General features: G+C 41.4%; 1 protein-coding gene and 1 long non-coding RNA gene across 12 annotated transcripts; one reads left to right on the forward strand and one right to left on the reverse strand.

The window, feature by feature from the left end:
• Positions 1-16,968: 16,968 nt before the first annotated feature.
• LOC139441086 (uncharacterized) lies at positions 16,969-23,066 on the reverse strand. The gene is made up of 2 exons (XR_011651479.1): positions 22,797-23,066; positions 16,969-22,351 (listed from the first exon to the last, which is right to left on the reverse strand). It is a non-coding gene; the product is annotated as an uncharacterized lncRNA (long non-coding RNA).
• LRRC3B (leucine rich repeat containing 3B) lies at positions 19,980-97,053 on the forward strand. Of its 11 annotated transcripts, none has more exons than XR_008427514.1 (3): positions 20,259-20,573; positions 45,072-45,158; positions 46,272-47,568. XR_008427514.1 is itself a non-coding variant. In XM_024565887.3 (3 exons), the coding sequence occupies exon 3, from the start codon at positions 95,944-95,946 to the stop codon at positions 96,721-96,723; it is 780 nt and encodes a 259-aa protein (XP_024421655.1). In that variant the 5' UTR covers positions 20,259-20,573; positions 45,072-45,158; positions 95,780-95,943; the 3' UTR covers positions 96,724-97,053. The 11 variants fall into 11 exon arrangements, 10 of the variants coding, with proteins under 10 accessions (XP_045055955.1, XP_024421655.1, XP_045055958.1 ...); XM_024565887.3 differs by lacking the exon at positions 46,272-47,568 and adding an exon at positions 95,780-97,053; XM_045200019.2 differs by lacking the exons at positions 20,259-20,573; positions 46,272-47,568 and adding exons at positions 20,940-21,203; positions 95,780-97,053.
• The last annotated feature ends 47,126 nt before the right edge of the window (positions 97,054-144,179 follow it).

Genomic DNA, 144,179 nt, shown 5'->3' on the forward strand with positions numbered 1-144,179 from the left:
TCTCTCTCTCTCTCTCTCTCTCTCCCCCCCGCCTCTCTCTTTGTCTCTCTGTTTCTCTCTCTCTCTCTCTCTCTATCACATACACACATACACACACAAATAGGTATGTGTGTGTCCTGAGAAGGGTTAACTACCCTCAATATATCATACTCAATCAATGCAATCCAAAGCACTGTGACGGATGCAAAAATAACTAATTTATATAACTCTTTTTTCCCCCTTTTCCTGATCTTCTACATTCTCCATGCTGATATGTAGCTGATAGGAAACTCAAGCCAAGTGGTCTGTTGGGTTCCTTTCATATGATAACTCTGGTAGGCAGTGATGGGCAACCTCCAAGGTTGTCTATGGGAGTCTCTGCCTCCTGGTAGTCACATGCTCCCAGTGCCCTTGTGCAGTGCCCTCCACATTCTACTAGGCTTGGCCTCTGTGACCAAAAGTGTTTTATGACAAATGTGATGGCATATCACTTCTGAGCTTAGGTCTAATGCTTCCTAGAACATTTATCTTGCTATAGATCTCTCTCTTTCAGATCAGTCACTCTGGGGAAGCCAGCTGTCTGTCATAGTGTAAGCAGCCCTATGGACTTTCTTACATGGTGAGGAGCTTAAGCTTCCTGCCAACATCCATGTGAGTGGATTCGGATGTATAATCCAGTGAAGCATCGGGAGGACTGTGGACCCAGGACACATCTTGCCTGCAACTTGAAGAGAGACCCTCAGTGGGAATCATCGATCTCAGATGCTCCCTGATTCCTGACCCTTAGGTGGGTGAGATTACCCATATCGGTTATTTTACACAGCTAAGCTTTGGGGGTGGGGTGGGGGGATGGTAATTGTAGAGAAATATTTAACTAGTACAGCTTCGTAGTTAGAATGGAGAGTTGAAATCAAACAGACTGAGCTGCCATTGCCACTTGCTGGCTGTGTGACCTCTTGGGTTATTCAGCTCTCTGAGCCCCAGGTTTCCCAACTAAAAAACTTCAACTTTATTTCATAAGTTCAACCTTAAAGAGATATGCTTAAGCAGGAAAAAAAGGCATGTGGCACATTTAATCCTGGGATTGCCCAGTATTACTGATAGTTCAATGTTCATTAGTTTTTAATTTAAAGAAACACCAATATAAATCCAAATATTTTTTAAAATACCTCTTTCATCTACATTTGGTGTACAACTACTTCCTAAGGAAAGCAGTTAGAGAAAAACCTATTTATTAGTAAGCACACAATGAGTAGTACGGATGACGTGTGTGGGAAGCAGGTGAAAAAGTTGGATGTTCGGTGGTGCAGAAGAAAGCTCATGGTCTGACTCATTTGCATATTCATATTAATCCCCACAGAGAAATTTAACAGAAGGACCTGGGAATTTTTGCATGACAGCCCCTACTCTGGTGAAATGTCCTGCTCAGGTAGACATGAACAGCATCTTTTCTCTCTTCTTAGGATATGTTATAAATTTTTTAAACTGCATATTTTCCTGCCACCTCAACTGCCCTGCCAACAGGCCATGAGCACCTTGCTAAGGGACAGGTGCACCAGTGTGATATCAGGTTCACAATAACTCCCAAAGGACAATGGTTTCAAAGCATATTTCTACAGGCAAACTTCAGGTCTTTTTCAAGGGAGAGTGCAATATTTATTGTAGTATTTGTGTATTTCTTAACCATTCAACATTGCAAATTGTAACATTGATTTAATTAGGTTCCTATCTTTTTATGTGTCACAGATAGAATTTTTGAATGGTGTTTCCTGAACCACATTTTTTCTCATTAAGGCCTGTTGTTTTATTGTGTAATTGTGCATAAAGTCTCATAACATGGCCCTTGACTAGAGGTCAGAAAATTATGGCTCACACGCCAAAGTTAGCCATTGCCTATTTGGGGGAATATAATATTTTGGGAACACAGTCATATCCGTGTGTTTATTATATATTGCTTGTGATTTCTTTTGAACTCTACTGGCAGAGTTGAGTGTCCGTGACAGAGATGCCATGGCCCACGAAGACTCATATATTTACATCTGGCCCTTTGCAGAAGTTGGCTGGTGTAAAACTTAGACCAAAAGAAACCTGGGGGATCCCAATGAGGCTGTCTAACCAAGGTTAGAAGAGTGGAGCTAAGTTTTTCAATCCAAGGTCATGAGCCCTTTATTCCAAGGTCATGAATCCTTCATTCCAAGGTTAAGGTCATTGATTCAATATTAAGATATTTGCAGGAGGATGATAAAACTCCAAGTTATCATACTGGATACCCAATAGACAAGCTAAATATGAAGGAAATATCATTGAAAAATGTTATTAGATGTCTCCAGAAAGTGAATGTATTCATCATAGAAAAAATAGGACTTTTGTGGTGTTCCTTAAATTGTATGCACTTTTTATTATGTTACTTTGAATTGTATATGGTGTGTGGAGGCAACTCTTCCATGCACAGGGTCTCTATCATCTAATTCGAGAAAGAATTGTGGCTACTGAATTAGACTTTAAAGCAGGTGATCTAAGGGTTGCCAAGTCATTGCAGCTGTGCCTCTTGGTGTATTCCTCTTCCCAAACCACCACCCACTTTCCAACCGACAACTTCAGAGTAAATTCCAGCCCATCGTTGTCTGCTGTTTCAGGAGAGTGACTTAACCTTTCCCTGCTTCTATTTCTCATCTATGAATTGGAGATAGTAGTAACTACTCAAGAGATACTCTACATGAAGTGCTTTTCACAGTATTTGCTACCCAATTAAGCATTCAGAAAATGTTATTTTAAATTCTTATTTAAGTTCCCAATATACTTTCCCCAAAGAATATTTAGTAAAAACTGAGAGGGAACACGTAGGAGTGACATCTTTTCCAATTAGAAAGAATTAGGTTTTTTTCTCTATCAACTTTAGATCTTTGAAGTAAAACCGTGCTTCAAGTCCTAGTTTGTATCAAGTGGTCCTTTAATTGCTGATCTACCCATAAGAAGACAAACCACTTTTGAAAGGATTTTTAGTTCAGAAGGAAAGGAAGGGAACCAGCACACACACACACACACACACACACACACACACTGACTTATGCACTAGGTTCAAAGTTGCACAAATGTCCTCTGTTGAAATCATTACAACAGTCATGTAAGGTAAATGTTATTCGCATTTTCCATATGACAAAGGCAACCTTGGGAAGAACTTTCAGCTTGCTCAAGACACAAAGCTGGTCGATGGCCCTACTATGGCTGCAAAGATTATCCCGGGTTCCTTTTGCTTTATCAGTGGTTCTTAACCAGCAAGGATTTTGCCCTTTACAAGACATTTGGCAATATGAGGGGAGAGAGGTAGGGCCCGGGTACCACTAACATCTAGGAGATAGAGAGTCCCGGGATGCTGGTAAACATCCTACAATGCAGAGAACAGACCCAAATGTGTTGTCCCAAAATGTGTATGCTGCTGAGGTTGAGAACCCCGGGCCGTATCACGCTGCTTCAGAGATTTCTTTTTCTTAAAGAAAATAAGTGCAAATAAGGTTTCTAAAGGACTTGCTTAAATGGTTTCAGTTGATTATTATTCAAAGTTGTTGATAAAATGGACTCTTTTAAAAAATCTTTTAGTTGCTTTAACATCTATTTTTAACCTCTTCCACTGCTCTCTGAGAATTGTTAATATGGCTTGAAACATTTCAAGGAGAAAAGGAAATGTTATTTGGTGTTGCAAATACCATGTTGACATTGCCCTACATTAGCAGAATTCCCTTAGAAGAAACTCAAGATGCCAGACATGATGCTCAAGGCCAGTCTGAATAATGCTGTGTCAAGCAAAGAACTTAGAGAAAGGGCTCTTGGGTATTTTTTTTTTGAAACTATGATTCAGGTCTCTTTGGCACTGACAGATAGGAAACACATGCTGTTGGTGCCTTGTTCGAATGCCCTTTACAGGATAGGAGCACCCCACTCCTGGCTTTGGTGATTGTTGCTGCTGAGGGTACACAGTTGCCCCACCCCAGGCAGTCATGCTCCATCCTACTGAGCAAAGACTCAAGACTGACAGGAAGGGGTATAAAAAGCTGGTCTTCTTGCCTTAAGGAGGACCAATTCCATGGCACACTTCGTATTCTAGAACTCCCCATTGGATCAAGCTGAAACTAGACTCCAACTAAGATTACACCCTTGCTTAGATTTCTTTCCGTGCTCCGTGAGGCCTCCTACACTCCCCTGCACCTGAGAGCATCTGCCGATAAATCACTCTCACAAAAATGCCTACTAGGGCTCTGGACCCAGAGAACCTGACCCAGAACACGTGGGCTCAACACATCCAAATGACGCTGAACCTTGAGAGTTGACATTCTCCTTGACCCCACTCCATCACTATTGCTCTTTAGCCAGGGGGGTAAAGGAGATGCAGGGACAATCAAAGCTCAGAAAAGTGTGGGCAGAGAGGATGCCAAGTTCTGTCTACTAATGAGAAGACTGTTGGGAGTTTGTCTTTCCAAACTCAAGCTTTTCCCTGAGAGGAGCAGTTTCTTTCCTTGGCCTGGAACCAGGCCTCAAGGCAATTGCAGTTTTGCCACATTCCCAGCTCCCATCAAAGTTAATGGAGAGAAAGTTTTCTTACTTCACCATTTCTATTGAATTTAAACATTTAAGATTGTCAGCATAAAAGAGTCCAGGAAACTTTATCTCTTAATAAACTATTAATTATATCTTAACGGGAATTGATTGTTTTCTGTTTTTCTTCCATGGTTCTTGAAGTTCTTGAAACATATCTTGACCTATTTCTACTACTCCGTCTACAAAGACAGATTTGGGTCAGCAAATAATTAAAATAACAATTAAGACTATTTCCTAAATATAATTTTCTAAGCAGTAATTGATGAACATAGAATCTTTCCCCCAGAAATGTTAGGGGTTTTCTTAAAAAACAGTCATCAAGTTAAAGGAAAATTTATGATTTTTCTGTGCTTTGACCACACATTTCTAGAGGGGTTCTTTTTGGTCCAAGTGAAGTCATACATTTATGTATTAATACCCCATTATTTGTTTAATACCTTCCATGTTCCAGGCGCTGTTTTGCCACTGAAGATACAAGGATGAGCAAAACAAATCCCTCCCCTCTTGGAGCTCACTTTATAATGGGGAAATGGTTAAGAAAACAAATGCACTGACAAACATGTGTTATTATATCAGATATTGATAAATGAAAGAAACATTTAGCAGAATGACACCTCACCTTAATGAAGGTGATACTAACTTAGATAAGAGTATGACAGTGTCTCTTAGATCAGATGACAATTCAGCCAAGACTTGAATGAAATGAAGGGGCAAGGTACATGGATATTTGGGGAAGATCTTTTGGGTAGGGAGCAACTAGTGCCCAATCCTTGAGACTGAAACATGATTGATAAGGAACATCAAGGTCACTGGCAGGAGCACAGGGAGTAAGGTGAAGAACAGGGTACACAACAAGGCTATTGCATCTTACCAGAAGTGCCGAATAGTTTGGGCAAGCCAGTTCTTCATAACTCCTATTCTTACAGGACAATTGGTTTCCTCGGGGTCCAGTAACACCCCACTTATTATATAACCAAAAATATGTCCTACTCATTTCAAATAGCACACAGAAAACAGAATTAGCCCTGATGGAGGACTAAGCTTTATGACAAGGAAGTGACATGATCAGGTTAACATTGCTAAGGTCACTGTGGCTGCTGAGTGAAAAACAGACTGAATGGGGGCAGAGCTGAAGAAGATAACACCATACAGAATGCTATTGCAGTGGCCCAGGCAAAAGGCAGTGATAGCCAGAGCTGGGAGCTATCAGGGGACGTGGTAAGGAGCAGCTGGTTTGGGAATATAATTTGAAAGTGGTGTCGACAGGAAGTGCTGATGTTGGATGAGATGTGAGTGAAAGAGACGTGTCATGGGAAGCGCTAAGGTTTGCTGTTATTTCTGTCCTTGTTCGGCTTCTAGGCAAGTATGAGAAATAATGTAGACAACTACTTTACCCTTTTCTGATGATTTTTATGTTAGAATGCATGTGTGTGTGTGAGGCAAGGGAGCCTTTATATTTGAATGTTCCTTCTATCCCTTGTTCCTTAGCCTCCAGTCTGTTGTACTGGGGAGCTGTTTTGTGAGTTGTAGGGTGTGTAGCATCATCCCTGGCCTTCACCCCAACCATATATACAAGTAGTACCTTCCTCCTAATGTGATGACCAAAAATGTCTCAAAACATTTTCCAGTGTCTCTTGAGGGGCAGTGCTGCCACCAGTTAAGAATCACTACTCTAAGCAAAAGTGACAGGGAGACTGTGGTCTTGGTTCTTCCTCTAACTGAGTGACCTCGGGCAAGCCAGAGAACTTCTCAGGGCTCTCTTTTTTCTCCAATGTGTTTATCATACATATAAGTAGAATGTCTGTTAACCCAAGTTTGGAAACTCTAGAAATTAGTTAACTAACTTCATTTTTCTGAGGAATTAACTTCCAACGAATATCTAATGAAAACAGTCTCAAAAATATCTTACTAATATAAACATAAAATTAGTTTTCTTTCTGGGACTGAAAAAATGCCCCCACCAATTATAGGACTGATTTTTCTCAGTCTAGGCCATAATTGGAACAGAAAAAAAAATTGCTAATAGGCATTCCCAGATTCTGAAATAGCTTCAGCAATTTCCCTATTTGCAAAGGACAATTGAAGACTTCCAGCCACAGCTGTCTGTGTGTGGTTTTTTGTTGGCCTTATTGGGCAATTTGGTTTAGTAAAGTTAAGCTATTGGTTGACAATATTGAATTACGGCAGGAACTGCTGGGGATTATTTTGCTACATCACATCTGCTCCTTTGCCCAATTAGAGCTGTCCCAATTGGATGTTGTCAAAACAGAAAAAAGAAATCTCCCAGGATATTTGTGAAACTATTTCCTCTAAATAATGGTACAGTTTTTCTTATCCACCCCAAAATTTGAAATTGAGGGAGTATTCAAAATCAAAGTTGTGGTACTCATTTAAATAAACTGAGACTGACATGAAGTAGACTCACCTCTCACCTCTAACCAGAGTGGAGCTGGCACCAGAGCCTACCTAGGTCTTTTCATTTTAGGTCTTGGGCTATGCTCACAGCATCTACAGGGCCTGTTGCTTTGTCAGCTATTGAGGAAGCAGGCCGGCAGACAGATATATGGCTGGTTATGAAGGTTTATTTACAAAATCCTGGATAAAACAGGAAGTCAAGAATATTGCTATATATCAGTGTTTTGCGCTGTAAGGCGGCTAAAAGCTATTCTGTGTGTGTCTGGTGTGTATGTCCTCTATTTGGATGACCTATGTGCAGCGCTTCTGCTTTATAAAATCTGTGAATGCTTTTTATTAAATGAAAAAGATAAATCAATTTTCTATATTTATCCCAGCATTCTAGCTTCACTAAGCTTGGCCACTGCCAGAGCCTTTTAACAAAAGCTAAGTCAGCTGAATGTGCCAGCCCCGTTTTTGGCTTTTCCTGAATTCTAGATGGCCTGGGATTTCCTTCCTGGCCATATTCAGGGGTCAATGCTGGATGCTAAATGATCATTGATTTGTGCCATTGATTCCTTTAAATTAAACACCATATGTATAGAGTGATCCCGAGAGGGCTACAGCTGATGATTTTGATAGGGGAATCCTTGAGATGACTTTCATTATTCCAGTGACAATAAGGCAATTAAGCTGTGGGAAGATGGCAGTGATTTGTCCCATCATCCAAAAGGCCCAGGATTTTAATGAGCATCTCAGCTTTGAAGAGCTCTGTGGAGCAGGGCTTTGCCTAGAAAACTGGTTGACTGAGAATATAGAACACATTTATGGCCTACAGCAGATCACCAGCAAACCTTAGAACCCACTATAGCTTTTAATAGGAAGGTCTAAAATTTCCATTGGCCAGAGGAATTGCAAAGAAATTATTATTCCATTTATATTTTTGTTCAACAGATATTTGAATATTTATTTTCACATAGATTAATGCTAGGCAAAAAGGGGAATACAAAGGTCAATAGGACACAGGGCCTGCTCTTAAGAAATGTATGAAGTCATATGGGTCAGACTGTCATAGCTATTCCTAACTGCACTGCATAAACATGGCAAAATGATAGAGGAGTGGTCAAATATTATAGAATAAAAAAGAAAGTACAATTAATTCACTTATAAAAGCTCTGCATAGTGAGTATGGGAATTAGGATGCTTCCAACTCCAAGTAACAGAATTCCTAATTAGAAATGGCTTAAACTGGTACTGGAGATTTTACTAAAATGAAGATTCTGATTCAATACTTCTGGGATAGTAACTGAGATTTTGCAGTTTTAACACATTGCAGGTTATTTTGATATAGTTGGTCCATAGACCACTCTTTTGAGTGGCAAACACTTTCAAAACAAGGCTTTCTTTGTATTATAACAAAAGCTTGGAAGTAGGTGGTTACAAGCCTCATCATAATTCAAATGACATTGATAAGAGCCAGGGTCTTTCTATTCTTTCTCTTCTCAACGTGACAGCTTTTGTCTCCAGGCTTTTCCCTCACAATCTCAGAATGGCTGCCATACTTCCAAGTATATGCACAGGCATGGCAAAGTGCACGACTAGCAGGAGAAAAGTGTTTTTTTCTCTTGTGATTCTTTTTAAAGGGAAAAAAGCCTTCACTAAAAAATTACTAGTAGCAAGGTCCCCTCAGGTTCCATTGATTGGAATCATGTCTGATGCCCATACTTCACTGCAAAGGCTTCTGGGAAAGCAGGGTTTCAACCTCTATAGTGAGATATAAGCTCTGTTGAAAATATGGTGGGGAGGAAAATGGTCATTTAGTTGGATAGCCAATGGTATCTACCACAGTGGAGCTGGGGTTCTGTTGGCTGTGGGCATTTTGAAGTGCTGATGATACCCCACTGAGTCAGCACAGGGAAGGGATGATTGGAATCCATCATAGTGTGGGTACTTAGATAATATCAGATGCCTTAATTTGCCTCATCCCCTTCTCCCTCTATTGGTCCATGACTTACCATCCCCCCACCCACCTCCACCCCCGCCCCCAGTCTACGGTGTTGATTTAGGGCATTAACATTTCTCACCTGGAGTATTGTAATAGAGTGCTAAATGACCTCACTATCCCCATTGCTGAATTTATATCACCCATTCATCTTGCATACCGCAGTCAGAGACTTCTAGGCTGCAAATGTGACTATGATATAGCTTGTTCAAAGTTCTTTAATGATCCCCCACACCGTTTGTGATAAAATATTAACTCCACAGCATAGTCTTTAAGTCTCATTATAATTTCCTCTCTGCTACTTGTCCAGACTCACCTCCCAAACTCCCTACCAAAGTCAAAGTCTTTGATTTAAAGAGAATAAGAGAGTAATTTTCCTAGGACTGATAATTAAATTCCACAGGTATAAAGTCATCCATTTAAGAATTCCTTTAAATATCTTCACAGATCATAATGAGTGATTACAAGGATTCCCCTGACTTGGAACATCTATAGTTTCTGATCTATTTCATATCTTAGATCTCGATCATCAAGGTCATTCTCAACTATCCCAGGAGGATTTGTTTTTTATTTATTTTTACCTTTTTTTTCCATTTTCATTTTTTATATTTATCTATTTGTTTAGGAGGATTTAATACTGAGGCCTCCAGGGCCTTTCCATTCCCTGAGAAACTGGAAGTCATTAGGAGTCCAAGTTCTTATTTCCTTAATATTAACTTTAGTGTGCCTTCCCTTCCATGATTTATTAAGTTCTACCCAAGAGTGGAGGACTTTCTGGCTTATTGAATTTTCAATATGCATGATTTTTTATTATTATATCTCTGCCCATCCTCTCATTACTTTTATCATTCTGCCAGATGTAGGTCAGAGATGGCTTACTTTCCCTTTCTGTCTACCACCACTCAAAATAACAAGCATGGGGCCTGATCTATATTAATAAGTGCTCAGTAAAGGATCTTCCATTCTCTCCCTTACAAATCTATTGAGCACCTCTCCTCTGGTTTGGTGATAGAGTTGAAAATCCAACACATAGTCCCAGCCTTTAAATGATCAGACCTGAGTTTGCCTTGACAATGGTAGTTTGATTATTGCCATATATTGAAAATATGTACATAGAACATGGGGGATAGGGAGGAAATAGTCTTTAGGTTTTCTCGGAGAGTTTGGAAAGGCAATGCAGGGGTGATGTGGCGAGAGACACCTAAACAGTAGGGAGAAGCTGGATGCATGAGGGTAAGAGGCTGGGCAGTACCTCAGCGAGAGGCACAAGAGTGTGGTGAATTCGGGGGGAGTGTGAGCAGCTGAATTAGGCTGGACCCTAGAAGAAGTGGCAGAGGGTGGGGCTATTGACATAGGCAGACAGAAGATTACAATGAGACTTTAGGTCATAAAGTTAATATTTAGCATGAACCACTAAAAGGTTTTGAAGAGGGTGTGTCACAATCGTATTTGCAAGGGAGGGTCTCACACAGGTGCTGTGCTGAGAAGAAAGGGCGAGTGGGTGGAGAGCTGGGGACAGTGAGACCTTTTAGGAGGGTATTCCAATATTCAGACGAGAAAGCATAATGTTCTGAATGAAGACGGCAGCCGGGTAGGGGGTTGATAATGTGGTGTAGACGATTAGAGAGACATTTAGGAGGTAAACTTGGTGGTGCCTATGTTGAATAAGGGTGGACAAGACTTAGGGGTGAATAGGTAATGAGCAAAGAGGAGATTATGAGTTCCAGTTTCCTTCATCATGCAAAGACCTGCCCCCTCCTTGCTGCAATTGTTGCACAGCTCATTGTGTACCGAGCTGTGTGCCAGCGATATCCAACAACCTGTAGACAGAACTCAGCCTTGATTCCTGGTAAAGCTCGCTGGCTAGTGCCTCTCCTCATCCCCTCTTGAGGAATTGAGTACTGTGGCTCATAGAAGCATGACATTGACCACATGTGAATATTGTACTTGCCTCTGGAGTACGATCTCTATTTTTATTGAACAACTGTCAGTAGGCCATGTAGCATTGCCAACAACACACTGAAAATAGAAGGACGACAATTACCTCAGCAGAGATTAACACAGAAAGTGAAATTGCACTTATGTAATATTCATCTCCCAGGCACTGAGACCAGCCTTCCGTCGGTTTCTCTGTATCAGTTTTGGTGTCGTGGCAAAGCAATACCATCCCTGTCCACATTGTAGGGACCTGCCCTCTCCCGAGTTCCCTCTTCCTGTGCTCTCTCACCCTGTGTTCAGAGCAGACACCAGCACACCAAGCCGTTCCCCATGAGGATTTCCCATCAAGATGCTGCAAACAGACGAGAGATAATATTAGCTAACAATCATAACATATCAGCACCCCTCTGGTGTTTGGCAACTACTTGTCAGTAAACTTCAGTGAAAAAAAGGTTTGCATTTCAGAGAATGTCAGGACTGAGAGGAACTTTAGAGATGATTGAGGAAGGTCCTTTCAATTTACAGAGGAGAACACTGAAGCCTGAGCATTAAATGGTTTGCTCATTGCTTCCTTGTCCCTGAAATTTGGAGAGAGAACTGCAAACCCAGCCTCCACTCCAACAAGGGCATTTCCCCGTGCCCTGGGCTTCTCACCATGAAACCGAGACTACAGGGAAAGCTTCTTTGCCACATCCCTAACACCCCCGGTAGGTGGAGAAAACTTCAACACAAAAGAAGAAAATCAACCCCATAATTACATACAGAACTGACTCCAGACCAACTAGCAAAAACATTGTGCTGCTTCCATAAGGGCCACAGAAGGAGGAAAGGGAAGCCTGCCTGAGCAATTAGAGACATAGATGCCAGTCTAATGGAATGATACCATTTTCATAAAACACAAATAATAGAGAAAATGGCCTGGATGGGATATAAAAAAGTAATAACAACTAATTGCAAAGGAGGGCCACTATGGCATCAATTGTTAATAGCACTTTACCCTCCCCCTGCCAAAAAAAAAATCTCTGGCATTGAAACTGAGCTGACCCATTGTATCTGTTAAATTGTAGTAATAAGAATATTAACTCTATTGCTTGAACTCTGACCACACCTTGTCAGGACAAATCTTACATCTGGAATTAACAGGGAAACATGGAGGATAATGGAGATCTCAGGAAGGAAGGAAATACCTGAGACACAGTGGTGCTTCTGACTTATGAACCTATTTTAGTAGAAAGAGAGAGAGAGAGACTATTCACCAGATACATTAGTGTCACATACATTATCTCAAAATATTCTGATAAACACTTTATGAGATGAGTATTAACTGAGTTAGAGAGGTTTTGAAACTTCCCAAGTTTGGGCTTTCCCAAGTTTAGACCAAATTATAAAAACTGTTTATTTAGAAATTGTTTAACATTTACAGAAGAATTGCAAAGATGGTACATCACATTCTCATATACCTTTCACTCACTTTCCCTGTTTTTAACATTTTGCTTCACCATGTGGACCTAAGAGTTTTATTGAGATAGGATTCACCTATTTTAAAGTGTCCCTTTCAGTGGCCTTTAGTGTATTCATAGATGTGAGCAACTATCACTCCAGTCAACTTTAGAACATTTTTATGACCTCAAAAAGAAACCCATACCATTTAGCTATCCCTTCCCTCTCCCCTCCCCCACCCACCCCATCCCTCAACAACCCCTCACTAATCTGCTTTATGTTTCTGTAAATCTCCTGGACATTGCATATGAATAGAATCTTACGATACGTGGTTTCGTAACTGAATTTTTTTCGCTTACCATAGTGTTTTCACTTACCTTAGTGTTTTCAAGTGATACATGCTGTAGCAGGTACCAATACCTCATTTTTTCAATGGCCAAATAATATTCCACTTTATGGATATAACATATTGCACCTAACCATTTGTTAGTTGATGTAGAGTTGGGTTGTTTCTATCTGTTGGCTTTTAGGGATCACGTTGACCTAATCTTGGTGGAATCAAAATGTCCACTATACTTCTGAAAGAGCTGATTGAAGAACACGATTTTAGACCTATAAGGACCTGAAGGGCGTCCTAATGGAGCACTTCTACATTGAACTGACTTATTCATCCAGTTGCTGACTTGAGGGCAAGTCCTTAAACGCATGGCACAGGACAGTCCAAACATGCATGTCCCGTGAGCTTACCGTTTCCCAGAGAGGAATGTAATAAACAATGCTCAGTGTCTGCTTTCAAACACACCAATCTTCTCCCTTCGGGATCATAGTAAAGGGACCAGAAGGATGATTTAGCTTGGGTTACCCTAGAAGCCGATCCTTGAGATAAAGGTGAGAGTTTGAATAGTTTATTTGGAAAGTTCTGGAAGAGGTCTGGAGAAGTGAGGCATGAAAGGAAAGGAAGGAAGCTAATATAGAGCAAATTAGTGTTGTTGGGGACTTGGGGACCCCACAAAAATGCCGAGGACCTCTGGGAGACAGTGTAGAACATTCCTTGGAATCACACCAACAGAGGAGTAGTGTGTAGGGCATCTACCCATCAGTCCTTATCAGTCGTTGAGGGTGGGGCAGTAAGTCCCCTGGGTAGCCCTTCCAGGCTACCCCTCAAGGAACCAGGCACAGAGTCACAGGTGCTTGCTGTGCAAGCTGTGGGACTGGGAATGGTCATGCAAGGAGGTGTGGTGGCACCAACAACTACACACACCAGGCAGTGTTACAATATCTCCTTATGAAAAAGGCAGGAAGAAGAGGAGGAGGGCTTCCATCCTGATAATGAGACCTTCCAAAGAGACATCGACTGGTAGCAGCTGGTGGCAGCACCATAGCCTTGAATTTACTTCTCTATCAAAATGAAGACAAAGTCTGTGGTCACTAAATCCTTGATCATTAGAGCTGGAATCGTATATGAAGCAATATTCCAGTCCAACCATACCCCTTTTCAGCTTAAAGAGATTTCTGCCCTTTGGAGAAATATGGTAATATGTGATTGCAGTGTGGTAGAGAGGGAACGCAGTGTGGACACTGATGCCCCTGAGCTCAAACACTGGCCCCAATGCATAGACTCTGTGTGCAAACTCTTGGAGCAAACTGTTTAATCTCTGAGAACAAGTTCTCTCAATCCATAGTTGCCTCCACCTCCACTCCACAGTCTGGTAACATAAAATGAGATGTTTGATGACCCTTATCACAGTGGCTGGCTTATGATGTGAATTCAGTAAGTAGTAGGGAGGTATATATATATATTTCTCAGAGTAAGGAAGAGATGCAACAAAAAATACATGAACTCATTCAACAAATATTTGTTAAATCCCTACTATGTGCAGAATTCTATTACAGTCTTTGGCACAGAGGGGCAAAGAATTGAAATCTCTGTCCTCATGAAGCCATCATCCCAGTAAATCGCAAACACTGGAATTCTGTTCGTACATTTCAGACCCTATTTTCATTGTCTGGAAAAACCGGGTTTAATTTATGTTATTCATTGGGCTTTTAACTTCTCCAAATATAAGCTTCATATCAAAATGCCCCTGAGTGCTCTCTCTCCAACCTTTAATCAAACGTATTCTGAGAAGCATTTTTCAAATCTTTCTTTGACATTGCATTAGTTGGAATTTGTTTGGTCCCAAGTGACAGAAGCCAAATTTGAACTATTTTAAGGGAAAAAGATGAATTTATTGAAAACAGAGGGTGACTAAAAATCTGGGGACAAAGCAGACACATGGCTGGCCCTCCAAACAGCTGGAACCAGGAACTGAGACCCTTCGGAGAATCACCGTGCCTCTCACATCTGTCCCTGGGCGGCAGTTTTATCACTCACACTTCAGTGTGGCTTTCTCCACATGGAAGACAGCGTGCCTGCTCATGGCTCTGAGGATTTGCATCTTGTAACTTTAGCCACTAAAAAGACTAACCCACCTCTCCCAGTTTTCTCATCTAAAGTTCCCAGGGAAGAGATTCTGATAGTCACAGCCTGAGACGGGGATTCTCTACTGGATCATTCAGCTTTGTTATTTACACAGCATTTCCCACACTAATTATAAGGCTGGGGGATTAGAAGCGCACTGCTAGAATCCCATAGCTACCCACACAACCTGTCAAGACAGGGAACCTCCGAAAGGCTAATTCTCACATCGTGGACACCTTTCTGGCAGGCAGTATGTATAATAGCAGCTCTGGAAGCCGAAGAAATGAACAAAACAATAGAGCTAGAAGAGGCCACATCTTATTCAGCCCACAGAGGTACCCATCAGTAGATTACTTCCTGCAAATTGGTCAAGTATATTCAAAGCAAACACATTAAAATGGATTATTCACCATTTATGTATCAGAGAAGTAATAGTATTATCTTTATTGCACATATTAATGTTCTTGAATGCTTCCAAAGTACTGCAGAACTTCAAAACACTTTCCAGTTTCATAGAATTAATTAGCTCCCCTGTGGAGCAGCTCAGGCGCAATACAGCTGTTTTGGAGATGGGATGGTTGAGTTGGAAAGGCAAGAGGTGTTGAATCATTCCTCTTCTCCACAGGCATTTATCAAGCACCTACTCCATGCACGGCTCTGGGCAGATGGTTTTGGGGTTATAAACTGGTTGAAGTAAAGTCTCTTCTCTCATGGAACTCATAGTCTAGCAGGAAAGGAGAACTTGTCAACAGCTAGCTCTACTGCAAGTCAGCATAAGACCCAGATAAGATGGGTAAACGTGACAAGCTAGAGGAAGCTATGAGTTAGGGCTGGGAACAAAGTTAAATTGCACAGGCCCATGGAAACCACAGGAAGTTGGTCTTTAATATGTAAAGTCATCATTAAAATTTACCTATATAGATTTCTTATAAATTCATTTAAATGGGTAGTTCTCTAATTATTTTTTAAATCAACAATAAACCCATATCTCCTACCCTCAACCCCTGCCTCTGGCAATCATCAGTCTGTACTCTGTATCTACGAGTTTGTTTGTTTGGTTTTTAGATTCTACATATGAGTGAGATCATATAATATTTGTCTTTGTCTGACTTACTTCACTTAGCATAATGCTCTTGAAGTCCAGTTATGTTGTCTAATGAAAGGATTTCCTTTTTTTATGGCTGAATAACATTTCTCTGTGTGTGTATGTGTCTTTATCTCTTCATCCATCAAGGGACATTAGGTTGTTTCCACGTCTTGGCTAATGTAAATATTGCTTCAATGAACGGAGGGGTACAGACATATCACTATGCATAATGACTTCATTTCCTTTGGATAAATACCCAGAAGTGGAATTGCTGGATCATATGGTAGGCCTATGTTTACTTTTTTTGAAAAACCTCCATACTGGTTTCCAGAGTGGCTGTACCTATTTACATTCCCAGCTACTCCTTCTATTCTCAATTAAATGATCTCAGTAAGTGAAAGAAAAAATGATCGATTTGCCTCAACCATTCAAATGATTGGCTAGTTCTCTGGTTCACTTTGCCCTGTGAATTTTGGATTGAAATGCGTAATAGTGAGTGAAGACTGGAGTGTTTGTAGAACGGGTGACCATTAACTATTCAGGTTTCCATTGCCCAGGGAAGGTCTCATTTCTACTGGGGCTCTCTTTGTGAACCCAGCTTCCATGAAGCGAGGAAATCTATGGGAAGCTGTGGAGAGATGCCCATGGAGAAGACCACGTGGAGACAAAGTGAGGTTCCTGGCCCTCAGCTCCTGTTGACGGCCAACAGTCGGCACAGACTGCAAGGCACGTGAGTGAGCCATTTGGGAATCAAGTCCTCCAGATCTGAGTCGAGTGCCCTAAGCTGATGCTGCATGGGCCAGGAGTGAGCTCTCCTCCCTTACCCTTGTCCAAATTCCAACAGATTCAGGCTAATAGAAATTTGTTATTATTTTTAAGCCAAGAAGTTCTTGGGTAGTTTATTCTTAAAAATAGTTAACTGGAACATCTTCTGTGAAGAATTGATGACAGTAACATCTTTTTGCCTTGCTTTTGTTTTTCATTAGATGACAAGGTTTTAGAAACCCCAGCTATTCAGATTTCAGAAACTTAACTCGGGAGTTCAGAGGAATGCCTTTCCATTTTTCCATAGAGTTTCAAAGGAGAATGCAATTCAAAACTTAAGTAATTTCCTTTACATGTGAAATTTCTAAAATATTCATTTTGAAATGATGCCCTCCTATTTCTAAAAAAGGTTAAGCTAAGAACACCACTAAATAGTATTTGCCTCTATGACATTTGCATCTGTAACATTTGTAAATATATACATATAAGTTTTTACAAAATTTCCACCTCTGACCCAAAAGGGCCACTACTGTATATATGAAGGTCACTGAAGCTCATGAACTTTCAGAGCTGTGCTCTCTTCTCTAATTCACTAATCAAAAGTCACAAATATAGCTTCTGATACCTCCTCTCTCCTCTTCTTTTTTATTGGCTGTCAAGACAAGGCAGGGCAGCAACCAATCAGCTCTTTATATTAAACAGGGCATTTTGCTGAGCTGGACTTGATTCTTGGTTGCTACAAAACAAATCTAAGTTTATATCAGAGGTGACAAACTCCATACCCTGTCATTTATCCTTTTTATAGCATGGGTGACACCCATAGTCAGCAAGTCCTGTTGATGACTATGTGAATCAACTAAGGCTGAAAACATCTAAGTCAACAGATTTGCTATGCTAATTGTCAGAAATTGTATTTTTACATAAAAGTAAACTAAATTAAAAACAAATTCACTGCTATTCATTACTATACATATTTTTAAAAGAAAGTCATAATCCCAGTACTCACAACCATAAACACCATTAATACTAGAGTATATATTTTTCTAAACATAAGTCTAAATCCCCACATACGTCACAAAAATGCACTATATTATGAACTCACCTTTATACATTTAATGATTGCTGAAACCCCCAAACATGTTGATATTTTACTATATATTAGGCACTGTACTAAGTGCCTCATAAATACTACTTCATTTAAAGCACAGCAACACTAGGAGATGAATAACAATAACACGATTATGCACTGAGGTCTTGGAGGTCACAGCTAGCAAGTGGAAATGTCTGACTCCAATCCTAGACCTGTCGACAAATTTTTACTATTCTATTTCTCATCTTGTGCACTTGAATTTTTAAACTAAAATTATACTGCCGCCATCATTCATGATAATATTCTCCTATTCACTTACAACAACAGTCTAATGTCTGACTAGTATATACAGGGTTTCAAAACAGGTCACCATTCTTCTCTTGTTTGTCATTTGAGTTTGGTTTTGTTTGTTTTCAATTTTCTACTAGTATAAACCACACTGCAATAAATATCCTTGCAGATCAATCTTGTTTGTACATCCTTGATTATTTCCTGAGAATGAATTTCTAGAAGTTGAGCTGTTGGGGCAATGGCATGCAAAAATTTTATGTTTTCAATAGTTATGCCAAATTTCCCTTCAGAGAAGTTACATCAAATTACCTCACTGCCATCCATATGTACCTATGTTTGGGTCCTAAAACCTCATTTAAAAAAACAAATCAAAACAAAACAAACAGAACTTTAAACCACAACCTTCCTAATCATGGAAATAGATGATACCATAAGAGTTATTTCTTCTAACCTCCTACACATTATAGACCTTTTCATAGTGCATTTCTGATCTAGGTTATCCATCCTATATAATTAATAAGAAGTTCTGGGGACAGGAAAATTTTAAAAATTCATACTACAAAGCACATTTTTTAAACCTCTCAGCAATAAAACACTTCCCAAACTACTGTAAAATTCATCCAGAATAAGAGGTATCACTGGAAATGAGGAAACTTTGGCCGGCTTTTAACATACTTAACACAGGTCACAAAATGATGCAGATATTTTTGGTCATTCTCCACCTCAAATGGGCTTGCTCCAGGTGTTGGCAGCTGAACACATGTCCCTTGCTCTAGGCAGGTGAGCAACTGCTTGGTTCCTTTGCCTTTGGGAATTCAGCAAACGGAGGTGGATGGTCAGTGGGAGAAGATTGCTTAGAAACAGAAATAAATGAGATCGTTTCACATTTCTAGGTCAAGGGGGCTGTGAGTGTGTGTCCTCTCCCCACCCCAGGCTATCAAAAAAGTCATCACCAAGTCCCTTTAATTTTAGAGACACTGAGATTCAACTGTGTTTAAAGGAAGAAACGACCTTCAACCAGTTAAGTGTTCCTTGAAGGCCCGTTAGATACAAAACAATGCTGAATGTTGCAATGGAAACCAAAAAAAGAAAGAAAGAAAAAGGTAATAAATACTCACAGGTGAGTGAAGCAAAGGAAATCTACTTTAAAAATCTATAGGTATGTAAATTCTGTAAGTGGCTGGCAAACACAACTAAGACAGTGAACACAAAGGAAAGACTAATTCTGCCTGGGGTTAGGGGTGAGGTGTGGGGTTGGAAAAGGCTACAAAAAAGGAGGTATGGATGGGAAAGACAGTTCCTTTGGCCCAAATTGGTTTTGCTTTTTGTTTTTGGTGCAGAGCTGATAAATAAATTAACTCATGACATAAGAACATTACCAAAACTAATAATTGGCTTTAATCTGAAAACACACACTGTCTTATAAGGGGCATATAGACTCCATTTCAGCTCCACATTTACAGTTATCCCTGGAAAGCGAGGAAAATTTGGTTGGGGTTATGGAACAGGCGTCACGATTCAACCCCAGACTCTGCCGTTCAGGAACTGCAGGGGCTCATTCTGAGATCTGACCACAGAACCTTCGGGGGGGCCTCTCTGGCCTTATTCGTCCCCCCCCCCACCTCCGCCCCAATAGCCTAGTGGAGTACTTACACCCAGTAGGCAATCATTTGTCAAATGGATTTTAAGCATTCTCCTTTTTCCCTTTTAAGGGACAATCAACCAACCCATCACTATGCTGTGCTTCTCTGCCAGCTTAATTTAGCTCTGATCTCAGTAGTTAGGAAAACGGGTGAAAGAATGGGGCCACAGCATTCTGAGAGTAAAGCTAGGCAAGAGGGTGTAAGGAAGGCATGCCAGGGCTGCAGGGGGTGCTAAACACTCCCACCTCAGCTCCTCGTCTCCGGCGGCAAAAGCTCAGCCCCCTCCCTCTCTCTCTATTTCGGACCCGCACCGGGGAAGTGAGAGGGCAGCGCCAGCAAGGCGAGGCGGTGGCAGGGCTCTACCACGTTCATAATTCCCTGCTGCTTTTTCCAGTCCCCAGCCTTCTCGCCCCTCCTTCCTCCTCCTCAGTCCAGGTTTGGAAGCGATTCCCCTCTAGTGACTGAGCCCTTTGCATCTGGGTGAGAGGCGCTTCGCCTCCCTCACGTCTTTTGTCTCCTCCTCCTGCGAGGCTCCCAGGCCCGGCGCAGGGGTTGCAGCGGCCGCCGCAGCAGCTGGAGCCGAGCCGTGCCTTGCACCGCCTCTCGGGGCCGTACCGGCGCGGAGTGAAGGCTCCGGAGGACACCAGCCGAGCCACTCACCGCCCGCCCGCCTCCCGCGCTCCAGCCGCGGCGCACCAACGCCGTGGGCGCAGCGGGGGAGCCAGCCAGCCCTACCCAACCGGTGTGGGGTAGGCAGCCCGGCTAGCAGCCGCGTGCGGATAGCGGCGCTGCAGCTCTGGCAGCGCGCACACCCCCAGGCAGACGTACCTAACGCCTTGTCTCTGCGCCACCAGGATGGAGCAGCCACCCCAGCCCGGGACTGGCTCAAGGTAAGGTGCGGCCGCCTGTTGCTTTTCGCAAAGCGCGGTATCACCCCTCTGCCCAGGTGCCTAGGCCATTCCTCCACGAACTAGTAGAGCAGAACTATCACACCACTTCTGAGCCACGTCCAAACCCCCTGCTCCCTTTAGCGCAGACCCTTGGAGAGACCACTCCTGGCCAGGGCGAGTCGACCCTCCTTGCTCGCGTGCAGCCAGCTGCCACGCAATAGTCTGCAAACTTTTGTGCACCCCCTTCTCCGCGCGGTACTCACCCAGTGCCGTTTAAGTTGCACCTCTAGTTTTCGCGTGCGCCCTTCCCCCAGCCCCCCTCCCTTGCCGAATACATCTGCCCATTTCTCTCTGTATTCTTGTCAGTCGACTTTTCACTCCCTGCAGCTCCCGCTAGAGAAGCGAGGGTTTGGGACCCAGCAGTACTCATCCTGCCTGTAGGGGCAGTTTAGGAGCCGAGATGGTGGAATAGGAGAGGTGGGGAGTGGGAAAAGGCTGCGGCCAACCCTGGGGTTCTGTCCAGCGCAGCAGGAGTCGGTCCATCCTTGCTTTTGCCACCTCCAACTAGGTAATGAAACCCTTGGAGGGGCTTGCGGCTTTGCGCCTTGGGAACGCCAAGTGCAGATCCAGGTGGGTGAAGTAAGTGGTTTTGGGAGGGAAAAGGTTGCCTGGGGGTAGGGAAGGAAGCTGAGTGTCGAGGATAGATCTGACCGAGGGGGGAACCAAAAGGCTCTGCTAATGCGGGCGAGGGGCCAGTCCCGCGCAGGCTTCTGATAGGGAGGAAAAGGGATTTGAGTACGAAGGTTGCTGGCCGGGTGTGTAAATAGAGATGGGGGAGGCGCAGAGAAGAGAAACAGAGCCCTGGAATGCTGGGGCCCCGGGGACCTTGGGAAGGCAGGCTTCTGGGTGACTGGGATGGGGCGATATCCCTCTCCTGGAGGAAAAAAACCTCCCGGCGAGATTCTGAATGCGTTGGTGTCTTGGGCGGTGACTGAGTGGTTTAGATCATGGACCAAGGATGCTTTTCCTGGCTGTAAGAGGACCTAAGCCCCCCTTCTTTCTCTGGCGCCGGCTTCTACACCCTTCCACCTCCTCGGCCAGGTCTGTAGACCCACGCCCACCGTCCCTACAGGGTGCTCTGGAGTCTCCATAGCCGCAGTGTGGGAAGGGGATTCCTGGCACCCGGGGGAGACCTGTGTTCGGGTTAGGGGGAGAGTCCCCAGCTCTGAGACAGTAGACTGGGGTCCGAACCGGATGGGGCAGAGCACAGGGGTGAAGGCTGCACTGGGAGCCACCTCCCCCCTTCCCTCCGCAAATCGCACCTGGGCGGAGCAAGGGAGTGGGGGAGCCCCGTGCTGAGCCCGGGGAGGCTCAGGAGCGCAGAGCTGCAGGGAGTGCGGGGTGGAGGGGTGTGGACATTGGATGAGGGAAGACCCAGCAGATCGGGGGCTCCGTGCGGAGGTGGGCTGTCTAGTTTGGTGCCCCAAGGTAGATCCTTCTGGTTGTTCCAGACACTTTGGCCAATGCAGGAAGGGAAGGCTCTTTCCTCCTTTGCACCCCAGCAATCTGGGGTGGGAGAGGATTTGCGGGAGGCGGCTTAGACTGCTGTTACAAAAAAAGGGGACAGCCCCCGGTGCCCCATTTATCCTGGTGGGGCACACATTGAGCTGCCAAAGGCCTGGATGCACCTCATTTAACCCTTCTCTCTTTGAGTTGGTGCACGCCCATCTCCTAGCGGCGCCTTTGGCTTGGAGTTTGGTTCTCGTTTCCTACCGTATCTGTAAGAGAAGAATTTGGAGGTTGCGTGGATCTGGAGACGAGTAAAGCCTCCGGTCCTCTCTGTTCGAACCTCCCACGTGCAAGCTTTTAGGGGTGCAACTGGCGCTGCCCTTGCCCTGTAGTCGTCTCCTGCTCTCCCGCACCAACTGGGAGAAAGCGCAGCTCAACGCAGTCCCCCTTTTTGGGCCCCACTCCTTGGCCAGACCCTTCCGGAAGAGGCGTCCGCTGGCAAGGGCTCCGGGGAGGAGTCCCGAGGTCGGCCCTCCCATCCCGGGACACCCCGGGAGCGGCGAGTTCCCTGTCGCCCAGCGGCGAGCTTCAGAGCCCCAAGGAGCGGGAACGGGGATTCCCTCCGCTCCGGCTCGGGGCGCTGCTCGTGAGCACCAAGGCCACACCCTCACAGGCCAGGCACGGGGGAGAGAGCGTTGGCTTCTTCTGAATTACCTGGATACCTGAGGTAGGAGCCCAGAATTAAGTCCCTCACTCGCAAGATTTAGCTTCTGATGTCCCTGGTCCGTTTCTTCTTCTTTTTTCACCTGGATTTGTGCGCAGGCCACTTCCCTTTGCAGGTAGAAACAGGTTGGAACCTGTCCTTTGAGAACTCTTGAAGGAAGAAGACTTCAAATCCACACCAAGGTGTTTTGTTTTGTTTTTCAGGTTGCTGAACTCCTCTGGGGAGACAGGTAGTCATAATAATAATCAGCGCCAGCGTGTACTGAGCCCTTACCCTACACCGGGGATTATTCTGAATGTTGTACGTGCAGTTTTAGTTTGAATCCTCACAACCCGGGAAAATGATTGAAGTTATTTTTCCCATTTTATTGGTGAGGAAACCAAGTCATGGAGCAATTACCTGCTCATAGTCGTCCAGCCAGTAGGTGGTGGGGCAGGTTTCCCCGTGAGTAGAGAGCACTGGGTGTGTCCCACACTCCCTGCCTATTTGGTCCTCAAGACCCTTGTCCACAAGGAAGTGGGGGAGGCCTCCAGCCTGTTACTCCCAACCCCAGGGGCAACACTCTAAGGGTCAGCCCTCGCCTATGCACCCCTGTAGCTGTGGCACTGGGGACATCTCACTCCCCTGAGAGTCTGTTGGGGTACATCTTGGTAGGATGGGATCCTGGTACTAGAAGCAGATTTAAGGAACTGGCTGCTGACATTGGACGTCTTTTCCGAACCTTTTTGTAGACATTCCCTTTTGAAATGTGAGGAGAAATGGAAGGAGGGATCCAAATGTGAGCAGAGATTTGCTCTGTGGTCACAAACTGCAGACACTGTATTCTGCAAATGGGTCCCTTTCAAGTGACAGAATCACAGAATATTAGAGCTACAGGGATGTCAGCTATCACCCGTCTCCCTCCAGGGGTAGGGAGGAGATTCGCTGATGGGCAAGGCCATTGGCTGTACTACTACTAAAGTAACTACTGTTGGAACCACTGTCTTCTGACCCTGGTCAAAATAAACTGTTTGGACACAAATACATTATGTTCACTGCTGCTGTGTCTCAGCATCTTAAAATCAATTAGGGAAAATTAATTAACTAGTGAAAAAAATTTTGTTAAAAATAGACCCTTTTGCTAATTTTTCATAAATGCCTCAATTAGCATAACCAGAAAAAGTCACCATCACATAATGGATAAACCACCGCAAATTGCCTGTTTTGCAAAAGATTGCAGTAGAATATTTATATTTCAAGTCAACAAAAATCAACCAACTATGCAACCTTTTTAGATGATTCTGAGTAAAACCATTTATATGGATTCTCAACCATTTTAGCCAAGTTCTTCTTTCAAGTTGAGTAGGTCTGCCCTGCCCCACTCCCAATTATTGTTGAAAAATAAGAGAAAACACAGTACTTCAAAGGGAAAAATCCTTTTGAATCCAATGAAATGATTTATTATTATTTCTTCTTGATTTCTGACCCTGGGGTTAAACTTTAGGCTTATGTAAATATGAGGCAAAACATACTTGGGGCTCAGAAAGGGGAAAAGTAGTTTGTGGCCACTTTCTCACCCATTGGGCACCTTCACAAGGCAGACTTTCTCCAGGAGCTTAGGGTTCCCTTGTACCCCCAGGCATTCTTGTAGGACAGAAATCTGCTTTCTAAGAACATCCCATGCCTTTTCCCTGTAGCTGCATTACCCAGATGTCCTCCCTCTGGAGACAAACCAACAGTCCGCTGGAGGAAATGGTGGGAGGGTGTGATGGGAAAAACCTGTTCATCAGAATCACATTAGGGGGATAAAAAGTACAGGCAGAGAGTAGAAACTTGGTCCATTTATGTCACCTGGAATAGGATTTTCACTCCTGATGCTGTGACAAGTGAGGACCAAGGCCCTCCAGCAGTAATTAGGGTTGGGGGAGGAAAAAGTGAGGGTGAGGGTGAGGGAATAGTGCTGGCCAGGAGGCATGGGGTCAGGGACGTGGGGCATGGCCGATCAAGGGCTCTGGTGTGACTGGAATGGCCCTGGAGGACCTGCACAAAGAGCCGCCCCCCACCCTTCCCCTCCTCTCCACCACCTCAGTGTGCCATCTGTGTTGGGTTGGCTTATCTGAATCCCAGCATCCTCAGTTATCTCAAGGAAAGCATTCCCTTCCTAGAGAATTCATTAGAAATGAACATTGTTTTTATACAAGTAGGGGAAAATATGCACAGCTGTTCTTCTCCTCAGGAAGAATCACTAAACTTCAGGTCATCCCAGAGGGGGAATCCTCTGAAGGTGGGGATACTGATTTAGTTGGATTGCAGCAGTGGTAGAGGGGAAAAAATATACAGCATTGAAATCAGGTATGACAACATCTAAAAGAAATGCTCTATCTTTTTAGGAACCACAGCAAGAGAATTTTTTGCACCTGGGCATTCATCTTGATTCCCAATTCCTGGCTTTTTCAGGGCTAATGGGGGAATTAGCGGTCATCCAATTTATGGGGCTCACATCCCCTCTGTTTATTTTACTCCTATGTCGTATAGTGTTAAAGGGCACATACAACACTGCTGGGGCAGTTCTTTGGGTGTACATTTATCATAAATATACATACACACACATATACACACACACATATTCACAGTTGAAATAACAATTACTATTAAACAACATGCCCTGGGAAAAAGATGATAAAGATACTGTTTTTATTCAGGACACAATGAATAAATATGTTTATGCAATACATAGTATGAATTAAAATTTTCACTTTTCATTAGATAGTTAAAAATGAAAAAAATAAATCAAGAACCAGAGCATCTGGATTCAATCTATTTTTAATAACAAGAAAAGCCAAATCATACGTTTCTGTGACGTGTGAAGAAGTTAGCAAAGGAAAACAAACAAATAAAAAAAGGTAGCTAAGTAAAACCTGAGAAGATTTACCCTCATGGATTTTATTTTAAATAAGTATATAATATCTTAATCTACTTTTAGATTTCAATAACATATGATGGTGACCTTTAGCATTTTATCCACAGATTGCCACTTTGATGAGTTTATTCTACGAGTGGTTGGCAACCAGGATGGAAGTTTTATCACTGATGTGTATACAAGTTATAGCTATATGTGCTTTATAAAAACCTAGTGAATTAAAATATCACAACATGAGACATGTAATGCCCTTTTTACGTGAGGATGCAGTCTGAAATCTTCTCAAGAGCTTAAAGACTTGGAGCACAGTATTTTCCCGAAGCACATACTCTAGCAGTAAGGGCCCTATAATTCATTTAATAAAAATAATTGAGTAAATATTAAAAAGAACCACACTGATAATCTTTAAGGGGATAAATGAACACATCGGCAAAGTTTATGACATTTATGATTGCATTTTATCCTAAGCTCTCTGAGCTGCTTTTTATGTTAACACAATCCAACGCACAAGTCACTACAGTTTTTAGAAAAGGCTTTGTGCCTTTTATTACAAATAAAATGGAAACAAATATAAAAAAATAAAATACTGTGAGTCATTCTCACATGTGAAGTAACACCTGACAAAACTGTTTTCAAGAGCAGATTGCTTCCTTCCTTCCTTCCTTTCTTTTTCTTTCTTTTCTTTTTAGGTCTTTGATAGAATTTTCAGTGTGCATGTAAGTATTCAGTGCCTGGCTGGGAGAGATGACTGTTTCAGGACGAATGCTTCCCCCGGGTGAGGGTGCTCGTATATTTGGCCAAGGCTAACGCGCAAAGCTCATGAAGTCACACTGGCTTTTTCTCTAGTCTTCCAACCTCAGCTCTGCTTAAGATAAGGATTCCTTGTACAGGCCCGCTACAGTGGGGTCCCCCTGTAGACGGTGACTGAGCAGTATCCTGGCCCATTCAGCCGACCTGTTCTACATGTCTGGTCATTGGGGTTATCAAGAAGAAATGTTCTCCATCCTTTCTACAAATTATATTCAAACTTGAATTTGCAAAGTTACGTGACCTTCTGCCATAAGGTGTTTCATAGTTGTTTATTTGGGTGATTAATCTGTTTTTAGATTCCTTTTCAAGAACACTTTCTAGAAATAAAATCAATACCCTGCCCTAATGGAAGGGATAGTATAGACTCTTGGGGTCCGAAGTGTTTGCTGCAAAACTCATGGAAAAGGGGTGGCTGATAGCCAGCCAGGTCATGGGGGCCCAGAGAGGCAACAGAGAAGCAGCTGGGGCTGGGGTTTGGGAAAAGGGAGAGAGGGTAAGAGAGGTAGGCCGTCAGGGAAAACAACCCAGGGGAGAGAACCCAGTGATTAGCACAGGAAGATAAAGAGATATTTGAGAGTACGCTGAAACTGAAGGATAAGAAAAAGAAAGACATTAAAATAAGAGAAGATAAAGAAAGCTAATAGGAAAGCTAACAGAAAAAAGAAGAGGCATGTAAGGCAAAATATCATACCTAAATAATTCCTCATGGTCTGGAGCATTCAAAGGCAGGTTAGCACCTTAGCTAGAGGACAAGGGCTCTTTCTCACATTCTCCTGTCCCTTGTACTGTGGCTTCTTAATCTCCTGATCAATGACTCTTAATCCTATTAATGCCTAGGTACCCTTTGGTGGTCTGACATGCTTAGGGACCCCAGAATGATGTGTTTAAGTGCATAAAGTGCATTATGTGATTATAGTGCACATTCAACCTCATGTATTATATAGAATTACATAAAACATTGTGACAAGATCTACTGATGGGACTAACGACTATCATTTTGAAGGAGGGAGGAGCATAAATGCTGCTGTGAGGTGACTACCCCAACTGTGTTATGATACGAAGATACCTGATTTACATTGTTGACAAAATTGTTGGTATAGCTCCTGTACTTGACGTTTGTGGTTTGCATTCGCAATAACCTGAAACTCTAAACTGTCGCTCACTGTTAGCAAACGAACTTGTGATTGTTTTCCATTTGAGTTCATGGATCCCTTCAATTCTATTGATAGATGTCTTAGAGGAGTGTGACCCCTAAGAACCCTAGACTAGGGTGACCATCTAGTTTACTGTCTACAACTGGGGTACTTTGGAGAATGAAATGGATCGTCGTTGTTACCCTAAGACAGCAGGTGTAAGTTGGGACAGGCCTGGGAGCAGCTTGTCTCTCTCTGAGATCTTTCTCCTCAGACCAGTTTTCACGTCTCTAGCCCAAGGAATTGGCTTTCTTTGCCCTGTTCATTAGGGATGGTGGGTGTGGGTACCGACCGGCTCTGGAAGTAGAGAACAGCTTTAGCTGAAAGAGAGTGACACGTCAGGGCCACAGCCAAGCTTTGGGACGCCTTTGTAAGAAATGGAAAATGGGTTACATCAGAGCAGAAGGCTCTTGACTTCGGGCTGGGTGACCATTGGCCTCAGTTTCAGTTTTTGATGCCCCCTTGGCCGGATGCCCTATAGCCTTGGCCAATTTCACCTGAAGTGAGGTTCAGTTATCAGACTGCATTGCATTTCAGCCAAAAGTTTTAACTTCCCCTCTAACAACTTTTTTTTTCAAAGCAGAGCTGCCACAATGGCTTTTAAAGCTTTACTTCCTTTCCCTACCCACTTCCTAGTTATCAGGAAATGGCCTCGGTACAGGCAGGTGGATGGAAACCCATGGGAAAAGGCCCGGATCTAGAGAATTCTCAAACTGGACAATAAGGCCTTAAGTGGTAGGGAGGGGACTGTGGTCCTGCAGTGTTTCCTAAACAGATGGCTCCTATTGTCCTGTGTTGGGGGAGGGTGACAGAATGTCCCAGCTCCAGGATATCACCATGTTTCTGTCTGTTCTAATTGGTGAAGTGGAACCTGCTTAGTAGATGAAAAAGATCTTTGAAGAAAGCCTTTGACTTTGCAGGGGAAGGAAACATCTCAGAAAACACTCTTTATGTGCACACGGAGTATCTGACTGGGAACCAGGCGACCTGGTTCTAATTCCAGCTTTGGTTCTGGCCAGCTTGGTGTCTTTGTGCTGCTGCAGCTGACTGCCCTCCACTCCTCTTCCCAAGTAAGAGGATAATACAGCCCCCATGCCAGCTGTATGGTCTGTAATGTCAAAGGTGTGTCTGGCATTGTTTTATTTCTACTCCACATGGGGGCTTCTCTGTTTAAACTGGTTCAGACCCACTTTTTGGCTTTGGCCTTCCAGTCCTTACATGCCACCGATCCTACAGTGATAGATGGACACTACAATCTTCAGGGTCTATGACGCCTGGAGCCCTTCTGGGAGCCTAGAATAAGGGGATGGGAGTGGGAATTGGAGGGAAAAAATACCAGACAGATAAAGTGATACAGTAGGAAAGAAATGGAATCACTGATACATTCCCTTACAGCAATAATTGTTACTCAGAAAAGATGTAGGAATTATGATAGGAGTTTCTAAAATTTGGACTCTTTGTCGATCTTGCATCCAACTCTTTATAACCATAAATCACGTCACTCCCTATTAACAACTTTTAAATTACTCCTGGTTGCATAGAGGAGGATTACATCCTTAGTATGGTTTAATAGGTCCTTTATCACCCGGCCCTGCCTGTCACTGCATCTGTCATTTTCCTTGGCATATTCCACACCCTTGTGTGTTAATCCTGGTGTTTTCTACTGGTTAGTACCGGCAATTGCTCTCCATCTCTGTGTTCAGTAACATCATGTTGGTAGCTTGAAATCAGCTATGGTAGGAGTATTTACACCACAGACACAATCGGACACTACAAAGCAGTGCTTTCCCCCTGGCTGAGAGTCTGTTGTTAACCTTTACCTATGCAGAGCACTGCCTCTGCCTCACCAAAAGACTGGGAGTTTCTACAAGAGTAGAAGTGATGTGCTCCATCACACCTCTCTCTACTTGGTTTGCCATTCTGTGTTCCTGATGGTTCATCTGTCCCTCCCCCCTTTCTCTCTCTTCTTCTCTCTCTCCATCCATCTAACTGTCCATCCACCCAACCATCCATCAGTCTGTCCAGAGATAGTCAGACACTGTTCTCATTTCTCTTCTGCCACTTAATAGCTCAGTGAGTGACTCTGGGAGAATTTCCTAACCTCTAATATGCCTCAGTTTTCTCTATGTGAAATGAGTATAATAATAGGTAGTTGTGAGTCTTAAATGAGTTAATTTGTATAAGGTGCTTCGTACGGGCACATGAGAAATACTATTGAAGTCTTTGTTTTTAGGAATGATTACAATATTATTGATTGCTTCCCATGTGCCCAGCACTGAATATGCATGTGTGATGTGAAAAGAAGTTTGATAAAACAAGCACAAGAGAATATTCAAGAGCCTAGAACAGAGCCTGGTTAGTTTTTTCCAGAGATATCGGAATTGACTTCACAGAGCTGGGGGCATTTGAACTGAATCCTGAAAGATTGATCCCATATGCCCACCAAACTGGAAAGACAGACAGAGGCGCCCCGGGAGGAGGGAAGTCATTCGAGCACAGGCATGGATGAGGGAACAGCATAGGCTGTAGGAGTTTTGTGTAGCGGAGCGTGAGACCATGGAGGGCGAGGGAGGGGCCTCTGATTGTTTGTGGGTTACCGTAAGATCCACTGTTGCCTGCACCAGGTCAGGTCAGACCTCTGGATTTTTCAAAGAGCCAGAATTCCCGATTTTTATGTGCAAGTTTTTATTGTTTAATGGTAGAATTATTTCAATTAGAAACAAAACTTATCCACAAGCTCTATTCGGCCTCCTGCAGAGAGTGGTGTTTCCAAGCTTGTATAAAGGTAAGATCAACAATCAGAATTCCTGATTTCGAATACAATTCTGCCATTAGCTGTGTGACCACAGGTAGAGTCCCTGAAGCCTTCTGAGCTCTGGTTTCTGCCAGATGGCTATCATATTTCATGTACTATATACCTTGCTGTGAAGAGCCTTTGGACTATGGAGAGGAAAGCCCTTGCAAAGAACCAGACATGCTTTAGAATTATTTGTAGGCCCCACGTGGCAGAGACGTACACTCAGTGCTGCCCCAAGCCTGATTTGAGTCACCCAAAGATACCCTGAATGTCCTCGCCTGCCTCTTTAATTTTAACAATAGATGGGGGAAGAGAAATGTAGGAGTATTTTTTCCCTTTCTGTTAAAAACATCACGAAGGAGCTTGACATTCCATTTTGAAAGTCTGCGTGTCAGAGCTCCAGCTAAGATGGATCTGAGCTGTTGATTGCTTCCACATGGATCCAGGATAACCGGGAAAGGTGCACGCAGCCTCTGCGTGGTATGTGTTGTTTCTCTGGGGTGAGGGAGGATTCTCTGAGAAGCAGTCAGCCCTCCTAGGTATCAGTCTAGGTCATGTTAAAATCTACACCTGCATCTTTATAATTTCCCCCTTTGATCTCTTTCCATTCCAAGATGGCTTTGATCATGCAGGCTTTTAAGGAAATGATCAGACCTTTAAAGAGCTGAATTATTTCTAGTTGAGGGGCTGAGATTGATGGGTGTTGGCATTCACATAGCAGAGAGGTGGCTATGCATCCGGCCAATTCCATCAGGCCTGGTTAAAAGCACTATGTAACTGCGTCTTTGCAAAAAACAAAAAACAAACAAAAAAAACCCCAAGGTTATTTTAAATACATTGAATCTTGGTACTATTCTGATTTTGTGTGTTATCTTTATGTGTTTTGTTGTATTGCCTGATTGAACTTGATCCCGAGAAGCTTCAGAGATGCAGGCAGGTTGCGCTGGTCAGTGTGGCTCAGTTGGTTGAAGTGTCCTCCTGTGCACCAAAAGATTGCGGCTTTGATTCCCAGTCAGGACACATGCCTGGATTGCAGGTTCAATCCCCGGTTAGGGAGCCTACGAGAGGCAACTGATCAATGTTTCTCTCTCCCTTTCTCTCCCCCTTACTCTCTCTCTAAAGGCAATGAAAAAAAAATGGCCCTGGGTGAAGATAAATACATACAGACATACATACAGGCAGGCCTTGAAGTAAAGATACCTGATTTACACAAGCCTGTCAGTTATGGACTTTGGCCCCACTGTAGGGATCTTAACACCTCTACTTCAGAAGCTGACCTGGGCCTCAGAGTCTAGTTTATTCTCTTCCAAGCCCTAAGCCACCTGGCCCTCAGTACTGAGGTGTCTGATGCTGCTATAGCTCTCATCCCCTGTTGACGCCTGGGACCCTGTCCCCCTTGTCCACTGCAGAAGCTCCAGAGGAGCTGAGGTCCCAGTACTCGGAGATAGATTGGAAAATTTTGGTCTGTTGAAGTAACATTACAGGTGAAACAACACATTTGCTGTTAAGGAAGTGTTGAAGTCCTAACTCCTAGCAGGATGATATCTGGAGGTGCGGCCTTTGGGAGGTGGTTAGGTTTAGACGAGCTGACAAGGGTGAGGACCTCATGTGGGGTTAGTGCTCTGATGAGAAGGGACCAGAGAGCTCAATTCTCTCTACCTATAAACACCGAGGAAAGGCCATGTGAGGAAATAGCAAGAACATGGCCATCTGCAACCTGAGCAGAGGGCCCTCACTAGACATCGATCTTGCTGGCACCTTGATCTTGGACTTCCAGTCTCAAGAACTGTGAGAAATAAATTCCTGTTCTATCGAGTCTATGAGTATGGTATTTTGTTATGGGCGGCCCAAGCTGACTGATATAGGAAATTACTATAAGTTAGCCTGGGTTCCTAGGCACTTTATAAAACATCTTTTTGAACAAAAAAGTACCTGTTTTTGTACCACTTTACCTATGTTCACCACCAGCCTGGCACATAGTAGATACTTGTTGAATGAATGAAGGAACACTAATGAATGCAGTGAAAATATCCAATTTATAAACAAACATTTGGGGGGAAAAATTCATTCAAGTGTTGGGGAGCTCATGAAATTATGGTTTGAAATGAAGGAAAAATAATTTTTTCAAGTATATTATGTGTGTATGTATATATATCACCAAACTGTTAACAGCCTGAACTTTTTTACTAGCTCACCCCATGGAGACATAATGATAGTAAAATAAATACAGTCAGCATGGTTTCCTATTTACTCAGCATGCTAGCAAGTGATGCTGAGTTGGGCTGCTGACCTACCAAAACCTAATTAATTTAAGTTTAACAAAAATAAAAAAATAATTTATTTATAAAAGAATCATAGCACCTCGATATCAGAAAGGACTTCTGAGGTATCTTTTCATTTTATATCTCCAATGGGCAGGTTGCCACAGAAGGATGTGATTTTTCCGAGAAAAAAAAAACAATGGTGGCATTAGGGTTCTTTCTTGTCTGTCTAAGCAGTCCCTCAGACACTACAAGGAGTTTGCTCCATGGCTTTTGCCATTTGAGAATGGAGAAGCTATTTCCTCAAGATGCTATTCATCTTTATTCATATCTGGGTGCAGATGAGTTCAGAACGTGTGGGTGTGGGATTTGAAGAATCCGAAGTGCTTAGGTAACAGTTGGCGTGCCAGTTGTATAATGAAGAATATGTATTGACAATATTAAATTGTGGGCTGAATCTTGTTTTTGGTGTTTAAAAAAAAACCAGGACAAGATTTCTATAAGCGACAGCGTTGTTTTATGCTGGGGTGTTTCTCAGTGTTGGGACAACAGTGCGATGAAACACAGGCCTCCAACACGCGTCGCTTTCTTCTGCCGAGCCCGGTTTTCCTGTGTAAGCCCCGCATGGCTTTCTTTTTAAGTGGTACGTGCTGTCGTGTTTCTAAATATACATTTATAATGTCTTCAACTGACAGAGGGAAATAGCTTCGGTAATAACAGGCAAGATTTTAATTCACTTTTCATACGGAGGGTGGAAGCGTCAACTGGTTTCTAGAAAAATTAATGGTAATTTATTGAGCTCCTAGGAAATCTGTGCTTGCTTTCGAAGCTTCAGAACCACTACGTCGTCATCCACTTTGAGGGCTTTCGCATGTGAAACTGTGCGCCACGACGCCTTTTTTTTAGCTCACCTCCCTTTCTCTACTGGTGTGTGTGTGTGTGGTGACAATAGAGAAGGAATACAGAGAAACCTTCCCACTTGGTTGTGCATGGAGTGGGAGGTGTGAGCATGACTGTGACCAGCGCATGGTCACACATGTGGATTCCAATTGTAGCAGGTGTCTCTAGTTAAACACACGTGGCTACTCAGGGCCCTACATCAGTAAGGTAATGCCTAGGTCAGTCAGGGGTGGTTATTTAACCACTTTTCTTCTTGGCAGTCTAGAGAAACCTATCTACCCCTCCTTATTTTTTTTAAATGTAAAAATAAAAAAGTGTAGAAATCAAATATTCTTTAATTTGTTTAGCTTAAATGTAAAAATATTTTAAATGTAATATTTTAAGTACATAGGATTATAAAAACCAAAAATAAAAAGATAAAGAATACACAAAACATACAGATTCTCATATTACTTACATTTTGCATGACCTGTATCTCTGCCTAATCTGTCAAACATATTTTTAAAAATTACTTTTAATAACACACTTCAGTAGGTAACTTACCCATCGGAGGTGTTTGAACTTGCCTTGTCTAGACTGGTAACCCACATGCCTATTAGATTGCAAAAGACAATGATCACTTAGGAGAATTAAAATGTCTCATTTGAACTGTTCCGTTTTGCAAAACTGCAACAGATAATTTAAATGACTGGCTTCTTTTCATGTATCCATAAAGAACAAATGAGTGTCCATAGGGAAGACCATAAAGCATCATAGGGGTCTGGTTCACTATGAGAAGATGAACCTGTCTGCTTTTGTGACTATGGGATGAGAACTTGGCCAATAGTAGCTTCTGCATATTATGAGGGGCTATCATCAGAAGATATAACGGTCTTGAAGTCATGACGTACACAGATGATATTTCAGGATTTCTGGAACAACTGTGTTTTCATTTGGAAAAAAATTTGATTTTTATTGGTGACATGATAGGCACTGATGATAGTACTGTAGTCTGTTGTTTGCCTTTAAAACAAAAGGAAATATCAAATCCCCATTGGAGGTCAATGGGAAAAAAATCAGAAAAGATGTCCCAAGGTTGTGGATCCCCTGCATTCCAGCTGTGGCCACACAGAAGGACCATGGACCTGAGTTACCAACCTCTGTCTCAGTGTGTGAGTCTACACCTGATAACATGGAAAATTACAACCAAAGCCGTTTTCAGGCAGATGAGATTCATAGAAGGTATTATAAAAGAATGTCATTTTCTGTTTGATAGTTTATATAAGAAACATGCCAGAATTCAACCTGGAGAGTGTGGCTGGCTTCAAAACTGACCTTTTAGGGGAGAGATGCTGTGGCCTTTATTCAAAGTAGTATTGGATCTTTTTTGAGAGCGAGTAATAAAATGTTTTGACTATTCTCATCAGTGTTAATTCTCCTACTGTTTTGGGGTGGGTCTGGTGTTTTTAAATAAGCCAAAGTCATTTAAAGTAAGGCTGCTGAATGATGAGGGTGATCGAGGAGCATAAACACCAAGCTGGGACTTGAAAATCCCCAGGCTTCTTTTAGGAAGGGGGCTCATCAGCTACTCCGAAGGCTGCTCCATAGTGGATGGAGGGGCTAGGGGATGAGACCCTGAAAAGACTGCATTTCCAAAATGAGTGTGTCCTTGGAATCAGCCCATAGCCCTCTGAAGTGACAATAGAGGGGCCCTCATTTCCTTCTATAAAGTAACATTCCAAGATAATTTCAAAATATTTAGTGACAACATTCAATAGTCATATTCTACATTTTTAAACAGAATTTTCCAGTAGAAATATGATGCTAGCTCTTTATGTAATTTAAAATTTTCCAGTAACCACAGTAAACATGTAAAAAAGAAAAAGATGAAATTAATTTTAGTAATACATGTTATTTAACCTAATATATCCAAGATTATCACTTTAACATAGAGTCAAATAAAATTTATTGAATTTTTTCATGTTGAGTCTTTAAAATACAGTGTGTATTTTATACTTACAGCATATTGCACTTCGGCACTGAATTTTCATAAGGAACACGACCTGTATTTAGAATCCATAAAATTTACAGTTCAAGAAGTATATTTACATATCCAAGTTGTTTGAACTGTACTTAAATGTTTTCCAGGCACTGGACTGAGGATTAATTTTTAGATCTAAATTTATATTGTCCACAAAGAAAATCAAACATTTAGCTCTTCAGTGCCACTAGCCACATTTCCAGGGCTCCGTCATCACAGGTGCCCAGCGGTCACCACGCTGGGTGGTGCAAGTCTAGATCACGCGGGGAAACACCTGGAGAGGATCCGTAGGCACAGGGAGACAGCTAAACTCTCTGGAAAAACTGGGGAGAGATGCCTGTCTTCTAGTATTTGGTCCTTTCTATGAGTCAGGTTTTTTATTGTGTCAATTCAGTATTTTTCCAAGAGTTTCCTCTCTTCTCCTTAGGATCGTTTTAGATGACCCCCTAAAAGGTCTTTCCTTATGGGTATTCATCATTTACATTCAGGGCCACCATAGGCTGTCCGCTTTGTAGAGGGAAGGTTCAGGGATGAGCTTAGATGAGTTGATGAAGACAGAAAGGCAATGCCGCCGCCCCAGGTGCTTACGACTAAGTAGTTAAACCAGGGGGGTGAGTTTCCCGACTCAGCCCCACTGAACGCTCACCGCTCTCAAAGCACCTCTGATTCTGAAGATTTGGCTGAGGCCCAGGAAACTACATTTTTATCAAATCTTCCTTGCTTTCCCTACCTCCCCCACCGCGTGATTCAGAACAGCCTAATTTAAGAATCGGTGCCCTAAGCAGAGTGTTCTGAGGACCCCCTCCATCAGAACACTGTGTCTTTTTAAACTGAAGAGTTCTAGGTGCTGAAGCAGCTAACTCAGAATAGCGGAAATATCCGCATACTCACAGAGTATCTGTGGCACTAGGAATCTGCATTTTTAATAAGCTCCCTAGTCAGTCTTATGCTCAGTAGACTCTCAAAACTCGAACCTCTATGCAGAGCCTCCAGCTTAGAAAAATGGGATTTTTCACTCCCACATTTTCCCATTCATCCTCTTGCCCAGCGTCTGACATTTAGAAATCCACAGTGCCATATGTATTCTGCCTCCTCTGTGTTCAGGTCATTTAACAAACATGCATTTGCTCCAGTGACTGGGGATACAAAGAGAGACATCATGAGATCTTGTCTCTCATTTCAGACAGCTGGCACACACGGGAGGGAGAGACATCTGTGGAAAACTGAGTTCACAAAGCATTTCAGGTGGAGGGCTGCATGTGCGTGCTAAGTGCAGCGAGGACGCGGAGAAGACCAGGCGTATCCACCTGGGTGCTGTGCTGGTGAGAATGGTTCGAAAGGGCTTCTGAGACCCTGGGTTGATTTAGGAAAGATAAAACTGATATTCCACTAGAGGGGAAGGGAAAGACACCTGGAGAGTTAGCGTGAATCAGGTTGTGAACAAGGAAGCAGAGCCGATGTGAATGACGTGGAATAATGGATTTCCCGTAGGAGTCAGACCTTGCAGAGTTGTGGGAGCCGCTTGGGCTGCGGAGGTCTAGTGGGGCTCAGGTGGAGGAGCAGAGAAAGATCACTGAGCAAAGCCTGTGAAGGAAGCTGATGAGGAGGTCGACGGTCGACAGAAGGCATCGCCTCTGCTACTGGTCCTGACATTGCTCTAGGTCAGCAGGGTTCAGAGGGGGAAAAGCAGGACCTAAGCGAGGGGAAGCGAGGATACACTGGCACCTGGGAGGATGAACTGAAACCCATGCTGTAGAAGCAGCTGACGCCCTTCTCCCAGGAGCTGCACACACAAACTCAGAAACTCAGGGTGGAAATGCAGTGGGCGCTGGGCAAGATAGGAGTCCACCTCTGCCCTCGCCAAGGAGGTAAGTTAGACGATCAGCGACAATGCATGGGAGCTGCAACACTGCCTTTCACGTGTAACGCTGAAGTTTCACTTCTGCTTCCGAATGTCCCACGGATTTCTGTTGTGGCCAGCCCTAACTTGAACCCCACAGGGAAGGGAGTTCCAGGAAACTTGGTCCAAATGGAAGGAAGTCAACACAATATAAACCACTGTAGTTGACTTAGGGAACCTACGCTGGGGGCGGCTGGATGAGGCATGGGCACAGGGTGGGTAGTGAGGTGGTAAGGCAGGTGACAGCCCTTGTGAGGAGACAGAGCTGCAGTGGATGGCCTTGAGGGCCTTGATCAACAGCAGGAACTTTCTCCTCGGGTAGCAGTGGTTTATAAATGGAGGAATAATGTGATAAAATGAGTTTGCTTTAAGAAAATAATCCAAGCAGTGGGTCTCAGACTTTCTGGTGTCAGAAACCTTCTAGATGCTCAACAATTATTGAGGATCCCAAAGAGTTTTTGTTTATGTGGGTTATATTATCCATATGTACCATGTTAGAAGTTCTAACAAATTTAAAACATGGTTACTAACTCATTTAATATCACAATAACCCCATTGCATGTTAACATAAAAACACATTTTTATAGGAAACATAATTCATTTCCCAAAACAAAAGTTCTGTGAGAAGAGTAACATCATTATCCATTTTTGAATTACATCTCTTTAATGCCTGGCTTCATAGAAGACAGGCTGATTCTCTTGTCTGCATCTGCATTCAATCTGTCGTGATATCCCATGTCAAAAAGACTTTAGGAAATGCCACTGTACACTGGTGATAGAATAAGAGTAGCAAAGGCAACTCATATCTTTAGTGTTATGACATAGGACTATGGTAATAGTCTATATCATGTCTATAGTCAAATCATGTTTACAATGTTATGGATATAGTCTTGTCCTCATGGATCCCTGTAAGGATTTCAGGGACCTCCAAGAGTTCCTGCAACGCCCTTTAAAAGTCACTAATGTAGAGGGTGGCTTGGTGGGCAGTCAGGGCTCAGGGATACAGGAAGGAGATCTTGTAACAGTGTTCAAAGGAAAGTGAGGGCCTGCACCCAGGCCTACGAGCCAGCAAGGAGAAGCAAGGATGGAGAGAGATGCTCAGGAGACAGATGCCACTGAACTTAATAACCAATTAGATGTGGGGACCAAAGAGAGGGAGAGTCCCTGAGATTGTCCTGGGCCAATGAGTGGCTGAATATCTACCAGCTGCCGGTACAGGTATGGGGTGATCTCAACTCACGCCTGAACCAGCCTTTTATTCTGAAGGGTTTGACCTGAGGTGGAAAGGAGGAGGTAGGCCCAGTCCTAGAATAATTATCGGGGGGTCTAACTCTGACTGTTTATATTATGCTCATACATTGGTAGAACCTAGGGTGGCCAGAGTTACTAAAAGCATTCAAGTGTGGGTTGGGCCAGGCTGCACAGTTCCCACATGCAGGGACACAGAGAAAGGTGGCTGTTTGGTGAACAGCAAAGATGACAAAGGTGAGAACTGAAGAATGATGATCTCTTTGGGGCTGGACACATTTGTGGTTGAAAGAGAATTTAGGATGGACTGAGGAAGCTAGAGTGTTTTTTACATGTATATGTGTGTGAGTGTGTATGGGTATATATGGATGTGGTTATATGTATGTGTGTATAAATTGTTTTTATATATGTATATGGTGTACATGTATAGGTGGTTTTGTATATGAATAGCTATATAGGCTCAGGCCTCAGCCTGAGGAGTAGAATGAACATCTGAATGGCCTAAGCATCTGAAGTCATGGATGAAGTTCCTGATTTGCCACGAACTGGCAGTATGAGCTTGGACAACCCACTAAGCATTTCTGGACCTCAGTCTCCTGGAAAATGTAGAGGCTGTGACATACCAGGAATCCTGTGATCCAATATGCATATTTTGCAGGCCACAAAGACTGGCCTTCTGGAAGACTCAGTGGTTTCTTCAGTGTCAGAGTTTGCCTGAAAAGCATTTTCCTGAGCCTTGTTTACCATCTTGCCTGTTCAGGGGGTTGGGAAAGGAATGGAGAAGCAATCAATCTGGCATCTGGGGACTATAGATAGAAGCACCGTCTCTCAAGAGTTGTAGCTTTTGTCATTTGTTTGGATGTTGTCTTCAGCTTGGCCGCCAGCCTTGGCACCTTCTTGTTTCCTTAGTTCCTGAGAAGGCAGGCCCTTTCTGCCAACTCGGTCTAAATGTACAACACCGCCCCCAGCCCCCAATTTGACTACACCCTACTCAGACTCTCCCTAAGTACTATTCTCTATTGTGGTATAGCAGGTAGTTGCACAAAGGGAGACCCAAAAACCCCCTGAAATTTATTTATAAAAAATTGCATATTTATTCATACATGTTTAAACTTCAGACACCTTCAAAATACTCTCCATTTGGTGCAATATACCCATTGCGATATTTTCTCCACTGCTCAAAATGGTTTTTGCACTTGTTGATTTTGATGCCTTTTATTGCTTCTGCTATTTTTTGTTCACTTCTTCCACATCGGCAAAACATTTCCCTTTGAGGACTTTTTTCATCTGGGGGAAACAAAAACACGTTGCTAAGGGCAAGATTGGTTGAATGGAGGAGGTGGGGTACGGGTGTCATGCCAATTTTGGTCAAAACCTGCCGAACACTCAGCGCAGTGTGGGCAGGTGTGCTTGTAAATTACCCATCATGAAATGGGCAAACACATTGAAAAGTCTTCAAAAAAAAATTCACTGAAGTGGAATGCAGCCTCTTACAACAATACCAGCTGGTATACTGATACAGATGGATTCTTAGAACACTCGACTAGCAGATGAAGCCTGTACTACAAGAGGACTGCCCTCCAGAAGATAATTTTGGGGTTTTCAAGGGTCCCCCTAAAATTTGGGGGTTTGGGAGTCCCTCTCATAGATGTGCACAAATATTTTTTGATATTTATGTATACTTGGTAAACAGAAAAATATAGTAAGCATAGCAAAACCACTAATACCAGTATTGCTTCTCAGGATAAGAAATAGTTTAAATAAGTCAACTGAATTAAAGTAAAAGATTGTATAAATGCTAATACGAGTAGAACTCCAATGCAGCAAAATCCTTGAAGGGAGTATGTGAGTGAGTAATATGTGGGAAGCACTGTCTTAATTGCATTATAAAGATTTTAACAAATTCAGAGGAGGTCTGATCAGGTGATACCTGATACCTATGTCAGAGTGTTTTATTCTTTATTGGTCTGGTATTTCAGCCTAAAAATTTCGTTTGGAAATATGGGTTATTTCACATTCACTTTATTTTGGTTATGTGAGATACTTCAAATGTGAGACTTTAACCAGATATAATGAGGAGAAATAATCAAACAAATTAAAATGAAGAGGAAATCTGTAAACAACTGGACTCTACAAAACTCTCAATGTCATAAAGGACCAAAACAAACAAATAAACAAACAAAACCCAAAAGACCATGTCTGGGGAACCATTCTAGAGAAAAAGGAGATTAAAGAGATGTGACAGTTAAATATAATGTGTGATTGTTGATTGGACCCGGGATAAAATATGAGTTATAAGGGACACTTGGGTACACTTAAGGAAATTTGAAAACCAATTGCATATTAGAAAATAGTATACTTCTAAATTTTAAATTTCTTGACTGTAATGATTATAGTCAGGGGGATTAACCTTGGTCTTAGTAGTTTGGTGCTGAAGTATTTAGGGATGAGGTCCATCAATATCGGCAACTAACTTTCAAATAGTTTAAGCCGAAATATACGTGCATGCACATACACTCACATGTACATGTAAGGCCCATATAAACACTCAGAGATATATACATGCTAACACACATAGGTACATACATATACACAGACACATAGATATATGTGCCCACATACATCAACACAAGCCATAGACATGTGTACACAGAGAGAGAAAGCAAATGCGACAGAATATTAATAGTTGGTTAACCCAGAGTGTTCACTGTGCAATTCTTGCACCCTTTCTGTAGACTTAGACTTAAAATTTTTCCAAAAAAACAGTGCAAAAAATATTAGACTTTTTGAGATAGGTCTCAGAGATAATCTAAGAATTTCATTGTATGAGGGGGATATAAGGAGGTCAAATGGTAATGGAAAAATACAATAAAATTTTTTTTTAAAGAATTTCATTGTGTGTTCAGGCCCTGGCTGGTGTTGCTCAGTGGATTGAGTGCCAGCCTGCTAACCAAAGGGTCACTGGTTTGATTCCTGGTTAGGGCACATGTCTGAGTTGTGGGCCAGGTCTCCAGTAGGGGGCACACAAGAGGCAACCACACACTGATGTTTCTCTCCCTCTCTCCCCCCCTTCACCTCTCTCTAAAAATAAATAAATGAAATCTTTAAAAGAAGAAATAGGTGTTCAGGAATTAGATAACAATTAAAATTTTTTACTATGATTTTTATTCCTTAGTACACCCCATTTAAAAAAATTTTTGTTCTTGTTTTTATTTCATCTATCCCCCCTTCCCCTTTAGCATCTGTCAGCCTGTTCTCTGTATTTGTGGATTTGTCTCTGTTTGATTTTGTTTATTCATTATTTTTCAGATTCCACATATGAGTGAGATCATACAGTATTTATCTTTCTCTATCTGACTTATTTCACTTAGCATAATATCCTGCAGGTCCATCCATGTTGTTGCAAATAGCAAGATTTTATTCTTTTTTATTGCTGGATAATATTCCATTGTATATGTGCACCACCTCTTCTTTACCCATTCATCTATCAGTGGACACTTATGTTGCTTTCGTATCTTGGCTATTCTGAATAATGCTGCAATGAACATAAGGACCCGTATGTCTTTTTAAATTAGTATCTTTTTCTTTAAATACCCAGAAGTGGAATTGCTGGCTTGTATAGCAGCTCTATTTTTATTTATTTATTTTTGTTGTAATCCCCATACTGTTTTCCATATTGACTGCACCAATTTACAATTGATTTGCATTTTCCTAATGATTAGTGACATTCAACATCTTTTCATATGTCTGTTGGCCATCTGTATGTCTGCTTTACAGAAATGTCTATTCAGGTCTCCTGCCCATTTTTTAATTTTTTTTTTACATTAAGTTACGGAAGTTCCTTATACAGTTTGGATAGTAACCCTTCATCAGATGTATCATTTGGCAATATCTTCTCCCATTCAGTAGGTTGTCTTTTTGTTTTGTTGACGGTGTGGGATAAAATTTTCCTTGACCTGCTAAGGAGCATGCCAAGACCCACAATAGCTCCACAGCTATTCCACCACTAATATTCTCTCTGCTAAGTAACCATTAGGCATAAAGCCAGTCTCTGGTCAGCAGAACCCAGGACAGACATTTCATGGTGACCGCCTGGATTCTAGCCGACAGCTCATAAAACAATACTGTTACAGAATAGCCTCCGCTCTGGTATAATACGATTTTTTGTGAATTCAAAAGTCTCTCAATAAATATTTATTTATTGTTGACTATGTTCCAAGTATTGTTCCCTGGGGCAAATGAAGATGGTTAAGCTCTTGCTTCTTATGGAGATTACGTTCTGGAATGGGAAGGATAGAAGTAGCCAAACCAGTAATGAGATGAATTGGGTAGTATAAAAATTTACTAAGTCTTGTTTAAAAAAAAGTATGATGGTAACATGACAGGGAGTGATGAAGCAGGGTGGTTGGGGAAGGCCTCTCTGAGGAGATGATCGATCGTTGATATCACAAGGAAGAGTTCTTTCATTTTAAATGTCTCTGGCTGTGTATTCCTAATTCCCATGGCCTTTGAGCTTGTCCCTGATATCAAGGTCAAGGATCTCCTAAAACCTGACTGCTCTGCCGGGCTGCCACAGGGTCAGTGTTTTGGGTGTATTTCACACCAAGTGACACTACAGAGTGGCGCCAATGCCCGGGTGTGCTCTCGTTCGCCAGTTCTCTCACTGATGAATGCAGGTGTTCTCTGCACACTTTTTATCTTCAGGACGGACTTTTAAAGAAGTTTAATTTAAAAACCACACAAAGCTCATCATTTGCTCATACTGACACATGGTGATGAAAGTGAGTTATTGTTCCTGAATAATGCTGCAAGGAAGCCTTCCAACCGGCAATTTTCAATAATGCCACATTGGCACCCCTCTGAATTACTATCTGCTTTGGCTAATTTAATATGACAGGTTTCTAAAGCAATTTGAGTTCATGTGAAAGCAGTGACAGAGAGAGTATTCCAACTTGCTTAAAGGAAGGTGGGGGAAAGAACGTATATTGCAATCTCCTTGTAATACAGATCAAGATCTATTTGGATTCATTTCCTGGAGGCATTAAATATGTTTTATTTTTTCTTTTTCTGTCACCTTTTCAGTTACATCTTATAATTGCATTCTATCTGCTCTGCTTCAGTTTACCCCAGAGTGTAGAATCCATCAGCTGATTCTCCAGCTGAGAAGCCACCAAGGACAGGAAGTGGAAACACTATTTCTTAGGACTAGAGAAATTGCAATTTTTAAAAACCAGGTCAACATATGCCCTTCATATAAAATCACTCGCGAGATAGGCTGGCAGATAAAAAGATCCCATGTAGGATTCTGAATATCAATGTTGCTTCTCTTTCCTCTGTTTCCACCTGGGTGAACCAAAGCTGTTCTTCCAGATGGCAGGGCGTGGGCCAGGCAGCATGGTATAGTAGAAAACTAAAGGAGTTAGAGTCAGAGAACCTGGATGGAGGCCCAGCCCTGCCACCTATGACTGTGAACTTGGCTCAAGGCCTGGCTCATAGTAAACATTCAACAAATATGAGCCTCATTTCCTCCTTCTCCTCCATCTTCTTTCTTTATGCATGGTCACGCACACTCAGGGAGGGAGTCCCCTACCATTCTCTCCCTCAGCTGCAGTCAGTCGGTCATGCTGGCCTTCTTTCTGTCTGCAGAACATGCCAAGCATATTCCTGCTTCTAAGCTGCTGAACCTACACTTCCTTCTGCTTGACATGCCCCTCCCACAGATCACCCCATGGCATTCTACTCACTTTTCACTCTCAGCTCCCATGTCACCACTCAGAGCAGCCTTCCCACCCTTGATCACTCTCTCACATATTACCCTGATGGGTTTTCTTCATGGCTCCTCTCACTGTGTTGCGTTACCTTGATGATTTATTTGTTTGTTTTCATTATCTGTCTCCCCTTTCAACCCTGAGCTCTACGTGAGTAGAGGCCTTGACTCTTGTGGGGGTACCAGACGCTGGTACATATTAGGTGCTCAATAAAAATTTGGTGCATGGAAGTTATTGGGACCTCCATGAGGGATGGAAGAGGCTTGTGTGGCTGTTCTGAAGGTCAGATGACACAGGTTTCAGAGAGTCATTTGGAAATTATCAAACACTTACTATTAGGCCTTCTCTGCCTTATCCATGATGCACCCCTTCCCTCTGCCCCAGCCTGAAGTGTCCTTTCACATTCTTGCGGCATTTTCTGTAAAGGTCTCACATTTCTGACACATAATTTAACTGCTTTCATTGGCAGGGGTTTCAAATGAAACTTGGAGGAATTTGAAGCAAGATGAAAAATTCTCCAGCTTGGAAACTGATACTCAGCAAACAGTTTACAGATGTAAGTACACAGAGCAGGCAGCATTTAAACAATGCCCAGCCTCCGAGGCAGACTGTATTAAGAACTCAAGCTACACACAGCCGCCCTGTGCCAAGTTAAGCTTAAAGAAAATAGCATCATATGCTTGGTCTGGGGGAGGCAGGAAACAATGCAGAGGGTTCAGCTTGGAGGCAGGCACAGCGGTGCCACGGCCATGGCCGTGGACTATTTTTGTTCCTTGTGTTCCTTCAAGATAGCTCTGTGATGAAGGACAGTGGTGACGCTGGGCTGTTGGGGACATCTTGCCCATGGGCAGGAGGATTATTTTTTCATCTACCCACCATGGTGGAAATGTTTCAACCTTTACTATTTATAACCATTTCAGTCTTCAATCAAGATGTAGTATGTTGGATTTGAAAAAGCTTGATTTAAATTGTGGAGGGAAAGGAGGGGCGGTTTCAGAAATCTCAATCCATTATTCATGATGTTTCGAGAGAGGTGTTTTTTTAATAAGTGAGCAAATCACCCTGCTAGTGACTGAATCAGGCAGCAAATTGTGTTGATTTCAGAGGGCGAAACCCCCTCCTCTCTGCCACCCTGCATGGTGCTGTGCCTTCTCCCCTCCCCATTCCCAGTGTTCCCAGGATGTTAAAATGGGTTAAATGTTAGTGGAAATTGAAATTTCTAGTTTAAGGAAATGAAACCAAAATTTGAATTTGGAGAGAATGACTTCACCTGCGGCTCTCAGAATGTATTATCTCCCTCTATTTCCAAGTATAAGAATTTTGGTAAACTGAGTCAGAAAAGGAGAGTGCACAGCCAATCGGATTTCTCCTCTCCCCTCTCCAGAGGACCAGAATCCCGCCCATACCTCCTAAGATGTGGGGTCTTTTTGTTAAACTTCCAAAAGAAACCCTTATAAAAATGCTCATATTTCCTGAAAAAAAATATATATCACAGGGACCTTGATGCACAAATATTTAAATTATATTATTTTTAATTTGAGTGGCTTAAAGAACAAGCAGTTGTAAAACCAAATTTGTAATGTGGATTATGCCTTAAAATGAGTACATTATCTGTAATAAAGATAAATATACTGACAGTCTACATCTTAAACTTACATTTCTCCCTTAGGACAACTCAAAAAGGAGACCAGGCATTTTTCTGTTTTGGAGAACTGAAGTTTTTTGTACAGAGTTCTGTTTGAAGAGGAGAGGTGAATTAATTAGCACAGGAGAAATCACAAATTAAGCGCAGCCCTGAAATATAGCTTACTCCGAGGATTTAAACACAGCTCCTTTTTTTTTTTCTGAAGCTTCTTATGTTTTCAAGAAAACAGTTAGAAATAGAAGATGAATCTTAAATTCCTAAAGGTGTCCAAGGGTTGCATACTGATCATCTCACTGAAGGCCAGGTTGCTCCTGGTAGGACTAACCACAAGACAAAATTTTCTTGCAACATCGCCTAAGTGATTCTTTCTCTTGTTTTCTTGTTTTTGAGAACAAAAGAGCTTCCTTCCACTGGCTTCTGTGAAGAAACTAACATTTGAGCTCTAAGGTTCAGAGAGAATGCCCAGCCCCTCACTGACTTCTCTCCACTGTTTCTTTGGAAACTTTAGTTCAGAACATTTCATCTTTAGTTCAGAAGACCACATTACCCTTCACTGCCCCCAACCCGTTTTTCCTCCAGTAACCGCCGCTCTGTTGTCTGTGACTGGGAGTGTTTGTTTGTTTGTTTCGCTTGCTCATTTGTTGCTTTCCGTTTTATATCCCACACCAGTGAAATCATATGGTTCTTGAGTTTTCCTGTCTGACTTGTAAGTCAAATAAGCTTTTCTGCTGAGCCTCAGAAACCATGTCAGACCACTTCACTTCCAGGATATGGACTGTTGTATCCAGAGTCACAATGGTACATGAAAGAGAGTGTGAAACATATTTGGAAGCGGGAGCGTGTTAGATCTGGAAATGAAAAGAGGGGGGTCACCCAGCCCCGCCCCCACCAAGTGGCATATCTCGGGTGAAGCAATAGAAGCAGCATACCGTGGGGGCAGGCAATAAACAGTCACATAGAGAATTTAAAGCTCTCATGAAACCAACCTGTGAGTTGTTCTGCTTCTTATCCCCAAACACTAGCATACCTAAACAAATGTCTCAAAAATACTTTTTCCCCCTCAGAATGTGCATTTCTGTTACTGTTAAATTTTAATAACCTAAGTGAGCTCCAAGGCACATTATTGTTATTATTGAATAAGTGCTGTATTCTACATGGAAGTTAATTCGGACAAGTCCCGGTAATGCAGACTGGTGCACATGGCCTCAGTTATCTGCTGAATAAGGGGAACAAAGGCTCTCAGATCCTTCTCTTGCTCAGGCACTGCCTGCCCACGGCTCCTGCTCTGTGGTACCATGTATTCTGGCATTTAAATAGTAGATTTGGGACAAACAATGGAGCACAGTGATTATAAAAATAGGTAGACCTTGAGTTACATTAATTCTGCCATTCTCTGTGACCACTTACAGTTTTGCTTTTTGCTTAACTTTTGGATACTTCCAAGTATATGATTTTGTTTGGTATGTGCACATTTTAGTTTATACATGAAGTATATTTGTTCCATTTCATGATTGTCATGGAAAATAATTTCTTCCATATGGAGGCAGGATATATTAAAAATGATTTACTCCTAGCGGCATTCATAGTAAGAATTTCCATGCATCAGATGTGCTTGTTTTACTGACGAACAATTTCTGAAAGTCTCTAGACGACACAGCTCTACACAAATGTAAATGTCCCCTTATTAGAGAGGCTTTCTCTGATCACCATTTGAGATATGTGACCATGCCCCTCCCCCCCACCCCATTCTTTGTCATTCTTATCCAAGTTCGATTTTCTACACAGCACTTATCACCCCTGACACACTACACACGAGCTGGCGCGTGTGTGGGCTCGGTTGTTAGTATTTGTCTCTTCTGCTCAGCTCAGCTCCCATAGGGTCAGGAAATTTGCTTTATCAGTGCTGTATCCTGGAGCCCTACAAGGTAGTCAGTCTAACATGGAACCGATGCTCAACACGTACTTGTTGAGTGAAAGAATGAATGAGAGAAGTGTCGTAATATATCCCACAGACACCTTTCATTTATTTTCTTCTCTCAGGGGCCCATCTAAACAAACCTTCACATGGGTTACAGAAGTCCCTTATTGCCCATCCTAAAAAACATGGCTTTCTTGAAATAAATGGAAAATTGCCCCAACATCCTTACTGATCAATTCTGCCTGGAAAGCTAACTCATAAGGTGTCAGCATAGTAAAAATAACCATATATCGAGAGTTTACTATAGTTAGGCTCTTTAATATGTATGACGTCAATGAATTCTCAAAAAGGCTATTTTATAGATGAGAAAATGACAACACTCCTGTGATCACCTAGGCCTGTCCTGTCCCCAGGACCGGGAAGGAAGGACAGCTGGGGACTGTGAGGAAGAGCCCCACCCGTTGAGGCGTTCTCTCCATTTCTCACAGCCTCTGCTGCTTTGGCACCTGCTTCTACCAGCATCTGCTGCCGGGAAGTGTGTGGTGTCATCGCACAGCTGTGAAGTGGGGCAGAACAGAGAAGCAAATGGAATAGCATAGAGGAGCCAGGGAACTAAATGCGAGGCTCCAGGGAGGTAAGAGAACAGGAGCAGCTCAAGTTCTGCAAGAGTAAAGTTCCTCTGTGGGGAGGGTGTGTAGGAATTCTTTAATCCAAAGAGGACACGCCGTTTCAAATGTCCATGTGCTAAGTGTGCCTCTGCAAAGGTACTCATTATTTTGTCTCAGACTTTGAATGACTCACCCACAACCCTACTTTAAAAAATAATCCATAGATGTTTAGAGACTTTAAGGTAACATTTTTTAAAAGTGTATACTTTTTATTTAAAAGTTTAAAATTCAACTAACACAGTCATAACACCAAGGAAAGTCAATAAAGCATCTCCCTAAATTTTACGATACTACAAAATATTTTCAATGTTTTCTGGATTCTCGCCTTCCAGTTCTGATCCATATGCGCACACATTTTTATTACGGCATAAGTCTGTATCTTTAATGTGCTAGAATCTGTTTCTGGAAGGAGTTGCTTTCACTGCTACCAGGGCAAGGCATTGCCAGGGTTCAGGAGGAGGGGAAGGGGTGACAGCATCCCCTGGTAGATTCATGCTTAGGAGGAGGTCACTCCAAAACAGGAGGATGAGCTTATGAGAAAAAAGAACAGACAAGATGGACATACTAGGAAGAGAGAACAAAAGTGCCTAAAAGACTGGTAAAAATATTGAAGAGACACGGGTGGGGAAAGGGAAAAAAGAGGAAGAAGAAGATATTAGTGGGAATTAATGAAAGGAAAATGACTTACATCTCTCTGACATTAAATTTGGCTGACTTGTCTTATATCGGGATGGTTTCTCCCTGAAATCTAGAATTTCTGTCATTTTTCTACAGGCAGGAAAACACAGATGACAGAAAAGCTGATTTGAAATATACATGTGAGTTAAGACATTGGTCCGTCATTAATAATGTTTTAGGAGAAACTGGCATGTCATTTCTCACTGATTTAAGCCTTGGGGAGGCTGAGAGTGGTGGAGTATAAAACAAAACCTGTGAACTGTCAGAAGGAAGAGCTCACAGAAAACAAAGCTGGTGGCATTCTTTAAATAACAGAAGGTAACCTTAAGGCTAGCAGAGATTTTGAGAACTCTTCATCATGCTGGGTTCATTAGGCCCTTAAATCATTTTTCTGATTACAGCTCAGAACCAGGTGTTAGATCGTACTATGACCTACCCTTTTCAAATCTCTCTTGTTTGTTTTTGAGAACAGACTATACTCATGTGTGTGTCGGGAAGTATTAGGCACAGTCATTCTGAAAGACACCATCTTGAAAACAGAGGTTCATCTGATGGGTGGCATTTAGTTTATAAAGACGTGACTTGTATCTTGTGGAGACTGGAGGAATTTATAGTGTCCATACCTGGTGACACTAGATGACTGTTTTGTTTTGTTTTGTTTTGTTTTGTTTTCTCGTGTCTAAGTAACAACCTAAAATAGCCTGCAGGATACATTTCCTAGGTGCAGACGCAGTCCAAAGCCTGGCTGAATTTACTGTGATGCCTTCCTGTTCCTGGTGGTCTGTTTCTAATAACCTGTGCAATTATGTGACAGGATCACGATAGAAAATCCATCAGAGATCTGGATGTGCTAGAATAAGACCAGGTGGGCTTAGTAAGCCCAGACCCAGATCTGTTCAGAATGCTCAATTGGACTCTTGAGTTGTTTTCCCACTGCCATTCCATCTGTACCAAGGTGAATAAACATAAAAAGCTGACTGGCCAAAGCAGGGGTCCAGGGAAGGTCATAAATGTCTCTAGTGATGGATTCCCAAATCCTGCTGCATACTAGACTCTTGGAAAGTGTCTAAAATCCTCTAAAGCCCGGCTATACTCTACACACATTAAACAAGAATTTCTAAGGCGGGGCTAAAGCATCAGTTGTTTTAAAAATCTCTCAGGAGGTTTTGATACAGAACTATAAAATAAAATAAGGTATAATAAATGCTGAAGGGAAATGCGGTCATGCTCTAGGAGTACTTGGGAGATGAGAGAAATAGCAAAGGCTTTTTCAGCAGGGGGTAAGGAGGTTGATCTGGGCAGAAGGACAATACAAGCAAAAGCAGAGATGAGAAGGTGGGTGGTGAGACAGTACAAAGTTCTTTCTGGCTGTAGCCTGGAGGCATAAAGGCACAGAGAGAATATCAGGGAGCATCAGAATAGGCTGTGAAGGGGCTGGATTCCAGGCTGATTGAATCGTGTGTGCAGTTTCATAGGAAAAGGCAAACATAGAGCAGAGAAAGTGTTTTGTTCATGTTTTTGTTTTCAATGAACATAGTACCAGTGTATAAAAAGAGCCTAGAACAAAGCAGAATCTATAAACCTGCATCACATTAGAAGGCTAACGTTGCTTTAAAGTGACATTTCCTAACTTTAGTTATTACCTTACATCTTTATGGTTCTTATTGGGTGTACCATTTCCTAATATGTCTTAAATGACTTATTTATTTTTACTGAAATATGTCTGTGTAGAATATATGTCTATCTCTGCCTATCTATTTATCAAATATTTCTATGGCATCCTCAATGGAAAACTAGTGTCACTTCTCATAAATAGAAATTTAGTCTTAGGAAATAATGCTACAGAAATAAAGCAAGTTGTTTCTTGCTAGATACTCTTACCTGTCAGCAATTCTGAGTTTGAGGCCTAGTCTCTTCATGAAAAGGGAAGATTTGCAAGTGGTGTTAAAGACAGAGGAGCAGTATGCCAGGTGGTGGCCATAAGGTTGGAGAAGAAGGAATGGAGATGAGACAGCTCAGAGGCAGATGCACCCAGACTTTGGCCAGTGGTCCTTGTTGGCTCTGCAGGAGGTGATGAGCATTTTGTCAGTGTTATCCCAGAGAATGGAGTCACAGTCTGCCATATGTCAGCTTTAATGCTAAAATACAAGCAAGGGACGTGGCGGAGAATCACAGTAAAAATCACAACAGCAAATCTTTGGAGGTGCTTTCGGATCTAATCATATCCTTTTATTCTGCCTGCAGAAAAGGCAGCTCCTGATGACTTGATAATCCCAGGAAGGATGTACACGCTCTCAATGTGAATGAATTTAACTGGTAACATAGAATGTCAATAAATATACTTGAACTTAGAGATTGTCATTTTTTAAAATGCAGTATTGAATAACATGAGTATTTGGAATGGCATGGAATTTAAAAATAGTGTACTGCATGGCTATAGTTTTATATGGGCATATTTTATTTGGGTGAAGGTTTGATTAGATTTGAAGCAATGGGAACCCTGTGGTGTCCACGTGTATGTTGATATGTCTGTGTTACATTCACTAAGCCCTACAGTAAAGGGGAAATTTCCAAAGTCAAGTTTTAAAATGACAAGGCAAAGATAGTAATGAAGAAAATAAGCCTGTAGTCATAGAGCAAATACTATGACCCTATCCTAAAGCCAGTGAGCAGCAGATAAGAAAATGTAACTCTTCTGAACCTTCTGGAGTTCTCTGACAGCCTCTTAGAAGCATACTAATGTCTGTATCTGAGTCACGTGCTGCTTCGTTTATGTGGACGTTGGTAAAATCCAGTGTACAGCCTCTGCGATGGTATGACGTACGCATTCGCTGATAAGTACGTCTTCCTCGGCAGGTTGGCCGAGGACTATTAGTAAAATCCAGTCATGCTGGAGACAAATACACTTCTCTTCATTTCACTAATTCATTTCTGCTGTTTGCATCAACAGCACTTACCTTTATCTTTTTAATTGTCGCAACTGTCTTCTGTAGCTCTGTCCTGTTTAGAATATCAAATGAGGAAGAGCTCCTGTCTCTGCTCCATGATCGACTACCCGTGTGACCTTCAGCTACACTCAAGCTGTGTCGTGGTGACAGAAAAGGCCTTTCAGGGCACATGCATGCTAAATAGCATTAATAATGCCTGGTGGTTACCAAGTACCCTTTATGCGGCAGGGTCTGTGCCAAACATGTCATATAAGTTGTGATATGGCTTAAAATTCACCATAACATAATCGCCACTTATTATCACCATTTGATAGATGAGGAAACCCAGACTCTGAGAGGCTAAGGGACCAGCCAGAATTTGCACAGCTAATAAATGATAGAGTCGGACTTCAAACTGAGGTTTTTTCCCAAAGCCTGATCTCATCTACTTCTCTACACTGCTTCCCAACGGCTGTGTCTGATTGCTCACCTCTGCAGGTCATTTTGACTCAATAATTTATGAGTGTCCTAAAGAATCACTGCAGGGTGGACTTGGTAGTCTCTGTGAGGCAGATCAAGGGGTGTGTGGCTGCTGCCGGCGCAGACAGCTGGTACGCAGGGCTGGTTGTGCATCATAGCCAAGATCATCTGAGTACTAAACCAAATGGACCCAAACATGTCATGACTCAGCGCAACAAAAGTTTATTCCTCAAACATGTGACTGTGCAGGGCAATTTGAGGTTGGTGGTAAGGCTGAAAGGGAAAGTGACTTGGATCCATGCGGTCACTCAGGGACCTAGGCTGACTGTGGCTCTATTATCATCAATACATGACTTCCAAAGGTGTCAATGTTGTCACCATTCCAGTTAGTCAGAAGAGCAAGAGGCTTAGAGGACTGTGCATGTGATACTTCTATGAACCAAGCCTTAGAGGAGGCATGTATCCCTTGCACTCTCATTCCATTGGCCAGAATTCAGTCAAATGCCTGCACCAAATTGCAAGGAAAGCAACAAAATATAATCAAGCCAGGTACCCAAGAAAATTAGGAAATGAATTTGAGGGTACTTACAGCAGGGGAGCAGAGGAAAGCTCCCCAGTGCAGGAATCCGAAGATTGGGATTTCAGTCCTGATGACCCTTTTGCTACAGCCACTGGACAAGTTTCTCCTCTGAAAATCAGAATCACTGGCATGCACTGCTTTCTACTTCACAAGATAATCTAAGGTCAAGATTAGAGTGAAATAGGTATGTGGATATTCTTGGCAAGCAATTTAGGACTAAGCATGGGACTTAGCACTAAGACAAAGACCTAGACTGCTGTATAGAATCCAAGTTCCAATTCCTTTTTCTGCCCCTTTGTGGCTATGCAAGCATGACTCACGGACTCAGTTCTCTGAGCTACAGAGCCTTTTCTGTTAAGTCAAGAGGAAAAACACTTCCTTTACCTTATTTATAGGGATCCAGAGTACATACAAATCAGTAGCCTATCAAATACGCGTGTGGAAACCATCAAACGTGAAAGAGCTATTAAAATGTGTGGTTTTGGGGACCACCGGTTCTGCTGTTTAGGGACCCATCGCCTGGAGAGTGCTTTCTAAACCCCAGACTCCCAGCTTTGCCCTTCTCTCCTCACAAAAATGAAGTAGAGTATCTATGCATGAAAATAACATACCGTGAATAACCGCAAATTCCTGAGAGAACAGCCTGAATCACCTCCACATTTGACATTCCCACCATGCTAGGTAGATACTTGCTGCCCCGTCAATACTTACTGAATTATATTCAATTTTAAAATATACTTTCTTGCCAAAGACAAAGTGACCAAGGGGCTGGCACAATCATGGTTTGTGACTAACCCCTCTGAGACAGAACTTGGAGCTCTGGCAGCTCCCATCTCTCTGAGAGCAGGGCTTATCCTGAGGGATTGCTTTACCACTTTTTTACCTGCTAGGTCACTTTCCTGATTGGACAGCCTTAGTCATTTAAACAGACTCAGTCTTACTTTCAGGCATTGAGTATTTCCAGCGTTAGAGTGATTCATTAAGTTACACCCCCTGCCTCCCCCACTTTTATAACTAGTTGGGAGACTCTTAAACTTCTTTATTCCAGCCAAGATGCTTATTCCCTTCCAGGTTGCCTTCCGAGCCCAGTTTTGCAGAGGGATGATTGTCCGGCCTGGCTTTTCATTCATTTCTGGGCTCATCCAGCTATGAACCCAAGCTTGCTCCTCTAATTATGGAGTGTGATGACTCATTCTTGTATTTTTTTGGGTTGTGGCAGGTGAGGCCATGTCTGCTTTTTCAAGCTTTGATAAGTAAGTAACAATAGACATTAGAGAAAATCAGCAAGAGACTGGCTGATTTTAGTTCTAGAATGGTTGCTGAACTGTATCATAGTTCTATCATATTCAGGCTAATCTTGACTTTACCCAGCCACTGAACAACTAGCCATTTTTTCTTCCCTTTCAGCAAAAGGGAAATGGCAAATAAACCACCTGCAGAGAGGTGGCCCTGCGCTGCTCCAACTTTTGTGTGCACAGGCACCTGGGATAGGTCTGAAGTGGGACCTGCAATCTGCCCACAGGCTCCCCAGGTCCTGCTGGTCCTGGACCAGCTGCCACATGCTGACAAGAAGGGAAGAGCTGGGGCGAGGCAGCGCCCATTCTTACCAAGGCCTCATTCTTTACACAAAACATTTTCAGATGACATGGTATCTGTGATAAGGAGTAAATACCAGGCTGCACTTGTGAAAATAGGTAAAAAATTTGCCATCAGGAGGAAAGGGGGATCTTTCGTGTTTTTTCAGTCTGTAGTATTTTACTAAGTGCTTCCTCTGGGTCATTGTGAGTTTGCATAATGTAGGCAGAGTGGCTTCTAAGATCGCATCTCTGGTGAAAATAAACGGAAAGATACCAGATCGCATCCCATCTGAGTGATGGGATGGGCATGACTAGAGCCAATTACCTGACAGAAGGGACGGTTCGCTGTAATTGCGGGGTGTATTAGGATCCACAGACAATTAAGTATCTGGGTTGGTGTCAGACGCTAACTTGCTAATGATTTTGCTCAGCATGTTGAGAGTTTTAGTATATATAAGTATAAAAACTGGAAACATAACTTCACAAACATCATTTTATATTTAAAAGGGGAGGTGGAACGAAATATTTATATGCATGTTAATAATAACAGCCACATGGGTGGTGCTTACAAGGTGCCAAGCATTTTGTGAATATTAACTCACTTTATCTTTACAACAACCCTGTGAAGTAGGTACTATTATTATCTCTACTTTATAAATAAAGAAACTGAGTCACAGGAAGGTTCATTTCTTACACTGCCCAGATCAGCAGAGCCTAGATTTTGAGTCTGGGCAGGCTGGCTGCTGAGTACACTCTCTTACCATGCTTTTCCTGGATTCACATGTGACATGTACCTGTGAGTTCAGGTTCAGATTCCACAATTTGCATTTGTCCTCTAATAAATACTCTAGTCTCTCTGTCTCAGTTCCTTCATCTATGAAATGAACCTAATGATGCCCTGGCAACCTCTCAGAATTGTTGGGAAGTCAAAATAAGGTAATGCGTATGAAATTTTATGGATTATATACAACCGTGCTGACAGATTCTGGGATTACATGGAAGCATTTGATTATCATTGAAATATTTGATTTGATTTGATTTGATTTTAATCCTCACCCAAGGATATGCTTATTGATTTTAGAGAGGAAGGAAGAGAGAGAGAGACAGAGAGACATCAGTGTGAGGGAGAAACATTGATTGGTTGCCTCCTGTATGTGCCCTAGCTGGGGATCAAACCTGCAATCTAGGTATATACCCTGACCTGGGATCAAATCTCCAACCTTTTGGTGTATGGGATTACACTCCAACCAAATCACTCTGCCAGGGCTGAGATATTTTAAATAGTATTGTATAAATAGCCAGCTTATGTTTTTTTAGTCTATATTTCTATATATTTGCTGCTTCCTCAGGAAGAACTTGTTTTGCCTGAACACTTCAAAAAAAAAAAAACCCAAAAAGATTCTTTTTGGATTTAATTTCTTTAGGTTTTCTGAAAATAGAATGTTCTATAGAGGCTAAAAACCAATAAAAGACCCATCAGCTGATTTCATTCATTCCTATTTTGTGAAATATTATTCCCTGTAGATTCTTCTTGTCAGTGTCAGCCCATCTGAAACAAAATGATTCTCCAGCTCCTCTTTCATTTGGCTCTTCATTTGGAAAGGTGTTTCATCATGAAATCAGTTTCACCACAGAATTTTACATCAGATTCAGCCCATGATTTTTCTTGTTGCTTTGTCTTATTCCAACATATTTCTCATTCTGCAAAACCCCTCACTTTTCTTAGAATCTTTATGTTCCAGCGGCACACACTTTTCTTCCTCTAAATTTTAGTGGGAGGTAAAACAGGTCTCATCATTGTATATTAGTACATCCCTACTCAACCTAAGAATTCAGGCAACTGGAGAATAGGGAACTAAAAGGAGGAAGAATTTATCAGGGTTTTGCTTGTGGTGTTTGGGCCAAGATTTCTATGGCACTAGTTCCTGAATGTATGTGGTGGAAGTCCCTCCTGATTATTCAACCAAAAAGTAATAATTAGAGATTAATTTTTCTTATCTCTTTGTCAGAAAGCCACAGTAGTAAAGCAAGTGAGTTTTAAACCAGAATATTATTTTATTTCATTTCATTTAGCCAGATCAGAATTTGTCTTCTTGTAGGCAAAAGATCATAGTTTAAGTCTTTCAGATTAAATGTTAGAGTTATATTCAATTATCTTTTTAAATAAAGTAGCAAATTCAAAACAGAACAAAGATGGAGTGAATTTTTTGCATGCAAAAAGGTAACACTTTCAAGATGATTTAACAAAAGGAGAACGCTCAAACAATTGCATCATCAGTTTTTCTTAACTGTTGGCTTCTAAGATAGGGTTCATTTAGGTTTCTGATGTGGCCAGTGTAAGAAACTCTAGTCATTAATAGACATCTTTGTCTTCCAGTGCATCACTCACCTTCTCTGATTTGTTCTAGAGCAAAAATTCAGAGAATGGTGGTCTCTGAGGCCTACTGATTGATTGTCAAGGTATCTAGGTGTGTGTTTCTGGTGTCAAAGATGCAGAACTTGAAGTCTGAGTACTCAGTTCAAATCCTGCCTTTTCCACCTGTTAGCTGCATGACCCTCAGTGAGTTACCTGTCTTGCCTTAGCCCCTTTCCTCATCCTTACAATGGAGATGATATGTGTGCCATCCTCACGGGGCTGTGATGGGTATTATACTGTCATAATGTCAGCATAGTATATATTTCTTAAAAAAATAAAAATTCTTTAGTTAATTTTAGGATAATTTCATCTTTGACCTATTATTATCAAACCATCCGTAATCTTAATAGATTCAATAGTTTTCTTTTTCTTCTTTTTATTTTATATTTTTGGACATTTGAACAATATCAGAAACATCCTGAATGGCTTATGGGTGCTTTTCAAACCAGTCTGTGCAAATGCTGACTCCAGAGGTGTGCGCATCTTTAATTAAAACCCCTCACTCCCCCCATCCCCTCCCACACACATTAGCATTTCAATGGACTTCCTTTACGGGAACATCTTGTGTGAAGAGTATAAAAAGTGTTATGGCTTCAATTTGGAACCAAACAGGTAATTCATATCTGAAGACCACACTTACTACCTACAGAATTCTGTAAGCAGTGTAAGTGCCCACAATTTATCCAAAGCACACTGGTTCGTTCTATCCACTTGTTAAAATAAATTGGGAAAATATTAATAAATAAGAGGATAAAGAAATGCCACTCAACATCTCAATCCCCGCACTCAAGTACTATTAATGTTTGGTGACTTTTAGGTCTTTATGCATTTTGTTATAGTTCGCTGTCATCATACTGTACAGCTAATTATATCTTCCCTTTTTACTAATTGCAAAATTTTGCATTATGATAAAGTTTTTTAAAAAATATTTCATTTACTTATTTTTAGAAAGGGGATGGGAGGGAGAAAGAGAGGGAGAGAAACATCAGTGTGTGGTTGCCTCTTGCACGCCCCCTACTGGGGACCTTGCCTGCAACCCAGGCATGTGCCCTGACTGGGATTCCAACCAGCGACCCTTTGGTTTGCAGGCTGGCACTCAGTCTACTGAGCCACACCAGCCAGGGCTATGATAAGGTTTTTATAAACATCATTTTAATGGCTGTGTAACATCATTTTAATGGCTGTGTAACATCACAGGGAGTGCGTGTGTTGTAGTCTGTCCGGCCAACGAGCTGTCACTGCTGTGGTGGACATGTCCGTGCACACTAACAGTGCCGCATTCATGAAAACGGCCTCTCATGTCCTGCACGTGCCAAAACTGTGAAAATCATCAGAGTTGGAACTGGGCTGATGCAATTTCTTGCACCAAGTTTTCTGATTTTCTTAGCTTCTTCCTCCAGCTCAAGACCAAAGTCCAGAGTTGGTCTCTGACAGTGCTGTGTCTTGCAGAGGCTGGAAGGTCAGGAAAGTACAGGCAGATCCGGAATGGAGAGAGTTTGCTCACCCTTGCACAGAGAGCTTGCCTGGGTGACCATGCTCTCCACATCATGGTTTCCAATCTCAGTGAGCCCTCAGAAACTCAGAGCTTTCCTGAGAAATCCTGTTGCCCTTAATATATCACCCCAGCATTGACTTATCGGTTCCACAAAACTGGTCGTGTTAACCTCACCATTTAAAAAAAAATGTGAATTTCAGATCTTATAGTAACAGTCTTCCTTTAACCTGCTCTTCAGTTAGATAATTGTCATTTCTTCTGGCTGCTAATGCTGGATTGCCCTATCATTTTTGTTTTCTAGATCATTAAATTGGTCAATTTAATTCATTACTGTCCTTAGACTCTCTTCTGTGCCCTACTTGGGCTCCACATTCTGGGATTTGGAGAGTTTAATACAAGAAAAATATTCTTGTTTGCTAAAACTGATATTCATCTGATATGCCTGGTGCTAGCAGGCCAGTTGTTGAAATATTGAAATGCATTAGTACTGATTAATAAATAGTTTCTGCCACTGTGTCCCCTTAAGGGACTGCCATTTAGCTCCCAACTTCCTCCCATTTCCATTATACCCTGGCAGCCCCAGGCTCTCCACTGAAATCGCTCTACCATCCAGCTCCTCATCTCTGCTGTATCTATGGCATTGCTCATGACGATTGGTTTCTGTCCATGTCTTCAGATGATAGATAGAGAGATGTGTGTGTTGTTAACACTATACTCTGCTTTATTCAGACTGGGACTTGAGCCTGTAACTATAAATTTCTTGGAGAGAGTGCAGCTCCCTTGGTGGTGGAGCCATGTGTTGATTCCCACCACTACCTCTTGCGCTTACCAACCCAGCCTGCTCCTCTGGCAGACAGTCTTTTCTCCGATTATAATGACATGATGAGACTCATTGATGTTATTGTTATTTTTGTGGAAATCTGAAACTGGTCTTTCCTCATGGTATTTCTCTCGTTTTGATACCAAGGAGTTGAAGGCAAATGGAGTGGAGGGAAAGGAGAGAGGTGAGCATGTGCATCTGCGTTACTCGGGGAGGTCCTTCTAAGAGTCAAGAGACTGAACCCTTGGGCAGAAGGGGAACTGAGTTCTTGTGCTGGCGCTTCCATTCTGTCATTTTTGCTCCTAATGCATCAGGAGCAAGAGGATGGGACTAGATTGGGTTGTACTTGAGGCCCCTCCAGACTCCAAGACACCAGTAAAACACCTCTTCCAAACCATTTCCAAAGGTGTTTCCCTTTTTGTAGGCATCTTTTGGCTTTGTCAAGAGAGTTTAATACAAGGAAAACATTCTTGTTTGCTAGGGCTGATATTCATCTGATATGCCTGGTACCAGTAGACCCATTATTGAAAAACTAAAATGCTTTAGCACTGATTAATATATAGCTCTTCCTGATTAATAAATAAAGTTCTGTACTGATTAATAAATCATGTTCTGTCTTTGCAAAAGGGCCACATATAATGGGAATATTTATATACCAGAGTTAGGAGTTATCTTTGTTTCTGTCCAAAGAGTGATTTGTGGAATTTATTTTGTCGTGTGACTTGTTGACAGCTTACATTGCTTATGTTTTTGTCTCTCCCACGTAACAGACACACATACATCTTCATTTTACTGTCTGTTCTTTTAGTAAACATTTGCATTTCTCTTGCTTAATTTTCTACTGACTTAGAATTTTATTAATTAAGAAAGAACGAAAAATTTCATTAACTTTCCATTGAAGTAATCATGCCTTACTTGTGTTTAACTGAAAGGGCTGATTGATTGTGCCTGGTGTTTCTGCTAATTTAAGTTAACTTAATTTATTACTGTTCTTAGGCTCCTTCCCTACTCCATGTTCTGAGATTTGGAGAATTTAATATAAGAAAAACAATCTTGTTTTCTAGGACTGCTATTCATCTAATGTGCATGGTACCATCATACCAGATGTTGAAATATTGAAATGCATTAGTGCTGATTAATAAACATTTCCTGCCACTATGTTCCCTTTTGGGGTCCCCATTTAGCCCTTCACTTCCTCCCATTTCCCTTATATCCTGGCAACCCTAGCCCCTCTGTGTCAGTGGCAATTCCGTATCAGTGCTAATCAAAACTGCCTTGTGTCTCTCAGCTCCCACAAAGTTTTCTATCAACTGTTGATTTAGAATATTAATTGTATCTGGCTTTCCCAAGGTAGGGGAGCAATTCGTAGCATGACTGTTTCAGTTCTCACTCTGAACTAGCAAAATGGAAATGCTTGTGACTCTAAGTGAATTTTTTCACACAAGCACGAAAACCTGGATTTGGCCTTGCCTAATTCCTCCCTCTCATTCAGGACTACATTTATTCGGTCAAAGCCAATTTCACATCCTAAATATTTCTTGGGTTCCATATGCTCCTCTAGTTCAGGCCCTTGTTATGTCTCGCTTAGAGGATCCCCATAGTCTTTGACTTGGTCTCCCTGCTGATGGAATTGCTCCTCTTAATTCAGCCAGGAGGATTTTTCTATGCACTTCTGAACATGTCACTCTCATGCTTAAAACTCATCGGTGGATACTCGTCATCCACAGCGTAAAGCCCACTCAGCTTAGCAGGATATAAAGTTTCTCATTTTTTCGAGTTCATCACCTGCCTCTCTGCAATTTCAACTTGACACCACACGAGCACCAAATGATGCGTGGCTTTTCTCTGTTCCTCATTTCCACATTTTAGTTCATGGTTTTGGCTGGAATGTTGTCTTCACTTTTCATAACCCAACTCATGAATTCTTGTCCACACTTCAGCAGTTAGGTGGGCCTATTGCCTCTTTAAAGGATTTTGGTAAAAATGTTTCCTTAGCACTGTTGAGAATTTCAGTGGTGTTAAATTGACGATATGCATTCATGTATCTGCTCCCCCCCACTATGGCCACTGGCTCTAAGTTTTCTCAGGTCAGAGAGAGACTTATTTATCTTGTTGTGACCAGCCTCTGGGATATACAGTGCCTGGAGCCACCGGGCTGTAACCAATGACACTGAAGTTTTCCCTGAAGGAGGTATTTTTGGTTTAGTCCCCTAGAAACAGACTCTTAGCTGGAGATCCATGTTAGATGGTTTATTACAAAGCGGTCCTAGGGCAGTGAGACAGGGAAGTGAAGGGAGGGAGGCCCGGTGAGGTTGCACATCAGGAGAGTGCCACAGAGGGTCATTTTGCTTCAGTTCTACAGGGCAGTTCTGGAGACAGTTTGGGTTCCACCTCCGATTTGCCCCCACCTGGGCGAGGCAGCCAGGGTGTTGATATTCCCACATTTACTGGTATGGGCTAAGGGCTGCCTCTTCCCACCAATATAATCTCCCAGTCACTTGGCTTTCCACTTCTGGTCAGTGAGGCCAAAATTGAGCATGGGTCAGCATCAAGTAGGCATCTTATTAAAATGCAGATTGTGGAGCCCTATCCCTCAAGTTTCTCATTCAGTAGGTCTGGGGTAGGGTCCAAGAATTTGCATTTCCAATGAGTCCCCTGGTGACACCGAATCTCCTGGTCTGTGGACCATACTTTGAGAAGTATTGGATTAAGCAAAATGGGTTCCAGCACCACGAGGGTCATCTTACAATGAAGGCACGAGTGTAGGTTGCAGGGAGTAAAAGCACACCAGAAGCTGGAGGACTTAAGACCATCAAGGGATCCCTGGTGATGAGGGTAGAGCATCTTCTTCCAGGGCTTGGGTCCTGACTAATGCCCAAGAGGGTCTGAGCTGCCCAGAGCGGAGTGCCACTGGCCCCATTCGTAATCCAAGGCCAGCTGGGATTTGGAGGACTGACTTACCCGAGCAATTAACTTCTAAATCAGATTTCCCTTTGCTGTGATTAAAAATCACATGCACTAAACTATTTCTTCTTATCATCTTTTGTTCTTTTCTTGTGTTCCTCATTCAGTTCTGCTAAAAAATCTATTTCCTAGAAGCACCACTGCTTTGTCTTATTGATGTGTTTTTCTTCCCAGCTGACTCATTGTGTTCTCTTTTATCATAATTTACCAAAACAAACTTCAAAATGTTATCTGTTAGAAAAGAGTGCAGTTTATTAATGATAACTGCAGTAGACAGAATTGAGGCCACAGATGATAAAATGTATATGGTATAAGAAATCTACAGCCAGATACTAAAATTGGCTGAATGAGCAAGAAAGAACCTAGAATTTTTTTAAAAAAAAAATAGTGTGTTGATTTGCCAGACACTCTCTGGAAATAAGTGAGGAATCTTTTGGCAATTGGGATTCTGGTCAAGCATTAGGTACGCTTTTATTTTACTATAAGAGCGTTTCCATCACTGTTTTCATCCTGGTGCTCTGAGTTCATGGAGCTCCCAGAGGTATCTGCTGTTCACAAGAGTAACTCGTGTACTGGAAAATCTTTCTACTTTGGGACTTTGAAATAAATATGAGAGAGATAAAAGTTTAGTATTGTAATTAAGTCTGACATCATGCTGAAATGTTTGCAAAGGTAATAAATCATTCAAGAATCCTGAAACAATTCTTCCACTGTAGTCCAAGTTTATTAATTTAAATCAATTTAACAGAAACCTACTGTGAACCTACTCTGTGTGAAACCTGGGAAGGGGGAGCGGAAGGAAGAACCAGGGAGAAGAGAGGACTGTTGTTGTTAAGAAGCTTATTATGGGATGCCTTAATGAGGACACTTCCTATGATTTAGATCCTAAATCTAGTGATATGTGTGGCCTTTAGAAAGATGGCAGAGAGAAAAGATTTCAAGGAAGAATGAGTAGTAACTATAAGGAAAAGCGGATGGCAAATAGATAATTGATGGTAGAGAAGAAAAGCGCAGGAAAACATCCTCAAATTTATGAAAGTTTATGATTAGAAAATAAGTTTTTCAGCCATGCCAAGACAGAAGCACGTGTCAAAGAATTTATCTGATAACAAAGGCATTGGTGGAATTTAAGGGTTCACTTGGAAGGAAGGATATTGCCATTTATTGGATTCCTTCAACAAGCCCTTGGCTTTATGCCTATTATCTCAGCCAATTCTTTCCACCACTTGTCAATACATATTGCTATTTTTCAATAAATAATTTGAAATTTAGAACGACTTTAAGTGCACAAAAGAAGCTGCAGGGATAGAACGGAGAGTTTCTGTGCACCCTCACCCAGTTTCCCTGATTGCTCACACCGTGTACTGGCTTAGTTGTAACAATTAGAACCCAACTGCAGGCTTTATCTGGATGTCACATTGTTTCTACCACAGTGCTTTTCCCCCCACGATCCAGTTTGGGACCCACATCACCCTGAGTTGATGTCCCCCTATCCCCTCTGGTCTGTGACAAGTTCTCGATCCTTCCTTGTTTTGCCTGACCATGACAGTTTTAAGGAGTATTGGTTTGGTATTTTGTAGGATGGAAGTTGCTATTTTTATACTTTAGAGCTGTATCAATTATAACATTTTTTCAAAGATTGGAATTTAAGCTGAAAAGAGAGGGATCACTAATAATTTTTGCCAGCAACAACATTAAAAGTAAGAATGAATTTGAACTAAGAATGAATAATTTCTCTCCTGTGTCCCATTCATTTTTATCCTGTGTGTGCTGTTAATTAATCCATTACTTTCATCACAGGAGAAAAGAAGGGGAGTTAGGAAAGGATGCACACTTCCTGATAGATGCTTAGTTCCAAAGAGAAATCATTTCATCACTTTGCTTTTTAGAAATAAGAGTCAGTCTTTAAAAATGAATCAGTCTCCTAGAATACAGACAGACCTATTAGTAGTGTATCTCCCAAGATAACTAGAGGGATTTGATTTTGAGTTCTGTCCCCTCCCTCCTATCTCATTGCTACTTGACGCTCACAGTGGGTGACACAAGAGGCTATTCATTGTATTTTTATTCTGAAGTCCCGAATTCTTGTTCACTCTGCCACTTGTATCTTGTTTCTTCCTTCTGAGCTTTGGGTTTTTTAATTTATAAAATGGAGTTTATGATAGTCGCAGGTTAGTTGGTTATCCCATGAAATACCACATGTGCTATAAAAATATCAGAAATTATTGTGGCATCAAAGCTGTTATAATAAGCTGAAAGCAGAAGTCATTTTTTTTGAAGGAGATAATGAATCTGGTATGAATTCCCAGTTTTCCTGCTAACTCTGTGACCTTGAGCAAATTGTTTGATGACTTTGTGTCTCAGTTTCCCCAAGCATAAAACAGAGATAATCACAGTTACTACCTCATTAGGTTAAGAAAGAGAAAGCAATAATTTACATATGAAGTTCAGTGGGATGTTGGGAACATAATAGAAGCTGAATAACCATTAATGTCTTTATTATTACACAGAATGAACTAGCCAGAGAATTCTGATCTTTCAGTTCTTTCATTGAATGTGCCTTCTATGTACACTGCCAATTTCATCACAGTGTGCTCAGCATGGGGAGAGATGGACCCGTCTTCTTCACACGTGTCTTACAAAAATAATACCTACATTTAGAGTATCAAGACTAGCCTCACCTTGCAGATAGAGAAATTGAGGCTCAGGGATGTGAAGCAAATTATTTTAACCAGGACCACATCCTGGGCCTTCAAGTTTTTGTCCTAACATGTTTTCTTCTATATTTGCAAACTTGTGCTTCACATCCTTCCCTCACAGAAAGGCCAAGAATTAAAATGTTATGGGCTTTAAAAGCAAGAAAGTGGTGGCAGGAAAATGGAGACAACCATACTTGAACAACAATTTTTAAAAAAATGAAAAATAAGATTTAAAAATAAATACATACATACATATAAAAAATAAAAAATAAAAGTAAATAAAATTTGAGAACCACCACAAAATAAAAATAAAAATAAATAAAAACAAGATCTGTTTTCCTGCCAGAAAGTTGAAAACCCAATAAAGTAACAAGAACTCATTGTTAAACTCATTTTACAGATCTTTCAAAACCATGGTGACCCTGCACTCGCCCTCTCCCCAGCTCTAAGCTTCAACCCATTGAAATAAACTGTCCATTAATCAAGATGTTCATCCCAACAAATCAACTATGGCTAAACAACTCTGTCATTCTGTATATTTAATTTACAGAAAAAATATTGAATATAAAGTAGCCACATTAGGGTATTTAAAAGTGGTTTTTGGTACATGTGAAAGCCCCAGAGAGGACTTGTTGGTGTATCTTGCAAACATCCGACAGTAGGCGGATTATAGGTCAGTGTTGGTGCCCAGGGGACCAGATTTTGTACCTGTGAGCGGGGGGACCCTCAAAGACCCATGCTAAGCATGATGCTGGTTTTTGAAGCTTATTCTGGTGGGAAGGTTGGAAAAACACCATAATCGGAGGACATAAAATCATACATTCATAGAAACAAAAATAAAAATGACTTTGGAGGTCATCTGATACCCAATCCACAGTCTGTTGAAGCTTAGCATGGAAGCCTTTGAGAATAAAAAAGGAAGAAGAGCTTTCTAGGGGGGAGGGTTAGGAATTTCTTTCTTATACTTAAGTTTTCCCTGTGAGAAAAAAATGTGTCTTTTCTCATTATCTTTCATTGAAAACAAAATGAAAACTCAACTTCCTCTAGGGAGCTTAGATCTTCCAGGAATATTTGAGTGGACTTCCTGTTGACATGTGTATTGTCTTATAGCAAATCCATATAGATTTGATGAGAAAATATCTTAATGAATGACATAACGTACAATTATTTGCCTTGGGTAGACAAAATCTTGACTACTAGAACCATTCATTCGTTCATGGATACATTCAGTTATTCATTCAGTCATCAAATACTTGAACAGGGAGTACAAAGTCCTCAAGGATGGACAAGCTATGGCAGTGCAGGTGCTTCCCCAGGAGAGGTGATGGCAGGTGGTGTGGGTGAGGTCATAACAGCCAGAGTTATCCTTTCAATGTAGAAATCAGACCATCCTTCTTCTCTGCCCACAATCCTCCAGTAGCTTCTCATCATGTTTAAAATAGAGCCCAAACCCCCTACCATAGTCTTTGAGGACCTCTGTGGTCTGGCCTCTGTTGACCTCCCCAAACCTTTCTCTACCACTGTGCCGCTGTCTGCTTTGCTTCAGCTGCACTGAACTTTTTACTTGTCCTCAAAGAAGCTGAGGGTGTCTCAGGGTCTTGGCACATGCTGTTCCTTCTGCCTGAACAGTATTCCCCCCCACTATCCTCATAGATCATTTCTTCACTTCAGTCAGTTATCTGCTGAAAAGTTACCTCCTTGGAGAGGTTTTCCCCAATCCTCCTGTCTTAAAAAGCACCATCACACACTAACAGGCTTCGTTCTTCTATTTTGCTTTATTATTATTCACAGGAGTTGTTGCTCCTATGTTTCAATGGTTTATTTGCCTCTTGTTTTCCCCGCCCTCCTCCACCAGAATGTGAAGCTTTATGGGATCGGAGACCTGGTCTGTCGTGTTCACTGCTTTATCTTCAACTTGGGGAGCAGTGCCTGGCATATGGGAAGCTCATAAGAAAATATTTGTGAAAAGGGCATATGAATGAATAAAAGGGAAGCACTACAAGGACTGACTTGGGGTAAAGCAAAGGAATGTCACATGAAGGAGAGGAGGAATGCCTTAGTTTCGTTTTCTCCATTAGCCTAGCCCTTACAGTGCTCACTTGCTTTGTTCCTTCAGCCTGCAGAGGCAGCCCAGGCAGAGAGAATCAGACCGCCTTATACAACATGTCACCTGGCTCTTGTGAAAGTGCAGGTCCTTATATAGTAGGTCTCGAGTGGAACCTGAGATTCTGTATTTCTAAGAATGTAAGTGTTGCTGGTTCATAGACCAGGGAAGGACAAGGGCAACCCTAGAGTGCAGGAGTCTCCTTACCCTAGTGATTACCCACTATCTACACCTTTGGGTCTCAGGTGAGATGGAGTCATGATGGGTGAAAGGTAAAGGTTCAGGTGTGAGTCAGCTTCTCGCTCCAGGGCAACTAAGAAAAATGCCCCCTGAATTAGTTGTCCTGAGTATCTAATTTCATGCTACTTTCGATTTTTAAGAAAGTTACTAAAGGTCATGGAAACTATAAAGTAACAAAAACCCAGATTACTTGGAATTCTGGGACATACATTTTTTTTACTATTTTTATTTAAAAAAATAAGCCTTGTTTTCCCAGGTGTTGTTTTGTATTTCAAGGGAAAAGAAAAAAAAAACTTGTCCTGGGTCTTTCTTATTTCTTAAAATTATAAAATTTAAACTTCCATGTGTCTCATTGTTGCTGAGGAGCCAAAATAACATAAGAGCTTTTTTATTTGGATAGTTCCTTAATGCATTTGGGTATTAATGTGTAAAGAGTTATTTAGCCTTTTCACTCTGTTCCTACTGATAGTGGAGAAAGACACCCGCTGGGCCAGTCTGGTTAGGAATCTGGTACAGCGTTAGCATGACTGGATAATTTCTTGAACAGCCCAGAGTCCTGGGGTGGCCAGTGAAATGGGATGGTGAGTCATCTTTTCCTCTAGGAAATGAGAACTGTGTGTTGGACAGCATTAAGAATCCTATATCTGTAGCGTTAAACATTCTATATTGATTGTCCTGATTTCCTTGCCAGGACAGGAAAGTATCTTCTCTCTGTATTTTATTTAGAATTAACAGGTGACGATTAAAGAAGATACATGAGAGACCATATGGTCTTGCCTGCATTGTCTAAGTACATTCACAGAACCTCAGAGCTCTTAAGTCATCTGCCCAGAATTACTCTGCTGAGCCAGGACTGCACATCTGTGAGCCTTGAGCTCTTTCTTTGCCTCCCATGATGCCTTGTGGTCACTAAGGTTTAGGAACCCTTTGTCAAATAGGGAGGTGGTATCCGCCTTGCTTGTGGGAAGACTAGACTTGTGAAGAAGAGCTTTGTGCTGTTATATTTATTTCTGCATCCACAGCTCCTTAATTGGTGCCTGGAACATAATATGCTTCCATTACAAAGTTGTTGAATAAATGGATGCTATTACTGTTTGCTAAGATGAATATTTCATTTTATGGGGAACTTCTGGACTCTGGGATACAGCAGCACCTGTGCTAAGAGTGGGATGCACTGTGGTTGTATTTTACTTGTCACATTCTTCCTCTCCAGTAGCATTCCACATCCTCCTTGTCTTCTAAAGGTTTATTCTCTTCTCTACCCAAAACTCAAGAGACACAGAGGCATCCCTGGCATCCTCCCCCAGGGTCCCTTACATGAAACCTCAGACGCTTCTTCTCCCACTGCCACTCCCCACCCAGAGACCTGGAGGAGAATCAAGGAAGTTCAGCACAGAAAGCTATCCTTTTAGAACTTCAAGGGTATATTATTATATTAATATATTAATTAATATATCCATGTAACACCCATGATATATTTGGCAGGATGCAAAAGAGAATAACTGCCCTGAAGATCCATTTCACTGCAAATTGTTTTATTATTATTGTTATTGTTATTGTTATTATTATTTAGTCTGTGAGAGGGACTGTCTGAGCACCATCTTTTCAAGAATATCAAAAGTTTCCCGGCCTGCATGAGATTCACTTCCATTTCACCTGCAGACTTGGGTCACAGGTCCTTACTACTCTACCTAAGAGCCAGATGGAGAATTAAGAGAATGATAGTGGAAACAGATAAGTAAATCTTAAGGTTGAGACAATTGTCCCCATTTTGCAGAAAAGAAAACTGAGGTACAGAGAGGTTAAAGCTATTTGCTCAAAGTTACATAGTTGATCATTTAAAGATTCTAGCTTAGAATAACTATTTTGTTTTTATAAAGAAATGTCAAATGTACTAGAGACATTGAAAATAGGATGCACGGAGCAGAGTATTAACTGAAATTACTGAGAGATCTCAGGAAATTTTCCATAGGCATCCGAATCTCCTGGTTCTTGCTAGGTAGAAATTGTTCCTTCTTATGTTAATCCAAAGATATCAATAAATAATGATAATTATCCCAAGGTCTCAAAAAATTGGCCAATAAAAATATCCACTGGTGAAGAAAACTGTACACATGAATGCTATGCTTGAACTTTCTATGTTTAAGAATCCTGCTAAGTTGCACTTTTGAGAAATATATCTCATTGATCTACTTAAGAATCAACTATGTCTTTATTTCACAAATAAAATTTTAAAAAAGGTCTGATGGCATTTCTTCTGGATGAGGTCTAATGCCAGGGGCAGAGATTGGAAGCTTCCTCATGGGCCTGGGAAATATGATTTTTCATCTTACCCATTTGTTGGAAGGGTGGGTAGCCCAGAAATGTCACCTTAAGATACCTCTTTAGTTTCCTTAAGCCTCTCTGTCACTCCATATCACAAACCCGCAGATCCTACTCTGCAGCCCAGACCTGTTCAAATGGTTGGCCTTTTGTTTGTTCAGACAGAATGCCAACAACCCATGTAAAAATTGTTTGGGTGTTGCATTTGGTAAGGGAAACTGTAGCTGGCTCCTTCTCCTTTGTCTCCAAGATCTTTTGTTCCATTGTCACCAAAAGAATTAAAGTATGGTCCAGCCCAAAAGGCAGGACCTATTTTGGTGTATCTCAAAACACAGATTTCCAAATGTTTCAGTTTTATCTTTCTTACTCCATTACTAATTCTAGGATTTTCCTTTGAAAGCTACAACCCAAAGGTAACACTGAACCAAGAAGAGAAAACCTAGCCTTTTGTTCTCTCATATATTTTTGTCACACACCACACAAGACAAGTTAAATAATGTGGCCTGGATTAGGCTTTTAAAAATAATAGATACAGAAGATGTGAGAAAAAATTAGGAGAAGGTTAGAAAGTGAGGTAATTAATACAGTTTCTGTTCTCATTGACAATTGCTTGTCCTTTTTATTTTTATTTTGTGCATATGGAAGTTTTTTAGACAGCGATTACCTAATGTCAGTCTTTTGGGATTGCACTAAATTGTGTTAACAAACAAAAATATTATAGGTGTAGAATTTATGGCTAAAATCGTATAATGTTTAGATGTGGTTATATAGGGAAATCAACTTGAAAACCACGGCTAATCTTGTAGCACATGCAACTTTCTTCTTCACAGTCTGATAGAGAAGAATCGACACAAACCCATTACTTCTGCACAGCAAGAGATAGTATTCCCTAAGATTTATGAGCTCAGGCTGTGCAGTCAGCATCTCTGGGTCTGCCACTGACTCAAGCCAACTTCTCTGAGCTCTGATTTCCTCATCTGTAAACGGGACCGATAATGGTTCCCACCTTTCCAGATGGCTCTGAGGGTGGAATAGGATGAGCTGATGTGTATAAAGCATCAAGTCCAAAGTAAGGGCTAATAAATGTCACCCACTGCAATTATAACAATCATTGTTATCACTATGTTATCATTGATGTCAATTACTGTCTAGAACTGAGATGGTTGGAAAACCTGGTATGAATGAAAGTATTTCTGAAACGGGCAAAGGCTCTTGAATTGAAAATGTAAATGAAACAATCCTTGTAATAAATCAGCATGCACAGGGTTTACCAGATTTTGCAGTTAACCAGATCCCTTTTACACCGTAGCTTAGTTGTACAGTTAACCCTCAATCTTTTCTCACCCAGAATGCGGCAACAGCTCTGCCTCCAGCCCCTCCTCTTTGTCCTACCCACTCATTTCATGCTGATTTTGTTTTTCTTACACATTGCCTAGGATTTAGATCTCCTCCACATGTAATCCGTGTCCCATTATTGCCACTTTCCATTGTAAATGTTCAAGTTTACTCCCTCTTTCTGCTTTGCTCCCCCCCATCCTCACCCCTGCATTGTCACCTGCGGAACAAAACTTCTTTGGTTGCTCTTTAGTCACCTGGTTCACTGAGTAACTACATCGCCTTTTGTGTTTGTTCCTGGTGGGAAGAGCTATTTATTTTCCCCCGGGAAGTCCTGTCACTGAGGTGGAAAAATAGGTTTCCTGGCCAGGTGCCACCAGAGAGACAGACCCCAGCCTGGAAAAAATCAAATGTTCTCTTTGGTGGTGGAATTGTTCATTTGAAAGCCACACTGGCCTTCTGTGAAGCCCCCTCACTTCAGGGTTCTCACATGGGGGGTGTCATTCCCCCTATAGGCTGGTTCTTTGCCTTCCCGTTGTGTATGGCATGTGATGTTCACCTAAAGAACATTAGCATCAAAAGATTGCTGTTTTTCTTTCTTCTACATCAATTAGCTCTCTATTTTTTATTTCACTTTTCCATTGTGTTTACCCAACACAATGCAAGACCTGCGATTTCCTAATTTACACGCTGTGTTTCTCTACACGGGCATTCTGCAGCATGTATTAAAAGTGATGTGCAGAAACAATCTGTCTTCATTGTTGTTACACCAGTTAAACCCCAGCAACTCAATTTTGAGATCTTTTATATTCCAATCATGCTTAGTCCTCAGGCATGCTGAGACTTCAGTCATACCTTTTGGAAATGGAAGGACGTTAAGAAAGGTCAGGATCTAGGGAAGGGAAATGCATAAGGCTCTAGGGCTTCCCTTGCTCCATCCAGGTAGGAGACAGCAGTTCAGATGACACCTGTAGGGGCATGGCAAGCACTGGCTTGGTGCAGGATGGCATTAACATCACAGTCATTTCATCTGTTTGGTAAGTTGCTGCAGCAGCGCCTGTAATTTCCAAATGCTGGCAAAGCCAGATTTGAGCAGTTGCGGCATTACAGTTCCTGGTGTCCCATTGTTTAGGCCAAATGAAGAAAGGGTTGACAAGGGTACACAGAGGGTTGGATTTCCCAAGGAGCAGAGACACCCATGGCAAGGCCCCACCAAGGGCTGTGGGGTGCAGATCAGGAATGGAAGCACAGCCATTTTTGAAGGTCCAGTAGGTAAGGGCTGTGGCTGTGTTGATCCATAGGTGCTGGAGGTTTCTACCCTATGGAAGCACTGAACCCAGTCACAGACTCCATTCCTAAAACACTGCCTGCACAGAGCAGGACAGTGTCCACCACGCTGTAGCCCACTAGTGATCAGTGCTGGCTCCAGGAGCAGCCCGGCCAAGCTTCCATTTTGTATTCCTCTGCTTATTTGCACAGAGCTGGGACACCCACTTTTCCTAAATTACCTGCAGCAGAATTTCTCGTGACTAAACCTCTATTCTTACTTTCCAGCAATTTGCCAGGCAAATCTTGGAGCCAGCTCCTTGGGCTCTTCTGAGTGTAAGGCATGGTAATGTCTGACACTGGCTGATCCTTAGTCTACAGGCTTGTTCCTTTCCATACGGTCACAGAACGCTCTGGCTGAATTGTCTGCTGTGGGTTTGTCCCGTTTCTGCTGGTAGATGAGCCAGTGTTGATGGCTTGTTGGTTATGCAGTCAGGATCACAACAGGGTGAACATTCCCTTGGTGTCTTTTTTTTCTCTCTCTCTCTTTTTAAAAATAAAGTTGGGAAAGTTCCAGCCCTCTCTGGGAAGGCTTTGCATTTTCTGATAGTGGCCAAGGACCCAAAGGTGAAAGCAGATTGCATGGGACTGGCCCGTGCAGCTAGTTCCCATGAAATCCAGTCTGAGTCTTAATCTGTGTGGCATCTAAAGGACTGTGTGGCATCAGGAATTGGACAGGTTGGTAGGAAAATCTCGGTGATGTCTTGGCCTTGACCATAACACATGCTGCATCTACACTTACACTTTTCTATCTTTTCTCTGACAATTTCTGGTCCTTTGCCCCACTTCTTTTAATAACTTTCTATATTTCCTAAGTTCACAATGAACTCCTTATTCACATGGCATTCAGCATTCAGATTTTATCCTGGTCCTCACTTCAGTATTCACACACGCACTGGGTATTTACACCTACTCAAGTATACTTTCTTGCCTTCTTAACTTAGCTCAAGGTGTCCTTTTTTTTCTAAAAGGATTCTTGACCCTCAGTATCTGCTGCCAAAGGGCTTTCCGTCTTACTATTATGTGGAAGGAGGTTAAGCAACTGTAATGGTGAGGATGGGCTTGGTGATGCTGCAGTAGTAAATAAGCCCCGTTTGGGTGGCTTAAAAAGGCAAAGAAGTTTATTTCTTATTTGCACTACCTGTCCAGCATGAGTCAGTGAGGGTATCTGCTTTTCCCAGCTATGGACTGATCCAGGAAGATGGAAGGGGGTGAGATGTTGGGGGTGGGGGGCAGTGCTTAAAAACTACCTAAGTTCTGCTCAGAATTCATTAGCTGAAGCAGTCACATGACCACACCGAACTTCAAAGAGGATGGAGAAGGGCACTCCTGCTAGTTCCCAGAAGGAGCACTGAATTTTTTTTTTGTGAGCACTGTAATGACAGCCACACCTCTGTAAAACATGTGGTAAACCCTAAGACTTCACCCAGATGTTCGGTGGTGTCACTATACTTCCTCCTTGCAAAGGCCCTCTTCAGTGTGTTGATGAGAGAGAGCAGTTCCAGTTCTGGCTGAGCCACTTGCTAGCTCTGCGACCATGGGCACATTCGCTAATTTCTCTATGCTTCAATTTCTTCACCTGGAAAATGGAGCCTATATTTGTAAATTTCTTAAAAGGTGATTATGCGTGTTCAATGAGTTAGTAACTGTGAAATTACCTGGTGTAGCTTCTCATGCTATATATGTATTTGCTGATGAAAATGGAATTATACTGCTGTGCACACTATTCTACAACTGACTTTTTTTTATCTTTTAATATTAGGCTGTGGTGAACTTTACGTATGTGCCTTTATGTATGCATGTGTGTGTGTGTGTTCACCTTTTTAAAAAAATAGCTGCATATTATTCTATTTTTTGGCTCTATCTTCAATTTCTTAGGCAGTTCAGTTGATAGAAAACTCCTCTAAGACAATTCAGAAGATCTTGGTTTCATGAGTCTCCATTGATTGAGCTGTATCCCGTTTTACTCCTCCCAGACGCAGGGTCTAAAGGCTGTGTCTAATGACATTCAGTGGGGGAGTGTGTCCAGATCAATCAATAATTCAGTCCAGTCTCTCTGCTATTGATGTCTTCATCTGGTGGCAAACATTCTCTAAGATTATACTGCAAGCACTTCCCCCCAATAGTAAATGTCGTGTTCCTTGGCTTAGCCAAAAAGGTTACTTGCTCATTAATGGGTTGAGCTACAGTAGGGGATTCACACAGACTATGCCCCTTACCTTTCCCAGGTAAACACCATGCTGTCCCCATTCACTATTTTCCTCCCAATGCTTGGACCTGATATGGGCGCCATAAGCATTTCTTGACTGATATAGTTGTGACTTTTTGGTGTTTCATGTTCCTTATGGTCACTTCAATACTGATTCTTTTAATAATAAATGTGAAGCCAAATCTCTTTATTCTATTTCCATTCATCTCATTGAAAGCCTTTTTCTCACTGGCATTTCCCACCCCACCCCCAACTTGCATTTCTTCTTATCTGGTTTCATAGCGTCTCTTCTTACATACACCAACAGCGTACACAAGCGTGAATCTTCACCTCAGAAAAAGTGTTAAGCTGTACATCCCAGGCAGGATGAGAAAGAAATAGTGATTACTGCATAGTGAGCTTGTAAAGGAGAAGACTCTAGAGATGGGATTCCATATGCAAGCGGCTTATTAAGAGAAACCCCTGAGATCAACGTTTGTGGATGGGATGGGATGGATTAGAGAGAGGGCGAAGTTGAGCTGTGATGCAGACCCAGTGGTAGCCTCAGCCATCACCACAGGCAGCCCTGGATCTAGAATGGCCCTTCAGAGCTGACCCACATTAGGCCAAGATGGCCAGGCCTTTGTTTTCCTATATTAGTTAGCCATTGGATGTGGTCAGTCATTCGGCTGGAAGGCAAAGTATTAAGTGTGCCATGGACACATGCACCAAGGCATCTGGTAGCTGGAGGTTCTCTGCCACCAGCATTCCCAGCAACTGGGAGAAGCCCTTCATGGCAGGGGCAGCTAGGTGGCACATTTCAGTGTCCATCACAGATCAGGATAGGACATTGGTAACCATAGTCCAATCCCTTCCTGTGTTATAAACTCAGAAAGAGGAGGACATTTGCTTCTGCTCAAGGGTTCCATCCTCCCCCTGCCATATTATCTGTGTTGGTGAGAGTGGGTTTAAACATCTTAATGTATTTTTCTCTCTTTTCGTTATTCTTTAAGGTTTGGAGACAGTCTTTGCTTGTTTCTGCTTTTGCTGTCCTTGACATGCTCTTTTAAGAATACTTTCTCATTTTCTTTTGTGCTGCTATGACAATCAGTGCATCCTCTGCATTATAATTGCTCTAAATACGGTCTCAGCATCGCTGTTCCTCTAGTTCTGAGGGGATAAGATGCTTCCAAACAGGAGTTTGTTTAATACAATTTGGACTAATCTGTGTGGCGTGCTGCCATTGAGCATATAATTCCCTTTCCTATTCTTTGGAGAAGGTACTGTTGGAGGGAGCTTCCCCCCTCCCTCCTTTCTTCTTTCATCCCACAGATCATTTCCATGCAGCCCACTCGATATTGCCTGGCAGCAGGGGGGACAAGAATAGCATGAAGAACCGAAACCCACAGAAGAGCTGCAGCTGCCTCCCCCTTGTATACTTGCAAGCTGAGCTGCCAACAAGTGGCAGGAGAGATTCATTTGAATTTCATTTCCCTTCATCTCCTCTGCCTTCCCTCTGGTGCTGGTGATAACAAGCAGTGAAAATGACCCAGGAGGCAGGAGGCAGTGGAAGAGGGAGAAAATTCAGAGGTTGAGATAACCCATAGTTTGAATAATCAAGAATTAGCCCCAGCTCCTTCATCTCCCATGGTTCTAATTCACACAGCTACTGGATAGTGCCACCAAACAAGAAGACACTCCACAGGTGGCCTCTGGAAAGATTTCTATCAGTCTTCCTTTTGTTGACACAATAAAGGCACCTCATGGAAGCTTTCATCTTGGTCATCTCAGAAAAGGTTCAGGTGCTCCAGGTGTACATGGGAAGACAAAACATGGAAGTTTTACAATGACAGATTAATAGGGAAGGGATGAACCTCCAAAATTATTTTCCTACCCGGACACCCAGGCCTCTGTCCTTCTCTGGCCATGAGATAAGAGTCATTCTCCCCTGCAGAAAACAGGCACCCATTTTGGATAAAGGACCATGGGAATAATAGTCTTGCTGGTTCTTTGTGCCAGGGACAAAAGTCCAGTCTAGTTGGGGAATATTCGCCAGCACCAGTAGAAAATAATGGCCATTTCCTTTGCACTCCCATAATTACTGCCTGGAGTACACTTTTCTATCACTCCTCCCAGTTCTGGCTGTACAAGAGCAGGGCAGTCTCTGCTCCATATAATTATTGGTCACTTTGAACAGACCTACCTGAGTCCCCCAAACAGACAAGAATCTATAACCTAGACAGTAGAAAAATCAGTGCTTCATGTGTCCAAGGCTGTGGTTTCCCCATCATGGGATGAGTGTCATCTGTTTCTGCAGCTGGAGAGAACTTGGTGTATGTAGACCTGTTGGATTCGCCTCTGCTCCAGGGAGTTCCCAGCAGCTGAGCACAAGGAGGCCGTGTAGACTCTCAGACGCCCCACGTCCCTCGGGGTTGTGGATGCAGACTTACCTTCTAGAGCTGAGACACAGTATAGACAAAGAGGGAAATGCTGCAAATTTAAAGTGAAAAATCCACTTGGTACAGATTCAGCCTCTCTCTGCCACTTGCTCCCTATAAATACTTTACCTTCATATTTTGACTATATGTCTCTGAAACTCATTGGCCAAGCCAGTGTCACAGACTCAATGACAGTACATCTGGGACACCAGGACCCATCCTGATGTTAATAATAGCAAGCCATCTCAGAGCATGGCCCCCTCTGACCATGGCCATCCCTGGGTGGCTTGTGGGGAGCAGAGATGTCATCCTCCTCATCTTGCTGGATGCCGGTTTTCATGACTTGTGTGCTGCCTTCTTCATTTCCCCAGTGCAAGAGGCTCTCTATTTTTATTTTGAACCTGATTGCACAAGAAACAGCTCACAATTCAGCTCACAAGAGTGGCTCTCTTTCCACCTCCATTTCCATGGAACTGCCATGCAGATGGGGTGGAATGTGGAATTCTGCACTGGTGAGGGGAGGCTGGCTCCCTTCCAGGACCTCATCCCCCACCCCTTCAGACTCTTAGGTTCTTGAGAAACTGTGCTGTGTTTTCAGCCATCTGATCTTCCATCGAGCATGCACTATGCTGTTTGTCCCAAGGTAGCTGGGGGGATGCCTGTGGACCACTCAGATGGTCCACAGGCTCACCCACACATGGATGTTCTGCCCTGCTATGTCCAACCCTCCCACCTGTGACTTTAGAAATTGCTGAAGTAGAAAGAGAGAAAGGGCAAGAAGTGCTGGGGTGAGTAGTTATGGTCTTCTTTTTAAAAATTGTACAAGCATTTAGAGGAGACAGACTGGGGTTTATGTATCTTTATCTTAGAAATGCTCTCTCTCCTCTGCTTGACTTTCTTACTTTTGCCTGGATGGAGTCTTACTCTTTGCTGCTCCCCACCTGGCTGGTTGGTTCACTGAGCTAGAGTAAATATTAGGATGGAGAATGCCAATTTAGTTTTATGTAACCTGGCATATCATGTCTGAGCAAGAAGACAGTGGGAGAACTACTGCACCCTGCATACAATTAAATGAGTTTGGAAAGTTGTGTTTGGTTTGTTGTTGACACAAGCCATGTCCCTGGGTAGCCGTTAATTTTTCCGGGTGATTCCCAGAAGTAAATCAAGCCTCACATTTCCCTGTAGAACTTCAGTGAACCACACAGTATGGAAAAGATAAACCATTTTTCAGTGCTGACTTCATTTTATGTTTTGTGCCGTTTCTTTACTATTAAAGGAAGACTTTTAAAAAATATTTGGGATAAGCCTATGTTTAATTGTGAAGGTAGAGGGCTCAGGGAGAGAACAGGAAGAGACGAGAATATTTCTAGACTACATCCGATCCAATCATCTAACAAGGGCTTCCTCATTCATCCATTAGCGTAGTTAGGTAAACAGAGGCTGCCTGTCTGATGATCCCCCTGGTAGAATTAAATGTCATACCCTGGCGAGTGGTTTGTATGACTATCATTCCGTGTATATTGCTTGGTTTTTCCATTCTGTCTTCTTGTTTAAGGAGGACATACATTTTGGGGAAAATACTCGTCACAGGATAAATGAGGTAAACTTTGATCTTACAGGATTAGGATCCCCCATGAGATTATTGAGAAGATGCAATTCAAAAGTGCTTAACGCAATGAAGAATCTAAATGGGAAATCAAGGGCAAATTACATGAAGGTTGGGAATGATTTATATACCCCTTGTTTTCTGTTAACAAATTGTAGGGGTAGCAATTCTCTACTTGGTTTGACAGGAGTTCTGGGAAGGAAAATAACGAGGTTCTACAAGGAAGGATAACATGAGTGCAAATAAGTTGTCTATTCACCTTTAATTGAAATCTGGGTCCACATGTCAGCCTCAGGTCATCAGCCAAATTATCTGGTGTGAATTTGTGTGAAAGCACAGGCCTGACAGGCTTGTTGATGGTGGGTGGCCACAAGGAAATTGGAGAAAGCAGTCACTTGGGGTTCCACCTTTCATGCCTGCATCATGGATGGTGGGTTATGTTTAATGGACTCTTTTGCAGACAAAATAATAAGTGCACACCTGTAAGTATCAAACGTGCTGGCCATAGATCCTGAATTAATACAGTGTTATTCATTTCAGCCTGCTTCATCACAATTGCTGAGACACGACATTTAAATTCTTCACAGAATCTCTAGAAACTCTGCTTTCTCTATAGTCGTCTCTTTGATGTGTGTCTTAGTGTTTGCAAGAGAGCTCCTGAACGCCTGAGGGAGCCAACAAGCACCAGGGTTGGCTACACACACGTGCCCCCAAATTCTGCACAGGCTCTGTGTCCTGGAGTCCATTTAAAACAAAAGTCACTCCACAGAGAGAAATAAATACCCAACGTGTATTGTGCACTGACTGTGGGCCGGGTACTATGCTAAGTAATTTACCTGAGGAGTCTCACTCAATCCTTACTACAAAGGAAAAAAGTAAGCAAGGCTGTTATCCTCCTTTGCAGGTGAGGAAACTGAGGCGAGGCAAAGGGCTTGAAGGAAGTAGGATCAGACTCAGAAAATCTGACACCTGAGGCCTTGCTCCTAACCACTGGGCCACGCTGATGGAACACTGCCTCCATGCTGGGCACTGTGCTAGGCACCAGGGATATGGGAGCAAGCGATAATTAAAGGTATTATTCAGATTTCACCTTGGAATTGGATGGAAATCTTTCATCTGTGTACCAGTTTTTCTGAGTTACTTGGAGGTTGCCATAACAATTTGGAACATTATTAACTATCATGGTCAGCAAATAGAATTAAACAATTTAGTTTTTAATGACCATGTGACTACTAATGTCCTTCAACATTAAGTAATTATAGCATTCTTGAATGAAATCTATTATACTTTTATTAAGAAGCATACTGTTCTATTTGTTGTTAGTATATATATGTTAAACAAATATTAATAAGCTTTGTCATAAGCATAAATATATCAACTATTTTAGAAACATAAATACATCAACTTTTTTAATTGTTCAGATAGTCATGTGTATCTGCTAGCTTTTGCTACATAACCAGTATCCCCCAGCTCAGTGGCATTTATTATTGCTCACAGATTCATGAGTAACCGGGTGGTTCTTCTGGTCTTGGCTGGGCTCACTCTTGAGTCTGTGGTCGCATGCAGGTCAGAGAGTTGACTCTGATGGTCTAGGCTGGGCTTTCTCACATGTTTGGAGTATGGCTGGCTCTAGGCTGGAGTACCTTTGCTGAGACAACAGGCCTCTCCTTTGTATGATTATTCATCATCCCACAGGCTAGCCAGGGATTTTTCACATGGTAGCTAGGGGAAGGGGCAATTCTGAGAACAAAAGCAAGAGTACGTATGGCCTCTTGGAAAGACCTAGGCTTGAAACTGGCATAATGTCATTTCTGCCTCACTGTGGTCAAAGCAAATCCCAAAGACAGCCCAGATTCAAGGGGTGAGGGTGTAGACTCCACCTCTTCATGGGAGGAGCTTGCAGGTTACATTGCAAAAGAGTATGGATAATACAGGATCAGGAATAGTGGAAGTCATTTTTTAAAAACAATCCACCATACTATCTGAAATAAGAATTATCATGACCTTTGTAGATAAAAAATCAATATCCAGTGTTAAGTAACATTCCCTAAAAATCATGCAAATAGTAAGTAGTGAGTTATTAGCACTAATTAGTAACTAGAAAGTGGTTGAACGCAAAGTTAGATAAACTTAGGTATGTCTAACACCAGCGTCCTCTGAGACACCACTCTAAGGTTTTCAAGGCCTTTAGGGAGCATGCCATTAACAGTCTTTTCAAACATGAATGGAGTGTCTGAGGAAGAGGAAACAGGAGAGAATAAAATTCAAACACAATTCTAACCCATTCTTTTTCCTTTACTGACAGGCGTGAATAGCTTTAATCAAGGGGCATTTCTTTAATTTAACAAAATGATCCTTAGTGATAGCTGCAGATGATTAACTTTTTTGGTGTTGGGTGTTTTTCTTTGGTAATATTGTAAAGCCTGAGACAGTCAAGTGCAAATAGAATTTTTATTTGCAAAGTTTGTCATCTCCGGAATATTTGAGTAAAGTAAGAGTATAGTAGTAGGAGTAGTAGTAAATGTGGTTTAATTTGATCTGATTAGCAAATATCATATGCTGTGGGTGGTTATGCTGTAAAATAATGGAGCATGGGGAGGCCCTTGAGCAGGGGGACATTTAGGAAATAATTTGCTGTAATTTTTCAGAAACTTTAAAAGGCTGATGCCCATTGTAACTCTCAAAGAGTACATTTCTCAGACTTATGTGACTTCTCAATGTTCATTTGGTAAAACTCTCAGACACATAGTATTCCACAGAGCCCTTGGGAAATCTGAACTTGATTCTGATCTCTTTGAAGGTATAGGTGGAGTTAATAGTATGTGTCTAACATGTGCTATGATACAGGCACTATCAGAATCATATCAGAAACCCATGATATGTTATTCTGATTTATAGTTGAGAAAACTGAGCAGTTAATCCACTTGCCCAAGAACCCCCAGTGGTGCCATAACTGAGACAGACTGCTCAGATTCACAACGTTTCAATGACTGCCCAGGGTGATTCATCTGTATGTTTTGGAGTCACTGTAACTCCTAATAGAAAATAGGCTATCAGTCAATGCCTACTAGCTAATCCCTTTCTATATTACCTAGTTATTATGATGATCATGTTCAGGGCCAAAAGTTGCAATAGTATAAAAAGGTATAAGATAAGAAGTAAAAATTGTTCTTCATACCATCAACTCCAGAACCATCCCCAAGAGGTAAGATTATTATCAATTTTTGTTGTTCTTCCATAATTTTTAAACTATATCCGTTGTAGAGATAGTTTTCTTTGGCTTTACATAAATGTGATCATACATGTATACTTTTCACCTGATATATATTTGAGATCTTTTTTCAATCAAGATTTGTAGATTGATTCTTTCTTTTGTACTGATGTACACATTTAATTTTTTGCGATGGACTGATGGATTTTTAGAGTACAGTTTATTTTTTAATTTTTGTTTTTTGCTTTTGCTATGATAAACAATGCCTCAGTGAAGAAACAATCTTATGTACTTATCTTTGCACAGTCATGTTTTAAATGAAAAACAAACAAAAAAAATGTACAGGGCATTATTTTCCCCCAGCAACTCCTCTTAAGAAAAATAATGGGCTATTGCCAAGAAAATGTTATAGGAGCTGTAAATAAACAGATTTTTTAAATACCAATTTTGACCAAAAATAGTATCCTGCTTCCCTGGTCTGCTCTGCTCTAACCAGGGAGAAAATGGCCTGAGCTAGTTGTCCTTAAAGTGACATTACGACTAAGATCCACAATGGATGAGACCAGGGGAGAGAGACTCCACCTCCTGGAGCTGCCACCTGCCCCATGGCACAACTCTGCATCCTTTGTTAGTCTTCCTGTAGTTAATGTGTGGCCCAAGACAGCTCTTCTTCTAGTGTGGCCCAGAGATGCCAAAACGTTGGACATCCCTGATTATAGACCATGAACAGACTTCAGATGAGAAGTTGAGAATCCTTTGACGCAAGTGGTCTCACCTCTCAGAATTTATCTTAAAATAATCTGACAGGGAAAATGTATAGACTCTAAACATGCATTTCAATTTCACGTTATTTATGGTAAATTATCAGCCGAATTGGGAGAAGAACAGAATATCCAATGAAAGAATAATGTTTAAATATATCTAATATACAATTCCATTTGCTGGGGCATTATGCAGGTATTAAAATGGTAAATGTCATGACAATTTAGAACCTTGAAAAAGAAAAAAAAAATGTTACCTATGCTAAAATGGCAATTATAAAATGAGATGTGTGTGTGCATATTTTATAAGTCCTGGAAGAATAATATATTTGATTTTTAGATGTTTGAATTCTGGATAGCCTTTTTAATTTATAAAAATTATATTTGTTTTATACTATTATTTATAAAATTAAAAGTTAGTAGTCCATGGAAGATGATTCACTCTGATATCTAGGAAGACTGTGAGCCCTGAATAAAAATTGTTTTAGTCTTAGTCAGGGACTGACACATTCTTTTGAAATGGCATTCTGTAGATTTGGCTAGGCTCTCTCCTCACTCTTAAGGATGTTGTGTATAATAATAGGATCTTGTGTCTCATTTCGTCTGGAACAGTTTCCGTGTGAGCCTGTTGTCCCAGGGACACTGCTTTTCACTGTCAGTGTCCCTGTTTGTATAGTAAATTTTATGAACCCCCCCAACACACACATTATGGGGGACGTGCCAATTATTCTATCTCTGTTTTATTATGCATCTTTGGTATACATCATCCCTAGATGGTTATTTAGCTCTCTAGGGCTTAGAAAGTCGTTCACAGAGCAGTGATTTCACCATATGCCTAAAGCCTAAGAAGAACAGAGGTGCATCATCAGTGAACATGTAAATATATTGTTGTCCACTAAGTTGTATGGTAGCCCTTTCACAGGATCTTTTAAAAATTCTGAAAATTTGAAAAAGTTTCACTCTGCTAATAATGAATACTTTTTATTATATTAGATAGTGACCATTTTATAATCTGATATTCTTGTCTTCTTCCTTTGGATGTGAGGAGGCTCTGAGCTAAGCTAGGCATTTAGTTAGAGCAGAATTCCTTGACCCTCTGTAATGGGAAGTTGGATGGAACTGACTTTGAGTTCTCTTCCCCCACTTAGGACTTTGTTCATTTTCTATGGCTGCTGTAACAACTTACCACAAACCTTGTGGGTTAACATAACACACATCTATTGGCTTACAGTTCTGAAGTCCAGAACTTTGAAATCAGTTCCATCGGACCAAAATAGTTTGTCAGCAGGGCCCATTCCCTCCAGAGGCTCTAGGGGAGAAGTTCTCTCTGGCTGCTTCCAGCTTCTCGTGGCTGCCAGCATTTCTTGGCTTGCGGCCACATCACTTCAATGTCCACTTTAGTAGTCACATTACCTCCTTCTCTTCTGTGCTGACTATCCCAATCATCCTTCATATAAGGGTATTTGTAATTACATTTAGGGTTTACCCAGATGATCCAGGAAAATCCCTTCATCTCAAAATCCCTAATCACACCTCCAAAGTCTCTTTTACCATAAAATGTTACATTTATGGGTTCTAGTGATAAGGACTTTGATATTTTGGGGGACATTTTTCAGTCTGCTATAATCAACTCTCTGGCCCCCTAAGATTCACATCCATCCCCATGGAAAATATGTTCATCATATCCCAACATTCCTAAAAGTCTTAACCCATTATAGCAACCATTCAAAATTCAAAATCTCATCTAAATATCATCAGCTCAAAGTCCCAAACCTCACCATCTAATTCATCTAAAGCAGATATGAGGAGACTCTGGGGAAAAACTTTTCCCATCTTAAAATCAAATCATTTGGTCAAGTGCCTTGCACACAGTAGATGCCTAGGGAATGTCAGCCACCTTCAGAATTATTCCATTTATTGGAATAAGGGGAAGGTAGACCCCCTGTTGATGATCAGGAGGATGATGGTGATATCAATAATAGTAGTAATAGAAATAACAATAATAGCAACTCTAGCTGAGAGTTTATCAGGTAACAAAAGATTTTCTAAGTGTTTTATATGTGCTTTCTTAATTAATTCTTATAAAACCCCTTTGAGGAGGAGGCTATTATTACCTTCCATGTTCAGTTGAGAAAATGTTGGGATAGAGAGGTTACATGATTAGTAAGTAGCCATGCAGCCCGATTAAAAACAGGTCCACACATGTGTGCTATGTCAATGTGCCAGCCCTTTTTCTAGGCTAAGAATGCAATGCAATTTTTTACAAAAATGCTCATTTTTACCTTGGGTTTCCATTTTGTGTCACTACAAGGATATAGGCCACACTTTGACTAGTACTCCAAAAATGGGCTTTCTCTTCCTCTTGAAGTTCATAAAGTTCGGTTTTGTTGTTGTTTATTGTTAAGCATAGACTCTCTCTTCCTCCCAATTTTCATTTTAAAAACTTGAGACTTTCAGACATATTGAAAAATTGGTACAATGAACCCTTTTCTATATGTCACTTTTCATTTACCAATTGTTAATTCTTTGCCACATTTGTCTCTCTTTTCACCTATAAACATAGTTTTGTTTTTGCTGGATGATAGGAAAGTTGCAGTTGTCATTTCACTTTACCCCAAAATACTTTAGCGTGTACCTCCTAAAAACAAACAGGCTCTCCTTCCTACTCATGTGAGAAAGCTCAAGAAATTTAAATCTGATATAATAGTTAACATATAGTTTGTGTTTAATATTTTACCCAATTGTTCCAATAGTGACCTTTTCTAGCATTTTTTTAAATTCCAGAAGTCCATTTGCATGGCCTTTAGTGGTCACGTCTCTTTTTCCTTTCATCTATAACATCTCTGCAGCCTGTTTTCGTTTTCTCTTATTTCCCTCCCGTGACTATTGAAAAGCCCTAGTCACCCTGTACAATGTCTGAAGTTCTCGGCTGGTGAGTTCCTTTTCTATCCGTGAGATTCAGGTTAAATGTATTTTGGCATAAATACTGTATAGCCGGGGTCCCCAACCTCCCTCCTTCCTCTCCATGGACACTGCTTGCATTACCACCTGAGCTCCGGACTCCTGTCTCCACCCCTCAGTACCCCCCCCACCGAACCCCTCCCAGTCCCCCATGGAAAAATTGTCTTCCATAAAACTGGTCCCTGGTGCCAAAAATGTTGGGGACCACTGCAGGGGAATCATTTCCTAGTTGATTATGCTTAAGAAAAAATATATATAAGGCTCTAGAATGAGAATGACCTGACATTTTAGGAAACGACTAAATACTGCAACCCATAATAGAATATTATCTTTGAATGATTGTTGATGGTTTCTGAAACACACCTCACATATATTTATTTCATTTTATCATTGTAACTATGAGACCAATGAGGTGACTATTACTGGTCATAGTCCTCGGGCAGCTAAGGCATGGATGTGTGAGTACTCGCTCAATTCCTGGAATTCATTCCTCAGAAGGTTTGAATCTAGTTTCTGGACCCTGGTTTTAGATCTCAATTCTGTACCCTTCTGACCCAATCAATGGATAAGGTTAAGCAGGATCTATTTTTTAATAATGGTAACAGTCATTCATCCCGCTCTGAAATGCAACACTCCAGCCTAAGTTAGCGCTTTCTAAAAGCAGCTTTCTAGTTGCCTCTGGACCCTGATGAGCCTTTGGGATCTACATTTATGTCGATTATGTGTTAAGAGTTTGCAGAGCTATCACGTTGTTAATGCCATAGGCACTTGCTGGGAAATAAGAATAGAATAGCAGAAAGGAACTGAGATGTGTGAGTTCCCACACAGTCTCTATAAACTTGCAGCGTGTTGAGTAATAAATACAGATGTTAGCAAAGACATAGTCTTATACTTATTCTATGTTTGGTACCCACAGCAAGAAAGATTGTGGGTCCAAAAAAAGTAATTTTTGTTTGTTGGTTGTTTTTCCAGTGTGTTCCTGATGGGAAGAACTTTTAAATCCACCCTGGAGAGCTATGGGCATCAGATCATGTAGGAAGGAGGCAATGTGTTCATAAGAGTTGTTGTTTTTTTCTCCCTAATATATCGAGGGTTTGCTTAAATGTTTATTTTATGAAATAGGTTTCAAAAGGAAAAGTTGGTACGTGAAAATGAGATCTGGAACACAAAATATTCTCCATTCGGGATCTCATTTCTCAACATGGCCATATCTAACCTATAGGAAATAGGTTCCCTTCCCTTGTTTGATAAACTCTGAGAGTAAAGGCTCACCCCAACATGGAAACATCACCCACCTCCCTCACCAAACAATGAATCAACCTGGTTCTTGTTTTAGGACATTTTGCCCCCCAGCTCTAGGGGTAATGTGATAACTCTCCTCTTCTAGGGAAGGTGACAGGACAGGTGTGTCTTGATGCATTTTGCCCTCAAAGTGGGCAAGGAGATGTTGGACCCACAGAACATGTACCAACTGACATTCACGTGGCAACTTGACCCCTCACTTCGGATTTCTATATCCATTGAACCAGGAACCTAGTCAGAATTTCAATTTTACCACCCTGTTAAATGAGGTCATCACTTAATTAATACCTGGCATGTAATAAATGTGAAATTAATGACAACTGTTTTATGATCAAATGAGAATGGGTCCTAATTCATTTTAATAATATTTATTAAATCCTTACCATGGGCAATGTGGGAATATAAAAATGTGTAAGACACCAAACTTGCCCTCTGAAATCGCATGGTCTGATAGTAAAAATAAACAGATGTCTTTAATTTGAGTAGAAAATGATAAATAATAGAGTAGGCTAGGATATTAGAGAAGGGAGCGTTTGGAGGTTTAGGGAGCTCCCTGCCTTAAACAATTCTGGATCTGCAAGCAGATTATACTCTTTTAAGTATAAAGATCCTCAATGTCCCTCTGTATCTGTTTGCCTTACCAGTTCATATCCTTAACTGCGTGATCGACTGCTGTCAGGAATGGGCCACCTAAATGACTCGTGGGCCAGATCGGCATAGTTGGATTTGAAGCCAGGAAAGCTATTCCAAGCTGTAGAGCTCTTCAGTGAGGATGGCTCCTGATAAATCTCATATTTCAAGTGCCATTTCAGCTTTCTCGTCACTGATTTATGCTACTGAGCTCAGTTTTCTGTGCTGGGTAAGGAAGTGCGGTGGGAGATAGGGTTGGCAGAGGAAGATTGCTGTGGGCAATAGGGGTCAGTAAAGCTTTCTGAGCAGCGGGAATACATGCTTAGAGTGTTCCTTCACCCTGACATTAGAGGGGAATGGGACCAGGGCAAGACTGCATGTGGGCAGTCTGGAAAGGAGGTTCTTCTGCTTTCATTCAGAATGCTATGATGGAGGTTTGGATGGGAAAGAGGCAGTGGAAATATAAAGTATAGGAGATATAGAAGGGAGAATAAAAATAAAAACTTTAAGAAAATCAGGAGGGAAGAACAAGTGATTTATGGTAGAGGAGGAAGGTAACTGGGTGGAGATGAAGGGTGGAAATGATTTTACTTTTAGGTATGCCCAGTTTGAACCCCTGGCGGAATCTTCTGGTGAGAGGTGGTTGTGAATAGACACGTAGAACTAAAATTCATGGCTGAGCAGCACTAAAATTCACGGCAGGCCTCAGTGCTAAAGATGTGAAGGAAGGAGATGTATTTATGAACATGACCTCAAAGAGCAGCAGTAGAGAAAATTACTTGAACTGTTTGTTCACCTGAAGTATTCAGGCCCCAAGCCTCCCTAAATTTCTGGTCAGGAATTACACACATTGACGGCTCATGCAACCCATAGTTAGCTTTAAAAAAATCTGACCATATTAAAAAATAAGTATATAATTTTTGTCGTAGGTTATAAAGCTAATTTTGGAAATATTGCACTGAAAATATCACATACTCAAACTTTAGTGTTTGTGAAAATAAACAAACACTACCCAAAGGAGATCAAGCAAAGGCCATTTTTTCCAAGCTTTTTATAGCAAGGGACTTAACCATGATCCCTTGCATTTGGCAGAGAATCAAATGCGGGAAGGAAAGTGTAAAAGCTGTATAGTGGGGAAAACAAAAGCCTTCAGTATGCCCTGATGGAGGCTTTTGGCACGGGGAAGCTGGCAGCACGCTAATTAGAATCAGAGCATCCTCTGGGGTTTGTTAGGGGAGCAGATGTGGCGGTCCCTGGTTATTCTGAAGTTGGAAACAGGCACAAAAATTAGGAAAGCGGGCAATTAGTACTGATCAAGAAGACCTGGCTGATGTGGGCTGGTTGCTGCAGGTTGTGAGTTAGACTTTTATTTTTATGTATGGCCTCACGATTGCCCCTTGGTGTACTCAGTCTCTCACGTTGAAATACATTCAGCTTTTAAAATTTCATTGTCTTCTCATTTGCCTGACCCTCTTGGCCACCACTGTCCCAACTCTTTTTTAATTTTAATTTTATTGTGTCATTTTTCATTTTCAATTACAGTTGACATACATTATTATATTAGTTTCAGGTATACATCCAAGTGACCGGACATTACATAAATTACTAAGTTATGTAATAACAAAAAAAATCTCATATCCATCTGACACCGTACATAGTGATTAGATTATTGACTGTATTCCCTATGCTGCCCTTTACATCCCCATGACTATTCTGTAACTACTAATCTGTACTCCTTAATCTCTTCACATTTTTCACCCAAGCCCCCACCCCTCAATCCCTCTCCCAGCTGGCCACCATCAAAACATGCTGTGTATCTATGAGTCTGCCCTGCCTGTTCATTTATTTTGGTTTTTTGGATATAATTGTTGATAAATATGTATCTATTGCCATTTTATCAACCTTTTATGTACTCACAAGTGGCTTTCTGCGTGTTAAATCTTTTAAATCTTTATTGTAAAACAAAAATAAACAAAACACCTTCATACCATAAGAAGTTAAAACCATACAGAGGGTATAAAATAAAAAGACAATTCCTTTTCCCCTGCCATCCCCAAGTTCCTCCCCTCAGAGTTAACCACTATTAATAGGTTCTTATACATCCGTTAGAAATGATCTATGCATATGTAAATGTAGAAATTACATATGTACAGTTCATATTTACCTTCTCTTTTTAAACTTTTTACACAAATGGGATTAGGCTATAAGAACCCTTTTTTAAATATATTTTATTGATTATGATATTACAGTTGTACCAATTTTCCCCCTCTGTACCCTCTGCCTGGTACCGCCCTTCCCTCCAACAGTCCCCTCCCTTAGTTCATGTCCATGGGTCCTGCATATAAATTCTTCAGCTACTCGACTTCCTACACTGTTCTTAACAACCCCCTATCTATTCTGTACCTGTCAATTTGTACTTCTTAATCCCAGCAGGTTTTCCCCTATTCTCCCCCTTCCCTCTCCCAACTGATAACCTTCCAACTGATCTCCATATCTATGATTCTGGTTCTGTATGCTTGTTTGCTTAGTTTTTTAGATTCAACTGTTGACAGTTATTAACTTATCACCATTTTAATTTTCATAATTTTGATCTTCTATTTCTTAAATAAGTCCCTTTAACATTTTATATAATAAGGGCTTGGTGATGATGAACTCCTTTAGCTTTACCTTGTCTGGGAAGCACTTTATCTGTCCTTCAATTCTAAGTGATAGCTTTCCTGGATAGAGTAATTGAATTTTTTTCTTCCTTATGTTCGAAATCATTGATTTGATTCTCAGTTTTATCACCTCCACTGTTGGTTCCCTGTAAATTTTTCATTATTTCACTTAGTGTAAGCTTCATTTCTGCCAACATATTTTTTATTTTGTTTAAGTACCCAATGAGTTCCTGGAGTATCCTAATAACCAGTGTTTTGAACTCTACATCTGATAGATTGCTTATTTCCATTTTGCTTAGTTCTTTTCCTGGAGTTTTGTTCTGTTCTTTCATTTGGGCCATATTTCCTAGTCTCCTCATTTTGGCAGCCTCCCTGTGTTTGTTTCTGTGTGTTTGGTAGAGCTGCTTTGACTCATGTCTTAGTAATGTGGCCTGTCTAGATGAATGTGGCTTCTTTAACTCCTTGGACTTTCATACAGCTCAATTTTCTGACAGTTCAGGGTGATATTTGTTTTGTAGTCTAGTTATAATTTTTGCTGTGGCTGCACCAAGAGCCCCCTTTTGTGCAAGCTGCTTTTTGTGGCCATCTTTGGAGAACTTTACATCAGTACAAGTCAGTCTATCTTTTTCTTAAATTTTAAATCATTGATAGATGTTCTTAAATTGCTCATATAGAAAGAGTGCCCCACTGATCCCCTCATCAAGTGTTTGAGGGTGCTTTGTTCTTCCCACTTTTATTGACACTTTCCGAATTTAAACCAACATGATAGGTTATGTTAACTTGAATTTAGTTTACTCTCAGTGAGATCAAGACTCTTTTCATCCAATTTATTGGTGATTTTTCTGTCTATCTTTCTGTTGGATCAGTTCCTTATTCTTTTGTAAGAACTTCTTTACGTTAAAAAAAATCAGCCCTTCTTTTTAAATCATCTTTCACTTTATGTATGATCTTACTTTTTGTCATACAGAAGTTTTAATTTTAACTTTAAATTTATGAGTTTTTTTCTCATTGACCTGAATTGTATGTCTTCAATTGAAAGAACTTCTCTTCTGTTTTTTTTAAATAAATTATTTTTTCATAGCAGAATTACATGGCATGTAATTGGAAGAAATCGGACTGTCTGGTATTTCTCTCTGAATTGGTGCACTCTGTTATCTCATAAGAGTTAATGAAAGGTTGGGGGTTAGAAACCCTGAGAATCTCCTAATGATGAGAAGACAGAAATAGAAAGGAAAGCAGAGTTGTTATTCAACCACTGAAAGAAAAGCCTTCTCAGTCAGTCTGTCAATGGCCCCATTTTTTTTCCTCCTGGAAATAGTACTTGGTGGTTTACACCCAATCCGGCATTAATTCCTATAGCTCAGAAGCATGGATGAAGGACAATATAAGCAAGGCATGTGACTAGGGATAAAATGGCCGTCCTTGGAGGCACAGCTCATCCCTGGACACCACATCCAGAAATATCATAGCTTCCTGATTGCCCCAGATGTATTAGAAGGAGATGAGGGGATAAGGATAGAGTAGTCTAATGGGTTGAGGATTGCAGATGGGGAGTTAGGAAGTAGAAAAGATGCTGTTGAATTTGGTCTGTCCCTTTGATAGGTCTTGTTCCTTATCAGAAGGACAGGCAGTGACTGCTGCTACTATTGTTGCCCAAACCAGTGGGACCTCAAGCCTTCTCTATGTTCTACCCACTCTTTGTTTGCTACTTTGGGTTTGTGGGTAGACCTGACTGGAAATAGAGCAGGAGGGAGGTTGAGGTTTTCAGGCTCCTCTTTAGCTCTGTACTCTGCTGCACAATAACCAGTATCAGAAGAATACTCACTTTTTTTACTCTGAGGCACATTTCCCCATGTTTTCCTGTTCCAAGAACCACTGTGGACCTATCCAGTAATTTAGGGCAATAACAATATGGCAATCCCTTTGTAAAATAGTACTTCAGCATAATAGAGTGAAGAGGCAGCTCCTCCATCCTCCCTGCTGAAGATGACCTTGCTCAATATCTTTGGTCTTACTTTCTACCTAGTGGACATCCAAAGGCTGAGCTCTCTACATCCTGCATCTCTTGTCTCTTTGTCCTGGCTAAGTGTGGAGGCTCTAGAGGCTGAGTCATAGCTTCCAGCAATCTAGGCAATCCCAAACCTTTCATGTTCCTTTTATCAAACATCATAGGAAGAAGAATGAATTACTGAGTTTGAGTCCAGCCTCTTTGACTGCAAAGGATACTCTGAATTTGTACTCCTAATAGGTATTCTATCTAGTGTGTAAGCAGACCATTAGGGGCATGAAGGATGCCATTTCAACAGTGATTGCACTTTGATATGGAAAACTTAAGATATACCCTAACCATTTCTTGTCTGTGACCGTGACCACTGGATTGACCATTCTGGAGAAACCATGATTAAGTCTAGAGGAGCCTACTAAGAAAGAATTCCATTCTGCCTTTCATCAACCACGAACCTGCACTCAGGACTTTTTCTAAAATCATCATGTTGAGATGTAAAACCAACAGACACTTCATGGGCCAATATTTATGTTAAAAATAATAAAAGTAACTACCATCAGGAAGAATAAACACAGCTAGATGCTTCAGTACTTCATTGGTTCATTCATACAATAGGTATTTAGCCCTTACTACATGTCAAGCACTATGCTAGGAGTTGGGAATGTGTCTAGGATAATAATAGTAACTATAGCTAATAATTATTGAGTTCCATACTACCTATTAAGAATTGTGCTAAGTGCTTCACATGGATTATCTCATAAAATGCTCAAATCAACTTTGTAATTAGGTGTTTTTTAAATCTTTACATGAAGATAAGGGAAGTGAGGTTTAGTTAGGTTAAACAACTTGCCCAGCAGCACATTGCTAATAAAGATCCAAGCTGCAATACAAACCCAGTATACTTTTTGCTTTCTGTTTACTATTGTTTCTCTTTGAGGCAAAACAAGTCTCTGCCTTCATGAAACTTATAGTCTAAATTAGAACATACACTTCTTCAGATAGGTTCTTAATTTGTCTCTGGAGAGATGTGGAGTGTCCACCAGAGGAGGCTTCCCACCTTTCAGCAGGATTTAGGCTAGCCATATGTACTCAGTTGATGGAAGTTGCTAATGACATGGACACCCTTGATTTTGTCTAGCCACATTCATTTCCCCCATCTCCTATGTGCCTCTCCTAGCACCCTTTGCCTTGTCTTTCTGCCGCCCCCTTGCTTCTGAGTGTCCTCCCCTCCATACCTATTAATTTTCTCTCTCCCATTTAGACAATTCCTAGACGCAATCCCGAAATGCTACTTTTGAAGGACAACATGGAAGGAAGAGAAAATTTCACTGCAAGTGAAATGAGCTATTGATGGATGGCTTAGTAAGCCTAGGGGTCCTTCTTTCGTACTGTCTGGCATTTAAGGGACTCAGGATTCCAAAAGCACATCCACACGAGTCTGCTGTCACTAATCTCATTTTCTCCATGATTAACAACCCAGTTCATTATGTTTTCAGCTCACATTAATCTTGTGTTCTGTGAGTTTGGTGACATTTGGAGTCATTTTCCTCTGTATTTATCCATCTGGGATCTTTAGAAAAGATAAGTGTGCAGAGAGTCATTTTTTGCTCCTGCTCAAATTCTGTAAGAGGGCTGAAGGTTTCTCCAGTCCTGAGAGAGAATCCTCTGAAGTCAGGCATGGAATCCCTGCACAAGGCAGAGATTCGCCTCTATGGAGCTCCACGGGGCCTCCATTTGGGACTGAGCTGCAACATAACTGCATCAGAAATCACAACAAGCAATGCTCCCTGGATTCGGACTGTCCTCTGGAACAGATGGATTTGGGACAGAGCTGTGGAGGTAGCAGAAAGAGTTGCGAGATTAATGAGTCAGAACAAAGTCTTTGGCCTGAGTCCTTTCTTTACCACCTACACGCTGTTTGACCTTGGACAAGTCACATAATCTCTCCCAGATCCACTTACCTCCTCTGCAAACTGGCTGCAAAAATGCCTCTCCTCTCTGCATGAAAGGGTTTTGAAGGTTAACTTATATTCTCATCTCTGTTTTTGAGTAAGCTCATAACCTTGCTCATATTACTTGATTTTTGCAATTTCTGAGGACCCTTCAAACACTAATAATATAAGGGTGGGGCAAAAGTAGGTTTACAGTTGTTTGTATGGAAAATAATACAATAAAGAATAAATAGTAATGTAAGAATAAACTGTCTTTCGCACTCACAACTGTAAACCTACTTTTGCCCCACACTGTATTTATGACTGGAAAGAAATAATAGGCTATTGGGGAAATCTTAGAGGCTATTATTTATTTCTCATATTATATTTTTAAAAGCCTTAGAGAGGTCCCGGCTGGGCAGCTCAGTTGGTTAGAGCATCATGCCGATACACCAAGGTTGCAGGTTGGATCCCTCATCAGGGCACACACAATGAATGTATAAATAAGTGGAACAACAGATCTATCTCTCTCTCTCTCTCCCTCTCTCTCTTTCTTTCTATAAAAATTAATTTAAAAACAATTTTTAAAGGCTTGGAGGTATGTGTCATATTTAAAGATCTATTGGGGAGGGGATATGTTGTTTAGAAAACAGAGAACCCTTTGCAATTCAGTTAAGGGCATCCTCCCAGGTATGATGTAATCTCAGGAGGTTACAGGGGAGGTAACTCTTTTGGAGATTCTGGGCTGACAGTCCCTAGCAACATTTTGTTGTGAAGGTTGGAATGCACTCATTCATTTCTTATTTCAAGTAAGAGAAAATATGCAAAATTGGAATGTCAGAAGCCATGAGAGATACTGCTATTTCTAATCACTACCTGTGAAATACTATTGCTATTTTTCATTGCAGCCCAAATGCAGGGCTAACTCACATTAATGCATGTTATTGTAGGGAGAAGGGTGTAATTAAAATGTATTGCTGTAGAAGTTAGAATGGGTTCAGAAGAATCGGTAGAGATGAGAGAAATCTAGACTGTTTGCTCTAATTCTGCATAACTAAAAACAAGGCAACCTAATTCAAAAATGTTTTCATTTATTGACAGTATTCTCCCCCAGCAACTGGGATTTGAACTGGAGATTCCCATTACGCAGATAACTCCCAGTGGTGTTCATGGAAATTACCTGCATAACCAACTCTCCTGCCCACATAGAATGCCAGGTGCTGAGAGTACTTTTAATTGCAACGTACTTCCCTTTGCAAAAGAGCTAATGGCATCTGCTTCCCTTTCCTTTAGGTATCCAAGCAAGGACAGGAATAATGAAGAGACGCATGTATTAGTGGCAGCCTTTTGAACCACGCAAAAAGGAAATCAACGGTGGGGACAGGGCTGGAACCGTTGCCACGCTTGTTTGTCGGAGTAAATGAGGAATGGGCCTGTGATTATGCTGACATTCCAGCATGAATCTGGTAGACCTGTGGTTGACCCGTTCCCTCTCCATGTGTCTCCTCCTACAAAGTTTTGTTCTTATGATACTGTGCTTTCATTCTGCCAGTATGTGTCCCAAGGGCTGTCTTTGTTCTTCCTCTGGGGGCTTAAATGTCACCTGCAGCAATGCAAATCTCAAGGAAATACCTAGAGATCTTCCTCCTGAAACAGTCTTATTGTATCTGGACTCCAATCAGATCACATCAATTCCCAATGAGATTTTTAAGGACCTCCATCAACTGAGAGTTCTCAACCTGTCCAAAAACGGCATTGAGTTTATCGACGAGCACGCCTTCAAAGGAGTAGCTGAAACTTTGCAGACTCTGGACTTGTCTGACAACCGGATTCAAAGTGTGCACAAAAACGCCTTCAATAACCTGAAGGCCAGGGCCAGAATTGCCAACAACCCCTGGCACTGCGACTGTACTCTACAGCAAGTTCTGCGGAGCATGGCGTCCAATCACGAGACGGCCCACAACGTGATCTGTAAGACTTCCGTGTTGGATGAACACGCGGGGAGACCCTTTCTCAATGCTGCCAATGATGCCGACCTTTGTAACCTCCCTAAAAAAACTACCGATTATGCCATGCTGGTCACCATGTTTGGCTGGTTCACCATGGTGATCTCCTATGTGGTGTATTATGTGAGGCAAAATCAGGAGGATGCCCGCAGACACCTTGAATACTTGAAATCCCTGCCAAGCAGGCAAAAGAAAGCAGATGAACCCGACGACATTAGCACTGTGGTATAGTGTCCAAACTGACTGGCATTGAGAAAGAAATTTGTGTGCAATTGCAGTAGAATAAGTGGTTTACTTCTCCCGTCCGTTGTAAACATTTAAAACTTTGTATATCAGTTTCTTTTGAATTATGCCACTGTTGAACTTTTAACAGACATGACAACATAACAAATGATTTTAGTTTAGGTGATCCACCCCTCCGTTGTACCCCCCCGCCCCCGGTGGTATATCCCTGCGTCAGCTACTATCTGAACATTAGTTAGCGCCATCTCACTATTTAATAATGAAATTTATTTTTTTAATTTAAAACCAAATAAAAGCTTAACTTTGAACCATGGAAAACAGAGTGACTTATTCCAATAACAGTGTGACTTATTCATGGAAAACAGAGTGACTTATTCCAATTCCTATACAATTGGAATAGTTACTCCAATTGTATAGGAAAGGGAAACGGGCAACCATGGTGAACCTAAAGAGCTGTCATAGTGAATGATGTGCTACTAAACCCTACTGTACCCTGGGGAGCCATAGCCGAATTATTTACCAAGTAAAGTATCTGTCAGACTTTAGAATACCGAGCCTTGGTGAGCCCAGGTGATAACACACAGTGCGGTGTCCTGCAGAGGCTTAGTCAGTTGCGATGCCTCTAAATGTTTGTTATCCAAAAGTTGGTGTGTATAGCAATAAAAAGACTCCTCTTCTACTTTTTTCTAGAAACACAGAAAAGAAAAGGACAACCCATATTCTGTTCCCAACATTACCTTCTAGTGGGCAGGGGTGTGTGACCAACATAGAAATTGCAATGCTAAAAAGAAAGGTCCTAATAGTCACATAGCATCAGCTGTGTGCAAGCACTGTGCGAGGCATTTGTATACTAATATGTCCCTAAGCCCTCACTACAAGAGGAAAAGTGACAACTGTACCCCATTTACATAAAAGAACACTGCGGGTGAAAGAGGTTCAATGACCTGCCAGGTAGAAAGCATCAGAACTTACCCAAGTCTTCCTCTCTCCAAAGATTGAGGACTTCTCATTATGTTCCTCCTGGGTTATTTTAAAGAAGTATAATCTGCATATTTAAAAATGCACCCATATTAAGTGTACAGTTCAATATGTTTTAACAAATGTATACACCTCAAGATATTATGTCCCTGATATTGTTCAGAAATAGAGGAAAGCTCATTTAGTTCTTAAAGTAGGGAATTGTGGGGGACGGGGAGGAGGGACATTAAGGTGCCATTACAGTTAATCTTTGAAATTTGGGTGGGGTCTCATCAGATGGTGATGTAGCCAAGGAAGGTAGAGGAAGCAGAGGGAGCAAAGGGATGAAAGTGTAGGGAGGTATTTGGAATGAAGGAGTCTATGCAGGGGTGAAGTGAGATAAACACCGTGGGGATCTCAGTTCCAGACTCAGGAATAAGTGTCACTGATTGCATTTATGGAACACTTACTATGCCCCTGAGTACTTTTTTTGAGATTTTCTTAATCCTCACAATTACCCTAGGAGATAGTCTTTTGTGAATGAGGAATCAGACACAGGAGTATAAGTAATGAATTCAGGACCCTAGTGGTTATCATATACAAAGCAGATGAGGAAACCCCATCAGTCAACTCCAGAACCTATAGTGAACCACCAAACTGTGTTACTTTACAGTCATAGACTTTACTACAGAAAATTGCTGGTTTCCCAGACCTAGAGGTTTTCAGACTCCTAAGTGGTGGTTTCATTTAAAAATAACAGGAAAAATAGCCCTCTGTAGGCTTAAGTAGGAAGGAGGTATCCTTTGCCATTTTGACCCACATCGCCATCTGCAGTCCATATTAGGTTACCTTTGGGCTTCCAGGAATCACATTTCTGCCCTTAGAAGGCGCCACGGTTTTTAAACATACCATTTGTCTCTGAAAGGGTTACAAGCATGGACCATGAGGGTCAGCCAACCCAAAACCTATTAGGGCATTCAGAGCATTGTGGCCAGGCTCCGCTGGTGCTCACACCCTAAGGCGCAAGCTTTTCATGCCCACCCTAAGTCTTTCTAAAAAGTGTATAGCTTACTCTGAAAACTGAGATGTGAAACTCAGGATATGGGCCCCACAACTCCTGCACTCCAGTGAGAAGAAAGCTGGACTGTCTGCTTTTGCTAACTGGATTTAAAGGCCTACGGATGAATCCGGAGCTTTGCTGAAGATTTAACGCCCCCTGGAGGACATTATTATAATAGATCTCTGTAAGTACTGCCGTAAAAAGATGCCTATCTGAATACAACCCCTCTTTTCCCCCGAAAGAATAGGAAAATCAAGCCTTTGCTAAGATATTTAAATTTTTTTAATAAATTGTATCTATTTGAGTGTGTGAGTCAGATTCATTTTAGAAAAGCTTTCACAAATTGCATAATCCATTCCAGGTTGCTCCTCTAAAATTTTACTAAGATTAAAATTTTAATCTTATAAAATTTTTACTTATTTTGCGAATGACCAATTAGTCAAGTGTAAATATTATATATAGGAAAAATCTCTGAGGAGTGTTATAGTATACTTGTGTTCTTGCTCAGCTATGGCCCAGTTAAATTCCCACATTTTAGTTTGTAACTCTCTGCATACGTAGAGTTAAGAGGTGCCTCCTGGGTTAAAAATTATCCCCTTGCTTGATTTTAACATGTAGATTTTTAGTTAACGGTGCCATAAGTGCAACTGCTTTTTAAAAAAATAATAAGATTCATTTCACTGTTTAATAAAATTTATTTTTTTATTGAAAACCAATTGGAGGAGAAAATTCTTTATTTCTTGAATAAATAGCAGGCTATAGGACTCCTTCATGACCACATTGAAGGGAAATGCTCTCCCGGTCAGTTTGTAAGGATGCTGCACCCCAGTGGACCAGCAGCTCATGATGCCAGCGAGTGGAGACAGCTGACGGAGGTTCACGGCTGCACAGAAAAAGGCCCCACGTGGGTGCTCTGATTTTGATCCCAGCACATTTCTTAATTTTTCAAACCTTTGCAGGTGTTTGTATACATAGAGAGCTACCTATTTTAGGACTGCCAGGTTTTCAGAATTAACTCTAATCTCATTATCTAAAGCACATACCTTCTTTCTAAGTATTTTAAGTAGTAGCTTCTTTGCTCAACCTTCTCCTTTTTTATCACCACCTCAACCTTTTAGATTAAAAAATACCTGGGGATTTCAATCTAATCACTGACAATGTGCTAGTCTCTGAAGCAAGGGAAATCATAAAATATGCCAACCCAACTGGAACATTTTTAAGAAAGGAATAAAAAGTTATGTAATGGAAGATTTAACTTTCAAGAACACGCTGGCAAATTGTAACACACTGATATACAAATTCTGCCAGGTACACACTGTTCTTTTGCAGGTCCTCCTCTGATTACCCACAATAATTCTTGTTCTGACATCAACAAGCATAAGGCAGTCTGGGATGTGAGTAGGTTTTCCTTACTGGCTCGAGACTTTCAATTCATACAGTAGGTTCTCTCATGTATCTGGCACAGTTAGAGAAAGAAAAAGTATGCTTAGCTAAATGTTCAGGGTACCAGAGATAGGCAAAGTCCTGATATTTCAGCACTGGAAGAATCCTAGAGATAATCTCACCCACTGATTTTACAGGTGTTGACATTGAAACACTTGCAGGCTTGGGGACTGACGCTCCTGACTCCACAGTCCCCATCCAGTGTCCCTCCCAATAAACTTTTGCCCATCTTCAAAGAAACAGATCAGCATAATAATATACATCATGAAAATGCCAGTGGCTATTGGCAGTCAGTTCTTTGTGGATTCAGAAGACATTTAAGGTTCCTACATTGTCACAGAGTTGTAATAAAGAATATCCATGGCTCTTAAAAGCTCTTATTTTTTCCAGATATAATGAGAATCTGTTTCCCTTTCACAAATAGCCCAGATAACATTCTCAACACTGTGCAGGAGCTGGTCTTCCAGGTGAGAGTGGAGAAAATCATCTTGGTGCAACTTCCGGGGAAGGAAGCGTTGATTAGCATCTGTTACCTTGAGTAGCAACAAGGTAACAGATGCTGAGTGGCCAAGTGCGGCTCTGCTGGCAGGGGGGGCAGTGAGTGCCTTGAAACAAGCTTCTTCTACATTTCCATAGCTCTCATCAACCTGGCTTCCCAAAGCGGTAGCATTGATTCATCACGCTGGCTGGGCCTAACCCAGACAAAGCAAACCAGAGGCAAACTGATTTACAACACATTTGGAAGTGCCTTCCTCAGCCCTCTCTTGAAGCCAGATAGGTGAATCAGAATTTAGGGGAAAGGAAGACCTGAATTCCTCATGCCCCATTTGCCCACACTTGTTATACAATGGTCACAAATGTACCAAATGAATTAGTGAGTCACAGAGACACAGCTGGGGAGATTTCTCAAGGTCCAAGACCTTTTCCTTGAAGCCCAGGAAAGAGCAGAGATGACAGCCAAGGAAATCCACTTGTATTTATAGCTCTAACTCCTTCAACATTGAAAAAACCGGAACTAGTGTGAATCATTTAAGAAGTGTGTGTGTGTTTGTGTCCATGTGCACCTGGGAGTAACATGGAGAATGGGGTCCTGAGAGCATCAGGAAAAGAGATGGTAAGAACACTGAAAACAAAATCTGCATGTCAGTAGTTTGGTTTAGGGATGGCCTGGGTTTCAAGTTCCTGAGGAAATGATTGATGTACTTTCAAGGCTGTCTCCAAGTTCAGTGAAAACATTTATGCCTCTTATGAACCGCAACTGAGTTGATCAAGTTCGTGAGCTATGCTCCTTCTTTGGCCGATAAATGTTCCAAATTTTGCTCATTATTTTAAAAAGTTATCAATGCATTTACTTTCCTTGCCTGTGGATGCATGAGCATCCAACTGGCAAAAGTTTTCCAGATCTGACCTTAGAAAAGTGAGGCTGCAAAAGGATTGTGGGTCTCTCTGGGGTTGGGATCAGCATTCTATTTTTGGCTTCAATATTTCATTTATATTTTATTCTCAGAGAAGCATTTGTAAAATAGAAGGCAATCTGAAATCTGGCTATTGGTTTTAAGATTAACAAGCCAGCTGTTGAGCTAATGGCATTGATTGCTGAATAGATTTTTTTGAAAAGGGCCCATAGGAAGTAGAATGGGGCTACTCCAGCTTCCTTAGGGTTGCCACATTTCTTCAGCAAGAAAAATATATGTGAGATGCTGGTTCACTCTCCGAGTCTTTCATCCTCACAGCCTTGCCAATTCCCTGTCTCTGAGGAGCACGCTGCAGTAACAAGAGGAGAATGTGAAATGAGAAAGGAAGAACAGAAGCTTGAGAAAGTGCTACCTGGAAGCAAGGCACTAGGGGGACAAACATGACTGAATTACACTGGCACCTGCAGCCCTTCACGTTGACATGACCTATCTTCACATTGACACATGAACTGAAGCAGTCCTCTGTATAAATCACAGATAAAGGACCTTTTACTGTCAAATAATTTCACCTCTCCCTAGCCAAAGTTCTCATTTACTTGGCATAGTGTTCCTTCCATCTGTTCCTACCTTCTTCCCTGGTTCTCACAAAAGTCCAGCCAAGTAGGCATCCTCATGGTTCCCATTTTACAGATGAGAAAACTAAGACCCAGAAGACATTCTGCCCAAGATCACACAGCTGATGTGCAATCGTGAACCCAGATCCAGCTACTTGCAAAGTCATTTTTTCCAACTAAGCCGCACTTCCTAGTTATGCATCATCCTTTAATCTTGTGAAGTCTCATTTTAGGCCTATGATAATAAATGGAGTAGGATAGGGCAAGACATTTTTCTTAATTTGCTCAACAGAGAAATGAGATTCAAAGGGAAAAAGCAATAGCTTACTGAGCCAGTTAACAGAGCCTGGTATTTGGGGACCACAATGGTTCATCCTGTCTTCACATCCACCCCTCTGTGCTCAGCCCACGTGTACAGACAGTAAACCATGCTCTTGAAGGACAGACATGAATGTAGCTCTAAATCAAGGAAATGATGCCCCTGGGTTCCTCTGTTGGTCCTGGGATGGTGGTAAGGGTGGTGTCCAATGCATTGCTTTGTGGTATCCATATCTACCCTCGTTCCCACAACTGCATATGCACCAGCCAAATTCCAGTTGGTACCCCTGCACACATCTGCATGAGGATTTTTCTCTGGCCCGCACAGCACACTTTGCCACTTACAAAGCAAGCTGAGGATGCTAGGGAGTTGCGACCCTCTGGGAGCAGCCCTCAGGTGAGGACTACTGGGGACTCGGTATGTAAACACCCTGTGCTTTGCTCTTGGAAGCACGCATCCTACTCTGTGTTACAGACTTTCCCAGCATGATGAAGTTCCACCTGCCCATCATGGTAACAGGTTTCGTGGGGCACTATTTTGGGGGTCTTTTCTTCCTTGTCTCATTTCTACATTAACCTACTAGTGTCTCCTTCATCTCCCAAATAAACTCTTTACACTCTAAATCCTTTCTCAGTGTCTGCTACTTGGAAGAACCTAAACTACAATATGTGAGGACACCCTATGTCAATGCTTTCCATGCCTGGCTAATGATCTGACAGCCTGAGACAGCTTTTGAAAGATCAGTACCTATGCCTTACCCAGGCCTACTGAACTGGAGCCCCTGGAGGCTGGGCTCAGGCCTCTGCATGTTCTGTTGGCTCTTCCTTTCCCTGGAGATGTGGGGTGATCAGTTAGTGATCTGATCAGTCAGTAACCACTGGCCAGTAGGATATCCTGTACTGAGAATTTCTCCTCAAACATGGTGCTTGATGGGACTCAGCTACCTAAAACACTAAACTGCTGTCCCATCATGAAGAGCGAGTGTCATGTGAACCCATGATTATTTCTCTTTTGCCTCACGTACCAGAAAATTCAGACAACAAAAAAGACATCTGTGCTTCTAATTTAGTAACTTTATATCATCTCATATTCCATTGAGCTGAAGTTTAATTTCTTCTACTTTTTATCTGCTGCAACATGTACCACATCAGTTATTCTGATTTTTTAAAATTTATTATTTGTCTTTTTCTCTTTTATAAGTATGTCTTTAAGACCCCTCAAACCCTTTGTATAATGAACCAAAAAATGTATGTTTATTTCCTACCTTTTACATTTTCCTCAAATGTATAGACTATTCCAGACTCGTTTCCTGTTCTGTATCGCCTAAGTTCTGATTTCTTATAATTTATTTCTTGCTTCCACATTCCAAAATGGTTTGATATCCAGTCTTCCTTTTCTATGAAGCTACACCAAGATTTAGGATCAAACACAAGTTGAAGCCTCACAATCCCACAGCTCCCAATAGCTATTTGTCATATGATTCCCCCACCCACTTTGGAAGGAAGGAGAGAAAGGGTATGATAACGTCATTTTCTGAATGAGGGAACTGAGATTCAGCGATGCTAAGCGACCCAGCCAGGATGTGTCCAGGTAACGAGTGAGACAGCTGGGATTTGGAGGGCTCTGTTGACAACTGAGCTCTCTCGCTCTATCCACTTCTCATCTATGAATCATGAATGCCTTTGGAGAAGCCTCAGGGAGCAGCAGAGAAAACAGTAATGATCTGGTTCAAGAGAACACTCAGTTTTGGGGGGTGGAAAAAAGTTGGTATTTATCTCTACTCAAAATTGGCAGATTATATTGTCATTGTTCTTGATATAAGACACCAGGAATAGTTAGTACTGTATTGTTTTCTTTTCCATGTACTCTGTCCAAGTGGTGCCACATGTTATAAGCTGAATTGTGTCCCTCTCAAAAGTTATATGTTGAATTCCTAACACCCAATATCTCAGAATGGGACTGTATTTAGAGATAAAGCCTTTAAAAGAGATAATTAAATTAAAATGAGCCTTTTAGCGTGCGCTGGAATCCAATGTGACTTGTGTCCTTATAAGAAAAGAAGATTAGGACAAACCAGGGACGGGTGTGTCAGAAAGGACATGGAAGAACACCACAAGAAGGTGGCCATCTGCTAGGAGAGAGGCCACAAAGAAATCAAACTTGCTGACATACTGACCTTAGACTTTCAGAATTATAAAAAAATTAATTTCTGTTGTTTAAGCCACCCAATCCATGGTAGTTTATTATGGCAGGGTTAACAAACTAATACATCACATTAATCCTTGATTTCCAGTGAGTATTTTGCAGGAAATACAATTAATGCCTTCACACATCTGGATTTTTTCTGTGTTTCCCTTAATTTTTACAGACAACTTTGCTTTTGAAATGGATCTACCTCTATCCTCTGGAAATGCCCCCATGCTGAAAAATAAGTGTAATAGTTCGGAGAAATGTGAGTGTTCGTATAGATACATGAGAGCAAAAAGACAAAATGAATAAGTGATAGGATCGCGCTGGCTTCTTTTCCAGATTGGCCATAGGTGATAAAGCATCTTAATTGAAAGAATGATATAATTATCCGTGTGCCCCACATTTAATTACATCCAAATAACATCCGAAATCCTACTCCACCTCCTGTCCCAGCTTCATTAGGCATTTTCCTCAGAGCTAAAAATCCCAACAACTCCATTAAAACAGTTGTCCTTAACAGCAGGGGGGCTTTACAATGGGAAGGGTTTTAATCAGTTCCTTTCCAGCAGTTTTCACAGTAGATTAGTTCCGTTTACAATGCCAATGATCAATTCTCTGATTGGGAGCTTTGAAAACACTGACCAGGGTGGTAAAGGATGGCTCTAGCCTCTCATTCTCAAAGAGCAATAAAACACTGTAATTAGAACTGGCTCACCATTTGGTCGATGGCACACTATCAGTGACTACAGTTCAGCTACTTAAGAGACTCAAAAGACTTCTGCAGTCAAGAAATTTAGAAGCCAGAGACAATGGGAAGTCTATATAAGAAAACAGCCACACAATTTACAATAACCAAGTGCTGGAAGCAACCTAAGTGCCCAACAGTAAATGAATGGATCAAAAAACTATGGTACATTTACACAATGGAATTCTATGCAGCAGAAAGAAAGAAGGGGCTTATACCCTTTGCAACAGCATGGATGGAACTGGAGAGCATTATGCTAAGTGAAATAAGCCAGGCAGTAAGGGGCAAATATCATATGATCTCACCTTTAACTGGAACCTAATCAACAAAAGAAAAAAGCAAGCAAAGTATAACCAGAGACATTGAAATTAAGAACAATCTGTCAGTAACCAGAGGGTAGGTGGGAGGGGATAATCGGGGAAAGGGTTTTCAGGAAGAACTACACAAAGGACACATGGACAAAACCAAGGGGTGGGGTGGAAGCAAAGGAGGGAGGTGGGTTTGGCTGGGGGGAGTGGTGGGAGGTAAATGCAGACAACTATAATTGAACAACAATAAAATATATTTTTTTAAAAAACAGCTTGTTAGGCCACAGATTTGGCTACTCTAAGAGTCTCAAGTTGCATAAAGGCCCAATTAGCCCTGTGTTTTAACTTGGCTTGTGGTGTGGTAAGAAAGAGGACAGGACGTGTTTTATTTTGCTTGCAAAATGAAAATAACTTCAATGTTTAGAAATCTGAGACTATGGAATCATGTAGAAAATGGGAATAATATCAAAGGATATGAAAAAGGAAGTACATATTACTCCAAGTCCCACTATTCAGAAATAACTACTCTTAATATTTTGAACTCTTTTCTGGGCCTCTCTCTGTGTTTATACATATATAAAATTTTATGTAAAAGAATCTACTAGGCATATTGTTCAGATACATTAGATAGCACCCCATTTCACCCTCTGTAATACCCAGGCCAAACTCCTTAATGCTATGACCTTTCCTGATCAGCCTTGTTCAGCTTTCCAGAATGATCTCTTGCCTCGATCCTCCAGGGCCACTAGGTTCCTGCTTTTCCCATCTTGAACTCTCGGAAACTCATGGGAGAAGAATGGGATCGACTTTACATTTGGGGAAGCGAACTGGCAGCATAGTCAGAGAGAATTGTCAAGGGTGGGGAATGACTGAAGATGTAGAGCCCAGGTATTTGTTGCACTAAATTCAAATGAAAAAAGCTAGTGGCCTGGACAGGAATTGTGATGGTGGAGTCAGAAAGTGTGTGGGTTTGAGAGATGTTTGGGAGATGCAATCAGGCATGGGGTAGATGCTGCCGCCATTATAATCATCATCATTGTTATCGCTATCATCATCTTCATCATCATCATCATAGTTTTATTGTGGTGGTCATGTTCTGGTCCTAAAGTTAAATGGCTGTATGTGGAAATAATAGAATCAATCAAATACGTGGACTCAATGAGGCTTCATAAAACCAGCCTAATTATTCTAGCTAGGCAACATGGTTTCACTGTCAGGTTTAACTGGAGGTAGCCAAAAATAGACATGATTTAAACTTCATCAGAGAGTAAATGGTCTTAAATCTGGCTGTCAGAGAAGGATGAAGTTCATTTTATTTGAATGACCTCTTTTAATGAAGGCTTTAAATCAAAAACCGTACCTGCTTGTCACCTTGCGGGGAAATGACTGAGCTCATGTTAATGCAGTTTATTAAATTTCTTGTCTAATACTTGATCTGAGAGTCATAATCAGCTGGAATCTCTGTCCTTCTAGCTCCCCCTACATCTTCCTGCATGTGAGGATCTCTTCCTTAGGTGGGCCAGCTCTGAGTTTTTGTTCAGGAGACTAGGATACAAGATGCTTGTACCTTGAACTCAGAAAAAGAGGTGTTCTTTAAGAGTGGGTGGAAACAACTGGAATATTCTTTTCCATGCCACTCAAGTCTCAGCTCATGCAATCTAAAAGGCCCGTTAAACAGTTATAAAGAGGGGTGGGGTAGAGGGGTGGGGAGAAAATGCAGACAACTGTAATTGAACAACAATAAAATAATTGAAAAATTGAAAAACTGTTATAAAGAGTTCAAGTTTGGCTATCAAAAAATAAAATGAAGTGCATCATTTTTAACAATTGATCAAATAAAATGCTCTCTGGGACCCTTTTGTGTTGCAGAAATTTAACACATACCACCAAATAATTAAAATAATTATTTTTAGTTGATAACATTTATTAAGAAATTACTGTGTGCCAGGTAACACCTCAGCACTTTTCATGCCATTCTTAGTCACTCTTCACAGCAACTTTCTAAGACAGACACTAATATTATGTTTCATATTTTACAGAGGAGGGAACTAAGCAAAGAGAAGTGATTAACTTACCTGAGGTCACACCTTGTCCAAGGTACAGCAGAGGTTTCGGTGCCAGCAACCCAGCTCCAGAGGCCACATTGCCAAACTGCAGCTTCACGGCGCTGCTCCTTGCCAGGAAAACCCAGGTCTACGTGTTTCATCATCATAATGTGTAACACTTGTGTTAATTCATTTAAACCTGAGAACACTATGCGTCATTATCATCCTCATTCTGTAAGGAGGGAGCTATACCAGAGACCTTTAGCAACTCCCCAGGGTTCCTGAGCTAGGAAAGCAGATGAACAGGCACCGTAACCTCAATCTTCTGCTGCATGAAGTTTGGGGCTGCATTTCCTATGTGGACATCACATACCCCATCTCAAATCAGGCAGTCCCTTTTCAAGTTCGCTACCACCTGTCATGGGGAGGCATCGCTGGGGATTTCAGAAATTCAGGGACATCGAACTTCATCAAAGCTAATCACTTGTATGTCTTAACCAAGCTGCCATGACTTCTTAACTCTTGTTCATTGTAAATAATAAACTATACCATTTGATAACTACCTGAATGTTTTGTTTTCACCTGTGCTACCCTACCTGCCAGTGCTGAGATTCTATAGTCAAGGTAAAAGGTCTTGCTTAAGACGATGAACTACGATGATCACATTTTGGGCACGTGCGGGAGCCTAATTGCTCTTCTCTATCACAGAGTGAGTGCATTAGCCATAACATACCCTCTTTTCTTTGGGAAAGTGTGCAGTAAATTTTGTTTCTGATTTTTCCTAAACAACAGAGATATCTCCCAAACACAACTTTGTTTTTAATCTGAAAAAAAAATCAAAAATAAGAAAAATAGCAGCTTTGGGCATAAAGTAATCTCTTTATAATTTTATCTGCTTTTTCTTAGAGTTTTAGCCCTACCTAAATGAAACAACATTTTAAAATGGCTTTTCATATATATAGTATAGGAATCAGAATGTAAAAAGCCAGTGGGAGGAAAACAAATACCCCTGAAGAGATTGGACCATGATCCCTGTGGCTTGCAGCACATCTTCCTATAAAGGAGTAACAGTGTGCCAGTTCAGAGTCTAGGGCTTAAGAGACATCAAATGCTTCCATTCACCCTCCTGTGCTCCTGCCATTCATCATTAGAAAAATGTGTCTTAGGTAGACACTGGCCTAAGGAGAATAAGACACCCATGAAACAGACTTCCTGAACTTCCTGAAATAAATCACCCAGTAGTTTAAAGCAGAATCAGCCCTGCTGACCTTCAGAGCTGTAAGCAAGAAAAATAAATGTTTCCTCCTTGTCTTAGTCTGTATGGATTTCTATAACAAAAATACCATAGACTGAGTGACTTAAGTAACAAACAACAAACTCTCACGGTTCTGGAAGATGAGAAATCCAAGATCAAGACACTGGCAGATGCCATGTCTGGTGAGAGCCCACGTGCTGGTTCATAGTGGCCATCTTCTCATTGATCCTCAGGTGGCAGAGAACAGTCAGTCCTGAGCTCTCTCAGGACCCTTGTGACAGCACTCAGCCCATTCATGAGGGCGTTGCCTGAATGACCTCAACTAATCCTAATCGCCGCCTGAAGGCTGGACCTCCTAATGCCATCACATTGGGGGTTAGGATTTCAACATTCAGATATTAAGGGGACACAATTCAGTCCATAACATTTTTTAATCCTCACTTGAGGACAAGTTTATTGATTTTAGACAAATAGGATGGGAGATAGTAAGAGAGAGAGAAACATCGATGTGCGAGACAAACATCCATTGGTTGCTTCCGACCCACAAGGTAGGTGTGTGCCCTGACTGGGAGTCAAACCCACAACCTTTCCGTGTACAAGATGATGCTCCATCCAACTGAAACACTCAGCATGGAAATTCATAACATTTTTTTAAACCATTGAGATGTTTAGGCTTCTTGTTATCCGGTATTATGGCAACAATAGCTGACTGTTACAATCCATAAGAAATAGCCATACAAGTTCATCTAAAGCTGCCTGGGCTGGTGCGGCTCAGTGGATTGAGTACGGGCCTGCAAACCAAAGGGTTGTGATTCAATACCCAGTCAGGGCACATGCCTGTGTTGCGTGCCAGGTTACCAGTAGGGGGTGCACAAGAGGCAACCACACATTGATGTTTCTCTCCCTCTCTTTCTCCCTTCCCCTCTCTCTAAAATAAATAAATAAAATCTTTAAAAAAATGTTCATCTACAGCTAACAGTATGAACAAAAGAATTCAAGAATTTTGTCTACTGTTTGAATTGAATAGTCCCCAACGTAAATGGGGAGGAAAAGATTAATGTTACTTCATGCTATTCCTGGAGGACACCCTTTATTTTAAGGGGATATATATTATGTATATGATGTGCATAGAAACAATCCAAGTTCTTCCTTTGTAAAATTCTGTGGGTAAAAACATCAACACAAAATGTCACTTTAGTGTGTTCAACCTGATTCTCACACACAAAGCAAATTACTGTTGTCATAAATATCAGTAAATGTTTAGCTCCTTTCCAAAATCACCATACATAAGTTGATTAGAATCATTCCAAGTTATATGTCTACACTTTATCTAAACTATCTCCCTGAGATTGCCCCAAAACTTCAAACAACTCAAAGGACACATAATACATGGGGATGGAATATGTTCAGGTTTTACAAAATAATTAGCACTTTGTTTAAAGACCAAAGTACTCACTGTACCCCAGGGCTTCCCATCTGTGGAGCTGCAGCTCACTGAGAAGATACTAAGTAGGTGGCAGGAACATGGAGAAATTTCACCTCACTTCCTCATTCACATCTTGGTGACATAATACATTGTTAATCTGAAGTGTGGCCTCATATGATTTGCCAAGAACCCCTCATAAGCTGTGTCACTACATATGTCACTGCTACATGGTGAGACAGATCTAGCCTTGGATTCCGGATTTTCCATTTCCTGGGAAGTCACCTGGGGTGATCTAAATTCTATGAACTTGAGTTTTGGGGACTGTAAAGTAAGAAATAATAACAACTATCTACTGGGGTTACTATGTCGTTCAAATGAAATACTGTGTCAAATGCACAGTATGAGGCTTAGACACAAGGCCTCGGATTTAGGTTCAGTATTGTGTGCTGCTTTGACCCCTGGTGAAATTGGAAAGGGCAGGAATGGCCTAAGTGATCATTTTCTCCTCTGAACACTCTGACCCTGTGGATGAGAGCTCCTAGCCAAACAATCCCCCTTTATCATGAGGACCAGGCACAGTCCTTGCTTATCCCTGAGTTGTGGGCTTCAGTTTCCTGCCAGCCACAGAATTATTCAAATAAGTCAACCACTTCCTCCCATGGGAATCACTTCCTCTCATGGGAATCACTTCTTCCCATGGCAGTTCTGCACACGGGACTCCCATCTGTCCCTAAGTGCAACCCCCCCGTGTAACCTTGCATAGCGTGTGCAGTGTTCTTCTGCCCTGGGCCAGGAGTATACGTGACAAATAACAGCGGTCAATCTTATTGCCCAGTGCTGGATGTCTGCTGTTCAGCCATCTCCATAGTGCAGGAATCTCTTTCTTAACAGTGTGGTAAACAGGGGATGATCCCAATTACCAACATGATGCTAAAAATAAACGGTAAGTAATGGCATAATGTAAAAAAAAAAAGAAACAAGCCCTAATATTGTTCTCCACCTCTTAGAAATCCCTATAAGTTGCTTTTCCCAAAGTGGAGAGGTGGTCATCCTCTGTCCTTTGTCATCCAGGAGCTGACATTTAGATACTGGAAGCAGGGGAAAGGAGTAAGGACCCCAAATGGGGAGAGACCAAAGGGCATTTTTCCTCCATACTCCTCACTCCATGTGGCCCATAGTGTGAAGGAAACAGAAATAAAAAGCCAGGTTCCATAGTCATCATAATTCTCTTGACATATCCAGGGTATCTTTCACCACTGTGATCCTGGGGGCCCATCTGAGAGATGTGTCAGAGCATCCTGGCTCTATTGTTGGCTGTGTCCCAGCATCCTGAGAATTTCCTGGCCTGTGACTCTGGGCATGCAAGTACAACCCCAGGTGGACGAGGAGATGCTGGAGTGCAAGAAGGCCCTCTGTGGGGTTGTAGGAGGCTACAAATGAAGACAGCACATCTCGTCAATTGCTGGCTGCTGCCATACTGCTCAAGGAACAGGTCTTTTTGAAGGTTCAGTCATTACACTAAATAAAACATAGTGACTGTGTTGTTCCCTTTTGCCTTCACAGCACTTAGTGTGATGCCTCACACTTAGAGGGCTCTCAACAAACATGGATGAGTGATTGAATAAATGCAAAAGTGAAACAAAATTACTATGCACCTAGCACTATAAGAGTGTAAGATTTTAAAAACATGGTCCCTGAACTTAAGGAGACAAAAGTCAAGAACACAGGGGTCTCACTGTGGGAAGAGTAGGTTCCTTGAAGCTCCTTGAAGAAGGTGGGGGATTGAGTCTGAAAAGATCTGAAAAGAGAACGATAAAACAGGAATCAGCGGGGAATAGAACAGGGTGAACAAATGTCTGTGTGTCCCCTTGGGAGAATATCCTGTATGTTTCTTGTGCCCTATTTCCAGAAAAGGAAGCAAAAATGTAGATAAATGGGCACATGACGTCCCTCAGGAAATGCTTGTGAGCCTCTAAAACAAATCACCTTCTATGCATCATACTCAAAGTACGCAAATTAAGTCAAAAGAGATCTTGTGACAACAGACAGCAGTTTTGTCCCATTTAGCTTTCTTTCGAACAGCAGCATTATTAATTTTAAATGTTGTCATCTGTGAAGTTTGGTGTACCCAAGTGTGATACTGGAATATCATTGATACAATGTAAATGAGTCCCTACCCCAGGATAAACTCGTGAAAAGTGTCAGTTTTCCCTCAATGCTCTTTTTCATTACGTGCAGAATAAAAAGAGAGCCATGCCATAATGAGGGCTTGACAAAGCAACGGTGAGGTGACAAATATCTGAGGCATAGAAGTTGAAATGTGATATAAAATATGATCACTAAAGGAAAATAATAGTACCTTTCAAACTTCCAAAAAAATCTCATTATAAAATTAGGAAACCAGGAGTTATGCCATTAGGAAATGACTTGAGGCCAATTCTTTCTTTCCTACTCTGTTGGTATGACTCTATTTCAAAATATTAGAATTAGAAATTGAAATATAGTCTTAAAAGCCTGGGCTAATGGACAAAATCACATTAGAAACGTAAAAAGAGTTGGTAACCTTCAGCATAAAAACACTGTTACACCTTGGGAAATTATTCCAATGCCATTGTAGCTAGAAAAAGTGCAGAAAAATTAGACATTTTAAAAATCTTTTAAGGCTGATGTAAAATAGCTTCTGAGTATCAGTTGTGAACCTAAACACGAACACTCATGCACTATCCCCTAGTTATTATTTTGGAATAGAGATTTCATTGTAAAGCAAGCTGACAATTCCATCTGTTTTTGCCTGAGGAATTTGTCTCAATATCTCACAATTTCCAAATAACCCAAAATGTATAATTCCTTCCTTCAGTCCGAAACTCTCCATTTTCGTCAGACACTAGCACTGTGTGTAGCTGACTTAAGTTTATTTCAGGAATTAGGGGTTTGTGATTTGGGCTGAGAGAGTCTCATTGTCTTGGTAATGTGAGATGCTTTTGATACAACTCAGAGGAAGTGTGAATGCTTTTTCGGTTCTTTTAATGCCAAGAAGTTTTAGTTTCTAAGAAAGAATGTCAAAGTTAAGTAACTATGAGGAATAGTTTTTTCAAGGTATCCAGAGTTGAGAATCCAGGAAGAAAATTAAACCTTGCAATAGTGTGATGTGCAGAGACACCTTAGCCCATATATAGCCCATATGTAATTTTAGAGAAATATGGTTTTTTTCCCCCTAATTTTCAAAGCAACAGTTTCTTTTCATGCAATCACATCTCCTTTGCAACGACACGTGGCATTTGGGTTACAGGATGCTTCAAGACTTCTCAGCTTGGTTGGTTCTGCAGATGAAGGGGAAGAATGGACACTGGTGACTGGCAAGAAGTTTTCTATTTTAGCTGTGAAGCTTCCAGTCCACAGCTCTGCTTGTATAGGATTTTTATCACTTTAAAAGTTTCAAGAGGACAAAGATCGATCCATTTCTTTTCTATAGAAAAAAGAATTCCAAAGCAATTGTGAAAATCTTGTAGAACTAATAATGCCCTTTCGAAGACAAACAGCTTCCACTGGAGAGGTTTCTGGAATTCTACGAGCATTCTTCTAGGAAAATGACCAGGTGTCCAAAGGATAGACATTGTTATAACTCAACTAAAAGCCATCCGCCATGGAAAAAAGTAGTCAGCTCCATGAAGACCCATCACTTAGCCAAGAGCTGTAGCTCAATTCAGGGTCAAGACACAGCCAATCTCCCTTTTACGCAGAGCTATCCAGGAAGGAATTATTCTGGTCAATTAAATATGTTGACTGGCTTACTCTAAGTTCTACACACTAATTTTACACCTGCACTTGCTGTTAGCATATGTCGTTAGCTAGATATTAATAAAGGAAGGAAGCAAAGGGAATCAGACATTATTAAGTATAATCAACTGGGGTGCAAAAGCCTACTTGCTTCACCAGGAAGTTACATCTTCTCACACTCCCCAGGGGCGCACCTATCTGTTTCCTGCAGATCACTGGGGGAAGGGATAAAACAGTGAAGAGGAAGGTCAGCATAGGCACAGAAGTCAAAATTACTCAGGGGAAGCACTTTTACGAGGCATGTGCAATAGGAGCCAAGACGGCAGCCATAGAGGCCTGTCAGTCTAGCCCAGGAAGGAAATAGATTTGTTAGAGGCCGCAGCCATCACCAGCTTGTGAAAGCTTGGAAAGTTGATTGGTTATTTTGAAAAAACACCTGGTCCTTCCCAAGCATGAGATAATATAATCCCAGGGAACAAAGCCCGTCTCTCTCTTGCCAATAACACGTGCTCACCCTGTTCATTCACATGTTGTCTGTGTGACAGCCACGCAGGTCTAGAGGCCACCTGGGGCCTGCCGCAGAACGTGTGGGCTCCAAAGGACTAAGCGATATGAAACAGAAACTCAGCACTGGCCTTTGTCTTGGCCCTGATAAAGGCAAGACTGGACTCTTCCCATGGTGGAATGGATGGAGATGGGACGCTGGGAACTCAGGGGAACTCCTTTGATTTTCATCTGGCACTACAGATAAATTTTATCACCAGACCTTATTCTCCCTTGTGGCTCTCCTGGAATGCTTTCTTTGAGACACCACAAAACCCTACTTCCACTGGCAACATTACTACATTGTCTCTATGCTTTTTCTCTCCCCTTCAAAGAGCTATTTACCACTAGAAATCAAAGACTTCCCTTGCAACTGTCTCCCTCCCAAGACTCCTAAGGAAATGCTTCGTAAATGTATGGGTGTTTTATAAATGTGTATTAATGTGATTTTTCCCTCCATTTTCCCGGACAGGATGCATGTCCTCATTGACAATGAGAAAACAGAGGGAAAAAGAACACACCCAGACTCTTCTGAGATGCCATGGGCTGCTATCCTCACTCACCCTATGACATATCATTCCACAGTATCTGGAGTCAAAATTCTTCCTGGTTTCTGAACTGCGAAACTGAGATGAATGCAATGCTGTGCTGCACTGAAGACAGAACCTGTCAGTGTGGGGCGGTAGCAAGTCGCCGTTTCACAGAGATGCCACAGAATCCTTATGGATCTGGCACAGGTCAAGGGTACCCAGGGTCCAAGTAATGTTTAGTATTTACCTTCCATCCTGGCCAAAGCACACAATGCCACATACATGCCTTCACATGTTCAGTAAATACTTAACTTTTAGGGGAAAATTACTCCAAAAGAGGGAAACAACATTTATGGCATATATACTGTATATTGCTTTACTCCACACAGATTCTAGCTTGCTTTCCTGAGCTATATCTTTCAAACTACCAGTTACATTTTAAAACTGTCAAGAAGGTAGAAATCCACAGGGAAACTATTTCACCACACAGATATAATTCCTCATGTCTTAAAGGTCAAGGGAGAAATGGAAGCAGTGCCCACATCAGAAAGACCCAGTGTTTGGCCAGCAGATATATGACTATTGTGCTCCACAGGAACCATTCTAAGGTCCGGTCCTTGGCATCACATTGCTGACTGGTAGGTGGTATCAGCAGTGAGGTTTCCAGGAGAGAGCTCCCTGGTATGTTTTGATCCATTAGGCTGCCTGGCTCTGCACTGAGTGACATCTAAGCCTGAATCCCTGTTTAATGCTAAATACCATCTCATATCTCTGTCTGATTAATAGCCATAGTGGATTCTGTTGTCAGTGACTAACAACCTCCACCAAGAGCACTCCATCACGGCATTCTTATGGAGATGGAAAAGAACCACTGCATTTAGATTTGACCAAACATTTGGAAAAGGTATAAAGAGGTGACTTTTTGTTAAACAAATATAGATTAGATATATAAAAATAAGTATAATTAGTTCTACGTAGTATCTCTAATATTATAACGTTGAGAGACAATTAGAGTTCCTTTTTCTATTATTGGAATCAGTGTAGGGCTCTAGGTATGAAAGCTGATGTAGTCAGAAAGGGTTTCGGGGGAAGAGTGATCTATTTTCCCTTAATATTTCCAAACTTTCCTTCTAAGCCTGTTTCTTTAAATTAAGAACAGCACTTGCCTGCCAACAGTTAATGAGGATATTTTAATCAGTATTAGAAAAGCCTCCTAATTTGCAAACACAGATATCTTTAAATTATGATTTGTAAAATTACATAGTGTTCACCATATTTTTCCCTTCTGGGGACTTTCCACTGGAGGACACTTAGTTTTTCAGGTCCAAGGTCTTGAGGCACTACATATAAATCATGCCTGAGTCTTGAAAGAAATTTGAGAGGCAGAGACACTGGTATTTATTTTAGACTAGAGAGCCAGCCAAAGGTCATTGTAGCAACTGGATTCTGCCTCATTCCAGAGGAAAGAAAGAAATAAAGAAAGATAGATAGAAAGAAGAAAGAAAGAAAGAAAGAAAGAAAGAAAGAAAGAAAGAAGAAAGAAAGAAAGAAAGAAAGAAAGAAAGAAAGAAAGAAAGAAAGAGAGAAAGAGAGAAAGAGAGAAAGAGAGAAAGAGAGAAAGAGAGAAAGAGAGAAAGAAAGAAAGAAAGAAAGAAAGAAAGAAAGAAAGAAAGAAAGAAAGAAAGAAAGAAAGAGAAAAGAGAAAGAAAGAGAGAGAGAGAGAGAGAGAGAGAGGGGAGAGAGAGAGAGGGAGAGAGAGAGAGGGAGAGAGGGAGGGAGGGAGGAAGGAAGGAAGGAAGGAAGGAAGGAAGGAAGGAAGGAAGGAAGGAAGGAAGGAAGAGGAGGGAGGGAGGGGAGAGAGAGAAAGAGAAAGAAAGAGAGAAAGCAAGCCCTCACATTACTTTTTAGTTCTAGAAGTTGCACAATTGTCCCATTTCTTTTAAATTAGATCCCTGTTTTATTTTTGTTTGAATTCTCCAAACTACAGTCCTTCTTTGAACCTTAATCATTTTGCTAGGAAACTAATCTGTGGGAAAAAGTCAAAGATGATCTTCCTGTCTGCCCAGGGAAAATGCTTGTTAATCTGTGGCAGAGGCTGCTATATATTCACCACACACTGTCTCCCCTTTGTGGTTCAGAGAACGAGCCCCCAGCCCTGCTAAGATGTTCAAGATGTCTACAACCTAATTTCTAAAACCTGTGAATATGTGACCTTACATAGAAAAATCGAAATTTCAAGATGTGATCAAGTTAAGGATCCTGAGACAGGAAGATTACCCTCAATTATCTGGGTGGGCCAAATGTAATCACAAGGGTTCATAGAAGAAGAAAGCGGTAGGGTCAGTGTAACAGCAGGTGATATGATGACAGATTTTAAGACTTTGACCTCCAGAACTGTAGATAAATAAAGTTGTATTTTAATTTACCAAATGTGTGATAATTTGTTAGAACAGCAAGAGGATACACATATACATTTCTCTGGGACACACAGCCGAACTACATTTCCCAACTTCCTCTGAGGCAAAATGTGGCCATGTGGCTGAGTTCTGGACAATGGCATATGGCAAAAGTGAGATGCATTGCTTCCAGATCAGGGCCACAAAATTCTTTTTAATGATCCTTCATGATCTTCTTTTGCTAGATGTATGGAAATAATGCAGCAGAGACCTCTAAGACTCTACGAGGGACTAGAGCCAGAATGTGGAAGGATCCTGCTTCCCTGAATCTCCACCAGGTATGTGACCCACCAGAAAACCCCACTGAGCAAAAAACAAAACAAAACAAAAAAAGTTCTGCCTTGGCTGATGTGGTTCAGTGGACCAAAAGATCACAGGTTCAATTCCCAGTCAGGGTATATGCCTGGGTTGCTGGCCAGGTCCCCATTTGGGGGCATAAGAGAGGTGACTGATGTTCCTCTCGAACATGGATGTTTCCCTCTCTTCTTCCTTCCTCCTCTCTCTAAAAATAAATAAAATCTTTTTTAAAAGTTCTAATGTGGTCAGCCACTGAAATTTTAGGTATGCTTGTTATTCAGTAGTTACCCTACCTAATGCACCATTCAATTAATAAATATTTATTAAGAACCTACACTATACTAGGCTCTAGTAAAATGGTAAATAAGAGATAAACATGGTTTTTGCCCTCATAAAATGTATAATGTTCTTAGACATCTTTCTGCTTACTTAGTGAAAAACCTCCTGATAACTCTTTTTAACACTAACTTATTTAAAGCCTATCACTTATTGTGGTAGTTATGATGTGTAAAGAGAAATGTGAAATGGTGTTAGTAACATCATTAATAATAGATTAGTGACTCACCCCTGGAATAATAATTCCTGTTAATCAAGGTACGTTTACTTTATAACAAATAACCTGAAAATCTCAGTGTTTTAAAGCAAAGGAAGTTTTTTTTCCTTCTCACTTCTGAAAAGTCACCTGTGAATGAAGCTTGTTTTGAGTAACTGTCATGTGAGGGTTACCTCAAAGCCACACTGCTCCCACCTTGAAGCTCCAAGGTTCCTTGGCACGACAGCAAAAATGAAGTAAAGAAAGTGTGAGGATGACATATAGGTACGTTTAACCACCTAGGACCAAGGATGGACACATCACTTACTGGCATCCAGAACTGATCATATCGTTCTCTCTGAATGCAAGGGAGCTGAAAAATGTACTCCTGACGGGTAATCATGTTCCCTCAATTACTGTGGGTGGCCACTGATCCACCTCTGCCACATGATCTGGAGGCAACCACTTTACAAGGATTTTCTTGTTTAATGTTAAACTCCTTGAGACATTGTTATTATTCCCCCTGATTTACAGATGGAGTAAATAAATCACAAAAAAAGAGGAACTCACAAAATTATGCAGCCACTGCAGGGGACAAAACCAGGATTCAAGAAAGTGTTCAGAGAACCTCACATCCTGGGCACATGTACGGTCTTACACAACAAGCAGAAAAGAGACGAGCACCCAGATTCACTGCTGCGAAGGTAGATGGCGTCTCCCTTTCAGAAAGGATAGTGTGCGGTCTTAGGGAATAGGAGCGACTGTGAAAGGCCAGTGCCCTGAGGTTTTGTTTGCAGCGCCACGGGAATGTTTCTTCCTGCCCCTTCAGGGCCCCAGGGAACTTGTCTCATCCTCACAACAGCTTCACTCAGTGTTGAGGAAGCTCTGTCTGTGACTTTACCTCCCACCATAGCCTGCACATGGTCTCTGGTCTCCCTTGGAATTTAAACCATGAGAAAGCTTTCACGCTGGAAAACAAAAATCAACCCAGGTGTGAGCCATTCCTTAGCATTTTGCTTTGCACTCCCTCTACCTCACAGCAGTGTTGGAGGGTCCCCTGGCTTCCCACAAGATTTCCTCTCCAGCTGCCCTGGAGGAAAAGCCAAAAAAAGAATCCCAAGTTTTGCTTTCGGTTGCCCCATGCTAGGTGATGAGGTTGACACAGACCTTTGAGCTAAAGGACATTGGATGCAATTTTGCGATGCTGGGGAGGGGAGCTCCAGGGAAGGGGAGATTTCCTTCCTTTCCCAGAACTGCTGTCTCTGGGAAGCCTCCCTGAGCCTCTCCAGGCAGAGCTCATTGTATCCACCACTTGCATCAACTGATCTTACTGGGCAAGCTGTGTCGGCTCCCAGCTTCACTGTTAGGAGGTCCAGGGTACTTAGAGGCAATTTTAAATCCAGGCTCGATGTATACAGTGGCTCATGTACATAATGTTAACAGTCTTTTCTATTCTCTCTGCTTTACCAGCTGTCTGTACAGACGATGCTGTATGGTCAGTGTAGTGAGAAGAGGAAATGAATGCCTAGTTTAAAAGCTGATAAAGAGAGGACAAGGGCAGGAAAGCAAAAACAAGGAGAGACCTCTACATATGCACATGCAATTGCCTCTTTCTGATGTTACCAGCCCCCTCACGACAGGGCTCTGGCTCCTCTTCCTTCAGAGCTCGAAGTATGCAACATGTTCCACTGGCAGAGCTTCTTCCCCGACCCCACTTACCAGGATACTAACCCCACATTCCCATACCTCTCAGTAGAACCGGTGAGATGTTCATCACACTCTGCTGTGCTTGTTGACTTCCTCGTCTGTCTCCTATACTTCACTGTATGAGAGTAAGGCCAATATCTTATTCACATTTTTCATTGGAAGGTCCACCCCAGTGTGTTGTGTGGGGCCTGGCACATTGCAGGTCTTTAATAAGTACTTTTTGAGCCCACAAATAACAACAACACTAGAAACAGCACCCAGAGTCTTATGTAGTTTGTCTTTCACCGGGAAAACCTAATGTTCATATTTTAAAAGGTGAAACTAGTCATTTCCTCCCACTGGTTAGCAAAAAGGACATTTCCCAGCCCCATTTGAGAAGGTTCCCAAAAAATTATAGGAGAGTTTTCAATGCTTTTGAAAAACATACTCTACACAAAAGACATGCCAAAAGAAGATAAATAAGCATTTACATAGAAAATCTGACAATGGTATATTTATGTGGGAGTATTCAGGGTTCCCAAGGATTCCAACCAAGAAAAGTACTAGCTTGTGTTCTTGTCTCAATCTTGTTTTTTTAACCAAAAGTTTCCATTTTCAGTCGACTTTGTAGCATGTTGCAGGAACACCAAACTGAGCAAATGAGCTGCTCTTTCAGATGCCTGATGTATATACAATGTCTGGTTCACTGGGGAAAAAAATCATACACTTTATGAAAAGATGTCCCTACCATGCAGGACTCATTACATGCTTAATGCAATTTCCTTTATTAAAATATATATGCATGAAAAATTTTCAGAAGTTATAACATTTTAAATTATTTTGATACTTAAAACATCTTTCAAAAATGCTTTGCCAACTAGTATTTCATTTTATATTTTTAAAGATTTTAATTATTTTTTAGAGAGACGGTAAGGAAGGGGAAAGAGAGGGTGAGAAACATCCAGTGTGAGAGATACATGGAATGGTTGCCTCTTGCACGCCCCCAACAGGGCACGTGGCTTGCAACCCAGGCATGTGCCCTGACCAGGAATTGAACTAGCAGCCTTTCAGTTTGCAGGCTGGAGCTCAATCCACTGAGCCACACCAGCCAGGGCTCATTCTATTTTAACATAATAAAGTTGGTAAGACAGTGATAATTATCTAAATTTTGATGACGTCTAATGCTTACTGACCATTTGCCATGTAACAGATATTGTTTAGTGTTTATATATAAAAAAACTTCTGAATCCGCCCAATAACTTTATAAGGTAGGTTACTGTTGTATTAAATGTTCCTATTTAATAGATGAAGTACTGACTCAGACAGTCTAAAATAATCTCCTCATGGTGATATCCTTAATTTAATCAAACCTGCAAAGTCCCTTTTTCCATGTAAAGTAATAGTCACAAGCTTTGGGAATTGGGATGTAGACATCGTTGGGGGACCATTATTCCATCGACCACAGGCTCTCATCAGCCCATGGTAGCTCATCTATTAATCTCCAACAGAGTCTCCATGGTCAGGAAGACGAGTTGCTCTGACTGGCCATCCTTCAGACCTGTACCCATATTTTTACCTCGGGGATGGGGTGGGGAAGCCCAAGCCACCCCCTGTAGACTGAAAGCAGAAGCAGTTTGATCCTTTGAGGGAAACTTAGGCACAACTTCCAGTTAAGGGAAAGGCAACAACAAAACGTTCTCTATAACTTTCAATCCCAAGGTGCTTTCAAAATTCCTGGGAGTGTTGTAACACAAAGAGGCCTAGCTTGGGAGTCAACCCAATCCTGCTGTAAATGGAAGACCTGGGGTGAGTTACTGAATATCTTTCAACCTTAGTTTGTTCACCTCTAAAAATAGGGATAAAAGTATCCATCTTGGTTGGCTACCTTGTTGACTGAAGGAAATGGAGTATATAAAATGTCTAGAAAATGAATGGCCCATAACTGGTAGGCCATAAATGTAAGTTCCCTCTTTTTTCCATTTCTTATCTATGACATTCTGTATCTAAAACAAAGTGAATTTGCACAAAGCAGTTTGTAAGAGCTCTGTTGAACTGAGGTCGTGGTGATTTTCCACCTGGTTCATAACATGACCATTTGGAGCCCCAGGCTTCCAATGGGTGGATTTGAGAAGCCAAAATTAAAACACAAGGAGCTCATACCTCAAATTTCTGCCTGACAAGAAGGGATTACAGGCAGCAGTTGGCACTAGGGGCCCCTGGAGAACCTAGGAGAAGACGATATGAAGGAAGAAATGAAGATGAGAAGCTGGGAGAGGGAGATCAGGCTTCTCTCAGAGCAGGGCAGACACTTCTGTGATCTCCTGAAGTCCCTTCCAGTTCCACGGGATCATTATTAATCAAAGCCTATTATGTAAGGCCTAGAAGTAAACAGCCTGGCCCCCTTCCACAAAGGCTGGTGAAGAGAGTTAAATAGCACGTGCATGTTCTGCAAACAAAAGTGGGCTGCAAAGGTTCAGTAATAACATTGCGGAAGTACTATCTTAAAAATGTTGCTACTTTCCATCTGTGTTTATATATAAATATAATTAAAACATTAGAGAGGAGAAAAAGTCAATGACCCAAAGCATACTGGGCTGGTTGACAGAAAATGTGAGAAAGGAAAGGAATGTAGAGTAAACATGGAGGTTGGAACTAAACATATTTATCCCTGGACTTTTAAAGAGCCGGCAGAGGGCGTTACTGAGTTGTGATTGATTATGTCTGGCAAGTCACCAAAAACCCTTAAGTTTATATAAAATTCAAGCACACACACGTAGACCTCATTTCCTGGCCCTCATCTGACCTGGAAAGCTGGGCGGTGTCAGGATGGTCAGTACTTGGCTTTGACGTGGTCTTGGAACTGGGATGCATCGCCACATTGTGTAAAAGAAGGAGCCCAGGCCCCACAGTCAAGATCCTAGTAAATCGTCGCTCAATTTACTGACTGTACAATCCTGAAAGAGAAACTTTTTTTTTCTGAGCTTGTCTCCTGGTTTTCCAAGTGATTAAGAAGAAAGAATCTGAAAGGGCCTGTCTAACCCAAGCATTTATGACCCTAAGAGGAAAATGGTTCATGAGGGACTGCCTGCTCATTTCATTTCCCATATCAGATCTTGTCTTCTCCATGGTTTCAATGCTTGGAATCCTTTTGCCAAACCCTCACAGCAAACTGTGACTTCTACAATGGGCTCAATAGTCCCTTCCCCTTGCACTAGAACGATTTTAGCATTTCTTATATTTCTAACAAAACTAGCTGTTCCTTCAGTGTAGGGACCCTAGCTGATGTATTTGAATTCCAGTCCCTAGCACAAGGCCCACAACAGCACATAATAGATGTTCCATAAGCATTGCAAAAACCTGAGCTGGACTTTTCTATTGTCCCAGGATTGGCAACCAGGCCCCAAGCTGAGACAAAGACTCTAAGCACCAAATATTCTGCTAAGCTTGATCCACAATGAACACCAATCCTCCTTCAGACCATATGAGAAGAAGATCATGAATAGAGAAGAGGAAGAGGGAGGAAAACAATCCTTAAAGTCAGGGGCTGTCCCAGTGGGGACTTGTGTGGATGTCCCCCTGTCTTAAAAACAAGTGAATTCAGATAAAAATAAACAAACAAATATTATATAAAAAAGAACAGCCTATTCATTTGAGGTTGGAACTTTAAATGATCAATCACCCTCACAATCATCCCAATTTCCCTATTTAAACAATGAGAAAAGAGATTGGAGAGATGCCCAATGGGTGAGTTTCCCTTGGGTCAAGGGAATACAATACCAATGGCGGTTGCTAGGTTTGAGCCAAACTGCAGAGACCCTAATCAAGACAGGGTACAGAAATATCACTCATTACTGATTTCTTATTCCTCACTCATCTTTAACAGAAGAACCATGAATGCAAACCTTTTACACTAAAGCCATTGTGATATAGGAATGATCAAGGTATCGGAAATATTATTTTCTGAGCATCCATCACTTTTGGTGTAAATAGAGTTGTATAAGTCAGTAGTTTTTCTCTTCTCCTAGATATCTTACAGAGGGAAGGGGAAAAAATACAAAACTAATTTCCAGCAAAACTACAAATCAAGTATGTGCAATCTGCGGACTCCAAAACACATCTAAGGGCTGCCCAAACTGTGCAAACAAACCAAACTGTGCAAAAACAAACAAACAAACAAACAAAAAACTCTCAGGAGAAAGAAGCCATTCAGAGGGCAGTGATCTGTCCAACTGAAGACGGAAGTCAGAACATCCAACATAAACATCCTTCACGAAGCTGAAGGACTCAGCCTGCGGGGCATTCTGCATTTGTGACAACCAGTGACAGAACTGAGGTGAGCAGGACTAGCCGCTAAAATCCTCCCCCTTCTCTGTCTCCCCCACCTTACTGAGAAGAGGGCGTCTGTCTCTGTGGCAGCAGAGAAGAGAACTTTGGGGAGTGATTTAGAAAGTTTCTCCCTCAAAGTAATTAATGAGCAATAAAAAGAAGTGAAGCTAACACAGCAGAGAGCTCCTACAGTAGAAAAATATAAGAAAAGAACCCAAACTTATGAAAACAATATTATAGCCATGGTGCAGATATGTTTGTTCAACACTTTTCCATGAATTGAAAAAGTACATTACAAACTTCATCAAGGCAATCATGTCCCTTTGGGAAGATCACAAAGAATAAATGTTAGAATCCAGAGATGTTGAGGCAAAGGGAGGAAATGAGAGGTTATCTGGCAGGGCCCGAGAAGGAGAGAAATGAAGCAAAGCAAAGCAAAAGCATCACAGAAATGAAGTTGAAATCAAAAGAGACCAATGAAAATCAGACCAAAAGGATAGAAATAAGAACACTGAATAAAAGGACATGGAAATAGGAAGAGATAAGATAGACTAGAGACAAAATAATAGGTAACGTTAAAGAATCCATCATCTTCGTCATTGGAGTCTTTACAAATTTAAAAAATGAAACAGAGCAAATATCTAAAGCTATTCAGTATACACACTAGGCCTCCACTTCCTTGAATTTCAAATGAGATGATCTTGAACCCTGTTAGTGAAGAAGAACAGGGAGAAACATACCTGAAGCACTGAGTCTAGTGACGGGCTCACAGTAGTTCTCACAAGCCTTAATTTCTATTTTTGTAACTATATCCAGAAGTAATGGAAAAGGGAGAAGGTCAGAAAAACGTTGGACCAGGTAAGAGGGTACCACTTAGCAGAAAACAGTAAGAAGCTTGAATTTGTTTTTCTGCAACAAATTCAAATTTTCTGGATTCATGACTTAGCTCTGGATGTGGCTCAGATAGAGGACTGTGGGGACGAGAGAGCCTCTTTGGAGGAAGACAGAATATGGTACTAGGAGGAAGCAACAGCAGAGAGACAGAGAGAGAGGGAGAGAGAGAGAGGGAGAGATGTACTAAGGCACTCTGGGGCCAAAGTCCCAAATTAATTCCTGTGACTATGCTGGAAGCATTGCTAAAACATCATCAGGGTTTGTTTTCCTGTCTCCTCTTTCTTTATGTTGCCCAAAATATGCGGTTTGTAATTTTTTAAATGCTCCTCTTTGCCCTTTGCTCAAGAGCTTTGGGAGATATAAAAACCACTAATGAAAAATGTAACAATAACATTAGCAGACAGCCATAAAAAAAAAGTGCCCCACAACCTAGAACACCCAGCTGGCAGGATGCTGGGCTGCATCCTCATGAGGTCTGTTCTGGCTGGGCTTTGTGGTGACATGAAGGCCACGAAACAAGTCACAACACCGTTGGCCTCCAGAGTTGGTGAAAAGCCACCAGCAAGGGGGTTCTGGGATTCTGATGCCCCCCAAGGCCCAGGCATGACTCTGCTCCAAATGGTTCTACCTTCCATTGAGCTTCCTGGACCATTTATTGAAAGTACACAGTAGCCCCAGCTACACCGAACAACCTATGAGACTAGTATTAGCCTTCGCTTCTGTGCATAAACCTCTGGGAAGTTATGAACTTGCCCTAGGACACTTGTTGTCTAAACATGAATCTGAAACTGGAGCTCAGACTCAGACCTAAATTCAGTTGTTTTTTGGTTGCAGATGAGTGAAGAATCTGGGCATATAAGGTAGGGTCTGGGAATAGGGAGGCAGGGCAACACCCCGGCCAGTCTGAGGCTCAGATCACGTATAGTGGAAGGAGCTACAGAGACCATCCTCTCGCCCCATCAAAAGGGTTCTCCCAATCTCATTTGGGAAAGACCTAACTTTTCTTTGCAAGCTTCAGAAGTCAATTTCCTTCACTTGTTAGTACCTCAGTTTCATCTTCCAGAAAAGTATTGACAGAGAGGGAGTGAGAAAAGGCCCAAAGAGCCAACAGAGAACCTTGTGATGGCCACTTGATTCACGGAGGAAGCAGTGAGTTGTTCGAACTTACTCTATCTTCCCTACCAAGACATTGTTTAATTTATTTGATTTTTGTCTTCATCCTCCAGCTGCTCCAATTACACCATCAGCACACCTAGGCTCATTGTCAGTTTTGACTCCTTGCAGCTTAATCTAATGCTAATTTTAAATTTCAGTCACCTATCCAGTTCTCTGCAATGTGTGAATATTTACTGCCAGCATTTAATTGCCCCGAGACATTAAAATAACTATCAAAATGCCAAGTCTGGGAGACATAGCCTATTATCTGTAGATGGCATTTTCACCAGTTACTTTAAAGGGCTCAGCAGCTATCATCCCTTAGACACTAGCTGGTCTATTGCTTTAGGAAATATCAATGCCTCCTAAGGCAGAAACAGACTCTGCAGACTAGCAATGACTCTCTCTAAAAAAGTAATTGCAATATTTTGCTTTCAAGTAATTCTTCCTACTTTACAAACCTATTGATGTATGTTATTCCATTCTATCTTCATATCTCTTAAAATTAGTTTTCATCATTCCTATTTTATGTAAAAGGAAACCATGGTTTTTTCAATTATTTGTCAAATCTTTAACCACTTGTATATTTCCTTATCTTTATTGGTGTCTGGGTTGGTCATGTGTCTTGCTTTGGCCAATGGCATGTTTGGTGGCTATGGTGCAAACAAAGGCATGAATCAAGTTGGCGGTGTTGGGCACACCTACTTGTGCATTTCTCAATATCATGTGAAGAGCTTTATCCCAAATAGTTTCTGTGTCTTCAGCCTAGGCCTCAGAATGAACCCATGTAGAGAAATTCTAAGACACAGTGAGGAGGCAAATCCAGCTCACAAGTTGAAGCAGAACCACTCAACTGAGCCTGGTCAATCTACCATGGACCTAGAGGCTATGAACATGAGAATAAATACCCACTGTTGTAACTGAGTTTGTTACTAAGCATTATAGGAATAGCCAACTGATACAGAACCTGAAGTTCAGAGAGGTTACATTTTTTTTCCAACATTGCACAGCCGGTCAGTGTTTAAGATAAGATTCACACCCTACTCTGTCACTCTGAATAGATTGTTTTCTCTACTGCATCATTGGCGGGGGTCGAATAAGAGAAGATATCTTTTGTGCATTTACTCTTTTACTGTTCTTTAGAGGCACCCTCTCCATAGCCCCATGTCTAATGGAATGGCTTTATGAAAGCAAAGTACAAAAATATCCTCTTCTGATTCTACAGAGCAGATTTTAGATGGGAAAGGGAACCTTTTCCTTCATGTCTTGTTAATGGCAAACTTGAAACCATAGCTCCAGAGGTCAAGGGATTAAGGGGAGGATATATCACTGTGATAAAGAGCACAAACTTTGGAATCAGATTTAGGTTTTGTATGGTTCAACACACTACCTATGTGGAATTTGGATGCATGATTTAATTTTCCTAAACTTTAGTTTCCTAAAATATAGAGTGCCTGCAGTAATATGGACCTTAAATATGGTCCTGAACATAAATGAGCTGATATAAAAGTAGGGACTCACAACTATTGATATTAAGAGCATGGGTTTTGGAGTTAAACTGTTTCGGTTTATAGGTGTGATCTTTCATTTCATATGTGACCTTCTGTAAATTCATGAACTCTATCTGTTAGTTTACTTTTGTATAAAATAAGGACAAGTCTGTACCTATCTCATCAGGTTATTTCATAGATTAGATATAATAATAAAGAGTCTGACACGCAGTGTGTACTCAGTACACATTAGCGAGTACTTTCCTTCCTTAATAAGTGCAGGATAAATAGGAGCTTTATAAAATTTTCATCATGTGTGTTCCACTCTACAATGCTGTAAGGGGGTTGGAAAATCCTGGGGTATCAATATGTTTTGCAGGGAGACTCTTTGGGGTGTAAATCCAGTTTGGAGCATGAAATTTCCAGTGTATAAGTTTTTAAAGTATAGACTCCACAAAATAGAACCTTAAGCAAATGTTATGTGAATATTTTTATTTTATAGAATGTTACAGGCAGCAAAAGACCCTATAAACATCTCCTCCCAATTGCCAGGGAAAAAAGGGTGTGTGTGTGCATGTGTGTGTGTGTGTGTGTGACTCAAAGGTTTTCGAGGGCCAGTCAGATAACATAAATTCATGTGGAATAAGGCCATAGTGAGTTTTAAGTACTGGCAAAAATGTAAAAATTAAGCTCTGCTTTAAGAAATTCAGTTTCCCAACTCTTAATGCATTATGTTGACAAAACACGGCATATCTACAGACTACATTCCGCTGTGAGTCACCAGCTAAGATCTGTTTTTGCTTGATGGGGGAGCTAATTTGTTTCTTAACCCTTACTGGTAGTAGAGGGTAGTAAGACATTTCTGTGTCCATGGATACATCAGGGATATATATCAGTTCTTGAGCTTCTATTTGCATGGGCTGATTCCTACTCAGAAGACATCAAGATGAAGGAGGTTTGTGAACAGGTGCGGGGGACAGGTCCTGAAAAGGAGAGCGAGCTTGCTGTTCATCGCCTTGTGCAGAAGCACTGTGCACAGTGGGGCAGGTTGTGCACTGCCCAACTCAAGGGGTTCCATTCACATCATCGTCTATGAGAATGACACCAACTCAAACCATATACAAAACCACATGTGTGTGGAGTGACCCTGTAGTACCAGGAACTGTATATTTATGTGTGAGTCTTATGAGAGGTGGACATTTTCTGAGAAGCTCTGTGACCCGAGTGGCACTGTGTGAGGCCCTGTCTAACAATATGTAACACAAAAAACCCCGAAGTCTTCCCTCCCTGCAGAGGAACAGACAGCGGTTGGCTCAAGTGGGAGGCAGCGTCGTCCCCCTGGGGAAGCACGAGGAAGGGAGTGTGTCAGTTTGTAAAACTACATTTCAAAATGGTTAGACTACTTGATTATTTGTCATCCATTCAAGCAACTTTAATGGGAGGTGAGATACTATTTTTATTCATGTATTGATGTTAAAGAAAGATAGGGTGACATGATATCACCCTATCATGTCATGTCAGCCATGTCATTCTGAGGCTCTTGGCTCTAGTGTAGACATGACAGGTTCCAGAAGAATGCCCGGGGGTGCAGACTTGTTCTGAAACTACTGGAGCCTTCCCTAGAGGTGCTTAGTAATTCATACTTCTCAGAGCCTGAGCTGAGTGAAAAAGAATTAGGGAAATTTGAATTTGAATGTCACTGTTATTTTCTTCCTCTGTACCCACAAGCTGGAAAGTTCTGGGAAAGCAGAAAGATTTGGCCCAGATTTTAAAAAATGCCAGTGAATAGCCCTGAGTGGCGTGGCTCAGTTGGTTGGGTGGCATCGCACAAAGTGAAAGGTCACTGGTTCGATTTGATTCCCAGTCAGGGTACATGCCAGGCGTTGTGGGTTCGGTCCTCGGTTGGAGCACATACAAGAGGCAACCAATCAATGTTTCTTTCTCATGTCAATGTTTTTCTCTTGTCTCTGTCTCTCTCTAAAAATAAATAAATAAAATCTTTTTAAAAATAACAAATAAATACAACAAAACTGTCAGTGAATGTTATATAGTTTTATATAAGCTAGTTATTAATTTATGAAACACATAAACTTTGCCACCTTATAACCATGGCCCATGCTCTGAAGGTGAATGAAACCCTGTGCACTAAATTATATATATATGTATATATATATATATATAGTTTTTCATAAGAATCCTTCAAACCGAATACTATTATTTGCATTTCAAAGATGGAAAAGTGGCTTCAGCCTCTTCTAAGCCCCTTCAAAGCGGCTTAGAGAGATAAGTGACTTGCCCAGGGCAAGTGCTGAAACCCAAGCCTGACCGACTCCAAAGCCTGCTAACCCCTGCTCTGCTTCAGTGATCTTTGGACCTGCTATGGAGATCACATTGGCCATGACATTGACACCACAAACTGGGTTACAGAGAAGAGACAGCTTGTTGCCCCACTATTATTTCCACGGCTTATCCGTGCTGAAATTACCCAGAACCTGCTCAGCCTTATGGTTCCTCTCTGTATACACAGCATTTTTAAAAGCACTGTGAAGTCCAAACTTGAACCTATTTCATCCTGTTTGTGGGGCCTTGGATAACTCTGAGTGACCACTGGCCCATGAAGTGATCCTCAGCTCTGGTGTCACCCTTCACCCTCCAGCAGATAACCAAGTCAGTGCGTGTTAATCTGAGATTATTTTAAGTAGGAGGAAAGTCCTTCTCTGACTTTGCAAAACAGAAACATAAATTCACCTATATAAATATGTACATTTGCCAGGAACATTTTACCCTTCACACCTAAGAGGGACAGAATTATGTTGCATCTTTTTAACTAGGAAGAAATTCGTTTACATTTTAATTGTGGGTCCCTGCTTTGTCTCATTCTGTTCAGATTCTTCAAAAAAAAAATAGAGAACTTTATTAAACAACTCTATTATAAAATGATATAAAAAAACTGCACATATTTAATATATGCAATTTGTCCTCTGGAGGGACCCAGATGCAGGTCCTGAAGTGAATGAGCTCCTGTCATTTCTGAAGAAGCAGCTGGAGGAGAGGGGGAGGCATATAATGGCATAAAGAAGGGGAAGGGAAGGAGTCAAAGAACATGGATAACTAATGGACATGGACAACGATGTGGGGACTGACTATGGGAGTGGGTCAGCTGGGTAGAAGAGGGCAAGAGAGAGGAAATTTGGGACAACTGTAATAGAATAACAATAAAAAAATTAAAAAATAAATTTTAAAATAAGAAAAAAAAGTTAGGCTTCAGAGGAGCTTACCAAGTGTTTCATTCAATCGAGCCTTTGGTAAAGTCGTTCCATAGAGTTAGCAGAGACATCATCCTTTTCAGCCCTATGGACAAACACAGAAGGGAAGCGTGTCATGAGGGAAGTTAAGAATGGCCTCCTGGGAGCTGGATATCCCAAAAGAAAGGGGTTCTGGTGTCTTTTATTGCCGGTGCAATTCTAGAACTGTGCTCATGGCTTCGGGATGATAAAATGGGGAAAGCACCAGCTGGAAGCATGTGGACCCAATCTCTAATCCCAGCTCTGCCGGCACCAGCTCGGTGACTTTGGGCAAGCCACTCTTCCTCTTTCTGGGCCTCAGCTTTCTCCTCTATAAAATAAGTAGAGTTCTGAGTTGTCCAATATAATAGCCCCTAGCTACATGTGAATTAAATTAAAATACAATTTACTTGCTCAGCAACACTAATCAAACTGAAAGTGGCACATGTGGTTAGCAGCTACCATAATGATAGCACAGATTAGAAACCACTTCCATCATCACAGAAAGGTCTTTTGCATCGTGCTGGTACGGATGATGTAGCTGGTCTTTTCTAACTCAGAAATGCTGAATCCATGCCCACATACCATCTGTGTAATTCGGGATTATTTCAGGATTGCAAGGCAAGGACTTCTGGCCTTAGAACAGTAGCCTTTGTCTGCTAAACATGATAATGAGGGTGGCATTTGTAACAGAATGGGAAGGTGTTGGCTGGAATCAGAATTCACCCACCAAGCAGATGCAACAGGGAACACAATGGAAAACCCCACCAAAGAGGCATATAAGAGCTGGCTGATCAGATGGCACTCCTGGGTTCCTACTCCCAAACCTCCCACTTGGTCAAACCTCAGGAAGGGGCAGAAATACTAGACCCAACCTTCAGAGAATGAAGGCTTTTATTATATACTCACCCATAACTAGCTGAGAAGAATTCACAGTTTAAAACCTGGTTAATGCTATAAGAACTAAATTCCTAAAGAATCTGCCTCCAAAGTAGCCAGAATTACAGATTCAGCTTCTCAGCAAACCACAAGGGAAATTCAACTCATCACTTACTATCTCTGAGCCTCAGAATGTGATGCTCACAGAGCAAATCAGGATACCTCTGGCCACTCAGCTCCTATTCTTTGGGCACGGAGTTTCAATTTTTCCCTTGGACACAGCTCACTTTTGGTTGCTATTGTGGTGGTTGGATTTTTAATTTTTGAGTCCAAGAGAGCTCTGGGCATAAGAAAGAGGCACTGTTGGAAGGCTATAAGGATCCAGGCCAAATGGAAATAATTCTGGCACATTTTTTATTCTAATGGAGCAAAGCTAAATCCACAGCTGATTCTCATTTAATCACGGCCTTTGGGTCTAGAGAGCCAGACCAGTGGAAAATCCACTGCAGCGCTCTTTTAGCCCAAAGTTTACATTCTCTATTCAATCTCTGCTCAGCCCTCGCTCCAGTCAAATAAGACCAATCATGAACCTTTATCTAGCGCTCATTATACACTTGGTATGCTGCCAAATGCTCTGGATATAGCTGCTCACTTAATCCCCACAATAAACTTATGAGGTAGGTATTGTTATTGTCTCCATTTGACAGTGTGAAGTGGAGGCACAAACAGTTTAAATGGTCAGCAGGAGGACACACACTAGGCCATGATAGCCATGGATTCTGCACCCAAGAACTCTGGTTTTAGAGTTTCCATGTTCAACCATGATGCTACATAGATTTTCTAAATAAAAAGTTTTTAGCTAAAAGCCAGCTTGTAAATGGCATAATGTTGATAAAATAGGCCGTTTAAAGGATAACATATTAGAAAAGGAGACAGAAAGAGCAAAGTGACTCTGGCGGGAGCAGGGATGTGCTTGGCTGGCCTCCCTGAAGCCAAAGCAGTGACCACAACAGCCACACAAACCGAAACCCAGAACATATCCTTACCACAGGGGCTCTTTGCTAACACAGCATTAATGAACTGGGCTTTTCCTTTTCTTCTTACTCAGAGAGTGCAACAGGGAAGCAGTCAGAAGGAAGGCATTGTAAGGAGGATGGGGGTATTAAAAAAGACTTAGAAAAGCAAGAAGTTGAGAGTATGAATTTGAAACATATTGGAGAATCCCTCTTGAGATTGGACTTGAGCTCATAATATCTGTCATTCCTTAAAAGCATTTACTCTACCAAGAAGTATAGCAAGACATAATGTACATTTTCTTTCAATCCAGGCAGCTGCCACATGGGTGGTTAGAGAGTTTCATACAACAGTAGTCAGTGTTTGACTGTTCAAGAAAGAAACCAGGGAAGGCTCAGGGATCAATGCACAGTCATATGCCTACTATGATTTGTCACCAAAAAACCCTTTATTATGAAGCAGCAATATGAAATAATTGAATGCTTTCCTTGAGATATTGAGGGACGTGATAAGTAGTAATTTAAAAAATTAGTTTATCCACGTGTTATGTGACAACATCTTTTATACTCACTGTGTATTGATCTTGGGTGATAAACATTCTTAAATGTGTCTCAGAGACAGAGACCTGCTCTGAGGTTTTATTGCCATGTCTTGATCTCCCATTATCAACATACCATTTCCAACATACATGCACACACAGGTGCTCACGCACACACATCCCTCAATCTGAACTCCCAGGGTAAGGTCTATAAGCATTGAGCATTTCATTTTCCAGGTTCTATTATTTCTGTTTATTTCCTTTTTTCACCACCACTGCCATCTCCCATTCCCTAAATGATGAGTTCCTCACTGGAGGCAAAGTCTATACCTTTCAGATGCAAACCTAGTTATTACTAGGTATGTATCTGGTTTGGGCCACTTCCTAAGCTTGTTGGTGTGGAATGTTTGTATGAATAAAAGAGGATGGGTTTTCAGTACATATCTGGGCTGTAGGGGGACTGAGTCACCTGGGTGATTTGATGTTTCACCAGAAAACTCTGCCTGAGACGTGGTGCATGGGCAGGCATCACGTGGTGTGTTGTGGTGATGAAGCTGCCAGTCACCAGTGTGGCCTTCTGAATCATCTGGATAGTTTCTGTGGAGGAATGTTCAAGTTTAATGCAAAATTTGATGCAGATTCATTGCTCTACTCACTCAGTCATTTTGAATGGGACAGCCTCACAATACACATGCTCTCTCAAGAGTATCTACTGCCCCCACTGACTATTACAGTGAAGTTGTCATTGTTCACACTGCACATTCCAGTCCACTCTCCTTGGCTTCCAGGTTACATTGATGTTGCCCAAACCATTCTCCTTATCTTAACAATGGCTGGAATTTTTCTGGATAGACCTTGTAAGTGTTCAAGGAGTTTTTTTATATGTCTGATATTGAAAGTTCTTAATAAGGAAATTGAATGTACTAAATTTATAATTTAAAGTGTTCAAAAGAGTTTAAAACTTAACATTTAAATAAGACAGAATATTAGTTGAACTCCCTTTAAAACTGAGTGTTATATTTTGCTAAATTTATAAGTAAAATATAAGTAGAATTAAAAACAAGAAAAAATCCTTGTGTTGAATGAATTTTAATAAATTTAATATTAATATTAAAATTAAATAACACCTAGATAATTTTCTGTTAATTAATATGTTCCCAGGAGCCCTCAAATTTTGCCTTATTTTTTTTCATCCTCTTTTTGATGAATCTTTCAGGGATGGATTGTGGAGTTGGATGTCCACCAGGCTCCACATCCATGAAGAAGAGGTCTGCTTGGGGCAGGTCAAGGAGTCAGGGGGGGAAATGTCACCTGAAGACTGAGGATCTGGCAGATACCACTTTGGGTGGAAAGGAAGAGATGTTTCCTAAGCCAACCCTAAAGACAAACGATCTGGGCTGATTGGTTGGTTGCTTATTAGCCAGTGCTTTTAGTGCAGGATGTATATGCCTTTGTGGCGAGCAGTCACAGGCCAGCATGTTGTTTCCTGAGTGGTGAGTGGAAAATTTTTTCATTGACAGGAAAAGTATGGAAAATTGTGAATGCTGTTCGTTAGAACAAATGCTAATTCGAGTTGAGTGGTTACCTTTCTTTTTTGTTAGAAATGAAACCAGTGAACGATAGAGAAAGGGATGGTTCATATTATTACCCACATAAATTCATTATTAGACTTTTGAGGAAGAAATGGACTTATAGGTGCAGAAACATTGTTATGCTTGAAGATGGAGACCTCAAGCATATTGTCTTTTCTGTTAGTTTAAATGTGTTTTGCAATACATCGTTAAAATAGTGGCAAATTAACACTGATTTGTACAAAAGCCATCTGCACCACAAGAGACTGGATGGCGTTTTGGTATTAGCTGCCATTGCTTAAGGGTATTGAGCCCTGTGTTTCCTGATTCCCTGTTCTCACTCCATGCTTTCATTTCACTCATTGGAGCCAGGCCTGGAGCTCTTCAGATAAGGAGTATCTCACCTTCTTGAGTGAGTTCTTCTCACATTCTTCCTTTCAACTTTTGTAAATCTTTCTGCTATGTGTCCATTCACTTTGCTCAAACTTCAGAGCAAAATAAGACTGCTAGCTGACCCTCCAATTTAAAGTTATCATTATTATGCAGATTTAGGAACAGGATGTGAAAGGAGAATTAAACCAACAGAATCAGAAGGATTCTCGTGTATATGACCATGATCACCTGCACAAAAAAGAGGAGCAGAGGGTGCTGTGGGGAGATGCTAGGAAGGCTGTCTTCTGTGGGATTTGGAGCCTGCTCCAAGGTATGCTTGAACAACACTTGCATCAGGATTCAACCACCAACTATGAAGTTTAAGCTAAAAATGAAAGGAACTTGGTTTAAAAAAAGAAGAAAAATGTGATTGCACAGGATTCAGGGAACAAGACAAATAGTATACATGACTAAGTACCCACAGAATGTTCAGAGAATACATTTTGTAGAGTTATAGAAGTAGAAGACCTTTGAGGATGATGAAGTCCAAACCTTTAATTTCATGGATGAGGAGAGTTTACAAGTCTTACCCTGGGCAATGGGCCCCAGTGTCCCAAGCCAATTTCCTTTCTATTGCATAAGGGTGGTTTGGAAGGTGATGCTTGTTGGTGGGATTCAATTACAGGTGCAGAGACTGGCTGGTCAGCTTGCCAGAGGGCTCCCTACTGCTCTTCCTCCAGGTTGCCACTCATCTCCCTCAGAGATGAGGAGGTCTCTTCAAATTAAATTTCACTGACAAAAACAGGTGGCTATGCCAGGACCCATCGTTTACTGCTTTGATTCTTTTTGACTATTGCATTAAAATAGTATTTCCCTTCACTACAAAGTTTTGGCACTATCTTAAGTTTGCACCAGAGGCAAACACCTCACTGGTCCCCCCCTAGTTCTGGCCCTGCCTGGATTTAACACCTCTTGGTTAAAAGGAGGGGGGGACTGGCTTCTAGGGAGCAAAGTTCTACCTGGCACCTGGTAAGTAAGGTATGGGAACTTAACCTGCCACTGAAAATTTAACTCACCCCGATGTTTAATGCAGGAGATTCTCCAAAGGTAATACTGGTCAATAATTGCCAATTACTTTATAAAGTCTTTGAAATAGTTACAAATAGATAAAAACTAATATATTTTAATAAGCCATGGGAGGATGGGTGGGGCTGGCCAGAAAGGAAAGATAGGGGAATGGTTTTTCTTAAGCTTCCATGAGAAGGTCTAATTATAGCCAAGAGATAATGGGGCTTCACACTTGGTGGTAGCAGTAGAAATGGGGAAGTGACCAGGTTTTGAGAAAATTTAGCCAATAGAATGTCCTAAATGATTGGATATGCAATATGAAAGAAGGAATGGAGTTGGCATTGATTCCAACATTTTGCTCTGAGCAATAGGATGGATGGAATTATCATCAGTTGAGATGGGAAATCTCTGAGAAGAGCAGGTTTGATAAAGTGGGTCAAGAGTTCAGTTTTGGGCTTATTATATTTGAAATATCAATCAGACAACCAAATACAAATACTGAGTAGGCAGTTGGGTATAAAGTCATAATTAATAATAACACGAACAACAACAATAAGAACAGAATTTCTTGAGTGCCAGGTATTCTTCTAAGGAATTCACATGCATTAGTATTATTTTACCATCCCTATATTGTAGATGAGGTAAGAAAGGTTAAGTGTCTTAGTCCACTGGGGCTGCTAAAACAAAAATACCACACACTGGGTGGCTTAAACAACAAATACTTATTTTTTACAGTTCTAGAGGCTGGGAGTTCCAAGATAAAGGTATCAGCAGATTTAGCACGTAGTGAGAGTTAACTTCCTGGCTCACAGATAGCTGTCTTCTCCCTGTGTCTTTACATGGCAGAAGTGGGAGAGGGGGAGGGGGGGTGTAGAACTCTCTGGGGTCTTTTAAACAAGGACACTAATCCCATTCATGGGGACTTTACCCTCAGGCATAATCACCTCCCACCTCTAAATAGCATCCCTGGGATCAGGCTTCAACATGTGAATTTTGGAGACACACATACATTCAGTCTATAACATTAAGTAACTTGGCCGAGGTCAGGGATTAGTACAGCCCATGAACTAAATCCAGCCAAACAACTGTATTCTAAGTAAAGTTTTATTGGAACACAATCATTCTCATTTGTTTATGTGATGTCTATGGCTGCTTTCATGCTACAATGGTAGAGCTGAGTAGTGTGAAAATTCACACTACTCATGGCCCACGAAGCTGAAAGATTTGTCATTCAACCTTAACACAAGAGTTTGCCAACTCCATTCCTAGGGGATTCAGCTAGGCGGTGGTGGAATCTGAGTTTGAGTCCTGCCTGACTGGCCTGAGAACACACAGAGCCCAGCCACAACATGCTCTATTCTCTCCCAGTAATATGCAACCTTTTCTCATTTTTAATATAAAACTCAACTTTCTTTTTCTTTTTCTGAAAGCCATGGGACCTGTGTTTTTGTCCCAAACTCCATGCTCTTCTTACCCTTGGTATAGAATAAACACAGTTTTTGTGAATAACAATTAGGGGCCCAGACCTAGGAAGACTGAGCATTTCTAGATATTTCATGTATTCTTTCTTAAGATAAAAGGAGCATGAGGAGGGCTTTAGGGTAGAAGGTAGAAAGGAACATTGGTGAAAACTTAAAGGAAGAGTGATGTCAACTTGGAGGGGGTGGCAACCTTGGAGTCCAGCCTCCAGCAGGGCCTTGGCAACGTGCTCAGGTGTGTGAGGCAGGGTAAGAACTGGTACAATGGACATGGTTTTCCTGCCTAGGAGTGTGAGGGGGTTCACCAATCCTGAGGTTCCCACTGGGGTCAAATTTGCTAAGACCTACCAGCTGCCTTGAGTAAGTCACAATGTCACCCATTCCATACTTAGAGATCCCACAAGCCAGTTCTTTAGTTGAAATGTACATAGGCCACCACCTTGCCCATGCTTTGCATTATTGAAGGCCATACTTTTTAGCCACTCTGTGAGAGCCTCCCCTGACTCACGTCAGGGTATTGGAAAGCACCAAAGGGGCCCAAGGACATTGTGAAGGTACTGGGTGTGGAAGTAGTTGCTACTGAAATTTGGGCTTTCCTTGAGCTGGCTAAGAACAACCCAAACTGATGTTAGGATGGGAAACTCTTCATACAAGAGGATAGATTAAATAAAATTAATGGATCATTTAAATGAACTGCTCATTAAAGTGCATGGTGTACAGTAGGGACTTAATAAATGGCAGGTTGAGATGATGATAATGGACGAAATAACAGAAACGACACTAGTCACTGGTGAAAGGGGGGAGACAAAATACACAGGCTGTGGATTTTGGAGAATCTCTAGAATGGTTTAACTAATGGATTAGAGACATTGGTAGCTATCACACTCATTTTGGGAATGCTAAGGCATTTGAGATTGAAATTAATTTTTTAGCCTTTAGCCTTAAGGCAGATAAAGTCTGCTTATGTTTATTTTACCCATTTGTTCAGAAAACCCTTTAATCCACAAATCTGGTCCACAGTGAAAGGATAAATTTCAGCCCTGACCTCTGGAAACACAGCAGATTGCAGATGAGGAGATGCCACACAAGCATAGTTTGTCTACTATAGGATGAAGCTTTGGTATCGACGATAGTGTCATTTTTTCTGAGCCAGAAGCAGAGCTTGTGTCCAAGGCTGCACTGCTAATGACGGCATTAAACAGTGTTGAGACAGAGACAGTCCTGGCTCCTCTGCAGCTTCTGTGGCACAGCCAGACCAGCATTTCCTCTGCGGCTCTCAGTGCTCCCGGACTGCAGTCTTAAAGGTTGGATTTGCTGCTAGTAAATAGTTGGCAAGTGCAAAGTGGATGGTCAGCAGCACTAGTATCAATGCCAAACAGAGTGCCTGGGTTATTGAGGCTTTTAGGGAGGATACCGGTATTAAGGCTCTGTAGAGGCTACCAAAGCATAAATAATAAAAAACCTCTCCTAATCACTCCTCCAGTCCCAACCAGCGCTGTCTTTTCTTCTGACCCCATTCCTCCATGTCACCCCCAGTGAGGGCTTCTCTTTCCTGACCACCGGCTGAAGTAAAAGTAAACAAAAAAGAATCTCATTATACTCGTCCCCAGTTCCACCTATAACAGCAGGGCTTTTTCCCAAGCAGTCTTTCTATGCAACTCAAACCCAAATTTAATTCAATTCAGTCAGAAAGGAATTTAGCAAACATTTTCAGTGCTTCTAGAACTGTGTTGGCTGTTGTGGGGGAGCAGAATTGCCCAAGGTATAGGGATGGCTATGATAAATGCATAAAATACTTCTTGCTAAAGAAAAAGCCAGGTTTAAAGCCTCTCGTGTAGAGCAAAGTCATGATTAAATATGTAAGAGTTGTCAGGCAGCCTGTCTTTCCCTGAGACCCCCAAGGGATGGCTGTGAGCTGGTCAATATTTTGAAACATACTTGACAAATTTGATCATGCCATTTCACTTAACGGTGAACAGGCACTAGAGTATTGATTCTCGATGATATGACATGCTTTTTGTCCCTTCATTTTATTCTTACAACATTGTTTTTGCAACTCTACCCTGTGAGTCTTCCAGCATAGGTAACCTAGTAATCAACTCTATTAATCCTGATTAAACGCTAATGGATTCAGTAAAAAGATAAGTGAGTGTCAAAACCAGAAAACTGATCAAATTACTTGGATAATTTTGGCAAAAATATGTTATCTTTGAGTGATTCCCCTAAAGATATCCACCAAATATATTTATGTCCTAATCTAGAGCCTGTGAATATGTTACCTTACGTGGCAAAAGGTACTCTGTAGATGCGATTAAATTAAGGATTTTTAGGTGGGGAGATTATCCTGGATTATCTGATGGGCTGGATATAATCACAAGGATCTTTGTAATAGGGGTAGGAAATATGAGTAGTAAGAGAAATGACAAGGAAAGCAAGAGATTTGAGTGATGTAAAAAAAAGTGGGGAGTGGGGGGCATGAGTCAAGAAATGCAGGCAGCCCCTCAAAACTGAAAAGGGCAAAGAAACAGATTCTTCCTTCAAAGCCGTCAGAAGGAACCAGACCAGCTACACCTTGATTTCAGTCCCATAAGATTGATGTCAGACTCCTGACCTCTAGAACTATAAGAGAATGTATTTGTGCTATTTTAAGGCACTAAATTTGTGATAACTTGTTGCAGCAGCAATAAGTAATGAACAGATTTTGTACCTAGAAATGGAGTGCTACTGTGACAAATACCTAAAAAGACAGATGTGGCTTTGGAATTGGAAAGGGATAGAGGGTTGAAGAATTCAGGGGCACATTAAAAAAACAGCCTACATTCCACTGAGCAGAGACAATTGGTGCAAAGATGGATATTAAAGCTGCTACCTAGTGCATGTCTGGCTGCCTGCTACAATGAAAGCCAAACTCTTGAGACAGGTTCTGCTGGGAAGGAAAGAGGTTTATTCAAGTGCTGGCCACCTGGGGAGATAAGGGACTCTTGTCTCAAAGCCCATCTCCACATCTCAGCACCAGGAGAGGTTTTATAATGAGGGAGAGGGAAAGAAGAACAGAGATCAAGGGGAGACAGTTGAAAAATTCTACATGTGCAGATTATCACGATCCACATTGATAAAGACACCGAAACTGGTCAAGTGATGGTCTGGTGTGCGTCATCCTGGTTTTACAGTTAAACGTCAGCAAATCTCCCAGAGCTGGGAGATCTTTTCAAGTTAGTTCCTAGGATTCTTATACAAACATGCTATTTATCCACAAGCTACATATTAGTCTGAACGAGCACTTACGGAAACAATGCCAAAAGAATGGTGGGTGGGTTACAATTCCCCACTGGTACAAAGCCACTGCTAGTGAAGGCTCAGAAGGAATTAAACAGCATGGTAGAGAAAACCAATATCACTTCAGAGAATATTTAAATTGTCATTAAAAGACTGTTGATAGAAATACAGACATTAAAGGGGCTGCTGCTACAGGCTCAGAAAGAAATGGTGCTGTGTTATTGAAAGCTGGGAGACAGAATTCTTGTTATTTAACGGCAGAAAGCACAGCTGAATTGTGTCATGGAGTTGAGTGAAAAGCAGAACTAATAAGCAGGGAGTTTGGGTATTTAGCTGAGGAGATTTCCAAGCAGTGTTAAACATGCAGCCTGGTTCTTCTTTGCTGCCTATAGTGAGAAGAAAGAGATACATGGAGAGAAGAACCATTCAGCAAAAGGGAACCAGGACTTGATGAGTTAAGGAATGGTTAGGCCATTCAGATTACAAAAGATACCAACATCCGGGGATTCACTGTCAGGAAGGTAGACTCTAAAGAGAAATCCAAGGGTGGGGCTCTACAGTCTTTCTCTAGATCCTTGGAAGAGACAAAAGGTCACAACATTCAGTCCCACAGAAAGCTTTTTGAAGTGATTAGCATGCCCCAGGGCATACCAAAAGAAGCCAGAAATAGAGATGAAATTACCTAGGAAAGATTCATGGAGGAACAGCTTGTCTATTGAAACAAACTTCTGAGATGTAACAAGAGACTCAAATGTTTTTAAAGGATGTTATATCACCAAATACACTATTTGGGGGGGGACTAAAAGTGACTAAGATAGAATGAATTTAAAGGAGGTTTTTTTTTACTTCCAAAATTTGACAAGCAGAAAACAGGCTAATATAACTACTCAGCTTCAAACTCATAGTACCCTTACTGGAAAAAAAAAAGGGATGATTCTGTGGGCAGAACACAGATCCTCCAGGTGGACTCATGGGCCACAGAATATGCAACTATTTCTGGGCCTTAAAATTGAATGGAGTTTGCCCAGTTTAATTTCAAAATTGCTTGGGATTTTGGGGGGGAGGCGTGGGGGATGGGAATGCATATAACTCATCCTGTACTTGTCCCATCATTTTATTTTTGGAATAGATAACTCGAGTCTGGAATGTCATAGATACACAGATGGGCAGGGATTATGGAATTGTGTGTCTGGGCAAAATACATTCAGAGTCTCATTTATACCTAATTTAAATGATTTAATGATGAGACTTGGGACTAATGAGACTTAGATGACATTTTGAACTTGAGTTAATACTCTAATGGGTTGAGACTTTTGAGGACCTGGGAGCAGGGTGAATTCATTTATGTGTGGGAAAGACACAAATCATTGTTATAGCTGTAATAGAAAACAAAACACATTCAGTTATTAAAACATTTCTTAAAAGATCCCGGAACTCATGTCAGTTTGCTTTTTGCTGTTTCCAGTGACAATTCTTTGAAAATGAATGTGGATAATTCAGCAAGAAATGTCTTTTTCCTTAACTATTCTCTTAATTGAATGTTGGCTCTGAACTAAAGTACTCAGAGTATTATTTTATTTACTGTGTAGGTGTGTAGGTGTGTGTGAAAGAAGTCAGTTCTTTATTCTGACATTGTGATAGAGGGTAGGTAGCACTACATTTGTTCCCTTGGGTCGGGATATAATTCCTGGCAAACCATTGTCAAGATTTTGTGACACACCACCACATTCATTTTTTAAAAATTCCCCTTAGCCTACTGTGTTTTAGTTGCACATATTAAATGATAGCTTCAATTGTATTTTGCTAGACTAATTGTCACAAATTCTCAAAGCTAGACCATGTCTCAACGCAAAGGAACCTTTCAAGACATGTCAATCTTGTTCATTTTGTGCTGAGAAAATTAAACCCAATAGTGACTTCTCTTCTTGGTAACAAAGAGAAAGCCCTCTTGTTTCTTTAGGCCTGAGATATTAATGATTTGAGCTGATAACTTATTAAACTTTTGTTGTCTAGATACATTTATAAAATTGCAATTCTGCCCATAAATGAATACTGAAAATTCCACACTCTATATTCCAAAATGAGATTTACTATTCTGTTGTAAGGTGTTGTAAGTCACATAGAAAAATACTTAGGGCCCTTCTAAGACCTATTAAAATGTCTATGGGCACCTACTATTCAAATCCAAGATATTAGACCTAATCCAAGTTTCATGAATTTACAGGGAATTTAATGAAAATTTTATAAATAATGAATTGTTGCTATAACCAATTCAAGGAAAAGAAAAATAATGAATCAACTAATTTGTGTCAATGAGCTGAAAAAAAATTAATGGCATTTTTTTTTCTTGTCCCTCAGGAGTTATGCATGTTTGTAGAGAGGACATACCTCTCTGGTCAGTCAAGTAAAGTGACCCTTCCATCAGATACCCACAGGCCTCAGAATCTCACACCCATTTCTGAAAGGCTTGCTGGAGAAGCAGGAGCCCTCCTGAGGGAATT

The sequence above is a fragment of the Desmodus rotundus genome, chromosome 8 (genome assembly GCF_022682495.2).
Source record: "Desmodus rotundus isolate HL8 chromosome 8, HLdesRot8A.1, whole genome shotgun sequence".
NCBI lineage: Eukaryota > Metazoa > Chordata > Mammalia > Chiroptera > Phyllostomidae > Desmodus > Desmodus rotundus.

Coding starts and splice junctions, on each gene's coding strand:
- LRRC3B (XM_045200020.3), top strand. CDS start 95,944: ATGAATCTGGTAGACCTGTGGTTGACCCGTTCCCTCTCCATGTGTCTC.